The sequence below is a fragment of the Bos taurus genome, chromosome 16 (assembly GCF_002263795.3).
Source record: "Bos taurus isolate L1 Dominette 01449 registration number 42190680 breed Hereford chromosome 16, ARS-UCD2.0, whole genome shotgun sequence".
Lineage (NCBI taxonomy): Eukaryota > Metazoa > Chordata > Mammalia > Artiodactyla > Bovidae > Bos > Bos taurus.
Genome location: NC_037343.1, coordinates 41916623 through 42056158, shown reverse-complemented (window position 1 = coordinate 42056158; position 139536 = coordinate 41916623). Strand labels below are relative to the sequence as shown.

General features: G+C 51.0%; 6 protein-coding genes and 1 long non-coding RNA gene across 29 annotated transcripts; 4 read left to right on the top strand and 3 right to left on the bottom strand.

Annotated features, from left to right (window-relative positions):
* Positions 1–21810: 21810 nt before the first annotated feature.
* Positions 21811–27872, bottom strand: FBXO2 (F-box protein 2). 3 transcript variants are annotated; one of them, XM_059875358.1, is made up of 7 exons: positions 27455–27522; positions 24990–25110; positions 23811–24182; positions 23246–23375; positions 23081–23176; positions 22488–22626; positions 21811–22273 (listed from the first exon to the last, which is right to left on the bottom strand). In XM_059875358.1, exons 2-7 carry the CDS (start codon positions 25096–25098, stop codon positions 22139–22141), a joined length of 981 nt encoding a protein of 326 aa, XP_059731341.1. In that variant the 5' UTR covers positions 25099–25110; positions 27455–27522; the 3' UTR covers positions 21811–22138. The 3 variants fall into 3 exon arrangements, with proteins under 3 accessions (XP_059731341.1, XP_024831951.1, NP_001069037.1); XM_024976183.2 differs by lacking the exon at positions 24990–25110 and having other exon boundaries at positions 27401–27485; NM_001075569.1 differs by lacking the exon at positions 24990–25110 and having other exon boundaries at positions 21832–22273; positions 27455–27872.
* Positions 27639–33089, top strand: FBXO44 (F-box protein 44). 11 transcript variants are annotated; one of them, XM_059875584.1, is made up of 6 exons: positions 27639–27724; positions 29039–29310; positions 30406–30503; positions 30675–30770; positions 30879–31014; positions 31933–33089. In XM_059875584.1, the coding sequence occupies exons 2-6, from the start codon at positions 29046–29048 to the stop codon at positions 32109–32111; spliced, it is 774 nt and encodes a 257-aa protein (XP_059731567.1). In that variant the 5' UTR covers positions 27639–27724; positions 29039–29045; the 3' UTR covers positions 32112–33089. The 11 variants fall into 11 exon arrangements, with proteins under 11 accessions (XP_059731567.1, XP_059731568.1, XP_024832317.1 ...); XM_059875585.1 differs by having other exon boundaries at positions 30406–30532; XM_024976549.2 differs by having other exon boundaries at positions 29039–29313.
* Positions 33090–35108: 2019 nt separating this feature from the next.
* On the top strand, positions 35109–52914 carry FBXO6 (F-box protein 6). Of its 6 annotated transcripts, none has more exons than XM_005216960.5 (8): positions 35109–35187; positions 37981–38114; positions 44498–44683; positions 48121–48415; positions 50495–50621; positions 51137–51232; positions 52149–52284; positions 52512–52914. In XM_005216960.5, the coding sequence occupies exons 4-8, from the start codon at positions 48151–48153 to the stop codon at positions 52683–52685; spliced, it is 798 nt and encodes a 265-aa protein (XP_005217017.1). In that variant the 5' UTR covers positions 35109–35187; positions 37981–38114; positions 44498–44683; positions 48121–48150; the 3' UTR covers positions 52686–52914. The 6 variants fall into 6 exon arrangements, with proteins under 6 accessions (XP_005217017.1, XP_010811560.1, XP_015330583.1 ...); XM_010813258.4 differs by lacking the exon at positions 35109–35187 and adding an exon at positions 35289–35369 and having other exon boundaries at positions 44450–44683; XM_015475097.3 differs by lacking the exon at positions 35109–35187 and adding an exon at positions 35289–35392.
* A 93-nt stretch (positions 52915–53007) lies between these two features.
* On the bottom strand, positions 53008–65474 carry MAD2L2 (mitotic arrest deficient 2 like 2). 3 transcript variants are annotated; one of them, XM_059875299.1, is made up of 9 exons: positions 65367–65474; positions 57967–58018; positions 57751–57869; positions 56083–56154; positions 55401–55501; positions 54526–54620; positions 54138–54211; positions 53589–53681; positions 53008–53366 (listed from the first exon to the last, which is right to left on the bottom strand). In XM_059875299.1, the coding sequence occupies exons 2-9, from the start codon at positions 58004–58006 to the stop codon at positions 53325–53327; spliced, it is 636 nt and encodes a 211-aa protein (XP_059731282.1). In that variant the 5' UTR covers positions 58007–58018; positions 65367–65474; the 3' UTR covers positions 53008–53324.
* A 198-nt stretch (positions 65475–65672) lies between these two features.
* On the top strand, positions 65673–93850 carry DRAXIN (dorsal inhibitory axon guidance protein). Its single transcript, NM_001195012.1, is given in 7 exon segments — positions 65673–65748; positions 80468–80928; positions 83796–83983; positions 85628–85739; positions 86847–86936; positions 88430–88519; positions 92805–93850. Coding segments are annotated over 6 exon segments (1014 nt in total). The 5' UTR covers positions 65673–65748; positions 80468–80507; the 3' UTR covers positions 92918–93850.
* Positions 92317–108265, bottom strand: LOC107133238 (uncharacterized). Of its 2 annotated transcripts, none has more exons than XR_009490848.1 (4): positions 101453–108265; positions 101183–101336; positions 94369–96629; positions 92317–93807 (listed from the first exon to the last, which is right to left on the bottom strand). It is a non-coding gene; the product is annotated as an uncharacterized lncRNA (long non-coding RNA). The 2 variants fall into 2 exon arrangements; XR_009490849.1 differs by having other exon boundaries at positions 92317–94500; positions 96130–96629.
* Positions 108266–108349: 84 nt separating this feature from the next.
* Positions 108350–127323, top strand: AGTRAP (angiotensin II receptor associated protein). 3 transcript variants are annotated; one of them, NM_001075363.2, is given in 5 exon segments: positions 108350–108426; positions 121562–121596; positions 124119–124224; positions 125072–125246; positions 126621–127323. In NM_001075363.2, coding segments are annotated over 5 exon segments (447 nt in total). In that variant the 5' UTR covers positions 108350–108399; the 3' UTR covers positions 126725–127323.
* Positions 127324–139536: the final 12213 nt, after the last annotated feature.

Here is a 139536-nt window from a genome sequence, read left to right as displayed (position 1 = left end):
TGGCTGGCCCTCCCTCCCAGGGCCCCAACCACTTGAGAGACACTCCTTTTCTGGGGTTGGTGGTGGAGTCTTGGGCCCATCCAGGATCATCATTTCTTCAGAGCCTTTGAAGCACAAGCCCTGGCAGATCACTGATCTCCTGCTCTCTCTTCCTCCCCTGGATAGTGCCTGTCTCTGGAGCCCCCCAGCATCTCCCAGACAGCTGTGCAGGTTGCACACAGCACCCTCTGCCCCGAGCAGCCACATGCTGCAGTCCTAATTGTCACTCACTAGGCATCACGGCACGTCCCTCGAGTCCTGCCCTGTGCAGCTGCCAACTGGAGAGAGTGCCGCCGTGGTCAGTCACTCCTGCAGATGGGGGGGGGGGCGCGGTATGGGGGCCTCTCCCCACCCCCACTGAGCACCCCCACCACCATCACCAGGCCTCTAAATGCCCTCAAGCAACTGGGGGTGGACCTCAGGGACTGGGAGAAAAGGTCCCCCCAGCTGGGGAAATCTCACTTGGCTGTAATTAAACTCTGCCACCATGCTGGCGGCAGACAAAAAGGAACCCATAATGGGATTAGAATTGTCATAAATTAAAATCATAAATTCAATAAATGCCTTATCGGCCTCCCTCTGGAAACAGCTGGCCTACAGCGGCCGGCTCTGATAGGCATAATGGAGACGCTGCGGGAAGGCAGGTCAGTGCAACCAGGCGGGCAGCAGGCGGGGAAAACTCTGGCCCAGCTGCCAGCCCAAGCTGATGGGGCCCGGCCAGGGGCCCTTCTCCAGAGAACCTCCCATGAGGGTAGATCACAGCACCTGGTAGTGCTTCAGAACCAGCCGTGGCTCCCTTTTACCCCCACAACTTAATGCAGCCTGGCTCTTCACCAACTTCCCACTTTAAAATCTGCTGACACATGCTTCTGCCACCCACTGCATGGGCATCCATAAAATGACCTCTGGCCTCAAATGTGTGATGTGATAGAAGGACATGCTTTTTATGCTTTTTTACTGTGGTAAAAAGTTACCTAATGCAAAACATAGTATTTTAACCATATTTAACTGTGCAGTTCAGTAGCACTAAGAACACTCACAGTGTTGTGCAACTCTCACCATGGTCAACTCCTGAATTTTTCACCTTCCTAAACTGAAACTGTCCCCATTAAACACTAACCCCCATCCCCCCAACCCCAGTCCCTGGCATCCACCAGTTCTCTTTCTGATTCTATGAATCTGACTATTAAAAGGGCATGCTTTGACACAGTTGAAGGACTTCCCTGGTGGCTCAGGGGTAAAGCGTCTGTCTACAATGCAGGAGACCTGGGTCCGATCCCTGGGTCGGGAAGATCCCCTGGAGAAGGAAATGACAATCCACTCCAGTACTATTGCCTGGAAAATCCCATGGACAGAGGAGCCTGGTAGGCTACAATCCATGGGGTCGCAAAGAGTCGGACACGACTGAGCGACTTCACTTGACACAGTCAAGTTCTGGGTTCTGAATCCCAGCTCCAGTACAGGCCAGTGGCATGCTCTCTGAAAGATATCTGCATTCAGGATCATCTAGCTGCAGGTAATTACAGAGTTCTGAATGAGCGCCAGCTTCTGTGCTCACCGATGGGGGAAACAGCAGTGAGCAAGACACACAGGTCACGGAGCTGGCATTCTAGTGGGAAAGACAGACACATGCAGGTTTCGAGTGTGTTGATCATCAATTCTGCAGGTGCCTGAGGTGAAAGGATTCTGACATTACTATGATTGTCCTTGTCAACAATTTCAGGAATTGTTGTTTTGTCACTAAGTCGTGTCTGATTCTTTGACATCCCATGGACCTTAGCCCACCAGGCTCCTCTGTCCATGAGATTTCCAGGCAAGAATACTGGAGCGGGTTGCCATTTCCTTCTCCAGGGAATCTTCCCAACCCAGGGATCAAACCATGTCTCCTGCATTGCAGGCAGATTCTTTACCAACTAAGCTAGGAGGACCACCAAGGGGAAGCCAAGGAGACCCAACCAAGTTGAGAAAGGGGACGTGCAGGGAGAGAAGGTCTTTGTGAAGAACTAAAGCTGGAGCTGAGATCTGAAGGATACCTCAAGGTGGGGGTTAATGTTAGTCACTCAGTTATGTCTGACTCTTGGCAAACCCATAGACTGTAGCCCACCAGGCTCCTCTGTCCATGGAATTCTCCAGGCAAGAATACTGGAGTGTATTGCCATTCCCTTCTTCAGAGGATCCTCCTGACCCAGGGATCAAACCCAGGTCTCCTGCACTGTAGGCAGATTCTTTACCATCTGAGCCACCAAGACTGCTAAGATGGTGGGAAAGAGCTCTCAGTGCAAGGAAGAGTGTGTGCAGAGTAGCAGGGAATCCTAAATTTTCAGGATATGAAGTTTATACAACTTGGGTGGGAGGTGGGGGATTTTTACAAAATAATGCAAAATAACACTCTTCATTCAAAAGAATGCAAAATCAGGTGTGAAAGTTAATGTTTATTTAGAAAGAAATATAATGAAATAAAGTTAATGTTTATTTAGAATGAAAAAGTATAACTTACATGTTTTTAAAGCTGACACATACCACAAACATTCCAAAATCCAGGCGGGGGAATGTTTTTTTGTTAACTGCCTAGCACCTCTGTAACAGTTTCTTACATTTTGGCTACATACTGTTGGATTCCCCCTTCACATGTCAAGACTTTGGAATCTCATTTTCAAGAGAGAAGACAGAAAGATAATTCCTTCAGCATGGTTGAATAAAATGCACACACATGTATATATTAATCTATACACAGAAGAGAGTTTGTTCATATGGAATGCATAAAACACAAGCTTCACACACAGACACACTCATTGTCTGTAGAGCTGATACAGTTTATGTCCTACTGTTATCTACAAAAAATGTTTCCCCCAAAGATGTCTATGCCCTAATCCCCACAACCAATGAACGTTTGGTTACATGGAAATGGGAGCTAAGGTTGCAGATGGAATTAAGTTTGCTGATCAGCTAATCTAAAATAGGGAGACTGTCCTGTATTATCCAGATGGGCCCAATGTAATCCCAAGGGTCTTAGAGGTGGAAGAGGGAAACAGATGAGAGAACCAGAGAGATGGCAGCATGAGAAGAACTCGGCCCAGTGTAGCTGGAGGAAGGGGTCACAAGCTAAGGGATGCAGGCATTCCCTAGGAGCTGGAAAAGCAAGGAAACAGAGGTTTCTCTGAAGCCATAAAGGAATGCAGCCCTACCCATACCTGGATTTTAGCCCTTGATTCAATCCCTGGTCCAGGAACTAAGATCCCATATGCTGCGTGGTGTAGCAAAAAAAAAAAAGAATCCCAGGAAGAGGACATGGAGGCTGGGGAGTGGGGGAGGATGGGGAGGATGCTATATAAGTAGGACAGATTGAAGGTGGGGCTTGAGGAAGGGGCAATGTTAGGGAGACACCAAGCTTCTGGATCAAAGACTGGACGATTCAAAGAAGCAGTGGCGGGTGTGGGGGCTCCAGGAGAGAGATCTTGTGTGCCCACCTCCCCATCTCATACCCCCCCGCCCATAGGAGAGAGAAGGGAAATCACTCCTGACTTCCCCTGCAGCCCCCCAAACCCCACATTCAAGAGACTGAGAACTTCCCTCTGCATTAACACTACCAAGCGACCCAGTGCCTCAGCCCAGGAGGCAGAGCAAAAGTCTTGCAGAAAGAGAAACGCGGCTCTCTCCTCATGAACGATGCAGCTTCTCAGGCTCACTCAGGAGCCCACCCATTCCTAAGCCCAGTGCTCACCCCCACCTCTCATGCCCCCGCCCCCTAACCCTCTTGGGGTCTCCATTCCCCAACCTCAACTCTCAAACCAAGCCCAGAGTCATTGCTAGTGCTTATTAAGCCACTAATTAATTGAATTTTTCCCCCTCATTGCATGCTGTTAATTAGTTTCTTGTAGTAACAGAGACTATTATTCTTGGAAGTAATAACTTGGTTCAGGAGGCAGTTTTAATGTTACTTATAATTGCTGGAGGGGGTGGGGTCTTGGGCTCAGGTGGGTGGGACTAATTCAGGAAAGGAAGGGAGTAAAGCAGACACAATTCTCTTGCCTAAAAGATGACTTTTTCATTTGTCTTAATAGTGTCCTGCCTTTTCCAGTTTTCTCCAAAGAAACACATTATTTTTATAATATCAAAAGAAAAAAACTTAAGGCAAGGAAGGCCTTAGAGTGTCTAGAAAAATCGTGCCTGGGAGAACGAAGCCACAGAGTGCTGGACTGGGGGCCCAGGGGGCAGTGGGCTCCCTTTGCTCCCACAGCTTCTGTTCCAGGCTGTCCTTTCTGTCCCCTCCCCATGAGCCCGCAGTGAGTCGGCCCCAAAACCAGGGTGCAAATTCAGGGCTCTGCCTCGGAGCCCAAGGACCTAACACTGATTCAAGCTGAGCTACAAAGAGAAAATCACTGGGAGCCATGTGTGCCCCAGATCAGGAATCATGAGGCCACAGTGAGGAGATGACAAATAAAAATAACCAAGAGGACTTCTCTGGTGGTCCAGGGGTTAAGGCTTTGCCTTCCAATGCAGGGGCCATGGCTTCAATCCCTGGTTGGGAACCAAGATCCCACATGCCACAGGGCAACTAAGCCTGTGCACCACAATAAGAGAAGTCTGAGCTTCTAGATAAAGATAACTAGATAAAGAAGCCCACGCGGCATAATGAAAAGCCTGCATGTGCTGCAGTGAAGACCCAGTGTAGCCAATTTTTTTAATAAAAAATTAAATAAATAAAAGCATCCAAAATTGCAAAGTCCCTCCATCTTCATGGAGCTTGCATTTTAGCAAAAGAAACAAAGAAAGAAGAAAAACAGAAAATAAAAGAGATCACGGGTGCAGAGAAACATACTGGAGATAGGATGGCCGGGGTCTCCTAGAGGAGATGCCATTTAAGCTGCAAACAGAAGGATGAGGTGTGGGGAAACCCAAACATAAAAAAAAAGGTTTTCTAGAGGACGAGTCTGTGTTTATCCCTGAGGAGGGGCCTCAGTGCACTCCCCCCACCACCAGATTCCTGCTTGTCCGCAGAGCCCTGCAAAAAGCTATCACTCACACCAATAAAAGCACCTGTTAACCTTGAGTCAGCCCTCAATTAGCCACAAGGTCTTAACTCCATCATTAGCCTGGGGGTTAGAGGGGAGGGCAGTGGGAACCGCATCTGATTTCCGAAATGACCTGTAATGTTGCGAAGCGGCCAAATAGAGGCTGACAACTCCTCACTCCTCAACAGGAATTCATTTTGCTCTTCCTCAGTTCTCCCAGGATGAAGAGGCCACTTACTGGCAGGAGGAACATCCTTGGCAGCTCCAATATGATGCCCATCCTTTGCTACTGCGGCAGGGGACAGTATTGGGCAAGGTGCCTAGGGGCACTGGTGTGCAGATAAATGCTTAACAACCAGCTCTCCAAAGGGGAAAAGCCCTGATTTGCAGCATCTGTCAATTTCCATGTTGTCAATACCCTAGCCAATTTCAAACTACCAAGCTGACGTCACTGAACAGAGATGGAGACTGGGGTGAGTCTGCCTGGCACACCACTGCCTTAGGCATGACCCCTCTGCAAGTCTCCCCATCTGCAAAATGAAGATTAAATGAGATCATGGTAAATAACCATCACCCTTGAGAAGCATCAACAGAGGTTGGTGCTGATAAAGCAGGGGTTCCCTTCTTCCACCTAAGGAAAGCAGAAGACTCCTGGCACAAAGTTGAGAAATATCACCTGAGCATTTAGGGATTGAATATCTTGTTGAACCATCTGGGTAGTGATGAGGTGGGGTAGGTTTGCAGGGGAGGGGGCAGGAAAGAGAACATAGAATCAATTCCTACCCCCTGCCAAGCTCAGTGCAGAGTTTCACCAGCTGGGTGGTAGCAGAGGGAAGGAAAATGTAGCACAACTTAGGGTCCCCAGAACGGGGACCAGGCTTGGCTGGTTTATGCTGTATGCCCAGTCCCCAGCCCAGGGCATAGCAGGCAACACGGCTGTTCAATAAATGTTTGCCAGATGAGCTAATGAATGAATCCCAGCATTCTCTCCAAGTGGGGGATGGGAGCCTTTCCCCCCTCTCTCTCAGTCCACACACATGCACAGGAGGCAGCCTGAATTGTGGCTCGGGCTCTGGATCACCAGGCAAGCCCTCCACCCCTACCCAGGACCCTGGGGTCTGTGGATGGGCCTGTGGTGCTGCATGAGAGCAGGTTAGAGACAGCCTGTGATTCATTGCAGCAAATGCCCAGAAAATAAATATCACACTGCCCTAGCCCTTCCCATTGCAGCCTCTAATATCGTTTCCGCGGGAAGAGGCCTTATTATTCAGTGCCTGTGGTGACAGCCAACGAGTAAATCAGTGACCTGGAGATTGCTCCCTGGGGAAATTGGATGTGGCTTCTGGTGATGGCCGCTCTGCAGGTGCTGCGTGGGAGGAGGAGGGATCATTTCGGGGCAGGAGTCAGGGCGGGGTTTTCACATGGAGAGAAACTCCCTGCCCATCTTCCTGCTTCCCACGAAGCTCACCTGATTGGGAACTCCACCCCACCCTGTGAGGTCACTCCCCAGGTTCTCACTAGATTGGGAGTACCCCCACCACACCCCCATGGTGTCACTTGCCTTCCTGGGACAGAATCAGCTCACAGACAGAGGCACAACTCAAAGGCAACATCCTGTGGTCTTCTGGGCACTAGTCCTTCCCAGAGCCTGTCCCCTAAGCCCTAAACCCTATACCAGTATCCACTCTTCCAGGCTGGAGTGGGCGGGAACCCAATCCACCAGTTACAATGATGAGAGATCATATCTGTTTCCCCAGTGTTGACACCTAATTCTTTACTGTTTGCCTGGCACATAATAGCCCCTCAGTAAATATTTGTTGAATGAATAGATGAATAAATGAAGGCCTAAAGAAATGGTTACAGAACAGAACAAGCATGTGTGTGCATTTTTCATCTATTTCTCTGCCTTGTTATGTTCCTAATCTTTTCAAGGACGCACCACCACTTTTCATCATAGCAGCTGTATAATGTACCAGGTCACACTCATTTCTAGTCTCTGGCTTTAAATTCTTCTTAGTTTTTCTTTCTTTCCTCCAACTATCATAATGATACTACTCTGCAGTCCTCTTCCCCCATCCAGATGGTGGGCATCATGAGCATGGGCCCTGTGTCCACTGACCTCCTCCAGCATCATGTCTTCCTACATCCCAGCAGGCCCCCACGGGACAGACTTCATGGTCAGTCAGATGCTAAGCTAGTCAAGGAACTACTTTGGGGGCAGAGGGCTTTCCTGTTGCCTTGACATTTCAGCGAAGTAAAAGTTCTCGGCACAGTACCCACAGAGCCACAAACTTGGTGAAGATTAAAGGCCCAGTTCCAAGCTCTCCCCAAGGTCAGCAGGATACAACAGCACCAGCTCCACTACCTGCTACTCTGGCAAATCTTTCTCCTAATTATACCTGAATTATGCAAATCAATACCAATGTCGATATAGGATTTCCTCTAACAAGTCAAGAACATGCAAGAAGTAAAGACGCAGGGAGACGGAAATCCATCTAATTAGGAGTGAGTTTCTCTCTTTCTCTTGGCTGTGCTAATAAATGGTTGCACGACAACCCCAGAGAAGCGGTCAGCAGGTAGAGCAAAGCAGGGCAGAGGGCAGACAGAATGTGAAGATGGGATGTGAGCCAGAGGGGAGAAGACTGGAGACTGTGGTCACACTGAGAGCACGTTGGATGTAGCATCAGTCACAAACAAAAATGGGATTTTGGACTCTCTCTTTCCATCAAGCAGTTTAAAATCCACCAAAGCTGGAAGTTGGGGGCCCAGGAACACAGAGAAGGCATAGTCTCTTACCTCTGGAGACATGGACTAAGAAAGAAAGAAAGAGAGAGACAGAGGGAGGAAAGAAGGAGGCGGGGGAAAAGAAAGAAAGAGGGAGGGAGGGTTTTCATACAGTGAACTTTTGCTGTGTGCCTCTGAGAAGCATTGTACCTCCAGGCTCTCATTTAACCCTCAACACTTTGAGTTAGGTACTGTTATGACCCCATTTCAAAGATGCAGACACTGTGAGCTCAGAGAGGTGAAATGTCATGCCAAGTTGCCATGGCTGTAAGCAGAGTAATGAGTTTAAGTGCTCAGTTGTGTCCAACTCTGCGCAACCCCATGGACTGTAGCCCATCAGGCTCCTCTGTCTATGGGATTTTCCAGGCAAGAATACTAGAGTGGGTTGCTATTTCCTCCTCCAGGGGATCTTCCTGACCCAGAGATCGAACCCATGTCTCCTGCATTGCAGGTGGATTCTTTACCTGCTGAGACATTGGGGAAGCCTGTAAGCAAAAGGCTGGAGCATCAATTCTTCTAGTCCCATCACACTTATTGCTTCATTATATGCAACTGGGGCTCAAAGGCAGAATGTGGGCAGGTGGAGAGCTGCCTTTGGAGGGGTGGAAGAGAGGACAAGCACACCTACCTTGAAGCCGTAGGAGCCTTAGGCCTAGGTACCCCCTCCAGCAGACCCCTCTGGCAAGGAAGAAGCAACAGGGCCTGAGTTTATCATGAGGGCTGGCTTAACTCCCTTTGCACTTTATGCTCAATCCTTTTATTATAGCTTGTCTCCTCCAGGTAGACTGGAACACACCTGACAAGTAATTTATATACTCCATGATCAAACATCCTCCAAGCTGATGGCCCAGCATGAGGCACCATAGTATAGTGGCTAAGATCTTGGCCTCTGGAAGCAGACTGTGTCTATCCACTGGCTTATAACAAGTGACTCTCCATACCTCAGTTTTTCCACCTCTAAAGTGGGGCTGATGACAGTGCTTGATACATACTAGAAACTATGTTAGCTGTTGTTATTGCTCAAGGCAGGGCACAGGTCTCAAGATGATCGAGGCACCATCTCTATCCTTGAGGAGCTCATAATATAAGAAGAACAAGGAAAAGACAGTGCTGTGGTAAGTCAATTACAGCGGTAAACAAAGGGGCCGTGGGAGACCAGGAAGGAAGCCCTTAACTCTGCCTTTAGGGAGGCATGCTATAGTCAGGGAAGGCCTCCTGGGAGTGGTGACAGTAGGTGATGGTGGTTTAGTCACTACTTGCAACCAGTTTAGTCCAATTCTTACAACCCCATGGGTTGTAGCCTGCCAGTCTCCTCTGTCCATAGGATTTTCCAGGCAGGAATACTGGAGTGAGCTGCCATTTCCTTCTCCAGGGGATCTTCCCAACCCAGGGATCGAACCTGGGTCTGTTGCATTGCAGGTGGATTCTTTACTGACTGAGCTATGGTGTTTGCAAGCAGAGGGCTCAGCCTGTCCAAAGGCCTGGAGGCATTCAGAAAGTCTGCAGCAGGCAGCAGCAGGAGCTGAAGCTAGAGAAATGGGCAGGACCTTGCCTCCCAGAGATCATGACCACCCATCTAAGAGGTTGAGATTTCATCCCAAAGTGCCAGGGAGACCCTGAAGAGAGGCAGGATGAGCCTTGAACTTTGAAACTGTTGCTGTGCATTTGAGTGAAGGCTGGAGAAGAGGTGTAGAGGAGGCAAGGCAGGAAGCTGAATCCTAGCACCCAAGCCCCCAGCTCCTAGCTCCCAGCCAGACTTCCCTCTGGGGGGGCCCCTGTGGGAGCCTGAGCTCAGCGGGACTGGGAAGTTATTAATCGTTCCACGACGCCGCAGGCCATGGTCCATTTGCTGCTTTTCTCGGTCTGTTTTGAAACTGTGAAATGAGCCCCAGTCTTCAAGGCGGCCGTAATAACCATCCCGATTCTGACATTTAAATTACAGATGGCATTTTCAATTAAACAGGCGCTCTCAGCAGGTTTAATTTAGCTATCAGTTCTGGTCTGTTCTTTAAGTGCTTAAAAAAAAAAAAAAAAAAGCCAGCAGTGAATTCTAGGTCTCTTTCCAGGAGGAGGGAGGGTCTCTGAAATGTGACATAACTCTCATCTTCTGGCTCTCATGGGGACTCGTGAAGCCTCCTGTAAACAGTCACACTCCACTGAATTCACCCTTGTGCACTCCCAGAGGCACTCACAAAACTACACACACACACACAGACTCCCAGCTACAAATCCAGTGGCTTTGAGGGCATCGTTGAAACAATGAAAACAATAGGAGGGGCTTGTGGCCTCTCCTATCTGATTAAAAAAAAAAAAAAAAAAAAAAGCAAGAGATTCAGGAACCAGACAAACTTGGACTGAGATCTTTGCTCTACCACTAATTTGCTGTGTGACCTGGAGCAACTTACTTAACTTTGCTGAGTCTCTATTTTCTCAGTTGTAAAACGAGAATAAAGATGAGACCAAGTTGGAATAAGTATTAAAGTGTCCAGCACTGGTGCTGGCTGATATAAGTGCCAATAATCCTTGTGCCTCTCCTTTCTTCTTCCCTTAGTTAGACTGTCACCCATAACTTGGAGCTCTCCCATTTAAGATTTCCATTCCTCGGGTCTTGGGTCCTAGATGGTGGCAGGTCACTGTCCGTGGTGCTGAACCACACCTATAGCTTACTTTCAGTTCCTCATGAGTTGTCTTCTCCCTCCTGCCTGGTTGGTCTGCTCTGAGAATCTCCCTCAACCCAGGTTGCTACTGCACGTGAGTTGGGAGGCAAAGGCCCAAATTTTCTCCTAAGGTTTTGCCTCCCCATATTTCAAAGTCACTAAAATCCAGGCTAGGGAGCAGTGGAACTCAAAGAAACAACATGCCTGGACCCTGTCCTCCAACCCTTATTGACACAGAAAATCCTCAGTTTCAGTCAAGAAACCACCAGCTGCTGGGCTCCATCAGGTCGTATCTGAGGTTTCTGTTGTCCTAGGTTGATCCCTGCTCTATTTTGGGGTTCTGAACAGGATGTAGACAGGCTGCCTTCTCTGGCCACAGCATGTGCTGGTTCAAGTACCAGGGAGAAGCTGGTTCTGGAGAAGCTGTAAGTGGCCAATTATAGCATATTTGCATGCACTGCCTGTCCCCTCACCCTAGAACACTTGTAATCAAGTGGAATTAGGGCTGAGGGAAGGACAAGACAGAGATTATCACCCTTACTTTACAGACCAGCTAACAAAGACCCAGAGAAAACCAGAAATCTACCCAGTGTGGGAGAAGGCAATGGCACCCCACTCCAGTACTCTTGCCTGGAAAATCCCATGGATGGAGGAGCCTGGTAGGCTGCAGTCCATGGGGTTGCTAGGAGTCGGACACTACTGAAGCGACTTAGCAGCAGTAGCAGCAGCTACCCAGTGTATCAGGTCAGATCTAATTTCCCAGTCAAGCCCAGTCAGCAGACCAAGTGAAGTTTCACCCAAAGAATTATAAATTGGGGGGTCAGGAGGCTGCAGCCCAGAATCTGGTTAAAACAGTGTTCCCATGGCTGTGTGTTTGGGGCATGGCTGGCTCTCCAAGGGAGAGTTTTATATGAGAGAAAGTTCTTTGGCTCTGGTAGAAACTTATTTGCAGTTCAGAAAGCACTATCTCAACCACTCACCTCCTTGGCTCTGGCAGCAGGCCTGTGCCCTAAGTACTGTTATCCCATTTCAAAGGGAAGGAAGCTGAGGTTCCCAGAAGTGAAGTAACTTGTCCAAGGCCATCCTGAGAGAAAGCAACAACATGTGGACTTGAACTCTGGACATGGGAAGCTCCATTCTCCTTGTTCTAATGCCCCAGGCCACTTTACTCGGAAGGGAAGGGGAAGTGGCAGGAGCCAGGGGGGCCAGATGCCCTCTTAGGGAAAAAATATGGGGACCTGAGATTGAAACTACAGGTATTCAAACCAGACTCAAGAAGGTACACGGGTGCATATGTACCCATATGCTGCTCTCTTCCAGAGGCCTGGAGTTGCCTATATGTCTTAGGGGAAAAAAATAATAAAATCTGATATTTGTTTTGAGTACCAACTGTGCCCAGAGTTGCACTGAATGCTTTATGTACAGCATCCAATTTCATTCTTACGACTGCCCAACAAGCTGACCCAATATTTCTTCCTATCTGACAGATAAGTTCAGAGAGGGCCCAGCACCACACAGCCAAGAAGAGATGAGCTGGTCACTCTGCAGCAGGACCTGAGCTGGGAACCTTGTGCTCTGCCGTGTCTCAGAACCTGACACCAAGTCCATTGCTGTGCTTATCATCACCTACCTTCTGACGCCTGAGATCCCTTGTCCCTGGTGGACAGGGGCCAGGAAGTCCAATCAGGTACTTGAGGACCTCTAAAACCCAGGTCTCCGCCAGCTCTGCCCACTGTCCTCCTCATTTCCTTCCTGACTCCAGAACCTTCCCAATGTTTCCACACTTCCTCCCCAGCCTAGGTCCTCCTCCTCCAAGCCCTTCCTCTCCACCCAAAGGAAACCAGGGCAGGGATGCTGACCTCCCTCCCCACACCTGTGCACACAGCTGATCCCAGAACCAAGATCCGGAGTTGGCAGAATCAGACTGACCCTCAAGAGATGCACATCTATCCCCTCCCCCAACATGGCCTCAGTTTCCTCACCTGTTACTGGAAAGGTGTGGGGTCAGGGCCAGGGAGTGACTTGAGTGCATATCCCTTAGACAGAAAGAGCCAGCACTCAGGCAGGTGTGAAACAGGACTCTCCTCTCCATCCTCTTCCTCCTCCTCCTTCCTTGATCCCTGGGGGCAGCTGTTTGATTGACAGGGTAGATCTTTCTGGATGTGGTTGGGAGTGGGTAGTATAATATAAAAAGGCAGCTGCAATATTAAAACACGACTTTACATTGGGGGAAAATAAAACAGATACTCAGTGTTCTCACAATGCAGGATAGAGATAATCCAACTTGACAAAATTGTCTTGTCTGATCTTGGTGGATCAGACTGTGGTGGGGCAAGAAGTGGGCAGGATTAACTGAGAAGTCGGCAGAAATACTGTGGGGTGAGAGCCCCCATCGCCCCCTCCCCAGATTCCCGCTCCTCTCTCCTTAGTCAGGCCTCCAACCCCTCGGGAACCCCAGCCTGGATGGGATATGCCCCCTCCTTCTCCCAGCAGCTCCCTTGGCCCCAGCTCATTAGCCCTGAAAAACCTGCTCAAATCCAGGGGGAGGGTTTTTCAGCTAAAATATCTCCATCTCAGGCTAGGTTTTTTCTCTCTTCCCCACATCATTAGTGAAAGTGCAGTCTCTGCAGCTCCTAGGCTGTGTGGTGAAGAATGCCCCCACCGACTGCTCCCTGGGGACCCCTGGCCAGACAGAGGGCTACATGCTGGGATCTGGCCTGGGGGTGGGCTGGGGGAGCAGATGGCTCTGGAGACCAAAAGGAAGGCAGAGGGAGTCCTGGCAGAGCCCCTTATATCCTGCCCAAGAGGATGCCGAGTCCCCAGAAAACTGGAAGCAACCCCAGAAAACTGGAAGCAACTGCTGTCAGCAGGGTGGTGGCCAACTGAATGCTTGTCCTGCACCAAACACTGAGCCAAACACCCATTCGTCCCTGCCTGAGGCTGTGTGGGGTGGGACTCTACGTTAAACTTCCATTGCACTGCCCAGCCTCCTCCTCTCAGCCCTGTGGTTCTCAGTGACTCCATTCCAAGCCTTTCCCATTAGAATGCCACTCCTCTCACCATGATAATTAGCTCAGAAGTGGGCGTATGAACCCCCTGGACTTGATGCCAGAAATACATGGGTCTGGGGGTGCTCAAGTCCCTTCTGGGTGGGTCTGCCTGGGATGAAGCCACACAGAACTGAGAGACAAAGAGAAAAACCCAAGCTCTGAATATACTGTTGGAGTTCCTGGATCCAGCTTTACCTGAAAGAGAGCTATACTGGACTTTTCTGTTATGAGAGCCCCCAAATCTACTTTTTACTTAAACCACTTTGAATTGCATTTCTGTCATTCATAGCTGACAGACTCGCAACCAACACAAGTGTTTTAGCACACCTCGATTTTTCCATCAGGAAACTGAGGCCCAGAGAGGTTACACTACTTGCCCCAGGTCACACAGCTATCAATCTGTGTGTATCGAGCCAGTGATCCAGAGCTGGAGCCGGGGAGAGGGGGAACTCCCAACTGGAACTTGTTCCCCCTGAGGTTCTGAGAGGAAGAGGGAAGGGGGCTGGGGGAGGCTCTGAAGCCATTTTCAGCAGGACAAGGGACAAAAAGGTAACAGGTTGCCATGGTTACCAGCTCACTGTGTGGTTCCAGACAAGCAACCTCACCTCTCTGAACCTCAGGCTGGCAACAAAATGTCTCACCCTGCAGAGTGCAGGTGGCCCTCAGGCAGGTGGGATGACTGCTCTTGTCCCCCACCTCAGAGGTCTGTGAGCAGGTGGCTTCCCCAGCCAGGCAACGGAGGTTCCCCCCACCCTGAGGTCAGGCACTCCCAACCATACACACACTCCACCTGGTTTTAAATGTCTCTCAAATACCAAATTCAATTTTGTATAACTCCACCAGCTCTGCAGTGCAGAATTCATCGGATGAGGAGCCTGCTTTTCGGGGAATAATTCATTTTTCCGGTGTTGGAGAGGAGAGTAATTGATCCAGGGGGCTGACGCCTCCCTCCCTTTCTCCCTCCTCGGGACCATCTGATTCCAAATGCAGCTCTGAGACTGCTAGGTCAGAGTCAGGGGGCTTCTGCTTTAATATATTGGATTATTCCACTCGGCGGTGACGAAAAACAAGATTTAATTCCCCGAGAAACGCCAGCAGAGAAAATCATCTCCCTGCCTGCTTCTGCCTCCTTTTTTTATTCTTTTTATTTTTTTTCAGAGACATCTTTGTCTTTGTGCAGGCTTTACAGCCTTGCTACAACCCTACACCACCAGAGACTTCCTGAACCTGCCTATCCCATCTAGAGTCCTCTTTCCCTGTCTTGAAGAAGATTCAAAACCCTCCCTGCTCACCCCTCCTCAATCAAGGGTCCCTGAGGACAGATGTTTCTATTCAAATTTGGATGACATTATGGTGCTTGTTCAGTCCATGTTGTTCAGTCTCTAAGCCATGTCCGACTCTTCGCGACTTCATGGACTGCAGCACGCCAAGCTCCCCTGTCCTTCACTGTGTCCCAGAGTTTGCTCAGATTTCTGTCCGTTGACATGATGCTTAGCACATTGATAAATTACAACAAGCCCAGGGAAAAGACCACTTAGTACCACAGCTCTGACTGATGGGACAGGAAGCTAAAAGCTGGCCAAGGAAGTAATTTACTTTCCTACCACCTCTCAGATCAAGAGTCCACTCACTGCCTCCTCCAGGAAGCCTCCCCTGATTAAGGTCCAAGTTAGCTATCCACCTTGGGGCTCCCAAAATACAACAGGCTCCCCACTCACAGCCCTTTTACTATCTAATGGTAGTTGCCAGACTTTTATGTATGTAACAAACTAGTCATAGCACTTGCTATGTGCAGGCCCAGATCCACATACTTTCCAAATATTAATTCATTTGAATCCTCCTAACAACCAGGAACTATGATCAGCCCTATTTTACACACAAGGAAACTAAAGCACCGACTGGTTATGTGACTTGGCCAAGGTCACACAGGTAGGGATGGCGAGAACTGGAAATCCAGGTGTCTCCTCCTTTAGTCTGTGAGCTCCCAAGGGACAGGGACCCTGTCAGTTCGTGAAACACAAAGGCCCCCATCCTCCAACAATCCCACCACTTACAGGACAGAAAACCCCGTAAAAGTTGCATGGGAAAGCCCCTTGATGTGGAGCAAATTCCAGCTCTGGAGTGAGACAGTCATCAGCTAGATTCCAACTGTGCGTCCTTGGGTGGGACTGCGCTGCTCTGAGCCTTAATTCCGTCACAGTCTCTCAAACAGGAATGAAAATGGCACACAGGCGCACTAGGAGGATGAGATAAAGCCATGCACCAATGGGCTTCAAACACACCTGGCATGTAGTGAGCACTCAGTAGGTGTGAAAGATCCTGGACTCAAAAATGGAGGCTTTGGGGATACACTTGACACACTCAGAAAAATAACAAAACCTTATCAATCCAAGTCAATGAAGCAAGCTCTGAAATCTGAGTGGAAGGGTGGATTTTTCTTAATAGTGGTAGTAAGATGGGTGAGTTGCCAAGAACTACCAAAAAGAATTTTGCAAAGCACATGCAATCTATTTACTTCTGGGAGTTACTGAGATGTGGGAGAGTCTGAAACAGGGGCTCACTGGACCAGAAACAGCACTTGATGGGTGTTTCAGTCATTCAGCAAGTGTGTATCCAGTGCCTTGGAGTCATGTGGAGGTGAGAGGGGCATGAGCGTTGGGGGCCCTTTGGACCCAGCTAGCTCTGTTGCTGACTGCTTTGTGACCTTGACCGTGAGACCCATCCCCAGAACCGCAGCTTCCTCGGCCATAAATTGGGATGATAAAATGAAGCCTCCCCAGGGACTGCTGTGGGGGGCCAATCATGTAACCAGGGTAGCAGATCGAGAGGGAGTCATTCCTTCCCATTTCTCAATAACAGCAGCAGCAGTCAGCCCAATCCCATCAACCTCCCATCTTGTGCAGAAAACCTCAGAGGCACTGGGAGCTGGACCTGGAACCTGACTCCTTGGAGCAGCAAAGCAGGTGGGCAGGTGGGGTCACAGGTCCCATTTTATAAATAAGGGGCAAAGGGCTTCCCACGTGGCACTAGTGGTAAAGAACCCGCCTACCATTGCAGGAGACATAAGAGATGCAGGCTTGATTCCTGGGTCAGGAAGATACCTTGGAGGAGGGCATGGCAACCCACTCCAGTATTCTTGCCTGGAGAATCCCCATGGACATAGGAGCTTGGCGGGTTCCAGTCCTTGGGGTTGCAAAAAGTCGGACATGACTGAAGCAATTGAGCATGCACGCATGTATAAGGGGCAAAGCCAAGTGAAATCCAAGTGTTTCTGTCTCCAAATCCATGCACTTGACCCTGGACAAGCAGCCTCCCTGATTCCTGGGAGAAGAAGGGAAGAGGGAGACCAGGGCTGGGAGGAGGCTGGGGACCCCTGTGTACAGGTTCATTTATCAAAGGTGACCCCAGAATGGAGTCCATGAGGCTGAGACAGGTCACAGAGATATCCCCTATAGGAGGAAAAGTAGAGGAGGGTGCCAGGTGGCCTGGGATGGAGATGGGTGAGTGACCAGAGAGCACTGGAGTCTAAGAGAGAAAATGCCTGGTGGGTGCAGGGGTCCCTGGATTCCCATGGAGACTCCCTCTGTGTCTTACAAACATCACCTGGGTGGCTGAGTCCATGCTCTTCATCTCCCTTCTTTGGCTCCAGCCCCTCCCCTAATCCAGGCAGTTCTTCCTTATATCTAACTGAAACCTTTCATGCTACATCACCAACAGACCCTCGCTGAAGCACCAGAAGATGTCCCCAGCCCTGCCTATGCCATCTGTGAGCTGGTGGCACTCCTGGCTCAGGGCGGTTATCTTGCTGACAATTAATAGGCTTTTGTTAGAGGAGAATGAATACCATCTCATCTTAATCTTCCTCATTATTCTCCTTATTCAGCAGAGTCAACACAAGATTAGGTTTAATTTATGGGGAAAAAAATAGCAAAGTCATTACTCACCAGGAGATCAGGATTGGATCTGCCTGGGTATTCTGTGTTCATTGTAAGCGAGGGGCCACAAGGAAGGCCTGGAGTTCTGCTGAGGCAGGGACAGGCTGGGAGGACCTTGGCCCCCAGATCCGTTTGGGGCTGGATCCCTGGAGACCATCAGCCCTTTCCAGTCTTACAGGACTCAGGCCTCAGAGGACCCAGCCTCCTACATGTTTCTCAGGAGCCTTTGCCATAAGACCAGTTCTAACGGAGAGGAGGGAGCTCAGCCTCTGAGGACCCAGATTCAATCCGAGTCCACGGATAGAAATCAGGATTTGGATTCAGATTCTGACTTCAAAGACCACTTCCTCTGCAGATAACTGGCCAGAACCGACCCCGCCTGGGGACTCCCTTGACAATGCTGACACCTAGCGGTGCTTAGAGGAACTGGCGCTTCCTTCCATCCTCCCTCTACATCCCCAAGCAAACCCATACCACGTACAAAAAAAAAAAAAAAAAAAAATCCAGATTTACAAAGTAAATCAGAAAGGGAAAGAGGGACTTTTAGCCATTTCAAAATGGTTAAATAGATTTCCACCAAGAAGTCTAAAAGAAAATTCATCTTATCTTCCCTGACCCCTTAACCAAAATGGCCCAGGCCCCTTAGTACCCCCTCTTTCTGCCTGGGGCGATAATAAGCAGAGAAGCCCAGAGGCCTCACAGTCCTTGTCATTTCCAACTCTTTCCACTTCCCCTTCCCCAACTCTGTCCTCTGGCACATACTCATCTTGGACCCTGTACCACAGTGGAGTAGCTAGGACCAGCTCAACTACTTACTCGTCATATGACCCTAGGCTAGTTACCCAACATATGAGTCTTATCTCTTTCATTAATAAAATGGGAGTGCCTGTATCTACCAGAGAGGGCCATTGAGCAGATTAAACAAGGCTGTGTGCTTAGCACAGGAACTGGCAGCAGAAAGTCCTCAGCAAATGCCTATAACCCTCACCACCATCATCACTATCATCCTCTTCATCCTGTTTCTCTGAAAATTTGGTTTCAATCCACTAGACTGTAAATTTCTAAAGGTGGCTCAGTGGTAAAGAATTCCCCTGACAGTGCAGGAGATACAGGTTCAATCCCTAGGTTGGGAAGATCCCCTGGAGGAGGAAATGGCAACCCACTCCAGTATTCTGGCCTGGGAAATCCCCTGGACAGAGGAGCCTGGCAGGCTACAGTCCATGGGGTCATCAAAGAGTTGGACACAACTGAGCACACATGCTCACACCTCTAACTCCTCATCCCCAGCTCCTGCTAGACAGAAGAGATTTTTTTCCTTAAAGGACACTGATAGTATCTCTGCTTCTTGCAGCATTTATAGCTTTTTAGACAGATCACGTGGTAGATGCTCCGGAAACTCTCAGGATCATCCGCCAACGTCTCCAACTTCATGTCAAACCACTTCCCCACTTGTTCACTCAGCTCCAGTCACGCTGGTTGCCTTTCTAATCTGTGAGTAAGTTCATTCCCAACCCTGGGGCTTTGAATTTACAACTCCTGCAATGTTCTTCCCCCAGATATCTGGTTTCTCATCACCATTCGAATATCACTTTCTCAGAGACATCCTCCCTGATCACCTTGACCGTGCACAGCAGCACTCCCATGCTCACTCTCGACTTTGTTCACTATGCTACAGAGGTCAAGTGCCTAAGTGGCTGGGTAGAACTCCAGTTCTACCGCTTACTAGCTGTGTGGCTCAGACAACTTGCTTTACCTCTCTGTGCTTCAGTTCTCATATGTAAAAATGGAAATGTTAATAATAATGGTTCCTACTTCATAAAGTTATTATGATGAATCAATATATGTAAATCTCTTGTAGTAGTGCCTGTTGTCTCTAAGTGTTATATCACGTTTGTAATTATCCTATTTATTTAACTGCATGTGTTTATGTTTCTCCATCTAGACTAGCAGAGAGCAAGTGCTTAAAAATATCAGTTGATTAGACAGAAATCTTAGGGCCAGGCAGGCCTCTCCTTAATCACGTTCAGGTGCCTTTGAGCTAAGTGGCCAACCAGTCCACTATCTCTGGCTTTCACACTCTCAGGGCCCTCGGGCTCCCCCTGCTGGACAGCGAGTAGATTTTGTTTTCTTGCCTTGAGGCTGATCGCAGCCTGCGGTAGCGGTCAAATTTCCACGCCCGCGTAGGGGACAATAAACCTGGCTCTTTGGAGTCAGACGCACCTGGATCAGAACTTGTGCTTCTCCAGTTATTCTTCACGTCATACGGCAGGAAAGTCTCTCATTCGAGCCTCCTTATGGGCAGAAGGGGGGTAATGATGCCCTTGCCCCCTCCCCCACATCTAACTGGGTTATAGGCAGTGTGGTGTGAGGGTACCCCGTACACAGGGAGACCTGCAGGCCCCCATACCCGCATTGTCAGCCCTTGGATGATGCACGAGAAGCCGTCTTTTCTCCCAAAGGTAACCACCACCAGGTATCCGCTGTTCCTCCAGGGACAGACACGCAGGGACAGTCTGGAGCACCCCATTATCTGAGCCCCTTGGGTCTCCTCTGTGGGCCCTGTGCCCTGGGGAAAGAATCTGGCCTCTGTCCCTCTGGCTCCTTCCTCTGAGAGCTGGCAGTTGGCTGGAGAGGGCCTTCCTGAGCTTGCATTCTCCTATTCACTTGACCCCCACCTCCCTGGCTGCTGTCTCCCCCATCGTGGCCTCAGAGGCCAAGGGTTCCCTGTCTCATTCCACACTTGTTTCCAGATCTCACAGTGCCCTTGGCTTTGGCTGAAGACCACAGACACTGCAACTCCTATATCTCCAGCCCAGACTCCTTATGGCCCTCTTTCCCGAACACCCCCTGTAGGTAGGGGAGTTCTCCCTACCTACAGCACCTTTCATGCCTCCCATACTCATGCCCTAACACCGAGTCTTGTGGACCCCTGGACTCAGATTCCTGGCCTCTCGTACCCACTGCAACTCTCTGTCGAACCTCTTCCCAAACCCCCAGGGTGGTCTCTGGTCCTGACTCATCCCCATCTGGCTCCCCATGTGCCCATCCTATTCCCTCACTCCCAAAGTATCACCTTGCCCTTTACTCTTTTACTTAAAGCTGGGAGCTCAAGGGGCTACCCTCTTCCTTCATGGCTCCTCAGCAAACTGGGCTGCCAAGGTAAGGTATTGCTTACCCTGTCTGATTGACAACTCAGGTACGTGTGAGCAACACCTTTCCCACTGGACTGTGAAATCCTCTAGAAAGGGCCAAGGGTGCTCATGGGACAGAGGGCTACGGCTGCACCTTCAGACTCGGAGTTTTCAGGGATGTGTCTTCCCTATCTGACTGAGGATGCTCCCAGAGCAGGGAGCATATCTCCACCATTAGACAGGATATAGCCCTTCCCCATATGCCCATCCTCGATGTGGCCAGGAAGTTGACTTTTCCAGGGACAAGGACTGTCTTTCTCCACCTTGTAACCTTAGGACCCTGCACTAGGCCTGGCCCCAGGTTGGGACTTCAGGAATCATGGGTGAATAAATGAACCAAAGAACAAATGCAGACAGGCTGCTGTTTAAACTCTGCAAGCCCACTGGCCAGCAGGTGGCATCAAGGAAAGCTGGAGGGGCAAGGAGATTTTATTGGTCATCCCTTTGGAGAGAACAGATTTCTCAAGACCCTCAACCACCCCCAAGACCAGCAGCTGAGAGGCCTGGGGAGGAGGCTGGGTTTGAGAGCTACTGGGGAGGCCAGAAAAAGAGTTCCTGTCCCAGAGCCTGGTACACATCCTTCCCTCCACCTCTCCCTTTGAACTAGTGCCAGGGGCTGGCCTTGGGCAGGGCTTGGAAAATGACCCATGAGACTAGATGCTAATGACTCCTGTTCAATCCGATACTAGGCCAAGGAAGACAGCATGAAGTGGGTATGAACTGAAGAGAGACACCAAGCTGACTTTTCTTGTGCCTCCCACCTGGTCACCCTCCCCCCAGTCTCCCACCTTGAGCCACTAGCACTAATCGTGGGCCCAAGAGAACTGGTACCGTAGACTAGGTGCTGCCTCACTCACCATCCTGCCTTCAGAAAGGAACAGGGCAGGGGATCAAGAGAGGCCAGGAAGGGAGCCCCCACACACGCCCTGTTCTGGCTTCTGGGCAGTTTGGGTGTCAGTCAGGCGCCAGGCTCAGCTCCCCATCCTTGGCCTCACAATCCCAGCCTTTGTCCCGCAGGTCCAGGCCCGGCTGGCTCTGCACCCGCCCAAGGGCCCCTGGAAACCAGAGCAGCTGGAACCCCACCAAGTATTTTTCCAGCCTGGGCCAGAGGCCCTCAAGAGATAGAGACTAAGCAAAGGGAGGGTGGTTCATTCATCCATTTGTTCATTCATTCCTTCCTCCGACAAATGATATTTATTGAACGCCCACAGTGGCAGGCACTGTGCTAGAGGACAAGTGCTAGGGGATTTAGTGGTCGGCCCAGTGCAGGCCCACACCCTCACCCATCTTATTTTCTGGATGCAAATATATACCAGCAAAACCTCTCTCTTCCTGTGTGGGGGCTGGGCTTAGAGTATGGGACAGAGAGGAGTGCGAGGGGGTGGGGAGGGTGAGGATGCTACTAAGGCCTATCTAATCCCGGGCCTCTGCCCTTCCAAGGCAGCTGGGAGAGGCTAGAGGACAGGTCACTCAGGGCTCCACCCACACGCTGCTGTTGGTCACCCGGGCCCCAAACCAGCCCTTCCAGTAGACGCAGTCCTGTCCCCCGTGCTCGAAGCGGATGAAGCGGACGCCGGGCCCATAGTCGGTGAAGGTGTGGGAGATCTGGGGATGGGGAGTTAGGAGAGGGTCAGACTCAGAGCCCTGGGGCCTCCCCCAGCCACCCCTACCCCGGCGCCCTGACTCTCCTCTAGTCCCCTGGACTTTTCAGCGCAGCATCCCTGCTCCGGGTCTCTCCTACTGTCAAGGCTAGCCCCGCCCACAAGCCCCGCCCCTCGCGTCCAGGCCCCGCCCGCCACCCTCCGGACTCCGAGCTCACCTCAGTCCAGCCACCGTCGTCGCTGTCCGCCGGCACTGCCACCTGCCCGCTGTTGAACTCGGCCAGCACGTCCTCGTGCTCCGACAGCAGCTTCACGGTGAGCTCGTACAGGCAGCCGGCGTCTCTGCGACCAGAGTACCTACCCCGAGGGAAAGAGCGAGCGCCCCGGGCAGGCTTCAGCCCTGCAGAGCAGGTACTCTGGGGCCAGCTCTTAACGGAAATTAATCCTGCCGGCCGGTACTACCAATGACCCCATTTTACAGATAAGGCAACCGAGGACGGAGAGAGAAAATGACTCGCTCAAGGTCCGAACCCAATAACTAAATCCCAGATGGGCCAGACCGAACTTTGGGACCAAAACCAAACCTGCCGAGAAACTTCTTGTTTGGATCGCAGATGGATATTGAAAAACAAAACCAAAAAAGCTTGTCAACATTTAAAACTCAAGAGGGGAGGCAGATTTCCACCTTCTCCTGAAAACCCGTGGCCCATGTTGTCGCAGCCTCTAGAGTTGGGAGGCAGGGGTCCCTGAAGCGGGGTAGCCGGTTCCAGTTGGCCCTCGACCCCACTCCCCTAGCCACCCGGCCGCTCACCAGTCCTTCACCACGATCGCCGGCTGAGTGGTGTCCAGTAGCTCCTCCCAGTAGCCCTCAGCCTGCAGATCAATTATCTGCGCTTTGCGACACCACCTGGGAGACTGGGGGTTAGGATGGAGTGGAGGCTCCTCCCCTCCCCTTCCCATCCGTCCCCCTTCTTACTCGAAGGAGGAGGCGAAGTACTTCTTGACGCTCTCATCATGGATGAATTCCACCCCACAGTCTCCCGGCAGCTCCTCCACCCTCCAGCCGTCCCCACCGTGCTCCACGTCGCACCAGCCCTCCAGGTCCTCTGTAGGAACACGACAGCCCCATGCTGGCCACCCAGTCCCTGCGAGGGTGTGGGGAGACTGGCTCTTGCCCCCATCGTGGAGGGAGGGCAAATGTGGTCCTTGAACGTTGGGCAGAGGGAGGTGGGAACGGTGAGCACTTCTGGTTTTCCCCCGGATTTTCTCACGCTCTCGGGAGGGTCTTCCGCGGAACCTGTCTTGCCCCAGGTCCCCGGGGATGGAAGGATCCCCAAGGAAAGAGGACTCCCCCAAACCTAACCCAGGGAGCAAGACAGAAAGATAATACTACAGTATGTATTGGGGATACTCTGTGCTGGGCACAGCGCCAAGCACTTTATCTCATCTACCGCTCAAAGCAAGCTGGCCTTGTTACGGCCCATTGTATAGAAGGGGAAGCTGAGCTCCCAAGGCCAGGGTGACAGGGCGCGACCCCTCACCTTCCCCACACGGGTTGCGCAGCAGGTTGCGCCGCCTCTTGCTGAGGAAGTAGAACTGCTGCCAGTGGTCGCGCTCGTCCTCGGGGCCGTCCTGGGGCACTAGACCCTCCTGCTGGCATTTGAGCAGCCACAGGGGGGCGCCGTCCACCAGCTCCTTCCAGCGCAGGCACACCAAGCGGCAGGCCTGCACCAGCTGGGCAGCCGGCAACTCGGCCAGCACACGCAGCAGCAGCGGCTCGGGCAGCTCGTCCAGGTATGCCGCCTCCCCCTCCCCGTCGTCCTCGGGTCGCTCCTCCCCGCCGTTCGCCTCCTCCGCGCACGCCTCCTCCTGCTGCTCTTCCGGGCTTGCCTCCTCCGGCTGGCCCACGCTCTCTGAGGGTGGGCGGGGCGGGGGTGCGGCTGAGACTCCCCACGACTGTCCCCCGCCGCGCCCCACAACCTCTATGTGAAGGGCATCGCCTCCACCCACGCTCCGACAGTCCGCAACTGGGGCCGGATTCCGTGACCCGAGAGTAGGGCCTTGTAGTGGAAGCCCAGGGGACCAGGGCCACCGACCAGCCCCAGGTCTGAAGAGTGGCCTCAGAGGACTGTTTCCCTTGCAGGGCCAGTACACCACATACATACCTGAGCCGAGAGCAATAACTGATGATATTTCTGACACATGGAAGTCCCTTATCCCTCCAAACAGCCCTCTGAGATCTCTGCTCCAGTCACCTCCTTAAAGGAGCCCTCCTGGACCTCCCCTATTACAAAGTCCTCTCACCTCACCGTTGGAAGTTCCGCCCTTCCTAGCTTTTATCTAACCCCTCCTGGGTTAGGAAGATCCCCTGGAGAAAGGAATGGCTACCTATTCCAGTATTCTTGCTTGGAGAATTCCATGGACTGAGGAGCCTTGAGGGCCTACAGTCCATGGGGTTGCAGAGTTGGACGTGACTGAGCGACTAACACTACCAACAGTTAGGCCCTATTTCATTCTAAGCATTTAAATTGCATTTACTCTTTAAATCATCACAGCATCTCTTCAAGGTTGTCGGTATTATCGTCCCATTCCATTGATGAGGAAACTGAGGCACTGAAAGGTGAAACCACCCAGGATCACACAGCAAATGAGTGACTGGAACCTGAATTTGAACCCAGGCAATGGGGCTTCCAAGGTGATGCTAGTGGTGAAGAACCCACCTGCCAATGCAGGAGATACAAGAGATGTGAGTTCCATCCGTGGGTCAGGAAGATCCCCTGGAGAAGGGCATGGCAACCCACTCCAGTATTCTTGCCTGAAGAATCCCATGGACAGAGGAGCCTGGTCACATGGGGTCAAAAAGAATCAGACATCACGGAGGCAACTGAGCACATCGTCAGGCTCCAGAGCTGCCTTTAACCACCAGAGCCTTGAGAAAATGATTCGTGGAGTTGGGAGTTATAATTTTGATTTCACAGGTGAAAATGCTCAGGCTCAGAGGTGTGGAATGACTTGTCAAAGGTCACAATGCTGGTATTCAGGCAGGGGACACAGGGACCTGAGGCCTGAAGGGAAGAAGAAACAGGGGCTTGGGGATGGGGGAGGGAGGCTCCTTAAAAGACAGTGTGTGTGTCAAACAGGGAGGTGTAATACGTACTTGGGAAGGAGGGTTTCTTCACTCCTTTTCCTATCCCTGGTCCTCAGCTCCCTTGTCTATAAAATAGGAATAATCCCTGTGCCAAGGCATTCAGATGGTACTGATGATCACCTCCACTGAGGAGTGGACAAGGGCATTCTAAATTATGATAGGGACCCATGTCAGGAGCTGTGGGCTGAACTGTCTCTTGGATCCTGGCTGGCCTCAGCTGGGCCATTCACGCCTTGAATAAGCAGATACTGTGTGCCCAGTGTCCCTGGAGACGGTGGGGAGGAGATGGAGCCACTCTGAGTGATAGGGGAGGCCATTGCTCTCAGACGTAGGAAGGGGTGGGGAGGGTTCCTTAAGGGCTGGGCCCTGGAAAGCCAGGGCAGTGGCGAAAACAGGCCAGGCACCAGGGGAGGAACAGGTAGGGCCCAGACCCAAGGCTAGGGGTTGCCAGGACCTGGCCAGGTCCTTCACCTCCTCACATGCAGCATTCCCCACCCCTAAACCCCAGTCAGACCCCTGAGAGCCGAATCAGGGATTACCTCTTCAGAGCCCAGAGTACACAGAGAGTCCTCAGTATATCTTATTCAGTGGATCTTATTAGTTAGCACAGTTCCCTTCATTATTAGCTTTTTTTTTTTTCTTTTTTGCCACATCTTTATGATATGGTGCTTTACCCACCCCTCTGGCCAGGAGGAAACTGAGGCCCAGAGAGGCTTACTGGCCTCTCCCAAGTCACACCATAGAACTGTGGGGATGGCGGAGAGGAAAATGCCTGCCCTGAAGCCATGTCACCTGCCTGCCCTGCTGCCCACGGCTCTCCAGGGAGCTGGGCCCAGTGTCCTCACCTCTCTACCCCTCCCCCTGCCCTGCCCTGCCCTGGCCCTGGTGGACACCTGATGCTCCCCAGAAAGGTGCACCTCACCCAGTCCCCTCTCCTGGCCCCAAGGCCTGGCACTCAAGGCCCCAGATCTGATTACAGGCCCCCCACCCCCTCTGGAGCAAATACAACTCCCCACATTGTTGCCTTCGGAAAGTTATCTGGGTCCTGGAAACTACCTCCGAGGCTTATTCACTCACTTGGATTGGGCCCTTGAGTCCGGGGAATAGCTGGGCCCTGGGAAAAAGCAGGAACCCATTCTGGGTCCTATGAAAGGTGTGGCAAGGGGGCCATGGATTGGGAGCAAGAGCTGAAGGAGGTAGGATTTTCAGGGCTAGAGGCAACTCAGGCTAGAGGCTAGGGGGCAGGGCAACTCAGCCACCCTAGTGAGCATCACTGTTACCCAATGTCTACCCCAAGCAATGGCCTCTCAGATGGGCCTGATGACAAAGGGGTGAGGGAATCTGGGAATGGGCAGGTCTTGTTTCTACCCTGACTCAGCAAGCACCCCCTCCAGGCCCAGCGGGAAGTCCTAGAGATGAGGAAGGGGTCTTTGGTGCCAGACAAGATGACTGGGCAGTCTCAAAGGGCTCTAAGCATCAGCTAGAGCTGATGCCTGAACTGTCTCACCACTGGCCTGGTGCCCACTGGGCATCCAGCCAACCAAATGAGGATAGCCCCTCCAGACAAGGGATCCCAGGAGGAAGGCTTGGATAAGGTAGGGAGAGGCCAGTAACCCCAAGAAATTCGTGGGGATTCAGACAACTCACGGCCCAGAGTTGGCAAATGCAAAAAGCTGATGGAATAAAAAGGCTTGTGGCCTCTTCCATGGCAGATGGGTCCCAGACCCCGGTCCAATTAGACCCTCAAGAAACCAGGAGGAGGAAGGAACATGGATCACTCCTATGCTATCTGCGGATTAAATGGGACCCAGGAGTCCTCCCTTTGCCTGTCATCTCTCAAGGCCTCTGTACATCAAGATATCAGACAGAAGGCTGTGCTCCTTAGAGACTGTCTCAAGGGCTCCGCTTGGGTGAAAGTTTGCCGCTCTGGGTCTGGGGGGCCCCCTCGCTCTCTGATGCCCCCTCTCCGTAGCATTCGCCCACCTGCCCCGGTCACCCCTCCTGGACTGAGAGAGTGGATCCAGTGGCGGCGGCTACCTGGGTCACCGTCTCCGTCCATCGTTGCGGAGGGCGTTCGCGAGAGGAGGAGGACCCGGAGCGCTGCGGGGCTGTCCGAGTCCCGCGGCGGCGGCGAGTCAAGGCGCTGCCCGCGTCTGAGTCGGGTCCCGGCGGACTGAGCCTTTTAAAGGCCCCCGCCTCCGCCCCCGCCCAGCGTTTGGCCCCGCGCCGGGACGCCCTGCAGTCCGGAGCGATCGGCTAGAGGCCGGAGGCTCTCGGTTCCTTGGCGGACCCAGGAGGCCTGGAAAGGTCGGGTTTTGTTTTTGTTTTTTAATGTAGGAGGAGGGGGAGCCCATTCCGGGCGTCTCCCAGCGCCCTCCTGGGGTGACTGCTCGGAGGAGGCGGTGCGGGGGCGGGTAGAGTCTGGCTCACGCGGAGGGTGCGGGGTGCGCGGCCCAGGCGGAGGAAGAGAACAGAAGCTCCTCCTGGCACCGCCCGCCCCCCCCCACCCCCCCGACCAGCGCCACCCCAGGTAATTTTCCTACATCGGTGAGGGGCGCGTCCCAAGCCTGATGCTCCCCAAGCGGCAGGGCCCGGAGCGGGCTGCGGGGGCGGGGCCAGGGCGGGGCTTGGTCGGCAGCGGAGGCGAGGCCGCACCCACCGCTACTGCAGGTCCAGGCAGGCTCAGCCCCGGCGGCCAAGCGGGATCGCACAGCGGCGGCCGAGCGCAGGTGACCGGTGGGAGTTGGCGCGGGGAGCGCCGGGGCGAGGATGCGGGTTCCGGGAGCTGGGGACCTCGGCGGTTCAGAGCCCCGCCGCAGTGTGCCGAGAGAGGCCCAGCGCGAACAAGGCCCAGGCGGCTGGGTTGCGCGGCGCGGCCTCGAGCGGCGGCGCGGGCGAGAGCCCCAAGTGGGGTCGCCATCGATGCGCAGGGGTCCAAGCCTAGACTTTGAAAGCCACAAGGAGAGATGGGAAGTCGAAGACGCGCGAGGGCACCTGGGCCTGGAGCCCAGCCACGGGGATGGGGGTGGGGGTATAGGAAAGGCGGCTCGCCCTCGCCTACCGCTTCTTCAGTCTCACCCAGGCAGGTCATTTCCTCTGTGGTCTCGGAAAAGTGGCTTGAGCCCTTTGGACGTCGGTCGAAGACAATGACAATTATGCTTTCCCCTCCTCTGTTTTGCCAGACAGGCTGCGGGGCTTTGCGTTCATATTTCCAGGCGAAAGACTGGCCTATTGAAAAAGGCTGGCTCTAGACTCAGAAAGGGCTCAGGCTCCTTTCCGCTGCTCCTGTCCGTTTGGCCTCGGGCAGACCCCACCTCTTCTGCCTCCTTCGCCTCCCTTAGGGGCTATTGTGAGGTGACAGTTAAAAAAAAAAAAAAAAAAAAACCAGAGCTCACCTTTTACTGAGCTTCTCCTGAGAGGGGTCCTTGAACCCTTTCCAGGAGGTAAGTACTGTTCCTAGCCCCATTTTACAGAGCAGGAAACTGAGGCTCGGAGAAGCCCGGTGACTTTCCTGAGACAATCAGTGGCAGAGCTGGGAGGAGAACCTCCACCACAGGGTGCTGCGAGTACCTGGTTTCGGGAGGAGGCCAGGTCTGCAGTGTAGCCTGTCAACGCCCACAGGAGAGCTATGGCGGTGGGGAACATCAACGAGCTGCCTGAGAATATCCTGCTCGAGTTGTTCACACACGTGCCCGCCCGCCAGCTGCTCCTGCGCTGCCGCCTGGTCTGCAGCCTCTGGCGCGACCTCATCGACCTCGTGACCCTCTGGAAGCGCAAGTGCCTGCGCGAGGGCTTCATCACTGAGGACTGGGACCAGCCCGTGGCCGACTGGAAGGTCTTCTACTTCCTCCGCAGCCTCCGCAGGAACCTCCTGCATAATCCATGTGCCGAAGGTGGTATGCTGACTGGCTCTGACATGCCCCCAAACACACACACTGTTGTGATGTCAGCTAACATTCATTAAGCACTTACTATGAGCCAGCCAGGCACTTTAGGGGGCTTAATGCCTTTCATCCTCTCACCGTAATCCTAAGAGGTAGGTGCTGTTAGGCACCCATCTTTCAGATGGGAAAACTGAGGCCAACAGTGGCATTTCCTATTCCACTCTATTACTCAGTGACCTTTCTGAGGAGAAGGAATGTTGGCCAGTTGGAACTAATTGTGCCCAGGACACAAGACCCAGAAGTCAGAACCATATTTTCTTGGCCTGGTTCCCAGACTCCAGGATTAAGCCTACTAGGAGTGTCCCAGAGGACAAAGGGGACTTTGCTCATGAAAGAGGGAGAGATCCAATCTTCTTTCCAACACATTCCAACCGCAGGCGAAACATGACTTCTGTGGTCATCCAGAGGCCCCCCTTTCTGTTGCTGTGTTGTAACTGATTAATTAGACACTGGGATGGGATGAGAACCTCATTCTCCATTATGTGGTCAAATTCTGGAGTGAAATAATAAAACCACCCAAAGCTGTCCAGAACTTTCAGATGCCTCCTCACTTGACTCCCCAACAGCTATGTTCTTGACCAGCAGTTGACATACCATGGTCCATAGGCCAAATCTGGCCCAGGAGCTAAGAAGAATTTCTAAGGTTTTATGTGATAGTCAATATGTAGCCCACAAAACCTGACACTTTGTGGAAAGACTTTTCCAGTCTCTGACCTGACCCCAGTTTACAGAGGATGAAACCAAGGCTCAGAGAAAGCAGCTTGCATAAGGTCACAGAGTCCAGTATTGGTAGAGCTGGGACTAGATCCAGATCTGCCTGGCGTCAGAGCATTCCCTAACAGAAGTCATCTGGTCATTCCCACTGTCAGGATTCCCAGTAGAAGTCAGTCATGGTGGCGCCTGGCACACTGGATGTGCAGGGTTCCCCAGCTGTGGGCTTGAGGGCAGCTGCTGAAATCCAGGGAGAAATGCTGGAAGCAAGGGGCTCTTGGGCGCTGACCACTAGGGGGCCTCCCTTTGATGTGAACTCTGCTTTTCCGCCAGAGGGGTTTGAATTCTGGAGCCTGGACGTGAATGGAGGTGACGAGTGGAAGGTGGAAGATCTCTCCAAAGACCAGAGGAAGGAATTCCCCAATGACCAGGTCAAGAAATACTTCGTGACTTCTTATTAGTAAGATCCATGGGGTCTCGGGGAGGCGGGGGAAGCCCAAGTCACTGCACCTTGAGGACTCCTGCTCTGGGAAGGGCAGGCCTAGCCCTAGAGGGCCCTGGTAGCGAGCCCCAGCCCCTCCCACCCCTCCACCCACCCCCAGCACCTGCCTCAAGTCCCAGGTGGTGGATCTCAAGGCCGAAGGGTACTGGGAGGAGCTGATGGACACCACACGGCCAGATATCGAGGTCAAAGACTGGTGAGTGCCTGGGGCGGGGCCTTGGGCGGGGAGTCTGCCACTCAGGTGCCCCACCCCCACCCTGCCCTCCATTTCCAAGGCCCTAATGGGGCCTCCCTCTGCCTGCAGGTTCGCAGCCAGGCCAGACTGCGGGTCCAAGTACCAGCTGTGTGTTCAGCTCCTGTCGTCAGCACACGCACCTCTGGGGACCTTCCAGCCAGACCCAGCAATGATCCAGCAGAAGAGCGATGCCAAGTGGAGGGAGGTGTGTGAGTCGGGAAGGGGACGGGAGCACACTGTCCAAGGCTGAGACCGCAGTCACACAGGCCTGGGTTCAGATCCCAGTTCCACTGCTTCTGACCTAGGCTTTGGCTGCTCTGACCTTTAAAAGACTTCAATGAAATGATGCTGGTAAAGATATGTTCAAAAAGGTTGACTACTACTAATTACTACCAGTTATAACTATTATCTAGGTCAGGGTTCAGTGATCTTTTTCTTAAAAGGCCAGATACAAATAGTTTAAGCTTTGCAGGCTGTATTGTCTCTGTCTCAACTACTCAGCTCATCAGCTCTGCCATTGTCATGAAAGCAGCTTTAGCGAATGGGCATGGCTGTGTTCCAATAAAACTTTATTTATAAAACCAGGTAGTGGGCCCCTAGACCAGTTTCCTAACTCCTGATCTAGACCAGTGATCTCCAGTAGAACTTTCTGCAGTGACAGAAACGGTCTGTCTGCCCTGTCCAGTTTGATAGCCCAGAGCCACACGCAACAACTTAAAGCTTAGTAAGAGCCAGTTTGTAGTGTAGCTGAGGAACTGAATTTTTAATTTTATCTAACACTAATTAATTTTAACTTAAATAGCCACATGTGCTCAGTGATGACTGGACATCTTTTGGCAGCTTGCAAAGTTTCCTTCAGTTCCTTTGAGCTGCACTTACATAAGCCCATGGAGTGGATCTGGCAAGATTCTGCTTCATTTTACAGATGAGGAAATTGAGGCATAGACAAGGGAGGCAGTCTGCCCAAAATCAGAGTAAGGACTCAAATTCCATTCTCCTGACTCTGGGTCAAGCACTAAGCCCTCAGCCCATCCTGGCCCCATCATCCCCTCAGGCAGTACCACCCTCGGGGTCAACACTCCTGACCACTCTCCTTACCTCCCCTGCCGCCCCCCCCCACCAGGTCTCCCACACTTTCTCCAACTATCCGCCTGGCGTCCGCTATATCTGGTTTCAGCACGGCGGCGTGGACACTCACTACTGGGCCGGCTGGTACGGCCCGAGGGTCACCAACAGCAGCATCACCATTGGGCCCCCACTGCCATGACACCCCCGAGCCCCCAGCCACCTAATCCCAACTGAAAAACTGCTGTCAGAGAAGGGCTGGGCTTGGGAAAGGGAGGTGGAGGCCAGGCTCCCCCAGACTTCCTAGTTTATCTTTGCCCCCAACTCCCCAATTGCCACTTTGTGGAGCCTCTTTGTGCAGCCTTCATATGTTATGGGTAGCTAGTTCTCTGCCAGGGGTCTCAGTCTGAATGATGGGGCCCCTGAAGTTAGGGAGGTACAGGTCATTCCCCCAGGCTCCTCCCCCTGTCACCTCTGAGGGAGGGTCTCCAAGCTCTGCTGGTAACCCAGATCTGTGTGTCTACCTTCTCTCCCTGGGCCATTTTCTCACTGTCTTCTTTGAGAGCCCTCAGAGCAGGGACAGTCAGGATTTCCAGAAAGCCTGTGACTGCCCTATGTAGTACAGATGCTGGGAGGTGACCGTGTAGCTCAGACAGGTCTAGGAGTGGAAAGAGGGTTCTGCTGGCCCATCCTCTGCCCCCTTCTCTACCACCCTCAAACTCTCTCACTCTGTGCCCCTACTCAGGGAGGTGGCTTTGGCCCAGAGGCTCAGGCCTGGTCTGAGATAGTCAGGCCCAGTGGGGTGGGGTCCTGGCCAGGTCTAGATAGTCTTCACTGTCAGGGAAGCCCCAGAAGCCACATAGGTATTAAGTGGGGGCAGGGCTCTCCAAAAGACCCCCCTGGAATTCTGTGCAGGGTAAGCCAGGGCAGGGGGGTGGTGGGTGCCAGGACTGGTCCCTGAGAACTGGGATATGTGAACCCTGAATGAGTAGGATAGGGGTTTTCCAGAACCACCTGTCCACCTCCATGCCTAGACCATGCTCTCTGTAGCTTGGAGAGCATTCCAGGCCCCCACCCTACCCTCAGAACTACCATTCCCAGGACCTCCCCACCCTGTCTGCCCACATTCCCACCTCTCCCTCATGCTGGAAAGAGAGCTGTGCTCTGGTCTTACCCCTGCTGCATGTGGCCAAATAAAAGGTATTCCCAGCCCAATATGTGCCCTGTGTTTTCTGGGGGAAAATGGCAAACTTCATGGGAGGTCCTGCCTCTGACCTGCAGAAGGTACAACTTGTATGGCTCTGTCCAAGGTACAGAGAGGGGTTGACATTTCAGGAGCCAGACTTCGAAGAATGAGGGTCCTTGGACAGACCGTTGGAAGAGCTGCTGACCCCCACACTCCAGCAGCCCTCCAGTACTACTGGCTTCCTCTGGAGGCCTGGCCACCAGCTGGGGAGTGAGGCATGCAGGTTTCTTGGGCAGCTCTTGCCTACACCTCTTGCTGGGTCAGCAGTGCCACCACAGGCAGTACTTACTGCTGTTTTTCCCACTGCCCAGAGCTTTACTGACATTGGATAAAGCCTAAGAATTTATAGTGGCTCAGCTGGTCAAGAATCCGCCTGCAATGCAAAAGACCTGGGTTCGAACCCTGGGTTGGGAAGATTGCCTTGGAGAATCGAAAGTCTACCCACTCCAGTATTCTGGCCTGGAGAATTCCACGGACTGTATAGGCCATGGGGTCGCAGAGTCAGACACGACTGAGTGACTTTCACTTTCAAGAATTTATAAGGGTGCCTGGCACACAGTAGATGCTCAATAAGTACTGTTAGGTTGCATTATCTTCACTCAACAGTTAGCTAAATTAGGGCCTCAACCAGGGCAGGGACTGTTACTGACCAGGGTTTTCACTCTCCTTATCAACAGAAATTGATAAGATGCCAGATAAGAAGTTCAAATAAGCCTTTACTGGGACCTCCACTAGAGTTGGAGGGAAAGAAATCAAATAACAGGTTTCCTTGCTCCCTGGCTAGCTCCAGGAGTGCAGGGGTGGGAGCAGGTGTGGGGGTGGGGGGACTCAGCTCCGTGAGCTGGTTCCTTACATAGGGTGACGGTAGGGTTGTTAGGGGTGTGTCCAGGGCTTGGGCTGGAGGGGTGGCCTAGGTAGTTTGCCCACCCCTTTGGTGATGTGTGCGAGGGGGCATCTGTAGTATTTGCTTTTGCTCCCAGCTTTTCAGAAGTGACAACTGGATTTTTGGTCTTTTGTATCTAGTCCATAATTTCCCCCAACTTAGTGTGCAGGCAGTTATTTTCAGTGTCTTATAGTTTCTTTGTATTTTGTTGCTCAAGGGGACTTCTGAGCAGGTGCAAGCCCTGCAGCAAAGAGTCCCTGGTCCCACCCAGCCTGTCTCAGAACCACCACCCACTTAACTGTAGGGCAAGTCAGCAAAGGACACTCTGTCTTGGAGGAGACACAGCCCTGAGTTAACAGCCTAGCCTGGATCAGGCACCCCTGGGCAGTGCGGGCCTTTATGACCCTTTGTGATTGCCTGAAGTGTTGTTCTTCAGTTGCTCAGTCATGTCCGACTCTTGAGACCCTATGCACTGCAGCCCCTGGGCTCCTCTGTCCATGGGATTTCCCAGGCAAGAATACTGGAGTGGGCTGCCATGCCCTCCTTCGGGGGATCTTCCCAACCCAGGGATTTAACCCAGGTCTCCAGCTCGGCAGGAGGATTCCTTACCACTGAGCCACATGGGAAGCCCCTGAAGTAGGTGCTAATTATTTATTGAATAGAGAAAGTGAAAGTTGCTCAGTCGTGACCGACTCTTTGCGACCCCATGAACTATACAGTCCATGGAATTCTCTAGACCAGAATACTGGAGTGGCTAGCCTTTCCCTTCTCCAGGGGATCTTCCCAACCCAGGGATCAAACCCAGGTCTCCCACATTACAGGCGGATTCTTTACCAGCTGAGCCACAAGGGAAGCCCTGAATAGAGAAAAGAATTAACTTAATCTTAACAAAAAAACACAGAGTGGATTACCTTTGAGTTAATTGAGGGCTACCCGAGAGATGGTAGGAGCCAAGCTCAAGGCCAGAGTTTCAGCAGTCTCCCTCCAGACCCACTTCGCTCCCGGAGTCCAGGGATCCCGGGTAGTTGTCTAAGGAGTGGCCCCAGAGGGGAGGAGCTGGGTCAGGAGGCTTCCCCGGAAGGAGGAGAGAAGGTCAGTCCCCGCCGCTGAGCCGCCCGCCGCCTAGAAGGGAACGCTTGAGGCCTGGAGCTCCCCTGACCCGGCCCCAGACTCCCTGGCACACGGTGGGTGAAGGGGTTCCGGCGCTGGGTTGGCGAGGTCTAGGAGCGGCCCAGAGGGAGGCGGCCGGAGCGCGGCGCGGTGACGCAGGCGCGGGGCGGGGCGAGAGCGCACGGCACCTAGGAGGCCGCAGGCTCCAGGCCGATACCGAGCTCCGGTCCCGCGGAGCGCTCCTTCCCGTGCCCAGGTCTCAGCCCAGCCGGGGGACGGGTAGGGGGGCGACAGGCGCGGGATGGGGCTTGGATGTCAGGCGCTGCGGGTCTCTGGTTCTCCCAATGTTGACCGAACCCGAGAACAACGTCACTTGCGGGCCGACACCCGCGGCAGGCGGAGAGAGACGGAGGGAGCCCCTTCCGGGCGTGGCGGGGCGTGGCGGGGGCGGAGCCAATCGCCGGGGTCTGGTCGCCGTGGCGCGTAATCCCTCGCCTCCCCACCTGGCTGTCCCGGAGCATCCTAGGCTTCCGGGGCCATTGCCGCCTCACCTCCAGAGCAGCACCCTGGCCAGGAGACAGTCTAGGGACTCTGGTCATCGTCACGCCCGCGGGGCCTGGGACGAGGCCAAACTTACCCAAGCCTCAGCTTCCGCTCTCCGAAATGGACTTAGTAACAGGGTCTCAAGGGGTTCTGGGGAGAGTCAATGGAGAAAAGGCTAGTGCGTGGCTTCTGGACTGGTACGCAGGAAGCCCAGTAGGTGCGAGAGGCTGCCTCCTAGCGCTGATGTAGACGTTTCCACTTAAAGAGTGCCCCAGGATGACCTTCACCCACCCCCCACCCCACCCCCGCTACCCCCTCTGCAGTCAGGCTTTGGGAATGGGGTTCAGTAATAACATGGGTTGCCATGCCCTCCCTCAGGGGATCTTCTCGACCCAGGGATCGAACCCGCGTCTTTTATGTCTCCTGCTTTGGCAGGCAGGTTCTTTACCGCTAATGCCACCTGATGTTAGTCGCTCAGTCATGTCCAACTCTTTGCAACGCCACGGACTGTAGCCCACCAGTCTCCTCTGTCCATGGGATTCTCCAGGCAAGAATACTGGAGTGCATTGCCATTTCCTTCTTCAGGGATCTTCCTGACCCAGGAATGAAACCTGGGTCTCCTACATTGCAGGCAGATTCTTTACTGTCTGAGCCACCTGGGAAGCCCAATATCATGGGACCAGACTTTGGACAACAGGTTAAGACACTTCTAACTTGGAGATACAACCAGTCCATCCTAAAGGAGATCAGTCCTGGATGTTCATTGGAAGGACTGATGTTGAAGCTGAAACTCCAATACTTTGGCCACCTGATGCGAAGAGCTGACTGATTTGAAAAGACCCTGATGCTGGGAAAGATTGAGGGCGGGAGCAGAAGGGGACAACAGAGGATGAGATGGTTGGATGGCATCACTGACTCAATGGACATGAGTCTGAGTAAACTCCAGGAATTGGTGATGGACAGGGAGGCCTGGCATGCTGTGGTTCATGGGGTTGCAAAGAGTCGGACACGACTGAGCGACTGAACTGAACTTTAAGCCCAGGGACTTTTATTTGGCCTAGACAATGCTTTTAGAAGTTACCAACTTTTAAAAATCGACAGATTTCATGTTTTAAAAAAAATGTTTAAAATTTCTCCTGAAAAATGGGAAGACCTGGCCACAAGGAGTATTTTTCCATCATTGCCCAAAGGACCAGGGGACCATAGGAGCCAGGCTCGAGGCCAGAGTCTCAACAGGAAACTAGGGTAGAGGTCTAGGGAGTGGCCGCGCAGGACAGGGGCTAGGTCAGGAGGACTCTTTGCCTTCCCAGAGGGAGGAGGAAGCAGAGAGAAGGTGAGTCCTTGCAGGAGCTACATGTACCTTGTGGTGGTGGTGGTGGTGGTGGTTTAGTCACTAAGTTATGTCCACCTCTTTGCGACCCCATGGACTATAGCCCACCAGGCTCCTGTCCATGGGATTTACCAAGCAAGAATACTGGAGTGGGTTGCCATTTCCTACTCCAGGGGATCTTCTCGACCTGGGGAAAAGTACTTTATTTATCTGTTTATTTTTTTCTCTGCTGCTGCTAAGTCCCTCTAGTTGTGTCCGACTGTGCAACCCCATAGACGGCAGCCCACCAGGCTCCCCTGTCCCTGGGATTCTCCAGGCAAGAACACTGGAGTGGGTTGCCATTTCCTTCTCCAATGCATGAAAGTGAAAAGTGAAAGTGAAGTCGATCAGCCATGTCCGACTCTCAGGGACCCCATGGACTGTAGCCCACCAGGCTCCTCCGCCCATGGGATTTTCCAGCCAAGAGTACTGGAGTGGGGTGCCATCACCTTTTCCGATTTTTTTTTTTTCCTCTAGGATTAGTAAAATGCTTCTTCCTGGGCAGGTGCCAGTGTGCCCACCCTCATTTTTTATGGGATGAATGTGTTGAGAAGACTGTGAACAGTGTGAAAATTAATAAAGGGAAACTGATAGTACAATCCCAGCATCAAGAGGCATACTGGGCATTTCTGGCAGAAAGTGACAATACTGCTGCAAACAGAAAGCAAAAAAGATCTTCTCCTTGTTTGGCAACAGCTCAGCCAGTGAGAGACTAACAACTCAACCAATGGCAAGCCATTATGCTTCCAACTCCTAGTATCTTCCAGTGAATTTTTTTGTTTATAACAGCCCCACCCAACTTTCCCTTCTCCTCTATAAAAAGAGTCCCTTCTCCTTTACCGGAGTACGACTTGTAAATAGCTTGCTGAAGTTGCATAGCCTGAATTGCAGTTCTTTGCTGCTCCAAAATAAACCGGTTTTGCTAGTAAAAAAAGTGACCATTTTACTGTTTTAGGTTAACTTACACGGAGGTTTCACGGAGATCCAGAGAAGATCTTCCAACAACTCCAAGGCTGGTGAGCAAACAAGTGCCGCAACTCAAGGAACCCACTGGGCTCACTACTTTCTTGCCAGCCTGGCAGTTTGAGGGTAAGTTTTCCTCCTGGATCCGAGCTCCGCTCTTTCTGCAGCTCTCCAGGCTTTATCTGGGGGCTTCCCTAGTAGTTTCAGACGGTAAAGCATCCGCCTGTAATGCAGGATCCCCGGGTTCGATCCCCAGGTCAGGAAGACCCCCTGGAGAAGAAAATGGCAACCCACTCCAGTATTCTTGCCTGGAAAATCCCTATGGACAGAGGAGTGTGGCGGGCTACAGTCCATGCGGTAGCAGAGTTGGACACAACTGAGCGACTAACACACAGGCTTTATTTGGAATCAGTTTGAAGGCACCATCCTTTTTTATTAAGGCCTTGTTTGTCTGTGCATACTTAGTTAGCCCTTAGGCCTCACTCCATGTTGAAATCAGACTGTTCCTAACTGTGCTAGCTTCCAGTCCAACTACTTTTAGAACCAGGCTTTTCCTATTGAAACTGTGCTGATATTTGGCCTGGGGGCTGTTTAAGAATGATTCTTTTGCTCCAGAGAAAAAGCCCTGAAAAATGGGATCCTAGTTATACAAAAATGTTTTGACGGTGCTCCCCTTTTCAGGGACCTGAGGCAATTTTATGTTAAAAGAAAAAAAAAACCTACTGTCTCTCCTTGTAAGCATTTTTAACTAAATGGACCAACTGAAACAGATGTAATTTAGAACATCAGTGACCAACGTAGGAAACTTTTGAACTCCCCAGATTTCCTTTCTTAAAATTGTTCAAAGTAACTGAGGCAAACATTAAAGACAAAACAGTTTCTGAGGCCTTTTTTCCCCTGCCCTCTCTTCTTCGTCTGTGGATGCTGGCTCCCCAATGCTCCCTTGCTCTGAACCTATCGGAACATGCTCCTTAAAGTCAATCTTCTGAGGATTGAAATAAATCCCAGATTACCTATGTTCCCTGGACCAATTGTGAGCCATAGTTAAAGCGTTTCCTAAAGTAACTGAGGATCCCCCATAGGTTTGCTGGAGATTTTAATACAGTTTTTCAAACCTGCCAGTCTGGTTGCTCAGATTGATATCAATCCATGTGCTTGTTGGTGAGTGTCAAGTAAGCACTGGATGAAAGTAGCCCCATGGGAACATTCTGGAAGGGTTTTAGTAGAGCAAAACCCTACCTTTTGGCAAGAGGCTAGAACACTCATTGAAAACCTCCACTGAGCAATGACAGTAGCTTTTCCTAAGCCTGTTGACTGGAACGAGATGCAGCCTTACACACAAAAATCTGATGATTATTCTGTTCATGATTAGTCTAACCGACTTAAGGTTAATTTTTTAAAATATATGTATTTTATTGACATATAGTTGACTTACAGTGTTTCAGGTGCACAACAAGGTTGTTCAGTGATACAAATACACATATTATTTTTGAAATTATTTTCCATCATGTGTTATTACAAGATATTGACTATAGTTCACTATGCTACATAGTAAACCTTTGTTGCATATCTATTTTTTAATTAAAAATCTAGCATTCTATTCATACTAAGTCAAACAAGTGGAATCAAAATGTCATAAATTTTTCAGTTAGGCAAAAATGTGTAAGTTTTCTAAAGTATATATAATACATATTTGTATATGTATACAAAAGCTTTTCTACTACACTTGATAAAGGCTTGAGAAAGAACGTCAAAAAAAAAAGAGATGGAGATATTGGAGAACATAAACTAGATGAAATGGGAACACTGAATATGAAATAGAAAAAGTGAAACAAACTAGATACAAGTAAAAGATCATCATATAGCCCAGTTGTTTTTAAACAGTGACTGCCCATTAGAAGCATTTCTGGTGCTCTGGAGGGAAAAAGCAATCTCTGAGCATTTGTATGATTTCAGGTTATTTTTAAAGAAATATTCAACTTCCTTCGGATGTTGAGTCCCCTTGGGTAACTGTTACTTCCATGTTTATTAATGGACTGGACTGGGATCTTTTTATTTTAGTTAAAAGCATGAGAATGGAATGGGAAACTGTGTCCACTCTTAGATTCATTTGGTAAATCAGATTACTTGCTTCCTAAATGAGCCACCAGAAAGAAAGGCCTCTAAAATTCTTAATCTTCAGCTCCAGCAAGTGAAGGTCCCTAAACAGATCCAAAACCTTCTAGTTTCTGGTATTGCAGAGAATCAGGGTATCAGAAAAAAGATTTTTACCCATTTAAGCATTTCAGGAGCTTTCAGTCTTCTCATCACGTCTCTCATCAGCCTTTCCAGTATCCTTCTAATGCCCAGTGAGAGGGCTCCAAGAACTACAGGGGCTTTTCCCAATCCTCCCTGTTGATCAGCTCGACAATCCCACTGCTGGGCATACACACCGAGGAAACCAGAATTGAAAGAGACACGTGTACCCCAGTGTTCATCACAGCACTGTTTATAATAGCCAGGACATGGAAGCAACCTAGATGTCCATCAGCAGATGAATGGATAAGAAAGCTGTGGTACATATACACAATGGAGTATTACTCAGCCATTAAAAAGAATACATTTGAATCAGTTCTAATGAATCAGTTCTAATGAGGTGGATGAAACTGGAGCCTATTATACAGAGTGAAGTAAGCCAGAAAGAAAAACACCAATACAGTATGCTAACACATATATATGGAATTTAGAAAGATGGTAACGATAACCCTGTATGCGAGACAGCAAAATGCGAGACACAGATGTATAGAACAGTCTTTTGGACTCTGTGGGAGAGGGAGAGGGTGGGTTGATTTGGGAGAATGGCATTGAAACATGTATAATATCATATAAGAAACGAATCGCCAGTCCAGGTTCAATGCAGGATACAGGATGCTTGGGGCTGGTGCACTGGGATGACCCAGAGGGATGGTATGGGGAGGGAGGTGGGAGTGGGGTTCAGGATTGGGAACACATGTACACCCGTGGCGGATTCATGTTGATGTATGGCAAAACCAATACAATATTGTAAAGTAATTAGCCTCCAATTAAATAAATCTAAATTAAAAAAAAAAAAAAGAAAGAAACATCTCTCCAGATTAGGAAGGAATTTCTGTCCTTACTGAGAGCAGAGCCACACTCTTGGAGCTCAGCCCCACTGCAGAGAACTAATACAGTTCAGATAGGGGATCTCTAATAACCTTCATCAGGCTCCTGTCTCCAAGCCTTCTCCCTTTTGTTTGGGCCTTTTGAGAGATACACACCCATTCTCTTAGCTCCTCCAACTCCATTCATTATTAGGTTAAGGCTTCTTGGAAGAGTATTATACCAGAATTTCTTCCTCCCAAAAGGTGGAAATAATTCTAGAATTTGACACTAGCCATCAAAATAGCCAGCCAGGTAAATGAAAAGACCTTTTGACATCTTTTATTTGTTCTGTGTCTAACACTACAGGGGCTGATTCTGGAAATACCAATTGTTTGTCCCTGATCAATCAACTACCACCCTCCTTAAGGGCCAAATCTCAAACTGATACTGGCAAAATTCACAATGTACCTCCATTAAGATTCAAATAGATCCCTCTAAACTCTCCAGAATTAATCAATAGTCTATAAGTAAAAAAGCCCTTCAAGGTGTAAAGCCCATAATAGAAGATTTCAAGGCTCATGGTCTCATTATCCATTGCAGTAGTCCCTGTAATACCCCTATTTTACCCGAGGGGTAAAACCCAGGTGCTGAAGATGGCTTGTCCAGGACCTCCAAGCATCAAACACTGCTATCTCTCAACACCCAGTTATTCCTAACCCCCACATGCTACTGACGTCTGTTCCCTGTGGAAGCAAGTTTTTCACTGCGATTGATCTATGCATGTATTTTTCAGTACTCCAGTTGATAAAACTAACCGGTAATCTTTTTGCCTTCACCTGGAATGGACAACAGTACACCTGTACAGTGATGCCCCAGGGTTTCACAGAAAGTCCTTACTTTTCACATTTCTTCAAAGCTGATTTAGATGATATAAAGTTTTCTACAGATTCTCCTTTGTTAAAATACATAGATGACTTGCTCTTGTGCTCTCCTTCTCAAACCTCCTCACAGGAAGACAGCATTCACTTGCTAAAACTTTGAAACATAAAGTCTCCAAAGAAAAACTGCACTTTGCTCAATTTCAGCTTTGATATCTAGATCACTTGATCTCAGAACAGGGACTATGTTTAGATCCAGATAGGCTCCATAATGGCTTCCTAGGTGGCACTGCTGATAAAGAACCCACCTGCAAATGCAGGAGATGGAAGAGATGTGAAGTTCCATCCCTGGGTTGAGAAGGTCCCCTGGAGGAGGGCATGGCAACCCACTCCAGTATTCTTCCCATGGACAGAGGAGCTTGGCAGGCTACAGCCCATAGAGTTGCGAAGAGTCAAACAAGACTGAAGTGACTTACACTTGCACAACAGGCTCCATGACATCCTAAACTTCCCCAAATCAAAAACTAAGCACCAGTTATGAGGCTTTCTCAGCTCTCTAGTTAGTATTGAAATCAGATTCCAAATTTCTCTCTATGGCTCAGCCCTTACGTGATTTATTAAAAACCGGTAAAGTTGACTCCGTTAATTGGACAGGTCAAGATGATACAGCTTTTGAAGACTTAAAGAAAATCTTAATGAGACCACCTGCACTTGAACATCCTAATCACCAGCTTCCCATTTTCCTCTTTGTGTATGAGAAGGCAGGGACTGTCCTCAGACCACTCACCCAAAAACATGGGGACCATCATCGACCTGCAGGGTTTTGTAGCCAACAGCTGGACCCTGCGGTGCAGGAATACCTCCCCCCGACCTCCACCCATGTCTCAGCCATTCCTGCCACTGCCCTCTGCTTAAGGCCACTGAAGAGATAACCATGGGATTCCATTCAACCACGTTTGTACCCCAGGTAGTGGAAGCCCTCCTGAATTCTCATCCACTCAACACTTTTCAGTCAGTTGCCTCACCTCGTATGAAATCCTTTTGCTGACTGCTCCCCACATAACCCTTTCACATTTACTAACTTCAGCCCAGCTGCTCTTCTCCCCTCCTTCACCACGAAACCCCTGCACTACCTGACCCTCACAGGTCACTCTTTGACTCCACATAATCATTTAGAGGAGATACCTCTAATCACTGCAGATTTTTCATGGTTTACTGATGGTCCTTATTTAAAGGGAGAAAATGGTAAATACTGTGCTGTATATGCTATTACAACTCCTTTTGATATTGTTGAAGCAACACCTTTGTTCATTGTTCACTGGCTAAATCCTGTCTGACTTTTTGTCACCCCATGGACTACAGTATGCCAGGCTTCCCTGTCTTTCACTGTCTCCCAGAGTTTGCTCAAACACATGTCCATTGAGTCAGTGATGCGATCCAACCATCTCATCCTCTCTTGCCCTCTTCTCCTCCTGCCCCCAATCTTTCCCAGCAACAGGGTCTTTGCATTAGGTGGCCAAAGTACTGGAGCTTCAGCATCAGTCCTTCCAGGGAATATTCAGGGTTGATTTCCTTTAGGATTGACTGGTTTGATCCACTTGGAACATCTTTACCTATGGCTTAATTACCCTACAGGTTGAACTATATGTTCTCATGGAGGCTTCAAAGTTTAGCCAAGGCAAAACTGCTTACATTTATACTGACAGTATGCCTTTGGAGCAGCCTATGACTTTGAGATAACATGTGACCCCCTGGACTATAGCCTGCCAAGTTCTCCTGTCCTTAGGATTTTCCAGGCAAGAATCCTGGAGTGGGTTGCCATTCCCTCCTCCAGGGGATCTTCCCAACCCAGGGATCAATCCTCCGTCTCCCATTTACCACTGAGTCACTGCGCAAGTCCCCACAGCTGATAAAAAGAGATATATTTTAATATTGTGTGTGTTAGTCACTCAGTTGTGTCCGACTCTTTGCAACCCCATCAACTACAGCTCGATAGGCTCCTCTGTCCATGGGATTCTCCAGGCAAGAATACTAGAGTGGGTTGCCATTTCCTTCTCCAGGGGATCTTCCCGACCCAAGGATCAAATGCAGGTCTCCTGCACTGAAGGCAGATTCTTTACCATTTGAGCTGCCCGAGGAGCTCAGAAAAACAAAAATCTAAGTACATCAGCTACTGGAATACTGGAGTGGGTTGCCATGCCTTCATTGAGGGGATCTTCCCAACTCAGGGATCAAACCCAGGTCCCCTGCACTGCAGGCAGATTCTTTAGCAGCTGAGCCACCAGGGAATCCCAAGAATACTGGAGTGGGTAGCCTATCCCTTCTTCAGGGGATCTTCTCAACCCAGGAATCAAACCAGGGTCTCCTGCATTGCCTGCAGATTCTTTACCAGCTGAGCTACTATGAAGAACATTGCTCTACCAGAGCATTGTTATTTTTAATGGAAGCAATTAAGCCTTTATTATAAAATCTTCTTCATAGTGTGCTCTTGGGAGATGAAGACCTTAAGTATCACACCTTTCAACCTAGAGATTTCATCTATTGGAAAAGACACCTCAAGAAGGACTCTCTTCAGCCTCCCTGGAAAGGCCCCAGCTGCTGCTAACCTCCCCTTGTGCTGCCAGACTCCAGAGAAGAGACTCTTGGATTCATGTGACGCATCTAAAGAAAGCACCAGACCCTGACTGGACCTGCACACCATCTGGTGACCTGAAGGTAAAGATTTCCTGGAATTGAAGCAGATGACATGCAATGAGGCGGCTTGCCCCAGATGTCTAGACAAGGCCTGTTAGAAGGTTCAATATTCACAGATGTGACTGTCTTTCATCTAGACTATAAAACTGACCCTGGATTCTTAGCCAGTTGAGTCTCTACATTTGCAACCTATAATCTGTACCACTGATGAAACATCTGATTCCAAAGATTTTCTTGGAGATAACAATACTGTCTAATTACTCCATGTTTATTCCTACACTGTGTCATTCCAAAGTTCTTGTTAATTCCTTCAGTTTTGAGCATAACTTTGCTTCCCAGTTGGCACTAGTGATAAAGAACTCACCTGCCAATGCAGGAGACAAAAGAGATTCGGGTTCAATCCCTGGGTGGGGAGGATCCCCTGGAGGAGGGCAGGGCAACCCACTCTAGTATTCTTGCCAGGAGAATCCCATGATCAGAGGAGCCTTGTGGGCTACAGTCCATAGGATCACAAGAGTTGGACACAACTGAAGTGACATAGCAACAAATTGCTGTATTCACTCTTATAAGATACAGACTTTTAGATAGGAAATTCCTGAGAGGTCTCCTCCTGGCCACCCATCCCCCTTGATACTTAAATGTGACCACAGTGGGTATCCAATATGTGCACTTTCCCTCTGACATAGGACAAGACACTCAGGAAAGATCCTTCCTGGCATCCAGGGACAAAAGGTGATTGAATGCTAGTTAAAAAAACAAAAAACCCTGAGTCTTGATCAGGGATGCTCTTGGAGAAAGATCTTGATCAAAAGGGAGAAATGTGAAAATTAATCAAGGGAAACCTTATTAAAATGGACTGGGGAGGACAGAAAGGGGAGTACTTGACAGTCAGTACACATCCCAACAGGAAGAATCAATACAGATCTCCAGCAGGAAGTAACGCTACTAGCGCCAGCAGAGGGAAGAAAATTTTTCTCCTTTCCTGGCAACAGCTTAGCCGATGGGAGACTGTCACAACTCAGCCATTGAAAAGTCACCATATTTGGAACTCCCAGTTTCCTCCAGCAAGCTTTATAACTGTCCCTCCTGACTTCCATGTCTCTTCTATAAAAGAATTCCCTCTCCTTTGCTTGGGCTTCCCTTGTGGCTCAGCTGGTAAAGAATCTGCCTGCAATGCAGGAGATCTGGGTTCTGGGTTGGGACGATGCCCTGGAGAAGGGAATGGCTATCCACTCCAGTATTCTGGCCTGGAGAATTCCATGGACTGTATAGTCCATGAGGTCACAGTCTGACACGACTGAGGGACTTTCACTTCACTTTCTCCTTTGCTTAAGAAAATTTACAAGTGTTTCACCAGTTGTATGTCCCAAATTGCAATTCTTTGCCAGTGTTAGTGTTAGTCTCTCAGTTGTGTCTGACTCTTTGTGACTCCATGGACTGTACCCCACCAGGCTCCTCTGTCCATGGACTGTTCCAGGCAAGAATACTGGAGTGGGTTGCCATGCCCTCCTGCAGAGGATCTTCCCGACCAAGGGATCGAACTTGGGTCTCCCACATTGCAGGCAAATTGTTTACTGTCCAAGCCACCAGAGAAGCAGTTCCTTGCCACTCCCAAATAAATCTCTTCTGCTGGTAAAATATCCGGCTGTTTTATTGTTTTACGTTAACAACTGCTTTTTTGGCCAAAGTCACAGTGGAAAATGAGAAGTCTCCCCAGTGTCCCTACATGTGGGAGGAGACTATTCCCTCCCCCCACCGTAAGCAGATAAGGCCTGAGTGATAGTGGCTACAGGCCCACCCCACCCCACACTCTGAGGGAATCCCCTTAGACAGCTGGATAACCACGACCCCCCCAGGCAAGATTCAGGCCAAGGTGGTGACACCACTCTAATTTTCCCAAACCCCTGTGCAATTCAGGGCTTCCTTGGTGACTCATTGGTAAAGAATCTGCAATGCAGGAGATCTGGGTTCGATTCTTGGGTCGGAAAGATCCTCTGGAGAAGGAAATGGCTACCCACTCCAATATTCTTGAGTGGAGAATCCCATGGACAGAACCTGGCAGGCTATAGTCCACGGGGTCACAAAGGAGAGTCAGACATGACTAAGCAACTAAACTAGAACAAAAGGGCTAATGATGCTGTGGAGCACTTCTCGACCAGCCTTGTGCTCAATGCTTTACTTGTGCCCACTCAGTCCTCCCAGCCCTTTTGAGGTCAGGACAGCTACTACCTCCATTTGGGGCAGTGAGAGGGATTACTTTCCCAGGACAGGGAAGCCTGGTGCGCTGCAGTCCATGGGGTCACAAAGAGTTGGACATGACTTAGCAATTAGACAACAATCTTCCCAGATAATCATTGAAGACCACAACTAAAACACAAGCAATCTTATATCTTCACCCTCAATCTGCTTTTCAGTTTCTGGGCATTTCAGAGTGATCTGAAGCCCAAGCCAGAACTGTCTGGGGGTGGGGGTGGGGTGGGGAACCTCCTTAAGGGGATATTTATCACATTCGTTTTCCAGGCTAAAGTGAACAATTTGGGGAGAGGAAGTTTGTTATCTCGGGACTAGCCCATTACTTAAGTTGTGAGCTAGTCTGTGGATGCAATAAAGATTTTATATTCTAACGGTGAATTCACAGCATTAAAATATCACTGAAACCTTTTGCAGAGCTTACAGACAACAGCATGGTCTTGGCAAAATCTTACAGTTCATCAGGCCCACCAACTAAAAATTAAGCCATTAATTTTTAATGGGGGGATGGAGCCTCTTAAAAAATTAGTCCCTGAAGACTTTATCAATATTTTTGCACTCTTTCAAATGTGCATAACATGTGACCACTTTATTGTGAGGGTCTACCGTATACTAATGTGTGTGCTGCTAAGTCGTTTCCGTGGTATCCGACTCTGTGCGACCCCATAGACGGCAGCCCACCAGGCTCCCCCATCCCTGGGATTCTCCAGGCAAGAACACTGGAGTGGGTTGCCATTTCCTTCTCCAATGCATGAAAGTGAAAAAATAAAGTGAAGTTGCTCAGTCGTGTCCGACTCCTAGCGACCCCATGGACTGCAGCCCACCAGGCCCCTCCGTCCATGGGATTTTCCAGGCAAGAGTACTGGAGTGGGTTGCCATTGCCTTCTCCGCTAATGTGTGTACTCAATCGCTAAGTCGTGTCCGTTTGCAACCCCATAGACTGTAGCCCGTCAGACTCCTCTGTCCCTGGGATTTCCCAGGCAAGAATATTGGAGTGGGTTGCCATTTCCTTCTCTGGGGGATCTTCCTGACCCAAATCCATGTCTCCTGCGTTTCCTGCATTGGCAGGTGGATTCTTTACCACTGAGCCACCTGGGAAGCCCACTGTGTACTAGAAGGGGGCTCAGATGTTTCCTGGCCTGGGTTCCTGGGGATCTGTGGGGTCCACCTTCCTGGTCAGAGCTCATGACCAGTGTTGCTCCCCACAGGCCTGTGTGTGCACCTCACCCCCCGCAACCATGGCCCTGGTCAGCATCAACCAGCTGCCCGAGAACATCCTGCTGGAGGTGTTCATGCACGTGCCCGCCCGCCAGCTGCTGCGGAACTGCCGCCCCGTATGCTGCCTCTGGCGTGACCTCATTGACCTCGTGTCCCTCTGGAAGCGCAAGTGCCTGCGGGAGGGCTACGTCACCGAGGACTGGGACCAGCCTGTGTCCGACTGGAAGGTCTTCTACTTTCTGTGCAGTCTCCGCAGGAACCTGCTGCGCAACCCGTGTGCCGAAGGTGAGCAGGGGCTGCTTCCCTCCCTTTCCTGAACCTCAGGACCTTTGCACTTGCTGTTCCCACACTACCTGGACTGTTCCCTCACCCCCCTGCCCCAACACTCACGCTCCCTTGGTCCTTCTCATCCATCAGATCTCAGTTCAGAGATGTGCCCTGATCCTGCATCTGAAAACAGGGTCCCCCACCTCTGTCACATCGCCCCATCTCCTTCCTTCATTGCACTGATCATAACCTAGAATTACTCAATCTCTTGTTTTTTTTTTTTTCCCCTCTGCTACAAATTTCAAGTTCCTGGGGCCTGACAGATCTTGCCACTTGGCACCCTGTGCCCACATAGCAAGTGCTCAGGACACATTGGTTGAATGAATGAGCATACACCCGGCCCCCCTTCCCATCTAGTTCAGTCTTTGCTGCCTAAGGGCTATGTGCAAGCTGGCTATGTACCTGGTCTGAGTCATTATCTTCCTGTCACCTCATGATACAGAGGACGAATTTTGAGAGGTGACTACGATCACGTGGTTTGAGGCTCCAGTTTTGCTTATGTTCTCTTATATTTGCCAGGGTTTGTTTATTTTTTTCCCCTTTGTTAGCACCTTCATTTCATATCAGGCATCATGCTTCCTGCTGGGATATAGCAGCAACTGATTAAGAGGCCTAGTCTGTATGCTTAGAACTCTTTTCATGCTTGTTTTCTCTCTCTGTTCTCACGAGCATCATGTAGGTTAGCCAAAGAAAAAAGGCAGGGTCCATTTTATAGATGGGGAGTATGAGGCCCCCCCAAGATGAGTGTCTTGCCCAAAGATCTAGAACTGCCCAGCTTCTGGAGTCTGGTCCTGACTACTAAAGTTCCTCAGCCCCATAGACAGCGCCCCACTCAGTCTCCTGGCCTGCCCCCAATTCTGCTCAGAAGCTGCCCAGCAGGTCCAGGCCACCAGCTTGGCTCATCCAGCCCTGCAGAGCTGGCCACCCAGCCTTGCTCAGCTCTCCCAGTGGGCCTGCCCTGGGTAGTAGCCCAGCTCCTGGATTTCTGAATTCTTCCGGTTCTCTGCTGGGGGGCCCCCAGGGAACCTGGGGAATAGATGTGGGCTCCTAGTAGAGGGAGTAGTGTAGTAGTGTTAGTCGCTCAGTCGTGTCCAACTCTTTGCGACCCTGTGGACTATAGCTCCCCAGGCTCCTCTGTCCATGGGATTCTCCAGGCAAGAATACTGGAGTGGGTTGCCATTCCCTTCTCCAGAGAATCTTCCTGACCCAGGGATTGAACCCAGGTCTCCTGCACTGTAGGCAGATTCTTTACCATATGAGCTCCAGGGAAGTCCTAGTAGAGGGAACAAAGGAATAATTTGGAAAAGCTCCCCTGGTGATTGTTCTGGAAAGCCTGGAGAGGAATCACTGTTTCGGGGGAGACAGAAAGGACAGCCTTATGCCTCCAAACCTACTCTGCCAACCTGGTGGGGAACCTGTCCACAAATACACAGTTACTACACAGCACCAACCCAGAGGATGCCCGGACCCCGAGTCCTCCGTCCTGCCCAGGGCAGCAGGTTCCCACCACCCACCAGCAAACCCCCCTTGGATCTCAGTTCCGTAGTTGACCTCCCAGACGTTGACTTCAGGGGGACTGTCAGAAAGTGGTCTGAGGTGGGATGAACTCACCTCTAACCGTTCAGAACAGAATTACCCTCACGGGCCCTGCGTCATTCAGTGGTTTGAGAACTGAAACTTGGGTATTTCCCAGAGCCCCGCCGGCAATATGGAAGTGAGGAAAGTTTGGTTTAGAATTTCTGCTTATACTGTTTTTTTATTTTTTGCCACCAGCTTCACGTCAGGAATTTAGCCGGTCAGAAACAAAGTGGGAAAGTGGGAGGGGAGGGTCCCAGATCAGAGCTGATGTGATGAGCACAGGTCGGAATGTGGAGCAGTGGGGGGTGGGTCTTTGCAGGGTGGCTTCAAAGTGGCGTGGGGGGCATGCCTTGAGATCTGAGCCTCCCCAACTCCTGCCCCGCCTCCCAAGACCAAGTGGAGAGGGCCAGACTGAGCATTCACACAAGGGATCTCCCTGGGGCTTCTGTTTTTTCCTAGAGGATATGAAATCCTGGAAAATCGACTCCAATGGAGGGGACCAGTGGAAGGTGGAGAGCCTCCCCGGAGCACACGGCACAGGCTTTCCTGACTCCAAAGTCAAGAAGTACTTTGTCACGTCCTATGAGTAAGACAGAATGAGTCGAGAAGCTGTGTGGAAGGAGGAGGGTCCAGACACCTGCCAAATCCCAAGGCCTAAGTGAGGGCCTGCCCATGAAGCTCCAGGGAGAGGGTTCCCAAAACCAGCTCAGGGTCTACTGCTGCCTAGAGCAGGAGTCAACTCAGCAGCCACGTTAAGAGACAGCAGGGGTGGAGAGCAGATTGAGGAGGCAGGGAGCCTGTTTTGGTGGTGAGGCTAAGTCAAGGGAGATACAGGCTGTCCCCAGTCTAGGGACCTGAGTTTACAGGTGCCCTCCTTAGGGTGCTGGGAGACTGGGCCTAAGGACTGGGATGGATGCAGCCCAACACAAGTGGGTCAGGCTCCCCGCATGTTCCCCACGGGGCTGCCAGGAAGCAGGAGCCAGAGTCCACAGCAGCAGTGACTGGCCCGCAGTGATCGAGCGGGGACTGCTGGGTCCCTTGAACTACCCCCCTGGGTCCAGGCCATGCCTGCAAACACATGCCTTTCCCTTTGCTCCCCAGCATGTGTCTCAAGTCCCAGATAATAGACCTCAAAGCTGAGGGCTACTGGGAGGAGCTACTGGACAAGTTCCGGCCAGACATCGTGGTTAAGGACTGGTGAGTGGGGGCCCCCACCTGAGTCCCACACTCTGCAGCCCTCCCTCTTTTCTTCCTGAGATCCCCTGTAGGGAGTGCCTGCTGAACCCGGCAGTGTCCTGGGGCACGGGCTGCCCTCCTTCCTGCTGACAGAGCCAGCACTTACTCATTCAACACCTGCCTCCCACCACCACCACTGCCCTGCACCAGTAGATTTTAACCCCAGTTTACAGATGGGGAGACTGAGGCCTACAGATGTGTTGTCACAAACAGGCATGGGAGCAAAAGATACCAGAACCCAGCCTCCTTGGACCTCACAGATACTCACATGCCTCCTTGCCTGTCTGCTACCCCTGCCCCTTTAACCGTTCATCCCACGACTCTATCCCAAGCTCCTGTTCTGTGCCCAGTGCTTTGCAACACTCTGGCCTGGCTCAGGGCAGAAGCTGAGCCCCAGTGCCAACCAGGCCCACCACTCTGAGGGTAGAGGGTGGGGTTTGAGGTGTGCAGAGCTACAGAGGTTTCGGAGGATACAGTGGGGCTGACCAGAGGCTGAGCTCTGTGTCAGCCCCATCACACAAGCCCTCCCTCCCAAACCTCCATTAAAATGTACAGGTGACACACATCTGACAGCCCAGGCCTTTATCTCTGTAGAGAGCCTGTTGCTTTTTAGGTTGAAAAAAAAAAGATTACATTGAAATCTCCACTGGAACACCCAAGAAGGTTGTTGCCCCTTTTCTCAGATGGGCTCATTGAGGCCCAGAGCAGACTGTACTCCAACGGGCACAGTGGGGCACAGGGAGCACTGCAGCCACCTGGGCCTCATGGGCAGAGCAGGGCAATGAAACTCGGGGCCCCAGTTAATGGGCCTGCTGGTTGCCTACTTCCAGGGCCGCCTGTCTTGGGGTCCCTAGTCCTGAGCCCCGCCCTCCCACAGGTTCGCCCCTAGAGCAGATTGTGGCTGCACCTACCAGATCCGAGTACAATTGGCCTCGGCCGACTACCTCGTCCTGGCCTCCTTCGAGCCCCCACCCGTGACCATCCACCAGTGGAACGATGCCAAGTGGACAGAGGTGAGGCCTCACCTGCTTGCCCCTCGCCACCTGCTTCTCCCAAGGCCAGGATGGCAGGAAATCAGGGGCAGCCCCAGGGCCCAGAATGCCCCAGTCCACTGCCTGGAGCTCCTGCCTTCTGGCCGGGAGGCTCTCCCTTGCAGGACCTGGCTCCACCCTTCCCTTCCTCAGCTCAGCCATCATCACTTCTCCAGTCCTAGTGATTGCTCTCTCTCCCCTCCCCCCAGGTTTCCCACACCTTCTCGGATTACCCTCCAGGAGTCCGCCACATCTTCTTTCAGCACGGGGGCAAGGACACCCAGTTCTGGGCAGGCTGGTATGGGCCCCGTGTCACCAACAGCAGCGTTGTCATCAGCCACAGGGTGACCAGGAACCCGCCCCACGCCATGGCGCAGCCCTAGACCTTGCCGGGGCCAGAGGAGGCACCCCACCTTCCCTCCACACTCCATCTCCATAAGCCATCTCTGACTGTCCTCTGACAGCCATCCATCCGTCCTCTGCCTGGGCTAGCCGAGTGCCAAAGGTCCCTTGCAGGCAAGAGCTGAGCCTGTAGGGGGCAGCCCCAGCCCTGACCTGGGCTTACTGTCACATAGCTCTGACTTTTTGTTGTAATAAACGTTTTCAGCAGAACTCGCCTGGGACTGGGGCCAGGGGTGGGGCTACAAGGTCCTTGGCACTTGGGCAGAGAAGCAGCCCCTTCCCTCCAGATAGTGACAGTGTGGCTCAGCCCTGGGAGCGCTTTATTGAAACAACTCACAGCACAGTGTTTGAGACAGACAGCATTGGCCGGCCAAATCCCAGAAGGCTGAGAAACTGAGGTCCCAGCATTCTTCCCTGCCCTCCTGGCGGAGAAGGGAGCGATTCCTCCACGAAGGCAACCAGGCCTGAGCAGCCCAGGGCTGGAGGCAGGGGTGGTCCATACACAGAGACAATAAGAGCACTTGGAATCAGGGTGGCCCTGCAGCACGGCCCAAGGCTGGGCCCCCAAAGTCCGACAGTCGTGGCTTTCCTGGGGGGTACTGGGGAGGGCAGGTGCACCCTCAGCTGCTTTTATGCGCCCGCTCTTCTACGTAGAGCTGCATCTGATAGACAGGAATAGACACCATAGTCAGACAGACAACCAGGGCACCTCCTTTGGGGAACCCAGGGGGTCTCTGCCCAGGGTGGGGCTGTGTGGCCACTGCCAGGGGTTAAGAGAAGAAAGGATTGGGAGCCTTATGCCAGGCATGCCCTGTCGTTTCCCCTGAGCCTTTGTCCACAAGCCATCTGGTGAGGCCTCAGCACAGGGGCCCCAAGCGGCTCACCTTTAAGATGTCTGATGTCATGGTCTTTAGAGGTATCAGTCGGGGGTCGTGCATGTGGACATCCTGCTCGTCTGCCAGGATCCAGGGGAAGTCCTGGGGAGGGAACCAAGGGAAGGGTAGCAGGGGGCTGGCTCATTGCCCATCTTCACTTTGCTCCCCACTCCCCTTCCAGAACTGGCATCCTCAGACATCAGGAAGCATCAGAGCCACCAGAGAATTGCTGTGGTGCAGAGTCCCAGGTTCCCCCACCAGAAAGGCCTAGTCTGTAGATCTGAGCTGGCCTGGGAGCCCCAGTGACTCAACATGCCCCAAACACCAGTTTGGAAACTGGATCAAGGCTCCCCTCCTCTCAGCACTGAGTGCCCAGGTGGGGCGCTGACAAGGTGGTGACCACAGAGCTGATGCAGGAGAGCTACTGATGCCGGGCGCTGCCATAAGCAGTGTGATGAGTACCCGGCCAAGGCAACACCCCTTCTCACACAGAACTCTGATTCTCAGCGCCTCCCGACTGTCTCCTGCCCACCATCCTACACCAGTCCCATCTCTCACCTTGATGACCTGGATCTTCTCCATGTTGCGAGTGGCGGCTTCTCTCGTGTGCACTAAGACAGTGAAGGTACAGCCTAAAAAGGCCAGAGTTCGGTCAAGCCTTGGCCACCCCATGCCTGCCACTGGACACAGCCTTTTCCCACACAGCCTAACTGGCACGGCAGCCCCACAGAGTGTGAACCCAGTGCTCAGACAAGACACTCAACAGGGAGACTTAACCCCAGGTGGAGTCAATCAGGGAGGCCTCCTCAAGTAGGAGGGTTCTTAAGAGGGGTTCTACAAGGCAGGAAGGAAGAGAGGAGGCTTGGTGCAGCCAAGCAGGGACCCAAGGACACAGGCCAACACGGAGCCATGGAAATGCCCAGGGAAGGGGTGGGGACGAGCACACCTGGGGGGTTGTGGTCCAGAACAGCATCACACACACTGATCTTCAGGATGAAGGCTCGGAGCAGCTGTTCCACGTGAGACAGCAGGGAGTCGGAGCTGGGAAGGAGAGAGGAGGAGGTTCTCCCAGCACATGGGCATCCCCCCTCCCTCTGGCAGGCAATCAACCCTGGAAGCAGCCCTGGGGGTAGAGGGCCTGGCGCTTCTGAGGGCCTGCCTACTTGATTCCACATGGTTAAAATCCTCTGGGGAGTTTAAAACCAAAGCCTTGTCCCATCCCAGGCTAATTAAGTCAGAACCGGTTGGTGGTGAGCATAAGGAACCCTAGTAGGTGGTTCTAATGTGCAACCCAGTCTAAGAACCAGGACACCAGGCCAGGAAGGGACAGGGCTTGCTTGAGGCCACACAGCAAGTAGGGACAGATTCTAGTGCCCTGACCTTACCACAGGAAGCTGGCAGCTGACCAGCCCAACACAGCCACCCAAGGTCAACTTCTAGTTGACTATGGACTGGATGCTTGACTGGGAAGTCAGGAAACTGGGTCTGTGTCCTGGCTCTGGGTGACCAGGTCAAGATCATCTGAGAACCAGGACACAGTTGATTGATTTCTGCATCTATAAAATGAGGTTGGGACCAGCCATTTGCCAATGCCGTGATTTTCCAGGTGTGATACAGGAGGGATTTCTGTGTAACCTGTGTGACGTCCACAGAGACTGCTGGGTGGCCAGCTGTGCCTCGGCCACTAACAGGCCTCATTAGGGTGGCACACCTCACCACGTGTCCTCGCGGGCCTTTAGCAAGGCATTCAGGGGTTGCCTTAAAGGGGTTAGAGTAGGGGTATTGCTAGGGAGCCTGTGGATGGGGAGCAAGGCAGCGCACCTGATGGACAGCAGCGGGGGCTGGGTGATTTCAAAGACGAATTTCTCCACTGGGCGGTGCTCCTTGTCCAAAATTACTACCACCACTTTCTCCACGTCATTCTGCAAGGACAAGAACCCCCTCCTCCAGAGCTGGGTCCCTGCCTCCCCTTTCCCCCGCCCACTCCACTCCCTGCCACCTGCTCCCTGCCCAGGGAAGGTTGGGAAAGACACTCTCAGTCCTGCTCAGCTTCCAGGCCCAGAGTCCCTGGGATCCCAGAAAGAGGTTTGAGAAGTTGAGCAGGCACCCCAGTGGTACCCACGGAGAGGAAAGGATGCTGGGTCCCATTGTGATGCTAGGATGTCTCAGGGAGCAGAACAGATAGAGGGAGGAATCCCTGAAGGGCCAAGCCCAGACAGAACTTGGGGCAGAGGGAGAGAAAGGAACTTGGGAGAACGACCCAAAACCCTCAAGGCAGGTCCCACTCAGCGAATTCCAGGAACCAAGGCTCCAGGCCCAGCATGCCTTGAACATACCCACATGCCCTGGGGCCTGCCCCTGGGCAAGGGTGGTCTCCAGAGAGCAGGGAATAGGCTTCTGGGTGTTATTAGTCATATGGACCCGAAAGTGTCCCAGCATTGCCCCATCCTGGAGCATGGAGGGGCACTGGAGGCAGGGTAGGCTGGGGGCCTGGTGTTCTCACCTTCTCCAGGAGTGGCTTGACGCAGTGCAGTGTGTCCTGGATATACTGGTTCAGCTCCGGGTGACAGGACATCTACACACAACCCCCACGATGGCTGGTGAGGTTGCAGCACTGATGGGGGGACCCCTGACACCCTCTCCAGCTGCCCAAGGCCCTGCCTGCCTTTGGAGAAAGGCCCAGCTCTTCCCTAGGGCTCCCCGCTAAGAAACAGACTACCCAGCATGAGGCTAAGAACTGAACTATCCACAGAGGGGAAGAAGTTAGAAGATCCTAAGAATTCAGTCCCAACATCAGCATTTAATACAGCATTAGGAGTTCCTAATGCGAGGCCACTGAGCTCCTCCAGAGTCTAAGATGTCTCTAAATTGTGGAGGTTTGGGTATACGGGCATTTTTCCAGAGAAGGGATTCAGGAATTTAATCCATTTCAAACATTAAGAATCTGGAACTAAGGACCTGAGTGGCCTCAGGCTTAACTCCTCTTTGCTTACTTCATCTGTGGAAGATCTCATTTAAAAAGAAAAAGGGAGGATTAAGTGAGACAAGTACCTAGTATACAGTGTTGTTTAGTTGTTAAGTTGGGTCTGACTCTTGCAACCCCATGGGCTGGAGCCCACCAGGATCCTCTATCCATGCACTTCTCCAAGCAAGAATATTGGAGTGGGTTCCCATTTCCTTCTCCGGGGATTTTCTGGACCCAGGGATTGAACCCCGATCTCCTGCATTGGCAGGTGGATTCTTTACCACTGAGCCACCAGGGAAGCATGCTACGCAGTGGGTACTCAGTCAGTGCTGATTCTTGTTTTTCATTCTCCCTATATATCTTTTTGTTGTTTTTTGTTCCCCACCCCCACCCATATCTTTTAAGCTTCCACCACCTTCCAGTGTTCAGTCACTGCTACTGCTGCTGCTAAGTCGCTTCAGTCGTGTCCGACTCTGTGCGACCCCATAGACGGCAGCCCACCAGGCTTCCCCGTCCCTGGGATTCTCCAGGCAAGAACACTGGAGTGGGTTGCCATTTCCCTCTTCAATGCATGAAAGTGAAAAGTGAAAGTGAAGTCGCTCAGTTGTGTCCGACTCTAGCGACCCCATGGACTGCAGCCTACCAGGCTCCTCCGTCCGTGGGATTTTCTAGGCAAAAGTACTGGAGTTGGGTGCCATTGCCGTCTCAGAGTGTTCAGTCATTTGTTCTAATATTTACTGAGTGCTTTCTAAGGGGCAAGAACTTCTAGAGGCTGATGATATAGTCACATGTATTTACTGCTTCCTGTGCCTTTTAACCTAAAACAAACTGTTACAATTAGGGTAAACGAGAGGAGAGAGAAGGTGCCTGAGTTTATAGGAATCCCCTCCAAACTAACCATTCATCAGCTTCAGGAGACCTTTAAAAATCAAAGATGGCGGGGCAGGGGGACTCTAATCAGAGGAGCTGGTCCCTAACTTCTGGCAAGGGCAATTCCCAGTTCAGAGAGGAGGGAAGGAGATGCCATGGCAGTGAGGGATGGGAGGTTGTGGAGCTATTAGCTGCTTCTGTGAACTAGAAGGCAAGGTCAGGCCGCTGAGGAATGAGGGCGCTGAGCCTGAAGGTGGAAGAGTTAAAAATCCCCTCTCCATCCGCTCTGTGATTCGGCGGTGACCCAGTGCACCCAACCTGGCTGTGGGGGCTCACCTGGACAGGCACGTTGTACTTCTTACGCTTCTGGAAGATGCCCACCGGGTAGACCTCACGCACGTAGAGGATCAGGTGCACCGCCACCTCCAGGAACTCGCAGAGCACATCGGCCACCACTGAGAGGGGGACAGAACCCGGTGCGCTCGTGGAGGGCGGGGGAGCCCGCTAGCCCTGGCCCTCCCTCGCCCCCTGCCCCAGGTCCAGCCTCCCTACCTTGACCAAAGTTGAGGTCCTGTCGCGTGAGCGTGGTCATCCTTCCAGACACCTGGGGGGTGGGGCAGGAGCTAGTTCCAGAGGCCCAGGCAGCCGCAGGGCCCGCCCACTCCCACTACCCCTCCCCTCGACCTGGGAGTGAAACCCGGTAGGGCTGCCCGTCCCTTCTCATAGAACCAGAGCAGCTGGGAAAGCGCCCCCCACCACCCCCGCCCCACGCAGGTGTTAGAGCTGGGAGGCAGCCTAACGCCTGCGATCAGCCTCTGTGCACTGGCCGCTTCGGCCTGCAGTCTTGTGGCGCTAGGAAAGGCCAGAGTTGTGCCCGCATAAAAGGGCACGGCAGCGGCCTCAGAGGGAACAACTGGATGCGCAGGGCCGGGAACGTAGAACTGGACACGCGGAAAGCGAAACTAGGCTGGAATTAGGACTTCACCCTCTGCGAGGCTAGATTCCTCCCCTGCGAGAATCCCGCCCCTCCCCTCTCTCCCCGTACCGGCTCCGGCCTCGATTCCCGGCTAGGGGCCCGGCCCCCAGCGAGGGAGACCACCGATCGGGTTAATTCCGCGCGCCTCCCGCTCAACCCGCGGCCAGGGCGCCGCTCCGTGACGTCCGCGGCGCTCCGCCGGGTCCTAAGGCCGGCTTCCAGCCACGCCCACTCCCCGCTCAGCCAACCACGGGTGCGGGAGGGAGGGGCTGTCACAGGGGTGGGCCCTGTCCGGGCGCCAAAATGATCCCAAGTCTGCTGAGGCTGCGCCACGCCGCTTCCTTTCAATTAAAGGTGAGCGCAAAAAAAAACCACACAACTTTGGTCTCCACTTCGGATCGCAACATATTTTCCTCCTCAGGGCATTTCTCTCGCTTTAGGACGTAAAGCACGAGGGCGGGTAGGTGTTGCTGGTGAGAGCCACTGTAGGTCACAGACGGGCACTCCGGACAGCGACATCTACCGCTAGCTCCAAAGTCACCATCCCCGGAATCTCAGCTGCCCAACCGAAAGTGAATCCGCCGGCTCCGGGGCGGGGATAGGGGAGGGCCGGCGAGCACCTGGGACGTCCCCGTTCCCACCGTCATCTGGAGCCTAAATGCAGCCAGTCTTTACCTCCCAAGAAGAAAAAACCTCCCGGGATATGCATCGTAACAACAGCTGACATTTATAGAGCCGTTTCCCAGGTGGCTCAGCGGTAAAGAATCCGCCTGCCTGTGCTGGAGACGCAGGAGACAGGGGTTCCATCCCTGGGTGAGAAAGATCCACTGCAGGAGGAAATGGCAACTCACTCCAATGTTCTTGCCTGGATAAGCCCATGGACAGAGGAGCCTGGCAGGCTACAATCCATGGGATGGGGTCTCAAAGAGTCGAGCACGACTGAGCATGTACACAAAGCACAAGAACAAGCCAAGTGCCAGAGACTGAGCTAAGTGTGTCCGTGAACCAGCTCACTAAATTCTCAAAACAATTCCACTGCAACAGTTGCTATTATTGTCCCCGTTTTACAGATGAGCCAAACAAGGGTCAGAGGGGTGAAGTAACCTGCCCGAGTTACACAGCTACTGGCGGAGGGTGTGGACACAGATGTCTTCTGCCACTTCACTTTATAGCCCGAATGTTCCCCAGAGGCATGGACTCTGGAAGGGCTGAGAGGATCCTGAGAAATAATATTAATATTAAAAATAATTCCTAACATGAACACCCACTATGTTTCAAGTATTGATTTCTTTAATTTTTTCATTAACAATAACAGCCAAGCCTCCATTTTACAGTCCTACTTCATAGATGGTAAAACTGACTCAGAGATGTTTCCTAATTTGCCCAAATCACACAGCTGGAATACAAACCCAGTTCTGACTTCTATTCTAACTCCAGGGCTTCAACTTATTTTCAACTCCTTTATTTTACAGGTGGAAAAACTAAGGTCAGGGTAGTGGCTGTGGAGTATAGACAACAGACCAGGGACAGAAATCTGGGGATCTTGTCTCTGACCTCCAGGGACACAAAAGCTTGTTAGAAATCATGCCCATCTGTTGGTACACAGATCTAGCCAAGAAAGTTTACTGTTTACTGCTTAGTATCAGCAACCTGCACCCCTTTCACCCCAGATGCTTTCAAACCTGCATTCACACACTTCATATGGCAGTGGTGATGGGGGAGAGAATAAGTAACCTGGCCCATTAAGCCAAAAATGCCAACAGAGCATTTCTCAGAAGCAGTCCCAGGAAATCTGCATCAAAATCCCCGGGGAGCCCGTTAAACACTTGGAACCTGGGCTTCCCAGACCTATGCGATCAGTCGGGGTGCACAATAGGGCACTGGCCCTTTAACAAGCTCCCAGGCGGCTGATGCCAAAGAAAGTATGGGAATTGCAACCACCCTAATTGCTTAGGGAAAGTCTGCATTTCATAAAATTGCAATGTTTAACCCAATAGAATGAAGGATTTAATTTAGAAATGGATGTGCCTGGCAGCACAGCAATCCTTCCCAAGATCTGGAGACCCTGCCCACATCACATAGGAGAGGACCATTTCCACATGGAGCCAGCTGAGCAGCTCACTTGTTTGTAGGCAGGTGTCCCCTGGCTCCTTGAGACTTAATCACTGTGGATGCTTGGGAAACTGGGGGAAATGAGTGTCCCTCTTTGCCCCTCCCTGGAGGTTGCTCATGCAGCATTTTCATTGGTAACAGAAAGTGGCAGTCTTAAGGGGGCAATTCCTTGTGAAAAGTCCCTTAGGATGGAGCTCTAGGTAGCAGAAGCTCAGAGCCCAGTTACTGTTTCGGAGTAGCCTCCAAGGCACAATGCAAGTGACCTGGGGACTCATGCCAGTGTTCCTTCCATTGACCCTAAGCTCCAGCCCCCTGCCCTAAGAAGACATAGTGCAAGCCACTCAGAGGTCTCCTGCCACACACAGCTGAAGAACTTCAGAGAAACCTTGGTAGACAAACACCCCAAAACTCACATTTTTCCAGTGAGGACACTGAGGTCCAAACAGCTTTGTCTGACCCTGGGGTACCTACCTTGTCAACTAGAAACTGGATAAAAATACCTGTTTGGGGCTTTGGATTCAGAGCTAGCGATTAACAGAGGACGAGGGGCTAGGAGACAGATGAGGAGGGATCAAACTAATCTGACTCCATCCCCCAAAAGGCCTCCATCTCATTTGTGAAATGAACAGGCTGGACAGATGTTCTCTAAACCTCTGATGACCTTGGGTTCCAAAGGGGCCAAGAAGCTGGGGATAGGCAGGGGCAGGGGGCTGAATCAGCATGGGACCATGAGAGAGTTCTGTGAGAGTCATCTGTCACTTCTGTCCACACGGCATCTGATTTTTCGTATCGTAATCACATCAGCATGATGGATGGTCATGGGACCTAGATTACATTATGGAGTTAATTTATTACATTTTTGAATACCCATTTGCTGGGAGTCTGTTTTTCAAAGTTATTTGCATATTCTTCACCATAACAACAATATGTAGGAGGGTACCTGGGAAGGAAGGGTAGATGTTTAGGAGGAGAAAGAGCTTATTTGCTAACTGCAGCAGGTTCCTGAGGGTCTTCAATAGGAACAGAAAGAAACTCAGTCCCTAGAGACATTTAAATTGAAACTGAGAGAAGATGAGATGTAAGAATTTTGCCAAGACTGCACAGACAAAGGAAGATTCCTGGGGTTCACTGAACAACACACAATGAATGAACAGGGTGTAACAACAAGAAATGAAGTGTCCAGACCCCTAAGATATTTCCTTTTGTTCCCAGGATGATCACAGGACATAGCATCCATCCCATCCCTGCCTAAGGTTCCCAGGACACCAGACACAGGAAGGCGGGAGGAGCCACAAGAAAGTCAGCCAAGTTTAGCCTGGTGACAATCCCACTGTCACCAGTGGACAGTGCTGACAGTGGGATTCACCGCAATGCTCAGGAACCCAGCCAGCTGGGACACCCCCTGAGCAGAGGCCCAGCCTCATTCATTCTCTGGGTTCAGCACCTCCCCAATGCCTGGCCAGATCCAGGTTCTAAATGAATGTGTGTCCAATGAGCGAATGAAAGAATCTGAAGGAATGAAATGATGGTGGATAGTGACTCACTGACACTTGCCTGACATGAGTCCTTATTGAGTCTGGATGAAGAGCAAAGACCTCTTTGCTTTTCAGTGGGCGGGCTCTAGGTGGTGGTGTGCAGAGAAGAGCTGCTTTCACAAACAAGCAACAGCTGCAGAATGCACTCCCCACGGTGCCCTTCACACCCTGCTGTGAGAGGCTGCTGCTTCTCTCCCTACCACTGCCCCTTAACCAGATGAATCTCAATGTCTTCATCTGTAAAATGGGATCGTGGTAGCACCAATTGCATAGAGTTGAGCAAGGAATACGTGTGATAATGTTTGTAAAGACACAAAGTATACAATGTCTGGCATGTAAATACCCAATTAATGGCTGTGATGATGATGATATTAAGGTTGACACACACACACACCACCTAAGCCCCTAGAGCAAACACTCTGGACCAGCCATCACACCTTTCAAAACCCCATCCAAAACATTCATAGCTGTGCCCCTCTTTCTATTTCCATTTCCCCGGGCAGCAGGAAACCCCCCCCCCAATGCCCTGAAGGGGAACGTACATCCTCATGGCCAAATATGCCTAAAGATAAGGGGCTACAGCTGAAATCAGCACCTCTCCCTGCTCATCTGGCCTTCTGATGTGAGGCCGGACCTATACAGCTGCCCCAGATCCTGGGGTCCACTGCTGGCCTCAGACTCAGGTCACAGCCCTGGTCTTACTACCCCAGTAACACTGGACAGCCTCCAATATATCATCAACGAGGGCAGAGCCCCCATGCCATTTCCTCCCCAAGGTTCTGCTGACTTTCTAGTGTCATTGACCCCCTTGTTGGTCAGGGGGACCTTACAGATCATTTCTTCTTGAACTTTGAAACTTTATCCACAGAAGTGCACAGAAACACTAACTGTTATTCACATTTTAGGGGTTGCCGGGCCCTCTGAAGTCATCCTGGACCACAGGGTAAGAGACCTTGATCCAGCTCAACTGCCAATTTTTAAAAATAACTGCTTTACTGAGATATAATTAAATAAATAATAAATATAATTCAATAAAGAATCCTTTTTAAAGCATGCAATTCGGTGGTTTTTAATATAGTCACAAAATTGTGCATCCATTGCCAATATCTAATTCTAGAACATTTTCTTTGCTCCAAAAAGAAAAACCCACACACATATTGGCAGCCACTTTCCTACTCTCGCCTTCTCCCAACCCCTGGCAACCATCCCCTAGAAAACTTTCTGTCTCTATGGATTTGCCTATTCTGAACATTTTATGTAAATCACACAATACACAGCCTTTTATGTCTGGTTGGTTTCACATAGCATACTGTATTCAAGGTTCATCCAGACTGTGGCATGTATTGGTACTTCATTCCTTTCTGTGGTCAATATTCCACCACATGCATATACCACATTTTGTTTATTCACTCATCAGGCTATGGGTATTTGAGTTGTTTCCACTTTGGCCATTCAAACATGGAGAAACTGAGGCCCAGAGTCACCAAAACCTGGATGGGACAGGATTCCAGACTTCTCCTAACATCTACTTTTCTCCACAGCATCACTCTGGGAGGCCCCAGAGAACAGAATCCAAAAGATCACCCTACCGATGAATATCCATCACAACAGCATTGGAACCAGAGGAGCCAATAATTCACTTCTGGTTCAGTAAATGCTGGGCCACAGCTTCATCCTGGACAGGGGGAATCATGCCCACTGTCGTCCTCCCAGGCCCAAGCTACCACTGCCTCTTTTCTGCCGCAGTTTCCAGCTGGTCTCCCTGCTTTTGTCCTTGCCAAATGCAGTCTATTCTTAACTTTGGGAATCAGAGCCCGTTAGTTAAAACCTGAATCAAATCATGCAGGGTTTCCTTGGTGGCTCAGCGGTAAAGAATCCGCCTACCAATGCAGATTGAATTCGGGTTCAATCCCAGGGTCAGGAAGATTCCCCTGGAGAAGGAAATGGCAACCTGCTCCAGTATTCTTGCCTGGGAAATCCCATGGACAGAGGAGCCTGGCAGGCTATACAGTCCATGGGGTCACAAAAGAGTAGAATATGACTTACCAACTAAACAACAAATCAGATCATGTCTCTGCTCAGCTCATAACCCAATCCATACTGGAGCCCCACAGGCTGATAATATTCCTATTACAATAACAATAGTTGATAATTTTTCTAGATCATATGCTGTGGGGCCAGGACCTGAGGAACATTATCTCCTTACACAGCCGTTGCACTTAATCCTTGATGCCTGAGAGTTAGGGCTAGCGGTGAGCTCAGAGAGGTTAGGCCACTTGAAGGAGAAGGGGAATGGCATCAGAAAAGGAGACCAGGCATCTAGCCTGACTACAGAGCGGAGCTCTTAAACCTCTGAGCCATAATTTGCCACCCTCTGGAGAAAGAAGACAGTCGAAATGGAAGCCGCTGGGACAGCTCTGGGGGCCAGGCAAGACTGATGCTTCGCGCAAACCCGGCCCGCCCCACCGCTCTTTGATCTTTGCTGTGCTGGTGGCCCCACTGACCCCGCCGTGAGTTATGGGGGCCGCGGGACCCATACATAGCATTCCTGGACTCCCAGGGTCGGCACTCTGCGAGTGATGAATGAGCCAGCCCCGAGCGCTGGCTTTGTCCTGCCTGGACCGGGTTTTGGAGCGTCAGACCTATTTTGGACGGGGCGTGGCGAGAAGCGGACTGTGTGTGTGTGTGTGTGTGTGTGTGTGTGTGTGTGTGTGTGTTAGGTAGGGGGACTGTCTTTTTCCCCTTCCCTCAGGCGGACTCTGTGTGTGTGTGTGTGTGTGTGTGTGTGTGTGTGTTAGGTAGGGGGACTGTCTTTTTCCCCTTCCCTCCCAGGGTGTGAGAGTGGGGAGGGGGCTCTAGTGCAGCCGTCAGTGCGCCCGAGTCTCACCTGATAGAGCTTTAAAGACCCCCTAGAATCCCACATGGAAGAGCGACCCCTCCCAGAACCTCGCCCCCAACTCCGCTCACTTTCCGAAGCTGCAAAAGCCCCGCGGTGCGCGGTCCCGCCTTCCTCGTACCGGGCGTTTCTTCCGTCCCATTTGACAGCCTAGGCGGAATAATCCTTTTGGAGAACCGCCGGCCCCTGCTCGGCCAGACTCGCCGCAGCTAAGCGCTCAGCCCCGATCCATTGTTGGGGTCCGCCAGGGACCCCCTGCCGCGGCCCTTTGTCGCCCGCTCCCGAACGGGCCGCTCTAGAGGCGCCACCGCTGCCCGCGCCCCGCCCGTCCCACGCGCTCCAGGCCGCGCCGAGGCGGCTCTTGCACCGGGAGGAGTGGGCCCGCCTCTCCCGGTGCCCGCAAGGCCGCCCGGCTGCGCCCGCCTTTGTCTACCTTCTTTGTCTGCCCCGCGCCCTCGCGGCGGCGGCGGCGGCTAGGCCTCTGGGGAGCCGGACCGGAACGCCGAGCGCAGCTGGCAAGGGCGCGCTGGCCGGGAGCGCGCTGGGCCCGGCTCGGCCCAGGGCTGCCCCTCGGCTGGGGGCAGCGGAGCCCTCTCCCCGCCACCCCTCCCTCTCCCCTCCCCGTGTTCCCGCCCCCTTCCCTCCCGCCCGTCCCCCTCCCCCTTCCCTCCAGCCCCGCTCAGCCTCGGCACATCCTCCTGCCGCCCGCGCACCTCTCCGCGAAGTCCTGGCTTGAGACTCTGCCCTCTGCTGCGCTCGGCTCCCGCAGGCGCTCGGCCCCGAGCCCCTCGGCCCCCGCCCCGCCGGTCAGACAGGTAAGGCATGGCCTTGGCCCGCCCCCGGCCCCGCCCTCCTGCCTCACCTGGTTGCGCGCCCGGACAAAGGTGGGCTACCTGGAGCGCTCAGGAGCCAGGCGCGCTGGGGACCGAGGCTGGAAGTGAGGATGCTGCTTTCTTCCCTGTCCTCCCGGCCCTCGGACACGTCGGTCGGTGGGTCCGCCGCCTCCCCTCCTCGACGCGTCTCCCCTCAGCTCCTGGCTCTGCTCCTGGGCTTCTCGTCTGCCCACCTTCCTCCGGGCACCGACTTTTCCACGTTCTGACACTGCCTCGCGTGCGTCCTCGCCTCGCTCTCCCGGACTCATTTCTCGCCCACTCTCCTCCTCCGCACTAGCCTTCTCCCTGTGGAATCCTGTCTCTTTGTCTCTCTGTCTCTGAGTCTCCGGGTGGTCTCTCGGGCTGAGGATCCCAGTCTGACGTCGTTTGAAGAAGCTCGAAAGACTCCCCGAGCCCCGGGCAGAGCTGGCAGGAGTGTCCTCGGCTTTTAGCGAGGCTACCTACCGGGCTGGAGTGTGTACAGGGAGAGGGAGGCTCTAGGTGCGCCCCCACCCCGGCCAGCACTGCGGGTGGTCCCGCGCCTTCCCATCCTGACCCGGACCAGTTCCGCGCCCTAGTGATCCCGACGGCTCTGGGCTAGCTCTTCTGGCCCCGGTTCAGGCCCTCTCCCGGCCCACTGCCTGCTTTTCTCCAACCGCGCACCGGGGTCTCAGGCGCCTGAGGGAACCAGGTTTGAGACGTGAGGCCTCTTGGGTTTCCCGCTAAATCCTCCCTTGCTCCTCTGGGTGCTCCCTCAGCCCTCGCCTCGGTCTGCTCTCTTGCTCAGAGCACTCTTCCACGCTGCCCACCTCCCAGCCTCGTGGCATGGAAGAAGCGCCCTAGTGTTGGTTCAGTACCCCTCCGGAGTCAGGCAGACGGAGGCTGAGGGACAGATCCTGGACAAAGGAACGTACTTCTCTGAGCCTCAGTGTCTCCTTGATAACTCGGGGATAATAGCACCCACCTACAGGGATGTGTGTGGAAACGGTTTTTTACCATATGGAATGTCTGTGCAGCAGGCACTCGGTGGCCATGGGTGATTCTACAGTCTCTGGGTAGGTGGGGACGAGGCTCCACAGAAAGGGGGAAATGGATCCAAAATTCAAGGCTTAGAGACCCTTAAAAGAAACCTGACTATGGCCCCTCCCTTATCACAATCACCTCCCTCTACACACTCTTCCAAGCTCTCTTCTCTCTTTCTCTCCCTCCTCTTCTCTCCGTGTCCTAAAATCAGAGCTTAAAAATCAGAATAAAAGGGGCCTCTGCTTTCAAAATGAGATCAATGTGGCTGTTGATGTTGTCAATAGCTGGTCATTGATTGTGAGACATCCGTGTGCCTCATTGCCAATTCCAAATCTCCATCTTGTACCCATTTCTTTTTGTTTGTTTGTTTTTTAAAAATATGTATTTATTTGGCTGCACCAGGTTGTAGTTGCAGCATGTGGGACCGAGTTCCCTGACGAGGGATGGAACCTGAACCCCCTCCATTGGGAGTGCAGAGTCTTAGCCACTGGACCACCAGGGAAGTCCCTCTGTTTCTTTTTCAATGTCTCTCACTTACAAGCCACTTCCTTTCCTCTGGGGGGATTGTCTTTTGGACCCTGAACCTGCTGGGGAATCACTCAAACCCTCTGACCATCTGTGTCATCACGACAGGTGGCACACGACTCCAGGAGTTAGGCAGTGATGTGGACTTAGTGGCATAATGCGGGCAACTTTATAACATCGCCTGACTGGCAGGTTCTGGATTCTCCTAGCTGGGTTTTTCAGCCCCAGCCAGGACTGGCAGCCAGAGCCTTTCTCTTTAGAGAGGCAAGAATGGGACTGAGAACACACACACCCACGCGTACACCGTCCAGACTCCTGTGCACACCCTTCCTGCCACTTTCACTGCCTTCCTCACCGTTCAGTCCACCGCTCTCCCTATCCCTAAACCCCTCAATGGCTCCTTGTTTCCACTAAATTAACGACCTTGCCTGCCTCCCACCATGCCCCCATCAGCATCAGAGTTTTCAGCCATGATAGAAGGCTGGTCATCTCCATGCCCTGATGGACTCTGAACTCTTCCTTCTATTTGAAATGTCTCCCCTTGCAGGCCAAGGTCAGATGGCCCATCCTGTGGGAAGCCCTCCTGCTTCCCCTTTGCCTCCCTGTCTCTCCTGGGCTGCACTTCCCTGGGCGGGGTGGGTCTTGTTCCACTTACGGTCCCAGTGCCTGAGACACAGCAGGTGCTCTGTCCATATTTGTTCTGATGAATGGAATCCTTGGCTAAGGGGACAGGGATGAAAATTGCAAACCATAGGTTATCCCTGGGTTCCACTGGATCCTGCTGGCCAGGCCAGGGGCAGAGTGGGCTCCAGAGCAAAGGACCAGAGCTGGGGCAGTTGGAGAGGGAGCAATTCTCCTGGAAAGTCCCTGTGGCATCAGGGCCTCTGCGTGCCTCCAGAAGTTGAGGATGATTTCTGTGCCTGATTGTAACAGAGGAAATAGACCAGACAGGGAAGCAGCTGCCTGAATTCAGCAGACTAGCTTAGCAGTTGTGTGGCCCACACCTTCACTTGTTTCAGCCAGAAATGTGACAGAGAGAGATTTTGCATCCTGGCCTCCCTGATTCCGTATTCTAGGGTGAGCAAGAGCTGGGCATGTTCCTGGGGTGGGGAGGAGTCATCGGGCATCACTCCACTCGCTCCTTCAGGTGAGATTCCCTTCTCTTGCTGCACCATGCCCTCTGTTTGTCCAACCCCAGCCCTTCCTCTCAAGAGGGCCCGTGGAGCACATGTCTCCTCAGGAAAGACCCTGCCCCCACGCCAGTTCCCAGCTTTGGCAGCCACCCGCCCCCCCCCACTACAACACCATGGCCTGGCATTGACTGTCTGAGATATCTTCCTGAGTGGGTGTAGGGGCACAAGTACTAGAATCCAGAGCAGCTGGGATGACATAATTGCAGAACCTCAAGTTTTTAGGACCCCCCTCTGTGCCAGCCTATGGGTTAAGGCCCCCATTTTGTCATATCTAAAAGTCACAGCATCGGCACTGGTATTAGTTACTGAGTAAGGAGAAGGCAGTGGCACCCCACTCCAGTACTCTTGCCTGGAGAATCCCATGGACGGAGGAGCCTCGTAGGCTGCAGTCCATGGGGTCGCTGAGAGTCGGACATGACTGAGTGACTTCACTTTCACTTTTCATTTTGATGCATTGGAGAAGGAAATGGCAACCCACTCTAGTATTCTTGCCTGGAGAATCCCAGGGACGGGGGAGCCTGGTGGGCTGCCGTCTATGAGGTCGCACAGAGTCAGACACGACTGAAGCGACTTAGCAGTAGCAGCAGCAAGCATAAGATGACATGGTCAAAATGTGGCCTTTGAAGTCAGGTGGCCACAAGTTCAAATCCCCACTCTCCCATTCACTCTACTGTGTGACCTTGAGCAAATCCTTCAAATCTTTGTCCCGATGTTGATCCACTGTTACTGTCATTATTACCTGAAAAATATTGTCCACTTCAAGGGGCTAAATTAGATAATACACATAAAGCCCTAAGTCTGAAGAATAGTCGATGCCCTGTAAATAATACCCAAACACTGACTTTTCAGATGTGGGACTGAAGCCCAGACAGGTTAGTTGGCTTGCCCAGGGTCACACAGCTATTAAATGCTGGGGCCAGGATGCACAGCCAGGCTTGCCTGACTCCAGGTGTCTTTCTGCCCCACACTGGCCTCTTCCAGAACTGACAGCAGGCATTTTATCACTTGATGATTAAGTGATGGGTCCAACAAAATTGTCTGGGAACCAAGATAATAACATTTGGGGGATGAGGGCACCAAGGGGATGGCTTAGGAGAGGAGGAGGAGGGCTGGCCAGTACCTGTAATGTAGCAGGAGGTAGGACTCCACCCACCTTCCCCCCAAAATAATACCCTTACATAGATTTTTGTGAGGTGTGAGGCCTTGGGAGGGTGGGAATTCCCAAGGCTGCTGATGGAAAAAATAAAAGCAGATGGAGCTGCCCCTGTGGGGAAGCCAAACCTCATTTGCCAAGACAATGGTCCCCTCCAGGCAGGCCTGGGCCTGTGCTGACCCGCCCCACCGAAGCCATCAATCACCCCACTGAGGACTGAGGACGGGGCTACCTGTGTCCACCCCCTGCACATGCAGGCACAGATGCACGAACACTTCCAGGAACCCACCCCCAAGCCCCACGCCCGCTCTTCCCCTCCTCATAATAACAGCAGCTACTGTTTATTGCAGCCTTACTGGGTACCACTCACTGTATATCTTTACCTCCCTTCATTCTCGAAACCTCCAGCATTTTATAGGAGAGGAAACTGAGGCTCAGAGGGGTTAAATGATTCGACCGGGGTCACATAGCTCTTTTCGGTCTATTCAGGGGGCTCTCCCGTGGCTCAGAAAATGGGTTTGGATTGACGTGTGTGTGTTTGAATCAGTAATAATTATATCTGTGCCTCCCTCTGTCACTGGGCCTGCGGCCTCCCTGCCGGGTCAGAGTGGAGACCTCTAGATGGCAAAGACTGTGTTTTTACCCACAGATTAGAAGCTCCCTCCAGCAAAGTTTTCCCCATGTCCTGGGAACATCTGAGGCCAGAGTTGTGGATCCCCTTGCAGACTGGGAAATCCTTAAGGGAAGCAGTCAGATCTCCCCCATTAGACTGGAGGCTTCCTGGGATGGAGGCTGCTTTTCTTACTCAAACAAGAGCTCCCTGAGGACAGCAGCTGTTTCTCATCAGTCTTAAGAGTCCTCCAAGGTGAGACCTAGACCTTCCCTGTTAACCATGAGAGCTCCCCAGGGCAGGGTTTCTGTCCCAGAGTTTACTGGCAGTTTCCAGAAGCAGGGACCAGGTGTTCAGACTGGAGCATCTTCCCTTGCATGGCACCCAGGCTCTGCACCCAGAGGGGATCAGCAAGTGCTGACTACCTGATGTCACTCTCCATCCTGGTGCTGCATGGTCAAGAAGCAGAATTCTCTGTGTGAAGCCGGGTTGGCAGACCTGTGCAGGATGGGTGGGGTCTGGCTGTTCTGAAGCCTGGGGAGGGGCTGAGAGGCCCCTTCCTGTTGAACAGGTGTCACTTTAAGGGTGCAGAGCCTCAGAGAGGCAGGATAGATGGATAGGGACTAGCTCAGGACTGTCAGGGTCAACCTGCCAACAAGCACCCTCCACCCAAGGCAGCTGTTTCAAGTCTCACCCCCAACACCCCCCAGTAAGCTCATCTTTGCTACCTTCCCACCCACCTACACTGCCTGAGTTCCTTCCGTACCTAGAAATGTCCCCTCCTCCAAACACACAGAAGTTCTAATTTCCTAAATAGTCAAATCTCATGACAGGTTAATAATCCCATTTCACAGACAGGGAAATTATGACTTATGATGAGGTGTGATGGTGGGAGGGATTGTGGGAGGGGCTAGAGAGGCAAAATCTGGGCCCAAATTGCCTTAGGAGGAGCCCAGCTGGTGAAATTAAGATCCAGCTCCCCCTCCCCCACCCTCATTGAGGACAGAACTATTTTGTGATTATTTTTTTATTTGTTTATCTTTGGCTATGCTAGTTCTTTGTTGCTGCACAAACTTTTCTCTAGTTGCGGCAAGCGGGGGCTACTCTCCAGCTGTGTTGTGTGGCCTTTTCATTGCCGTGACTTCTCTTCCTACAGAGCATGAACTCTAGGGCAAGCGGGCTTCAGTAGTTGTGGCTCCGGGCATTAGAGCACAGGCTCAATAGCTGTGACACACAGGCTTAGTTACCCCAAGGCATGTGGGATCTTCCTGGACCAGGGATCGAACCCATGTCTCCTGCATTGGCAGGCAGATTCTTTACCACTGAGCTACCAAGGAAGCCTGACATAACTATTTTGATTGAACAATTACAACTTCTCATTTTCCAGCCCTGGGGGAATCAGCTCCCCTTAAAGAAGATAGGAATCTGCTCCTAGGGAACCAGGACCTCTAAGACCCCCACCCCCAACTGGAGTTCCAGATTTGTGGAGCTGACTGCCAGGTGGCCCCACTGTTCTAAGAGCAGAAGAGGGGACCCGGGGATGGCCATCTCCACTGTTCAATTCCAACCATTCCAGAAAGTGTGTGACTGAGCCATGAGGCATCAGAGGGAAGAGTCTGGCAGATCAGTTCCAAGTTAGAGCATTCCTTCTAACAAAGTCTGTCCTGAGCACTACTGAGTTGGGGTTCTGGGCATACAAACGCTGCCCCTGGGGCTCCCAGGTGTGAAAGTGAGGCGAAAGTTCTTTGTGTGTAAAGGAGCTGATCTCTGTCTGCTGTATGTGTTGTGGAAATGTCCCCTGAAGAGTTTTAAGCTGGAAAGCTAGTGATCCTATTTGTCCTTCTGATCACAAAGCTGCAAATGTTTTGGTGATAAGCCAGGGCCAGGGCAGACAGCAGCACCGGAAGTTGTCTGGGTTATCGGAAACATGGCAGGGAACGTGGCATGGCAGGGAACATGGGACCCACTTGGAGGCCAGTCTGACCTGAGACTGCTGCTCTGGACAGAATTCCACCCCTTAGTGTCAGGGTCCCCAGAAGGGAATGGTGAGATGCCCAGAAGGCCACAAAACCCCAGACCCACTTCTCCCATGAGCTGGGAGGGCTCAACACCTGAGCCCAAGAATACTGACTTCCAGACTACCCCAGAGTAAGGCTGGGGTCTCTAAAGGGAACAAGATCCCCATGGAGATGTTTCTTGACTTCCCAAGGGTAGAGGTCTCTTCTAGTCTAGGTTTAGCAGAAGGCAGCTACCTTCTAGTTTCTTTCTTTATTTTGTTTATTTTATTTAATCTTGGCTGCACTGGGTCTTTGTTGCTGTGTGCAAGCTTTTTCTAGTTGCTGCGAGCCGGGGCTTCTCTCTAGTAGCAGTGCTCGGGCTTCTCATTGCAGTGGCTTCTCTTGTTGCAGGGTGTGGGCTCTAGGGTAGGTGGGCTTCAGTAGTTGCACCTCGTGGGCTCTCTAGTTGTGGCACACAGGCTTAGTTGCCCTGCAGTGTGTTGGAACTTTGTTCCCCGACCAGGGATCAAACCTGTGTCCCCTGCCTTGGCAGATGGATTCCTAACTCAACCACCAAGGAAGTCCCAACCTTCCAGTTTCTTATGAGTTAAAGAGGGTTAGAATGTTTCTGTGTGGAGCATCATTTTAAGACCTGAGCTGTGGCCAGGGATGTGGCAGGAATTAGAACCCTTCTCTCTCCAGCTGCCTGACCCCTCAGCACTGTGCACCCCTTTCTGAGGAGCCCTTGAAAGATAGGTGTGCCCCAGTCATCCCAGAGACCTCAGTGCTGGTCTCAGGATGCCCATCCCTGCAGCTCGGTGGGTTAGGATCTCACCTGTGCTGGAGGTCAGGCATGACTGGAGAGGTGGCCAGAGCAAGGCAGAGCTCCTCTGAAATCGAGTGAGAGGGAGGGCTGGCCCAGGAGTGAACTTCTTATCATCACACATGATTGTGTTTTATTTTGTGTCTCTCTCTCTCTCTTTTTTTTGGCAAGGAGCTTGCGGGAGCTTAGTCCCTGACCAGGGATTGGACCCATGCTCTCCAAAATGAAAGTGCAGTGTCCTAACCACTGGACCATCAGGGAAGTCCCACATATTGTCTTTGAACATTCACAAATATGTCCTGTCCCTGCCACCTGTCCCTGGCCCCTGGGGACTCGCTCCAGAACCAGGAGGATATGAGATGTCATCCCTCCCCACAGGGCGCTATCAGTTGGATGGACAAACAGATGGAGGATCTTGTCACCATGGATCATAAATTCCCAGGCTCCCTTGTCAGAGGGCCCTGGAGACCATTTAATCTAACTCAGTGATCCAGTAGTCTGCTTCCATTATGCTTCCCATCTGTTTTATTTATTTATTTATTGAGCAGGGCCAGTCATTTCCCATGAAATCTTATCCATAATCCCAGATGTTCAGTTGCTGAGTTGTGCCCAACTCTTTGTGACCCCATGGACTGCAGCATGCCAGGCTTCCTTGTCCTTTACGATCTCCCAGAGTTTGTTCAAACTCATGTCCACTGAGTCGGTGGTGCCATTCAATCATCTCTTCCCCTGTTGCCCTCTTCTCCTCCTGCTCTCAATCTTTCCCAGCATCAGGGTCTTTTCTAGTGGGTCAGCTCTTCACATCAAGTATCCAAAGTATTGGAGCTTCAGCATCAGTCCTTCCAATGAATATTCAGGGTTGATTACCTTTAGGATTGACTGGTTTGATCTCTTTGTAGTCCAAAGGACTCTCAAGAGTCTATTCTAGCACCACAGTTCAAAAACATCAATTCTTTTGTGCTCAGCCTTCTTTATGGTCCAGTTCTCACATCCATACATGACTTTTAGAAAACCATAGCTTTGACTATATGGACTTTTGTCAGCAAAGTGATGTCTCTGCTTTTTAATATGCTGTCTAGTTTTGTCATAGCTTTTCTTTGTCTTTTAATTTCATGACTACAGTCACCATCCAAAGTGATTTTGGGGCACAAGAAAATAAAGTCTGTCACTGTTTCCATTTTTTCCCTATCTATTTGCCATGAAGTGATGGGACCAGATGCCATGATCTTAGTTTTTTGAATATTGAGTTTTAAGTCAGCTTTTTCCCTCTCCTCTTTTACCTTCAACAAGAGGCTCTTTAATCTCAGTACTAAGACCAAAAAAGGCGTGATTTTAAGAGCAGTGTGGCACCCCACCACCACCACTAATTTCTTCCCCAAATCAAAATTTTTTCCATCTCATGAAGATACAACTTCAAGCCCTACTTTCACCAGGCTGTCTTCAGCCTCTCCTCCTTGGAGGTGCTATGCAACCTCTTTTACGCCCAATGTACCATATTGCCTACTTTAAAGTAAATCAGTGACAAAAAGAGAAGCTATCCTCAATGGTCTAAAAGAAGACAGTGGATGTCAGTTGCATTTGTCAATATGAAGTGGAGCCTCTAACTGGCTCTTGGTCGTTGGTGCTCAGAAAATCCTGGAGAGTGTAAATAAGTCATAGCAGATGTCAACAGTTCTTTTAAACTGCTCACATTTCATCCCTGGAACACTCTTCACTGACCCAAGAGAAGCCCAAGTTATGGTGGGGCTGTGCAAGAGTTAAAATTGGGTAGAGAATGCATTTGAGAGTGGCTGTTGCTTCCCAGGTGATGCTAGTGGTAAAGAACCTGCCTGCCAATGCGGGAGACATGAGAGACGTGGATTGGATCCCTGGATTGGGATGATCCCCTAGAGGAGGCATGGCAACCCACTCCAGTATTCTTGCCTGGCGAATCCCATGGTCAGAGGAGCCTGGCAGGCTACAGACCACAGGGTCATAAAGAGATAGACACGATTGAAGTTTACCTACAGTATGGGCTTCCCTAATAGCTCAGTTGGTAAAGAATCCACCCGCAATGCAGGAGATCCTGGTTTGATTCCTGGGTCAGGAAGATGCCCTGGAGAAGGAGTAGGCTACTCACTCCAGTATTCTTGGGCTTCCCTTGTGGCTCAGCTGGTAAAGAGTCCACCTGCAATGTGGGAGACCTGGGTTGGGAAGATCCTCTAGAGAAGGTAAAGGGTGCCCCCTCCAATATTCTGGCCTAGAGAATTCCATAGACTGTATAGTCCCTGGGGTCGCAAAGAGTTGGACATGACTGAGCGACTTGCAGCTTGCAAAATAGTTTTAAAACATTTAAAAATTAAGGCTAGAATCAAATGTTTAGAGAATCCCTGAAACATGTCTACCAAATATGGTCGCTCAGATGTGTCACTTTCACACTCAAGATGGAGATCCAGGGTGAAAGGGTGGGGGTTGATAGCTAAGTTCTCCCAGTGGGTGGTTGTCTGGCTCACAGCCTGGACTGAGTGTCATAACCCCTCAGCTCCATTAGAGCCTCACTGATATCCCTGGCCTGGGATTCCCATCTAACCCTTTTCAGCCAGCCCTGCTCCCACCTCCCACCCCCCAACTGCCCCCCTCTCCCCTCCAACCCATCAAGCATCGGGTGAGCTGATCAGTAAAGGAGGAATTCAGGCCCCACAGTTGTCTGCCAGGCGGGTAGGCAGGAGCCTCCGCCTAGTCTCCTGGCCCCTAAATGCAAGGCTGTTGTGGGGAGAGGGGGTGGGGGCTCAGGAGTCAAAGCAGGCTCCAGACTCCATTAACTGCCTTCATTTGCATGTGACACTGCATCCCTGCAGGCTTCTGGATGGAGACCTCTCTGGCAGTTTAACTTCACACAGTATGGGGACAGGATGAGGGCTTGAAACAAACCCCTTCCTCCTCCTTTGTCAGTTTCCTCTTAGCTGCCAGAGCCTGGCCTGGCTTCTGGGCCCTGACTACACTCACAGCAATGGTAGGAGATTACATGGGAGAGGCAAACAACCCCCAACTGAAGCTCAGAGGATGGGTGAGGGGGTGCAAGGACCTGACTGTCCGTGTGTGCTGGGTGCAGAGAAAACCCAGACCCCGAGGGGGGCTCTGTCACTCGCCAGCGCTGTCACCTTGTGCTTGTGGCTCACTTTCCCAGAGCCCGGCTTTTCTCATTTTAAAAATATGGAGAACAACCTGCCGTATGCAGGGCAGTTGAGAGGATGCAATAAAAAATGGATGAAATAAGCTTGTCAGAGCCTGGCTTCCCAGCAGCTCAGGGAATGGCAGCTCCTATGGTGACAATTGCTCTAGCTTAGTTTAGTTTTTAAGGAGCCACTATTAGATCTCTGTTGTGAGAGAGCTATCTCTGGGTGTGGATGGTCCTTCTGTCCCTCAAGTGCTGCTGAGTGTCCCTAGTCCTAAGTAAACCAGACCCAGGCCCAGAAGAGTAGGTTTTGTGTGCAAACCACACGCAGAACCATCCAGGGTTGATGGGGACCCCGGGAAGACGGGGCACCTGCTGCCGCTTCTCTCCTGGCTGCTTGGTGCCTTGGGAGGCAGCCTCCAATTGGCTTCCTGAGCGGCAGAAATGGATCAGAGCCCTCATCGCTGTGGATCCTTGGCACGACTCCTGTAGCAGCCCGAGTTTCCTAAGCAGCTCTTTGCCAGATTGGCATCTTGGCTGCTGCACTGTGCCAAGATTCAAGTACAAATCCTGTGGGCTTGGAAAGAGGACTCCATGCTGTCTTCAGGGCAAAGAGGCTCCGGGATCCCCAGCTTTCAGTCCAGCATGCTCTCTCTCTCTCATCCTCTCTCTGTCACACACACACACACTCAGACACACACACACACACTCAGACACACACACACTCAGAAACACACATACTCAGACACACACACACACTCAGACACACACACACACACACTCAGACACACACACATACTCAGACACAGGAACAGACACACACACACTCAGACACACACACACTCACACACACACTCACACATACATACCCAGACACACACACACATACACCCTCCCTGGGAATTTATGTATGATCTTGGGCTCAGGTATCAGTTTGATTCCATTCTGATCCATAGTTGTTTAGTCTCTTAGCGTGTCCAACTCTTTGTGTCTCCATAGCTCGCCAGGCTCCTCTGTCCATGGGATTTCCCAGGCAGGAATATTGGAGTGGGTTGCCATTTCCTTCTCCAGGGGATCTTCCTGACCTAAGGGTCAAACCCGCATCTCCTGCATTGGCAGGTGGGTTCTTTACCACTGAGCCACCAGGGAAGCCCAAAGTTATAAGTGCCTATTATTTGCAGAGCCTTGTAAATGTGACAGGAACAGAGGGAAAAGGGGGACAGAACTTCCTGTCTAGTCGGGGGTCTGATTGGCCCAGCAGGAAATGATCTGGGCAGAGCTGTGTGGGATCCCTGAGGAGGGAACTGTATCTCAGTGGGGAACTAGAAAAGGCTTTCTGTCAGAGGGGACATCTGGGACAAGTCCCAGAGGACAGGAAGGATTTCCATAGAGTAGCATCAGCGAGAATAGAGAGACAAGAAAGATGCGGGGTGGGGGTGTTCGAGGCCCAGGGAATAATCTCTATTGGCTGTGATGGGGAGGAAATAGAAGGCAGGGCTGCACAATTAGGTTGGGGCCATGTTACACAAGATCTTGAGTGCCAGGGTGAGGAGTCTGTGGTTAAATGGGAAGGGAATAGGGAGCCAGGGACAGTTGTAAGCAAGATCAGAGTAGTTTGGCAGCAGTATGGGCTATGGCCAGGGGCAGGATGGTACCAATAAAAGTCTGAGGAAGGGGATGGCCGGCATGCTGAAATCCTCCCTTTCCTGCTTCAGGTTGGCCCCATACATGATTTGTGGGGTGCAAAGCGGGCAGGGAACAAAGATGGCACTGAAGTTGGGGTTCCTGGGTACAGTGAACAGACCCATGGTCACCAGCAAGGGCTTGGTATCAGGACTTCATTGGGAGAGATGGCAAGTGTGGATGGGAGAGATGGCAAGTGTGGATGGGGTTGTGATGCAGGAGGTTGTCTAAAGTTGGGGTGGGGCTGGGCTTCAGCTCCTGGCTCTGCAGGGGAGATGCTGTCCTCTGGGACTAGTGCCAGGGCTGGTCACCGAGCTCAGAGGCCAGTTCTGAGTCATTGATTGGTCTCATGTGTGTCCACAGGGACAGCAAGCTGCCCCTACACGACATGGGGCTGCTCACCCCTAACCAAGACTAATCTGGTCTCTTGCCTGCACTTTTTGGGTGACTCACCTTGCTTCTCTCTACCCTCAAGATGGAGGGATTCTACTCCCTGCTCAACGCCCCAAAGGTTCCCTGTCGATGGAGGCGCTCTGTGGGTTTCTCCCAGGCTGTCCATGTGATGTCCCTGCAGGACAGAAGTAGGGGCTGGGTGGGGAACAGCATCCAACACAGACTCCATCTCCCTCAGTCACAGGGAGAGGAAGGTGGAGTCTGGTAAATGCAGCCTGGCATCTGCCTGAGGCTTGGAAATAGGGTTTGAAGTGTCCCCCGGAGCAGAACAATGCTTGACTGACAAGCCCCTCAAAGGGCCCCTCCTCCTCCCACCTGGCTGCCTCTGGAGTGCAGGCCCGCCTGAGCACCAGCCTCCAGGGCTCTCATTATGGAAAGGCTGGGGGTGAGGCTGGCAGGGCAGAGCCCAGGGAGGTGGAGGCCAGGGCCCGAGCCTCCCCGGGGACTAGGACATGCCAGGCGGGAATGAAGGGAAGGAAGGGAGGCCAGTGACCAGGCAAGGTGGGGGAGGAGCTGTTTCTCTCCCTCTGCTTCACCCCACCCCACCGACTCCTCCCCAAGTGGGTCAGCCTGCCCTCCCTGCCCGCTTCAAGGGCCCCTCACTTGGGGTTAACTAACGGTGAACCTGGGGCAGGATGGCCATGGCGGAGGCTGCAGGAACTGACGGGGCTGGAGGGAGAGCTGCTGGCCAAGGTCCCCAGGCCATCAACCTTTCCTCAGCCTTGGGCAGTTATAAGGCCACAAATCACAAGGAGACGGTTGTGTAAGCACCTTTGCGAGCTTAATGGAATACGCAGGGGACCCAGGGAGGCTGTAAAAATTCAATCAGCCCAGCTAACCTGGTGCCCAACTCGCCTGGGACATGGTGAGGTTGGTGGGGTCAAGGGGAGAGGGGAGGACTGTGGGGGAGGGGAGGGGACATCCCCACTGTCCCCCAGCCACACTTTTCCTGAGCCTTAACTCCAAGTTCTTCTGGAACATTCGGGAATGTTGACTCTTCCTCCAGTGCAAAGAGGGGAGCAGTGAGGTCCCATGAGATGCCCCAAGTTCCAGTGCAGAAGGACAGGCTGTCCCCAGGGGAGGTCAGAGGTAGTTCACCCCACCCTGCAGGGTCAGAGTCCAGCCTCCAAAGCGCCCCCCATCCCCCGGCCCCAGGAGGGACTGTGCCGGCCCTGTCAGAACCTGCCTGGAACTTGGAGGAAGAGAGAAGGCAAGGCTGGGCTGTCCGGGAACAGCACGTGGGGGCTCAGGGCACAGGCTTAGCAATGACTAAATGCCACTTACTCCATGTGACTCAGCCTCTCTGAGCCTTAATTTCCACTTCAGAAAATAATAGGCGCCACTTCAGAGAGTCAGCGAAAGGACCAAGCACGGAACACGATTCTTTCTTACAGCACGTGCTCAAATGCTTTTATTTCATTTGTTTGATTTTAGGCTTTGAGTCAAGTCTCTGGGACTATAAGCCTATTTCTGAGCTTGGAGGGACTCAGCTCATTCCTGGGAACTTAGCCCAAGGCAGAGGTTTGCACAGAAGAAAGGAATCTAGACTGGAACCTGGGTGTTTCTTAAAGAAACTATTGAAACCCAGGGATTCTCAGCTTCGGCACTGTGGTCTTTCTGGGCCGGGACAGTCCTGTGCATTGGAGGGTGTTTAGCAGCATCTCTGGCCTCCACCCAGTAAAGTCAGTAGTGCTAGTTTGGGCCACCTAAAATGTTTCCATATGTTGCCAAAGTCCCCTGGGTGGGGGGAAGATCAAAGTCCCCCTCCATCCCTGTTGAAACAGACGGGGCTATAACAGTGTAAGTTAGCGGGGGACGGCCCTGGTGGTCCAGTGGTTAAGATTGCATGCTTCCATTGCAGTGGGCATGGGTTCGATCCCTGGTTGGGAAACTAAGATCCCGTATGCCTTGTGGCATGGCTAACAGATAAATAAATAAAAATAAATGTAAGTAAGCAACTTATAAAAGAAGAGTGTGAATGAGAGGACTGTGGATGTGGAAGAGGAGGGCTGCAGAGCTGCCCCCTCATGGTCCTACTTTTCTTGCAGGAAGAAGCCCTCAGCTGAGCCCACCACCCACGCTGCCCCCATGCTGCTCCTCGCCCTCCTCCTGCTCCTGGAGCTGAGCCTGGCAGGCTCCCTGGGACCTGGAAGCTCTGCTCAGAACCTCCCGGAGAATCACATCGACCTCTCGGGACCAGCACTGTGGACACCTCAGGCCAGCCACCACCGTCGGCGGGGCCTGGGCAAGAAAGAGCGGGGCCCAGGCACACCTGGCTGGACCCAGGATGGGGCTGTGGTCACTGCCACCAGGCAGGCCTCCAGGCTCCCAGGGGCAGAGGGGCTGCTGCATGGGTCGAGTCCTGCAGGTCTGCTGCAGGACAAAGGTCTGCTCCGGGGGCTGACTCGGCCCTACCCCGAGAAAGAGACCCAGGCTCCAGGGTCAGAGAGGGTGAAGAAACGAGGCAGGGAGCACAAGAGACGGAAGGAGAGATTGAGGCTGCACAGAGGTAGCTGGAGGTCTGCGAGGGGGTGGGGCCCTACAATGGGGGGAGGGGGGCAGTGGGGGAAAGGGGTCAGACCCAAATGACCAAGGGGACGGACTTCAGGTGACGGACATGGAGGCTGGAGGGGGGGTCAATGGCAGGAGCTTCCTGGGAGGACAACTGGATGCCCCAAAGAGGGCAGATTGTGAACCCTCAGAGGAAGAGAGGGGTCTCACTAGATTCAGAGGGATCTGGTAAGAAGAGATGCTGTGAAAGGCCGGAGTCAGGGTGGAGCAGGGGAGGAAGAGAAGGATATGTAGCCATAGGAGCTCAGTCTTATCCATAGATCCTCCTGATTCAGGAAGTTCTACCTTGTGTCTGGCCTAAATCCATCCCATTGTAAGTCCTGAGCAGAGATGGGACAATTCAGTGCCTCCCAAGCACATCACTTAATCAGCACTGAAACACAGAGCAGAGGCCAAGAGCTTAGACTCTGAAGCCAGATCTGCTCCAATTCAGATTCTGGCTCCATGACTTCCTGGCAAGTCACCTTTCTGTGCCTTGGTTTCTGCAAAATGAAGGCAAGACCCCCTCTTATCCTCACGGTAGACTCAGAGAAATCTTGCTATCCAGAGTACCTAGAACAGTGCCTGTCATTTGGCAGGGGCAGCAGCAGTGGTTGTTTCTATTCAGTAGTTAATTCTCAACTTTCTCTCAATGCTGAATCCACCCATGTCCTCTGACCTGGACATGGCTGATCCAAGGAGAGCGGTCACGTCCTTATTTCTCCTGCCTCTGCCCTATTTGTTGATGGAGTTTCCTCCCCATCCTTATTTGTTGTTGTTCAGTCAGTCAGTCGTGTCCGACTCTTTGTGACCCCATGGACTGCAGCGTGCCAGGCTTCCGGGTCCTTCACTATCTCCCAGACTTCTCAAACTCATGTCCATTGAGCTAGTGATGCCATCCAACCATCTCATCCTCTGTCATCCCCTTCTCCTCTTGCTCTCAATTTTTCCCAGCATCAGGGTCTTTTCCAATGAGTCGGCTCTTTGCATCAGGTGGCCAAAGTATTGGAGCTTCAGCTTCAGCATCAGTCCTTCCAATGAATATTCAGGGTTGATTTCTTTCAGGATTGACTGGGTTTGATCTCCTTGCTGTCCAAGAGACTCTCAAGAGTCCAACCTCCTTACCTTCCTTCATGTTCCCAAATGCCCTGTGAGCTACAGACTCCCCGGAACAACATGTTTCAGCATCTCCACCCAGCTGACCCCTCCCCAGTCTCCCCTGGCGAGAGTCCAGGCAGGCAGCCTCAGCTTCAAGTCTCTTTGTGTGACAAGACTGCCTTTAGGGGTGGGCCAAGAGCCGCAGGCATAGATGGGGACGGGGTTCTGCAGGAAGTGGGTGATGGAGGCTCAGCCCCCTTTTCTCCTGCAAACAACTGAGGCTTGTTTCCCTGCCAGGCCCACTGAAACCCCTCAGGTGGACAAAACACAGTCAGAAGAGGGGAGCCCAGCTTAGATTCTCAGCCTCCCACCCCCGGGGATCATGTGTCAGGTTGGTGTGAGGGTAGTGACATCCTTGATGTCAAACTGGAAGGCATACACCCTGCATGGACTCAGCCCAGCCCAGCTCCAGTCCCAGCTCCAGTGGACCAATGGGGCCCTCCCACAAGAGTGAGTGAGTGGAGGAGGGGACAGTGGGCATCTAGAGCTCAGGCTGGATTCATCTCAGAAGGGTGGGGTGGCCCCACCAATGGACCCAACCAACCTTAAAGTCAGCTCTTGTCTGAGAAAAAGAGGCAAGCATAAGCGTGGGCCCTCTAGCTTTTCTTGAAGCTTCCTGGCTCCTGTGTGCGTGTGTGTGTTAGTCACTCAGTCATGTCCTGCTCTTTGTGACCCCATGGACTGTAGCCCATCAGGCTTCTCTGTCCATGCAATTTTCCAGGCAAGAATCCTGGAATGGGTTGCCATTTTCTTCTCCAGGAAATCCTCCTGACCCAGGGATTGAACCCAGGTCTCCCGCATTGCAGGCAGACTCTACCGACTGAACCACCAGGGAAGCTGCTTCCTGACCACTTCCCAACCCTGCACTTTCCCCCTCACACTCATCCTACCCCATGCCTGTGTATCTTGGAAGGGCGGCATCCGTGGTTAAAAGTATTGATTCTGCATTAGATGAACCTGGGTTCAAATTCAGATTTCAATACTCGCTGGCTGTGCACCATCAGGCAAGTCACCTAACCTCCTTGTGCTTTAGTTTCCTTCCCTGTAGATGAGACTGAAAGAGTACCTACCTCCTACAGCTCCTGCAAAGGATAGGTGAAATAATGCTTGTAAAGCAGGACCCAGCATGCAGCATGGTCCCAGCTGCAGCATGTGCTCAGCAAGCAGGGTCATCATCACCACGTAGGGAGCTCTCACTTCCCAGCCTTCTCAAAGGCCTCTCCCCTCTGCAATGCTTCTCAGCCTCATCACCTTACTCCCCTACTCAAACTTCACCTCCTCCAGGAAGCCGTCCATGGTTAATCCTACAAACTTCACCTCCTCCAGGAAACCTTCCATGGTTAATCTTACTGGTTTCCATTTGTTGCACTTACATCCCTGGCTGCACTCCATCAAGCTGGACTTGGACTTGCTGGAATGTTGTTTTAGAAGGAGAATCCCCAGCAACACTGCAAGTTCATCCTAGACATTCCCCCTTATCATGCCCCCAGCCTCCTGTTTCCAGCCCCCTCCCCAGGAGGGTGGGCAACGGGGATGCTGGTTGAGCCAATAACTTGTCCTATGGTTCCTGCTGCCCCCTAACTAGCAGCAAAAAATGCGGGTCCTGCTGTGGGCTGATAAGGGGTGATGAGCAGATAAAGTCGCTGTGTTCCCTGCTCCTTGTCTCAGGCCGAGCCTTGGTCAGAGGCCCCAGCTCCCTGATGAAGAAGGCGGAGCTCTCAGAAGACCAGTCCCCAGATGCTTTGATGGAGGAATCCTCCGCCAGCCTGGCCCCCACCATACTCTACCTCACCACCTTTGAGGCACCTGCCACTGAAGAGTCCCTGATCCTGCCGGTCACATCCCTGTGGCCCCAGGTAAGGGGCTGGGAGGGTCCTTGGGATGACCTCATGCAAACCCTTCCTAGTACCTTTAGGGAGACTGAGGCACAGGGGCAGGAGGGAGTTGGTCCAGGCTCATGAGGCTGGTGGAAGCCGGTTCTCCTGATGCCCATCTAGCCCAGCTATGGCCAGCTGGCCCACTGTCCAGGGAGTGCTGCCACTGTCCAGGCAGTGGTCCAGGGGCTCATTCTATGGAATGCCAAGGAATCAAGTGCCAGCTCAGCCCACTGGTCTCTGAACCTAGAAAAGTCAGGCTTTGGGGGAAGAATTTTGTACATCCCACAAAGGTCAGAGAATAACAATGTCTAAAACCATGTCCCCACAATCCAGAATTAACAAGCTTTAGTTAACACTTTGATGCATCTGCTTCAGACCTTTAAAAAGAGAGGGAGCAAGCAAGCAAATGTGGCAAACACACCAACCATTGGTGAGTCTATGGTAGTTTAGTCGCAAAGTCGTATCCAACTCTTTGCAACCCCACGGACTATAGTCCACCAGGGTCCTCCATCCATGGGATCTTCCAGGCAAGACTACTGGAGTGGGTTGCCATTTATTTCTCCAAGGGATCATCTCAACCCAGGGATGGAACCTAGGTCTCTTGCATTGCAGGTGAATTCTTTACCAAGTGAGCCACCAGGGAAAACCCCTTGGTGAGTCTAGACAAAGGGTATTTATTCTTGCAATTAACACAAAGTGTGTCATTGCACCTCTTCTGTGGCTTTGAACATTTTTTCAAAATAAAATCATTAAACATAACCAATAAAATAATATATGTAGAAGAAGTAAAACTTTTTTAGCAGGAGATCTTCCTTATTCTCTTTTTGGGTCTTGCACTCCCTTGAGATCCTGATAAACCATTTCCAGCAAATCCACTGTTATCCATGCCATTGAAGGGCTCCCTGAAGCCCATCTGTTGAGAATCCAGCCCTATGGCATGCTTACATGCTCAATCACTTCAATCATGTCCCACTTTTTGTGACCCTATGGGCTATAGCCTGCCAGGCTCCTCTGTCCATGGTGTTCTCCAGGCAAGAATACTGGAGTGGGTTGCCATGCCCTCCTCCAGGGGATCTTCCTGACCCAGGGATCGAACCCAGGTCTCCTGTGGCTCTCATGACAGGCGAAGTCTTTACCGCTGAGCCATTATTGCCCATGTTCTACTGTGCACAGATCCAGCCCCGAAACCACGAAGGGTGGGGCCGAGGGGGTCTAGAGTGGAACTGAGCTATGGGCATGGCCTCAACAGTGCCATGCCATGGAGAACTGAGGGCATCTGTAGGGGAGAGAAGGGACAGGGGAGCCAGCAGCTGGGCTTCCTCCCCAGCGGACATGGCTGCCTCCCCAGCCCCAGCCCGCAGAGAGCCTGGGGACTGCAGCAGCTGCCTATAGGTGCTGTCCTGCCTGGGTGTGGCTGCTCTGGGAAGACACTGCCCAGGTAGCTGCTGGAGCCCAAGTCCTGGAGGCCATCTCGAATTCCCCAGGCTGAGATTGCAGGCTGTCCAACACGCCATGAGCTGGCCTAGGAGGAGCCCCTCCTTTGCCCTCTGATCCTGGGACCCCACATTTCTTCTTCCACCTTTTGGGATCTTCAGGCTCCCTCTTCTCCACCCTCCTCTGCAGGCTCACCCCAGGCCTGACGGGGAGGTGATGCCCACACTGGACATGGCTTTGTTCGACTGGACTGACTATGAAGACTTAAAGCCTGAGGTCTGGCCATCCACAAGGAAGAAAGGTACGTCTGCCCACCCCTCTATGCCCCTGCTGGGCTCCTCCCCTCCCCCACCATGCCGTGGGATAGGGGCCTGGTTACCCCAGCCTGACCTACAGATGTCCAAGTTGGGGAGAGGGGCATGGAGCCTATAAGGGAACAGATACCTGAAATAGACATGTTGCTCTCAAGTGCTCATCACACACCAGACGGATTCCAAGTAGCTACTCCTTTAACCTGAAGAAAAAACAAAACAAAACAAAACAGGTCTGTTCTGCTGTTGATCCCCTCTGCCTTTTTAAAAAGTATTTAAAATTTTTGTTTGTATTTATTTATTTTGGCTGAGTCTTTGCTGCTGCTGGGCTCTTCTCTAGTTGCAGAGAGCGGGGGCTACTCTCTAGTTGAGTTGAGGGGCAGGGACTGCTCACTGCGGTGGCTTCTCTTGTTGGGGAGCACCGGCTCTAGGGCAGGTGGGCTCCAGTAGATGTGGCTCCCCAGGCTCTAGAGCACAGGCTCAGGAGTTGTAGCACACCAGTTTAGTTGCTCCGAGGCATGTGGGATCTTCCTCACCAGGGGATTGAATCCATGTCTCCTACTTTGGTAGGTGGATTCTTTACCACTGAACCACGAGGGAGTGTGTGTTAGTAGCTTAGTCGTGTCTGACTCTTTGGGACCCCATGACCCTCCAGACTCCTCCGTCCAAGGAATTCTCTAGGCAAGAATACTGGAGTTTGTTGCCATTCTCTTTTCCAGGGGATCTTCCTGATCTAGGTATCGAACCCAGGCCTCCTTCATTGTAGGCAGATTCTTTACCATCTGAGCTACCAGAGAACCACCAGGGAAGTCCCCCCTTTTTTTTGTCCACTCCATGTGGCATATGGGATCCTAGTTCCTCGACCAGGGATAGAACCCGTGCCCCTTGCATTAGGAGCACAGAGTCTTAACCAGTGGACTGCCAGGGAAGTCCCCTGATCCCATTTTAGAGAAGATAAAACTAAGGCAGAGAAGCTTCATGTCTTACCCAAGCCACACTGTGGAAGTGGTGGTGTGAGCACTCTGACCCTGGCATCCAGTGCTTAATCTCTGCTCTGATGAGCCTCAGCCTCTAACCACAGGTCCTGTTTTCCCCAGAGAAACACCGCGGCAAACTCTCCAGTGATGGGAACGAAACATCGCCGGCTAAAGGGGAGCCCTGTGACCATCACCAGGACTGCCTGCCAGGTACCGAACCAGCATCGTGTTCCAGGCAGTAGACAGGGCACTGGGGGAACTGTTGTGGGGGGTGGGAGTGGGTGGGTCTTCCCAGACACATGAGAAGGATCCTTTAGGGGTAGTAAATAATAACAACCACTTTGATGAGAGTTGCTGCCATACTTTATTCTATTTCATCCTCACAGCAACCCAGACAGAGAGGGACCCTGTCATTCCCAATTTTCAGGCAAGGAAATTGAGGCTCAGAGAGGCCAAGTGTTTCAGCTGTGATCACAGAACTCGGAAGTGGCTCAAACCTGAGTCTGCTGGTTCTAACCACTGCCCCACACTGCTTCAATTCAGGATGACCCTTCTCCCGACTTCTCCCTAACGTCTTGTCGGGCTTCATTCTGTCCTCATCCTGTTGTGACACTGCTGGGCTCCTGTGGGTGCTTTGATAACATCCTGACCTGTTCAGCAGCTAAGCCCATCAAGACAGTCTGAGAACAGGGACCTGGGGTTTGGATGGATGGTCTAAACCGCTAGCCCTCAACTGGGTCACTCAGGACTTCTGGGAAGCCGAAACCGAGATGGAGTTAGAAGGCCAGGAGGTTTCTGGGGATGGTGGGGGATAAGGCCTGTGAACAATGAAAGCGGGAGGAAGGAGGAATGGACAGGAGTCTGATACAATCTCAGCCAGCCCAATGGGCAGCTCCAGAACAAAGACTCCCTGTTAGAAGAGGCCCCCACTGTGCAGAAATAGCCAGGCCCTGGCAGCCAGTCACTGCCTGGGATGTTCTGCTCAGGCCCAGTGTGACATCATCAGCCCAGGAGGCTCCTGCAGGTGTTAACAGCGGGGGCTGGTGGCTAACTGCTCTCTTGGCCAGTGGATTGCAAGGGCAGAGACTCGAGTGGCACACCTTGGCTCCTGTTAACTCAGTAACCAGAATATTCTACAAAACAGCAACCAAACCATTTGGCATTGTGTAAGCCAGACCACCAGCTCCCTGACAAGCTGTTTCCCTTCCAAATGGTTTTTCCACCCAGAGCAGGAAGAAAAGGCTCAAGTTTGGGCCAACTGGACAGCGGCTCTGAGAGCTGGCTCTGTGGTGGGCGAGGTCATGCCTGGGGCTGTGTCTCAGGGGCTTCTGTTTCCCCATCTGTCAAAAGAGGACGTTGGCGTCCATGATCCCTGCAGCCCCTCCCAGCTCCACACTGACTCCACACCTGGCGGCCCCCTAGCCTTTCCACCCAGTGGGGAATCAACAGTGCCTTTCCTCCTCCCATGATCAATCAATTGCCCATCTGGGGCGTCTAGGGTCTCAGCCGCCCGCCCTCTGGGGACCTCAGCCAGGACATCCATTGGTGGTTCCGGCTGGGAGGCTTGTGCACCATATGGTCCACCCAGCCAGGGGCAGCCCCGCCATGGAGATGATGGATCTCCTGTCCAGCGGGAGCGTGTATGGGGCGGCAGGGGGGGTCTGCTCGGCACGGCTGACCGCGTGTGCTTGCCATGTGGGCAGGGACCTGCTGCGACCTCCGGGAGCATCTCTGCACGCCCCACAACCGAGGCCTGAACAACAAATGCTTTGACGACTGCATGTGCGTGGAAGGTGAGGCCAGATGCCGGGGGCTCCCTCGGCACCGAGAACCTTACCACCTCCCATTCTCCTCGAGGCAGGGGTGGGCAGAGAAGGAGGTGAAAGAATCCCTGGGGAACTGAAGACACCAGCAGGAACAGCTTTGCTCGGTGCTTTCCCAATCTGTGAATTCATTTAGTCTCCATTGCTGGCATCGCTGCTCAGATTTGCTTTTCTCACTTCCTGAAATACAAGCTGGTATGATCTCCCATGATCTGGAGATGGGAGAAGGGAGGAGAGAGAAGCGTATCTTTTAAAAGAAGATCAAACCTGAGAAGGCTGGTGCTTTCACACCAGAATTCTATTCCAGGGGAGACATTCCAAGTGTGATAACAAGGGGTGGGGAGTGAATTTCCCAGCACTTTCCCAAGGAAGGAGGCTCTTACCCAGCTGGCTCCCTCTTTACCTCCTCTGAGCCCCCACCTGGAACAGTGTGTGCCCTTCTGCCCCGGTGTGCCTCGATGAACCCAGCTCTGTGCTAAGCACTCTACCTGTTAGCTCCTCAATCCTCACAACCATCTCAGAAGGGAGCTATCATTCTCCCCATTTCACACAAAAGTAAACTGAGGCACAGAAAGGTTAAGTCACTTGCACAAACCTATGTAGCTAGAAAAGTGGGGGAAATGTTTTAAATTGTGTATTCTGAAAATTTTCAAATACATTATTAAAGTCATCGGAATAGTATAAAGAACTCCCATTTCCTATCATCTAGTTTCAGTAATTCTCACTCGCGGCCAATCTGTGCTGTCCCCACCCCCTCCAGTTCCCCCACTGCAATAGGATTTTTTTGGGGGGGCAATAGGATTTTGAAGCAACTCCTAAGAATTTAGGTATTTTACCTGTGAATATTTCCATATATACATCTAAGAGATAAGTATTCTTTTAAAACCAAAATACCGAAAATGCACAATAATTACTGGATGTCATCCCACCTCCAAGGTTCACTTCTCTGGGGGTGAGGGGTTTGACCTTTGTCCCTTTGTGAACCGTCCTGAGGTACACGCCCTATTTTTGCTCACATTAGCCTCAAAAGTTATCTCCTGTGAAAGCAATAAAGCTGCTTCAGTCCAATTATTCATTTGTCCAGTTGGTCAAGACATATTTCCGGAGTGCCTACTATGCACCAAGTTCTGATCAAGACATTGGGGATTCAGGGGTGAAGAGAACCAACAAGTTCTCCACCCATGGATTCCATTCTAATGAGATGAGTGACAGTTAGCAAATAACTGGGCTTCCCTAGTAGCTCAGATGGTAAAGCATACACCTGCAATGCAGGAGACCCTGGTTCAATGCCTGGCTTGGGAAGATCCCCTGGAGAAAAGGAAATGGCAACCCCCTCCAGTATACTTGCCTAGAAAATTCTTTGGACAGAGGAGCGTGTCAGCCTACAGTCCATGGGACTGTACTCTACAGTCTCAAAGAATCAGACACAACTGAGCGACTAACACACACACACACACAAGCAAATATTTAGATGTCTGTAAAAAGGAGTAGAACTGTAAAGACAGTAATTCAGGCTGGCCTGGGAATTATTTTAGAAAGGATGGACAGGAGCGGACAGCAGAACTAGCCACCTGAAGATGAGAAGTGGGGTGGGAAGGGAGAGTCCCAGACAAGCAGCAGGGCAAAGGCAAGGACCTCAGACAGGAGCAAGGCTGGCATGTTCGAGTGCGCCTGGCACACAGCAGCCACACAGTGGCACAAGAGGAGATGGGAGAAGCTGGGGGGTAGGATCAGGACTTCATTTACATTGTCATGGGAAGATGTCGGCAGCTTTTTTTTTTTCTTTTTTTTAGTATTTATTATTTGGCTGCGTCGGGTCTTAGTTGCTCCGCCACAGGTGGGATCCTTGTTTGCCCACCAGGGATCGAACCCATGTCTCCTGTATTGCAGGCGGATTCTTAACCTCTGGACCATCAGGGAAGTCTCTCAGCAGGTTTTAAGAAAGGGAATGACCTGGTCTGACTTTTGAGTATATCATCTCACTCTGGCTGCAGGACTGTGCAGGGCAGGACTGGAGATGCAGGGACGAGCTAGGAGGTGAGGGGATGGAGGCCGGCAGGGGTGGAGATGCTGAGAAGCCGCCTTCTGTTGCCTGTGTGCAAGGTGGGGGCTCATTTGTCGAAGGAGGAGACTGAAGTGCATAGCAGGCTGGAAGGCACTCCAGTCCAGGGAGCCTGGAATTAGCACCAGGACCTCCAGGTCCAGCCTGCCCAGGTGAGCAGGATGCGGCCCTACTGCTGCACATGCCCAGCTGGTGCCCTGCTGGATGCTCAGTGGGCAGCCCTCTGCCAGGGAAACCATGCTTCCTTCCTCCCCTGGGCCTCAGTTAGGAGGGGGCAGCGTTTCAGGCCTTCAAAAGATAACTGTGCAGTCAAAGCCCCATCTGCTCATTTCTCTGGTCCCTCCCATCCTGGTCAGTCCCGCCAAAACTCTCATTTCCTCCCTGGAGACTCAGACTCTGGGAAATAAAAAAAAAAAAGAAATTGAGTGGAAATGACAGCTCCTTAAAGATGGTTCTGGAAGAGATTGTCGCCCAGATGCTACAGCAGAGGGATCCAAGTGATGCCAGGAACCCTCATGAGGACCAAGAGTCCTGAGGTACTTCTGAGAAATTCTGAAATGTTGGATTCATGTCCCAGAGCTGAAGTCCAGCAGTCTAGGCCAGCCTGGAAGGTTCCAGAAGGGCTTCTATGGCTACCATCCACTCCTATTCATGATCCCCTGCCCCTCCCAAGTGTCACTCGTGTGGCCACAGATCTGAAGGCTCAGTGATCCATGTGTTGGTTCTAGACCCCTAAGCACAAACTTCACAGCAATTTCTGTATTCTCTTGACAGTGACATAAGCAGATCTTAAACTGGTGATGGCCCCTCTCCCTGTGGCCACTCCTAACCGGAAATGTAGAGATTGCTCTGACCACACTGACCTCTCCTTCCCTAACCCCCTACCCCGAATCAGGAGGATATGGCCTTTTTTTTTTTTTTTTGGCTGCATTGATGTCTTAGTTGCAGCACACATGATCTTCATTGCGGCATATGGACTGTCTAATTGTGGCTCTTAGACTCAGTAGTTGTGTCGAGAGCTTAGTTGCTCCATGGCATGTGGAATCTTAGTTCCCCAATCAGGGATCAAACCCACATCCCTTGAACTGCAAGGTGAATTCTTAACCACTGGACCACCAGGGAAGTCCCGTGAGGATGTGGCCTGAAATGAAAAACCTGCCTACCCATGTATGCCAGGGGATGTCTATCATGGGCCATGAGTTAGCCCCAGCAGGAACCCCTCCCACTGGTGAGCCAAGAGGGCCACGCCTACTCTAATTAAGGTGGTCAGGGAGGGTCCCTTTGAGAAGGGACTGTGAAGGAGCAGCTATGCCAAGAGCTTCAGGAAGGGATTTCTGGCTGTGAGAACAGCAAAGGCCCTGAGGCTGGAAATGGTGGGGTGTATGAGGAAAAGTGCTAAGACTAGGTGTGGCTGGAGTTAGAGTGAGGAGGAGTGGGAGGTAAAGAGAGCAGACTGGGGGCAGGGCAGGTCCCAGAGAGTCCTGCAAGCCAGGGGAAGCAGTTTAGATCTCCTTTGGAGTGCAGTGGGAGCCACGGGAGGTTTTATAGGGAAGGGCAGAATCTGAATCTCTTTTATTTATTATTATTATTATTTGCTGTGCTGCATGGCATGTGGGATCTTAGTTCCCTGACCAGGGATCAAACCCAAGCTCCCTGCATTGGGAACACAGAATCTTTACCATTGCACTACCAGGGAAGCCCTGCATTCCTTTTAAAAATAATTTTAATAGACTATTTTTAAAGTCGTTTTAGGTTTACAGGAAGATTAGACAGAAAATACAGCAGTCTCATATGCCTCCCCCAGCAGTTTCCCCTGTTATCTCACATTAGTGTGGTGCACTTTCTAAGATTGGTGAGCCAATAGTGGTACATTCTTAAGTCCACAATTACATTAGTGTACACTCTTTGTGTTGCACATTCCTTGGGTTTTGACAAAGACTAGACATGTACCCAGCATTATAGATAGTATCGCACAAAATAGTTTCCTGGTCCTAAATATCTCCTGTGCTCCATCTGTTCACTCTTCTCCGTCTGTGATTCTCTTTTTTAAACCCATTCAGGCTGCTGTGCGGGAGATGGATTGGTTGTAGGGCAGAAAAAAGGAAGGCAGTGATAGTGAAACGGTGCGAGGCCGGGCGGGGGCGGGGAACTGGCTGGTCTCACGTCTGACCCCCCTTGCCTCTCTTCACTCAGGGCTGCGCTGCTACGCCAAATTCCACCGGAACCGCAGGGTCACCCGGAGAAAGGGGCGCTGCGTGGAGCCCGAAACGGCCAACGGCGACCAGGGGTCTTTCATCAACGTCTAGCTGCCCGCGCGCGGCGCCTCCGCACGGGCCTGGGGACTGAGCTCCGGAAGTCCGGAGAAGCCGGGCAGTTTGTTTATAACTAGCGGTGGCAGATCAAATGCGGGACCAGCTGACTGAGGCTGCAGGCTCAGATCCAGGACGCTCCGTCCCGAGCACTGGACGAACTGCCCCTCCCCAGGAGCCGAGCAGCAGCACACCTGCACCCTCCCCAGGGCGGACGGGAGACCCACACTGCCTGCGCATCCCGGTGTCCGTATTCTCCTCGTTGGCAATGTCGAGAGTGCCCTCTATCGTCCGACAGCAGCACTGCAACGGTTTCAAGTTTCCAAAGGAAGAGGCTTTTGAGCTGGAAAAGAATGGAAACTTCTGGAGAGACTGGGGAACCAAAAGGCGGGAGATGAATACCGAAGCACCTCCTATGTACCAGGCACTGTGCTTAACGCGGGCCATACGTTATCTCGTTTATCACATGACCTTTTAAAGTAGGCATAATCACCATTTTACAAGTGAGGAAACTGAGGCAGGCTTAAATGATCTTGTCCAGGGTCCCAGGTCAATGCTCTTCAAACCTTCACCTTGTGTAGGAATCCCCACGGATCTGGTTAAAATGCAGATTCCAATTCAGTCGATTCTGCATTTCTAACAAGGTTCAGGGATTGCTGATGCTCCTGGTGACCGGGGACCCCACTGAAAGCACCAGGTCCCAGGGAGTCAGGAGTGGAGCCGGCATCTGAACCTGGGTCTGCCCAGCTCCAAGGTTCACATCCTTGCTCTTCCACAACCAAGGACTCATTCCAAGTTCTCCACGGCTTTTGGTGAGAGACACGTGTTCCCTGGTGGTTCCTTTTGCTGTGGTGAAGGCTGGAATAACAGACAATTCTCTTCCTTCTCTGGACAAAAGTGTATCGTTTAAAAGAAAAAGAAAAAAGAAAATGTGCATTAAGCACCTGCTTGCTTACAAGGCAGGATTTGGGCAGATTGGCGAACTGGTGTTCTGAGACCGGAAGTGTTTAAGGGAAACGGTAAAGCTGTTCCTTATGTCTATGGCCCTGCTCACTCCATCCTGGGATGTGTACTTTGGAGGGGCCTGAAAGCTGCCACCCCAGGAGTTCTTTGGCTTTTGGAGTTCATGACCTTTGAGAATCTAATGCAAGCATGGACTCAAAAACACACATTGCCAGTTGGCACCCACTTTGTATACGTCTTAGTGGTTCTAGGTCCCCCAGAGACCATCCCAGGTCTATAGGTCTACACTTCTTCAACAGAGTCTACTGAGGAGTTGGGGACATCTAACTGCATCCATCACAGACCAGACCCATGATGCCCACCTAAACACCTTTCTGAGCTGATGTGACTCTATAGTGGCCACCTCAGGAGAGTCACTTAAATCCCTCCACCTGGCATCTCACTCCTGATCAACCCTCAGGTCCAAGGCAAACAAGGTTGCAAACCTTCCCTCTCCAGGTGCCTTGCTGGCCTGGACCGCAGCCGGAAGGACCACACCCACAGGATGCCAAGGCTGTTTACTCCATTGGGAAAATCAGTTCGGGTCAGGGGTATGGCACCGAGGAAGGCAAACAGATCTAGAAGAAACCAAATACACCGGCTCTTTTCTCCTTATTCAAGTTCAGAGGCATGGGAATCTTAGGGAGGGGAGGACCGCAAGAGATCAAAGCCGGCTATTTGAAAATTGAATCCACCTGCAGTCTTGTCTGTTTGAGACCAGACAAGGCCAGTGCTGTGTGCCTCATATGGGGTGGCCGATTTGAGGTCATGATAGAACCCTAGCAGGGGTGGCTGCAGGCAGAGAACCCAGAATTGCTTTTGTCTGGTGGTGGTGGGGAGGTGTGTGGTGGGCAGTGGTAAGGGTGGCCCTGGCCATCAATGATGGAAGCACAGAAAATTAGGACAAAGCTGGAAGGCTCAGTGGAGCTATCAGTGCCTACCAAGGGAGCTCCATGGCTAGAAATTCAGGGCCTATGGCTTTGCCCTAGCTACTTCCATTTTGCATTTGCAAAGGCAAAGTAAGTGGAATTCTCTTAACTCCAGAGTTAGGGGTCCCAAGGCCCTCTCTGTGTTTAACAAACCTCTCTGCCAGAAGTTCTTCCTTAGGTCTGCCTTAAATTTCTTTTGCTGGTGCATAAGCCAATATCCTTGAATCCAGGGTTCAACAAACTTATCATAAAGGGCCAGATAAATATTAATATTATAGGCTGTGTTCCAATGAAGCTATTTATGAACCTAGAATTTCAGATAATATCACTTGTCACAGATGGTTATTCTTTTGATTTTCATTTTAAAATTTGAAAACCTCTTAACTTGCAGACTACACAGAAACATGCAGTGGGTTGTACTTGGACCCCAGGCCATGGTTTGCCAATCTCTGCTTTAATCTGCTGGTCTCAGCCTTGGCTGCACATTAGGACAGTCTGGGGAACTTTCAAAGGTGCCTGAGCCCACCTGCGAAGATTCTGGTTTAATCGCTCTGGGTTGTGTCTGGGCATTGTACTTTTGCAAGGCATCCGGGTGGCTCTAACGTGTCACCCGAGCCTGGGTCTGGGACCCCTGCCCTCATCCTCCTATGGGAGTGTAGCTGCTGACAAATGGCTTGCTCCACCACTCACTACTTTGGTGACCCTGGGAGACTTCATTAAGGTCTCTGTGCCTGGATTTCTTTATCTGTAAAATGGGGCTAATCATTCTTCCTTCATAGGGGTGTAGTGAGATGTAAATACAAAATCCTAGCAACATGCTTGCTACAGTGCCTGGCACATAAAAAGCCCTCAGTTAATTTATTTTCTAGGATGATTTTAGCAGCTGTTCTGTTTTTTGGCAGTGATCCATCATGTACTCAGAAATCAGTTCAAAGTCACCATTCAGGATCTTTCCTCAAAGCATGTTCCCTGGAACACTGTGAGATGCTCCCTTAGGAAAGAGGGGATGGGGTTCTGTGGTCAAAGAGGTTTGGAAAACTGTTCTGGACTCAGCCCGAAGCAACATGTACAGTTTCTGTCCACTAAGGCAGAGCTGTGGATGTCAGTGGCTGTGCAACAACAGGATCAGGAGTTTCTAAATATATCCCCCTCCTCACCCTGAGGCTGGGAAGAGCTGAGCAGGAGGCCACGTGGAAACCAATAGCTACTGGGATGGTCACCTGTGCCCCCTGCATTCCTCCTGAGGGAGCTTTCCAGCCATTCCCCAGAGATACTCACTGTTCGCACGGGGCTGCCTTTCCGTGACTTGTCTGGTGATGCCAAGAGTGGCTCCTGAGCCTGCCAGAGATGGGCGAAGGGTCAGAGGACACGAGAACCATGCCACATGGGAATGTGACAGCTTCACCTGCCCCTTGAGGAGTCACCGAGCCATACATCATGTCCTGAAGCCAAGACCCCTTCCACCACCTAGAAGCTACAGGTGGAGCCTTTGTTGCTAAGTCACTCAATCGTGTCTGACTCTTTGGCACCCCATGGACTACAGCACACCAGGCTTCCCTGTCCTTCACCATCTCCTGGAGTTTGCTCAGATTCATGTCCATTGAGTTGGTGATGCCATCCATCTTGTCCCCTTCTCCTCCTGCCTTCAATCTTTTCCAGCATCAGGGTCTGCCTCTTCAAGCCATATTCAACACATCCAATATGATCTGATGTCAAGATGACGGGCGTCAGCTTCCTGGAAGGGATCCGCTTTGCAGCTGGAGAGACATCTATGTAACCTGCAAGGAACATGTTTATAAAACAACAGAACAGCAAGAAAAAATGGGTGCTGGGAGAGACAGCAGGAGAGGCCAACTATTTAGGCTCCTCACTGGGGCTTGCATGCAGTTGACAGGGACACCATGACCTTCATGATGATCTTCACTCCTGTGGGAGATGGGAGGGCATGTGCTGGGGAGGGCATGGTAGGACTTGCCAATCTGAAGAACCAGGGGCTTCCATCACAGGGAGTATATTTACTGAATCCTAAATCAGGATGGTGGTCTGGTGGAGGATAAGCAGCCTCTTCTAGATGCAAAAGGCTTTCTGGTCCCTCCGTCTTTTTTTTGTTATTGTTGGGACAAGGAATAGCGACTTTATTCGGAAAGCCAGCCAACCCCATCTTGCCTGAATTAGAATTCAGGCTTCTTTTATATTTAAAGGAGAAACTCAAACACTTTCTGGTTCCCATCAGCCTTCATCTCTTCCTCCCTGCAGTCAATCATTCACAGGTGGACCTGATCAGGATGTTCCTTGTGTGCTAAACAAAGATATTTTAGCTTAATGCTCATTATCTGGGAAGCAGGGTTCCCAGTAATGGGCCATTATGTGTAATTTAAGTTTATAGGCAATGTCCCTGTAGTGATTAATTTGTAATAGGATACAAAAGGTCTTCCCTGTCACAATTCCCACTGTCAATGTCCGTTCCACAGTCTTGTGGGGGAAAGACCTGGGAACTTGGCAGAGATGCGGGATCCCGGCCCCACTGGGACCTACCTGCTGAATCAGTATCTCTAGGGGTGGGTTTTCACAAGTTCTCCAGGCTGTCCTAGTGCACAGTAAAGGTTCAGAGACACAGTAGATGCAGAGGGGGAGACAGGATGGTCAGACGGCCAGGGACATTTGGATGATTCGGAGGCATTTGCATATGGGTGTGAGGGTGACCAATCTGAGATCCACTTTGCCTGGTTAACAACCAGAGTGACCAACTTGCAGGCTCCAAGGCCCTGCCTCCTGGGCTGGAACTGGCCTTTATTTTTAGAGGAAATGAAGGGGAGCATCTGAGCCTGGGGCCTCAGTCGTTGGGTTTTCTGGCTTTTGGGCACTTCCCTGGGGGACTGTGGTTCCTGTTTATAAAGTATGGGGGCAACAGGGAAACGGGGAGGTGCTACATCCTCGAGTCCCATGATGGCGTGTTGCATGCACTCTCTTGAGCTGTAAATAAAGAGATGATGGTTAATAAGCTTCCCTGTTGTCTCTCTCTGCCCCTCCAGATGGTCTGTCTTGCAGACAGGGAACACTGTCAGGGTGTTTCGGGGGAACTCAGCCTGGTATTTCTCCAGCTACTTATTCATTCACTCTGCACCGTGGATTAAGCATTTGCTCTGAGCTAAGCAGAAGAGAGTGGCAGAGGATGAGATGGTTGGAAAGCATCACCTATTCAATGGACATGAACTTGGGAGAACTCCAGGAGACAGTGAGGGACAGGGAGGCCTGGCATGCTGCAGTCCATGGGGTCGCAAAGAGTCTGACATGACTTAGCGACTACACAACAACAAAGCGTACACAGGCAGGTAGGGTCTCAGCCCTCACCTGGACTGCATCCTGGTCCTTTAACCAGACCATTGTCGGGGGGACATTTCATATCTTTATCTTCTCCCACTTTAGGGTTGGGGCAGCTAAGGTCCCAAAGAGATTACAAGGCTGGCCATATACAAGGCTGGCAGGCACATTGCAGGCAGAGAGTGCTGAGAAAAGCAGGTACCCGCTTGGGCAGAATGAGGAAAACAAAGCACCGCCACCTAAGACCAGGCCTGGGCAGGCTCAGATGCCGTCTTGGGAAAGGGCGTGAACTGGCTGAGGGTGGACTGTCTTAGCACCAGGAAGGACATCTGTTATCTCAGTGGCAGCTCCAGCCAGCACCACCCAGCTGTGCAGACCAGACCCCCTCCAAGCCCAGCCGATCACAGCAAGGCTATGTTATGGCTCTCAGTGGCTCTGTGTCCTAAAGCCAAGGGAGGGTCCAGAACCCCCTGGGAGCCAGAGTAACCACAGATGTGGGAAGCTCCTAAAGGCCTAGGGTCCTGGGCTTTCCCTGCCCAGGCACCACTGAGGGACTGGCTCCTGCAGCCTGGACAGGGAAAGCCCCCTAACCCAGGGTTTCTATAACACAGGCCTGGGGTGCCAGTGTCAGGATCCTATGAGGGGCAGACCCACAGTTCTGAGCCTACCCAGGCCCCTGACTCAATCTCTAGGGGTGGGCTTGGGAATCTGCATGTTGATAAGTAACCCCTCACCCCACCCCCAGTCCTGAGAACTACTGCACCAAACCTTCCTGAGAATTCACGTTCTTCCCTGCTAAGGCCCCAGGTAGCTAGCAAACCTCCCACTGAGGGTGGATCCCAGGAATCAAGCCCAGGAGGTCCCCCTTCATATAAGCAACTGCTCAACTCAGCCATTGTAGTGCAAAAGGCTACAGAGACAACACAGAAATGAGCACAAATGCATGAACATGGTTGTGTTCCAATAAAACTTTATTGACACCAAAGGGCAGGAGGCTGGATCTGCCCTTGGTCTGTAGTTTGCCAGGCTCTAGTTGTTACTGCTGACCCTGGGGTCAATGGTTATAGAAAGGCATGCTGGGCTTCTAAAATCTCCCTTTGTTGTGGAATGTCAACTCAAACCCATTTCTGCTAAGGAGGGTCTGAGCAGTCTGAAGTGAAGGGTCAATACCAGTTGAACCTGAGGCCATGGGGACTTCGATGCTCTGTGCTGGCAGCATGCATGCAGCCCTCAGCGGATCAGGTGGCTGGATTGGCAGTGTCTCAGGGTTCTCCAGAGAAACAGAACCAACTGAGCATTTGTATTTATGTATCTTTAAGTGTCTATGTGTTTACTTCTTCTTTATATGTGTATTTATATAAAGAGATTTAAGGAATTGGTCTACACTATTGTAGGAGTCATCAAGTCTGAAATTTGCTGGGCCAGCCAGCAGGTGGGAAACTCAGGCTGGGCTCAGTGTTACAGGCTTGAGGCCATGTTTCTTGTTCCCCAAGACCTCAGTTTTTGCTCTCAAGGCCTTCACCTGATCAGGTGAGGCGCACCCACATTCCTGCAGGTCATCTCCTTTATATGAAGTCAGCTGCTTGTTGATGTTGACCATATCTGCAAAATGCCTTCACAGCAGCACCTGGAGCAGTGTGTGATTAAATCTTTGGGTACAACAGCCTGGCCAAGTTAATACAAAAATATAATCACAGGGGCGGAGGCGGGGGGAGCTCCTGGAGCTGGGCTCCCGCACTCCAGATCCAGATCACAACACTTGGGTGTGTGGTAGAATTGTCTATGATGTGTCGTGAAGCTCTGGGCCTCCTTGCTCCATTTGCCATCAGGTGGCAGCAGCAGCGGTTACCACCTGTTATGTATGTGGGCATGGGTGCTTTGGTGTGCCCAGAGGAGTGTCTGGACCTGAAATTCCACTTGGGGTAGATAGGGTGCAAGGGTGCTGTCAGTGGACCATGTAGGCAAGTGGCTAACAGGGGTGCCCCTTCCTTTCATCGCACCCCCACCCCCAGTGCTGTATCCTGAAACCCACCTGTTTGTGCTGGGAGGCCAGCCTCAGGACAACTGGGCTCCTTCCACACTGGTGCTTGGTCAGTGCGGGGGCTGGGTAGTCAATTCTGCACATTGTGGTCCCAAAATGTCCCACTGTGTTCCCACCCTTGACCTTGCGTCAGCTCCCCGCACATGGTGAAATCCAGGGTTAGCGAAGAAACGCATTCATCTGAACGCTACCCTGAGCTCTGTTTACTGAGCTGACTCCACTGCACGAGGCACATACCCTCTGGTGTAGCTGCAAGTTGTTAGAGCCCGTTCTGCAGAGCAGGAGAACTAAGGCACTAAGAAACAAAGGCCACTTGTCCAAACCGATGTAGTTACTTAGTGGCAGAGCTAGGGACACTACCCAAGTGTCTTGAGTCTAAAACCTAACTGTGGGTAATAATTCCCTGGCATTCTAGTCATTAAGACTCCACACTCCCCTGCTATACAGCACAGGGAGCCCAGTCTGGTGCTATGTGACCACCAAGAAGGGTGGGATGGGGGTGGGTGGGAGGCAGGCTCAGGAGGGAGGAGATATATATATATATATTTATGGCTGATTCGAGTTGTACAGCAGAAACCAACACAAAAGCATTTTGTAAAGCAGTTATCCTCCAATCAAAGGAAAAAAAAAGAAAGATTCTATGCTTCCAATGCAGAGGGTGTGAGTTTGGTCCCTGGTCAGGGAACTAAGATCCCACATGCTGTGCAGTGCTACGAAAAATTAAAATAAAACCTGATTGTGTCCACCAGCCTCATGTTCCTCTCAAAGGCCACAAGTTCACTGAGCACCTACTAGGAGTCAGTCACCAATCCTCACCCTCAGGCCCATCCACTTGGCAGATCACAGGACTCTGAGCTCACCCGGGGCCATTAAAGCTACTGTCGGGGCCAGCGGGGGTGGGGAGTGGGACAAGAGCTCTGCCCTCAGGTCCCAGCCCCAGGCTGCCTGAGCCAAAGGTCACCCACTCACCTTCAGGCTGCCTCCTGGAGGGCTCCTCAGAGAGAAAAGGGGTTGAGATTCCTCCCACGGGCTTTCCAGTCCCACCACTGCTTCTTCATTCTTCTCTTATCTCTCTGCCAGCTCCTTAGTGACCCCCAGCATGTGAGCTGAGACCTCGTGGAGCCTGCAGCGGAGACTGAGAGTCGGTGAGCAGGCAGCAGTGAGTGAAAGTAAACACCAAGATAAACCCCACCTCAGATAGGCATCCAGGGCGCCGCAGGGCTCAGCAGCATAACCGACCTTGTTTGTGTTTCTGAGCGATCACTGAGGAGCAGCCAGAGCTCTCACATGCCTCCTTGGACTCCAACCCCATTCACGTGGAGAGATGGGAGGCCACACAGAGAAAAGGAGGCAGCAGCCTGAACTCAGGACAGAACTGGGACAGGCGGTGGAGGCAAGAGGCAGTCAGCATGTTTAGAAAGGAGCCTGTGAGATCAATCCGCCTGCCAGTGCGGGAGACATAGGTTCGATCCCTGGGTCAGGAAGATCCCTTGGAGAAGGAAATGGCAACCCACTCCAGTATTCTTGCCTGGAGAATTCCATGGACAGAAGAGCCTGGTGGGCTACAGTCCATGAGGTCACAAAAGAGATGGACAACAACAATAACAATCTCAAACTCCCAATCCAGCAATCCTCTTTATGTCACCAGGTGTATGCATCCATGTGTGTGTGTGTGTGTGTGTGTGAGCACATGTGATCTCACAGTTGTTCAGTTGCTAAGTTGCGTCCAACTCTTTGCAACCCCGTGGACTGTAGCATGCCCAGCTTCCCTGTCCTTCACCATCTCCCGGAGTTTGCTCAGATTCATGTCCATTGAGTCAGTGATGCTATCTAACCATCTCATCCTCTGCTGCCTTTCTCCTTTTGCCTTCAGTCTCTGGGATTAGCAGATGCAAATCACTATACACACACACACACACACACACACACATACAATGGATAAATAGCAAGGTCCTACTGTATAGCACAGGGAACTTTTTTCAATATCCTGTAATAAACCATAATGGAAAAGAATATGATAAAGAATGTATAGATACATATTGTTGGTATTTAGTTGCTAAATCATGTCTGTCTCTTTTGCAACCACATGGACCGTGTGGCCATGTAGGCAACCATGCTCTTCTGTCCATGGGATTCTCTAGGCAAGAATATTGGAGTGGGTTGCCATTTCCTTCTCCAAGGGATCTTCCTGACTCAGGGATCAAACTTATGTCTCCTGCATTGGTGGGCAGATTCTTTACAACAGAGCCAATGGGGAAGTGCACATATATTATATATATATACATACAATTGAATCACTTTGCTGTTCAGCAGAAATTAATACAATGTTGTAAATCAACTATACTTCAATAAAAATAAAGAGGATTGCTGGAGAATAGATGAGGGGAATGAAGAAAATGCCATGAGACTGAGAGTTAGAGTGCAGCTGAGGGGCTGGACTTGTATTGGGCGACGGCCAGTTACATTGCTTTCTTTCTGGCTGACATCTCACATGACCACTGGGACACCTCAGGGCACAGGCAGTTTCCTTTCTGCCTTCTCCACACTCACCATGGGGTCCACAGGGCGTTGTGATGAGTTCTCTGATAGCTGACTTGAGCACTCGGGTGTCTGGAGGCATGGGGAAATATTGCTAAGAGTTCAGTGAGGCTGTCCCAGGATGGGGCCCACCCAGCAGTGATTTTCTTAGGGCCCCGAGGAGCTGGCAAAGCAACTGGAACATTAGAAATTATTGGCTGCATTTTAGGGCTCAAGAAGGAGTATTCAAGGAGACTGACTGGGGCCTATAAAAGTTAGTGATGGATGCTGCCCTAAGTCTCAATTCTGTGCCATTGGGATAATTGTTTCAGAATAAGTCTCCCAAAACGAAAGGCATTATTATAATAAAACTCCTCGCATTTGCACCTACCTTTATATATATATATGTATGTGTATATATATAGGAATAAAATTGTTAAATTGTCTCTATTAATGAAAAATGTTCATCTATGTATATATGAACTAATTTAATTAAAAAAAAAAAAAGAACCAGGCTCCCTTTCTTATGACTAGTGATACAAACAGATGCCTCCCTGGAGAGGAGGCTCTCACACCTCCTGGCAATGTCCAGGCTCCTTTAGAAAACCCAGGAAGAAAAGAGGAGAGTCACCCACCCTAACATGCCCCCCCAACCCCTGGGGCATGTGCTTCCCCAGGAACCATCCCTTGCCTGGCTCTGAGTGAGTGATGCCATGAACACAAATGATCTTATTGACAAGTCACAATGACCTTTGATACTTTCAGAAACTTGGTATCAACCAGAAACCAGGCCAAAGGATCTGGGAGCTCAAGAAAGCCATACTGACTCCAACCCTACAGGGTTCTCTATTCAAGTTTCATCACTTCTCCTGCCCGTCTCCCACTGTCTTTGCTCAGAAAGAAAGAGATCACATCCTCAGATACAAAGAACAACCCTGACTGATCTGGAGTGGCCTCAGCCTGCAGCAGCTTGAAGCGGGACTTTGGTTCCTGGCCAGAGATTGAGGTCAGGTCTCAGCAGTGAGAGCACCAAATCCTAACCACTAAAAAAGATCCTGGTGCTGGGAAAGATTGAGGGCAGGAGGAGAAGGGGGCAAGAGAGGATAAGATGGTTGGATGGCATCATCAACTCAATGGACATAATCTGAGCAAACTCTAGGAGATAGTGAAGGATAGGTATGCTCAGTCCAGGGGTGGCAAAGAGTTGGATTGAACAACAAGACCAGTGGTCAGTGACAAGGCCCTGACCCTTCGGCTTTGCAGAAAAGAATTCCCACAAAGACAGAAAATAGTGAAACAAAGTATTTGTTAGGAGGAAAAACGGAGTACAGTAAGTGTGGATATACACAAGGGCGAGTTCAGAGGGAGAGTGTCCTCGTGATAGTTTGAATCACTTTTATGGGGCATTTCTTCTGGGTTTCCTTTGCCTGGTTCTGAGGCTGCGCTGGTTTAGTTCGGGGTCCTCCCTCATGTGCATGCCCATCGCTTAGCCAAGATGGATTTTAGTGCAGATGACAGTAGGTAGGTAGACATCACTTACTATGAGATGATGCCTCCTCCTTTTTTGACCTCCAAGGAGCCTTTCTGCGCATGTGTAGTTAGGGAGGTCTCCTTAACTTTGAGTATGAGAACGATGTGGTCTTTTATCTCTTATCTGGCAGGGCCCAGCTTCCTCCATTATCTTCCTTGTAGGGAGTTTCTGCTATTATAACAGGGTCCCCTGTGGCTCAGAGGTAAAGAATCCATCTGCAAGTCAGGAGCCACAGGAGACATGGATTTGATCCCTGGAGAGGGATCTTGCCTGGAGAGTCCTATGGAAAGAGGAGCCTGGTGGGCTACAGTTCAAGGGTTGCAGAGAGTCGGACACGACTGAAACAACTTAGCACACATGCACAAACTGTTATGAAGTCTCTGTCCACGGGGGAGAAACTGTTCAGCCGGGGGCCCGTCTATCTCCTGCCTCATGACCAGCGAAACACCTCGGCCTTCCCCTAGCCTGCCAGACCTTAGGCCAAGAAACACAGAGCTGGTGTGTTTCTCAACTTCTCACAAGCTGAGAAGCAGCACTGGGGCAGAGGTCTCCAGATCGAATCTGGATCCAGCACGAATCCTGGTGGCACCCAGGGGCCACAGCTCTGCCTTTTGGGCCCTCCCTAATGAGCTTCCTGGGGAGGGCCTGCTCTCTCACAGGTGCCTGTGACTTTCAGACAATATTTGGTTACTTTCTCTGTTTTGTTTCTTTCTGTTGATGTCATGCAGTTGTGGAAGGAAGTGGTCGGATCACAGCAGAACTGTTGAGTGTCCAGTACACTGTGGCCCAGAGGACAGTTAAAAATAATTTCAAAGCCTTATTCAGTGCCTCCCATCACCTGGGGCCTGTTTATCGCTCTCTCCATTTTCGAGATGCAGAAAGAAATTCAAAGAGATTAAACAACTAACCCAAGGTCACACAGATATAGATTGGCAGCACTCGGCGGGGACGGGTGAAGGGGGGGGGGTACAGTAAAAGCTGGGGAGGCGACAGCATGCTGAAACACTGAGGTCCATCTCCAAGGCTTTGCTAGTGGGAAAGAGGTATAAGCATCTCCCAGTCCAAGGGGCCTTTCCCTGATGCTTCAACAGACATGTATCAGGGGCCAGGAGCTGCTGAGAGATGCCAGAATATGCTGTGGTTTTTTCATAGCAGTATAGCAGTGATTTGCTTATTGAGCACCTACAAAGTGCCAGAAGTTATGTCAAGCATGCATCACCCTGAGGTTTAAGATCACTCTGCTAGGAGGCAGGCCAGGGATCCAAATAATATCTTTAAAGAACACAAGTGACCATGGGGAAGAAATGGCTGTGACTGCTTCATTGGGCATTTGTATAACTAGCAGCACTGAGTGGCTTCCTAACAGAATCTGGATTATTCTGAGGACAAGTGGGTGGCAGGTTTTCCTCCATGCCCATGATGGAAGTGGTGCCAACACACTGGTTCAGCTGGTGTATTCCCTGAACAGTATGTGCCAGGCAAGTGTGGAGATGGCAAGATCCTCCCAGGGCTTGCAGTCTAGATTGAGGAGGGTGAGGGGGGACAGACAATAAACATGTCAACAAATGAATGGAGAGGTCAATACCTTCAAGTACTGATAAGTGCTATGAAGGAAAAAAACCTGGATGCTTACTACCATCTTTGAAAACAGTTTGACAATTTCTTAACAGCTTAAGTATACACACGCCATGTGGTCCAGCCATTCCATTCTAAGATAGTCATCCAAGTAGGCATTCAATAACTATTCCCTTAATGAATAAACGAATGCATCTATTCTGCATGACAGTCTTTTGGGTTTTGTTTTGTTTTCAATTGTGGTAAAAAGAAAGAAAGTTTACCGTCCTAACCATTTTTAAGTGTACAGTTCCAGTAATGTTAAGTACAGGCTTCCCTAATGACTCACACGGTAAAGAATGCCTGCAATGCGGGAGACCCAAGTTTGATCCCTGGGTCAGGAAGATCCTCCGGAGAAGGGAATGGCAACCCACTCCAGTGTTCCTGCCTGGAGAATCCCATAGACAGAGGCTACAATCCATGAGGTCGCAATGAGTCAGACATGACTGAGCAAGCAACACACACACACAATGTCAAGTACATCCACCTTGCTGTGCCATGTTATTTACTTTTCATCCTGAAGGTACTGAGGATAAGACTCAGCTGAGACAGACAGAATTGGTGAGGGACATGAAAATTTAAACTTGACTTCCAGAAGTGTACTCCCTAAAAAATATGGCCCAAAGCCTGTGCTTTGTGAAGGTCCACTTGTCCTTCCATAGTCAGGGTGAGTGGCTCCTTTGAGAACAGTTTCACTTTCCTTTGTCCCTTTGGGCTCCCTCCCCACCCCTGCTGGGTCTGCCCCACCTCCACCTTGGCCCAGAGTGCCTCTGGCCCCAGCTGGTCAGATGAAGGCAGTGTCACTGCAGGGACATTCCACAGATCCAGCCTTGTGCTTCATCTGGCTCCAATCTGTCTTCCCCGCCTTGCCTCACTCCATCTTTGAATCTCAGCCCAGGCTGTATTTTCCTGTGATGTGGGCAGTGGAGCTGAGTGGCTACGTCACAGTCCTGAAACCAGACCTCTTTGGTCCCCAGCCCAGTTTCACACCAACTAGGGATATGCCTTTGGGAAAGCCCCTTAACTCCTCTTAACCTCAGGGATCTTATGGTAAATCAGGATAAGAAGGGCACCCACACCATGGCGGTTGTTATGAATATTTATTATGAGCACTTTTCACATTGTCTGCCACAAAACTACTTAATAAATGTCAGCTCAAATCCCAGGAATTGTTTGTTTTGCATTTTCTCCTTACAAGGTGATCAGTTTTATTATATACCTACATGCTTGGATTAAACACCTCTAGGATCTAGGGTTTATAGGAGATATCTCTTAGAAGGAAACAATATAATAATAATGTTATAATATCCACTAGTTATTGAGGAATTCCTCTCTTCTAGGTACTATGCCAGTAACAATAATTAATGATAATTAACTAATAATGAATATCAAAACAGTAGCAAGTCCTGATTGAGTGCTGTCTGCCAGGCAATGTTCTAAACATTTTTATATATTAACAAATCCTTATTAACAAATTCAAAATAATCATCCTTCAAGGAAGATACTATTATTTCTCTCATTTTACAGATCAGAAAACTGTAAGCACAGAGAGGCAAAGTGACTTGCTCAAGTAGAACCAGTAAGTGGACAAAGTTAGGACTCAAACTCTTTTCTCTGGTCCAGCTAGTCCTCTGGGCTCTGAATCCCAACAATCGTGCCCAGTGTAGCATATCTGTCCGGTCTCTCTCTGAAGCTTACCGGCTCTCTGTTACTCTGGCAGATGTGCTGTTCTGCTTAGGGGGCTGGACAGCTGTGTCTCCAAAAGCGACATTCAAATAGGCCAGCAGACTCCAGGGCCCTGCAGAAGACCCCACATCCACCTGGAAAACTCCATTCTTTGTATCTGGAGAGAGTCTGTGTCTTGATAGGATCTTAGGACCCACCCAGACAGTTTTGCAGGTTTCCACATGGTCTCTCCCCTCCTGGAAATAAGAATAAGCATTCAGAGGGAAGGACCCAAGGGGATCCCAACAGTCTTGAATAAGTCTTCCTTTCCTTTAAAGCAAGTGTCAGATTCATTTTTTCGTCAAACATGAATTAGTTCATTCATCCTCACAAGGATTCTATGAGATAGGTAACCGTCTTTACTTTCACTGGGGAAGGAGGGAGGACAGACTGTGCCCTCAGGGATGAGACACCAGCTGTTACCACATCTGCAGGTTGTACTTGGAGGTTCCCCCAAGTTCTCCTGGCTGCAGGTGGTCCCGTCGGCCCACATGCTGGGATTTTAACTCGGCGAGATATTGCGCCCTTTGCGACACAAATCTGGACATTCTCCAGCCGCCCCCCGCCCCGGCCCCGTAACTACCTGGGCAGTGGCGCGGTGATGGCTCGAGCGGCAAGACGCCGTCTCCTAGCTACCGGGCAGCCGTCACATGACCTACTCACGTGGCCCCCCAGCCCAGCTGGGGTTGGAGCGTGGGCAGAGGGCAGTCGGCGGGGCGGGGCCGGCAAGTTTGCTTCCCGAGTTCGGAGACCAGGAGCCCCCGCGGTTGTGGCGCAGGTGCTGTCCGGCTGGGTCGCGATGGAGCTGCCAGCCGTGAACCTGAAGGTGGCGATGGGCGGGGCGGGGGTGGCGCGGGGCGGGTCTCCCGGAGCGTGTTGGGTATTTGCGCTTTTAAAGTAGGATTTTAGAGGTGAAAGGACCGAGAGTCTGGGGAAAGTGGAGTGGTGGGGAGAAAGAGAAGCAACAGAGGCCAGGTGGAAGGAGGTGGGGGGATAGACCATACCAGGGAGACTGATCCAGAAGGCCGGCAGGAAAGACCGAGAGGGAGCTGGAGGAGGGAAGCGGCCGTCTCTTCCCGGAGTCAGACCGGTTCTGCTGGGAGCGCTGAGCCCCTGAGGCTCGCTTTGGCCTGCGCGCCCAGAATTTCTCTGGAGAAAGGGGAAGGCGTGTCGGGGAGGGACCCACGGAGAGCCCGAGGCTGGACTTGGAGGCAGGACACTTCCCCTCCACCGAGAGAGGGGTAAAGCTTTCACCTGGACCCCCAACACTGCCCTTACCGCCTCTTTTGTTGGGAAGATCAAGTTAAGGAAATCAGATGATCCCAGACAGATGGTTTTTCAGAGTTGATAGATTCAACGTCTTTATTTCTTAAGCAACACAGACACCAATAGAATTTACTCAAAAGCAGAAACCCCCAACTTTGCACATTTAGGAAAACACTGTAGCTCGCTGGGGTGTCTTCATTTCCTGAGCTGTAAGAATGCCAAAGGCTGTTCTTCTTTTTCTCCCCGCCCTCCCCCAGCCCAGTGCTTCTTGGCCGGGTTTGCCACTGAGAGGCTGAAGCCTTTAGCTTTGGTCTAGCTAAGCTAGGTTGCTTCAGTCGTGTCCGACTCTTTGCGACCCTATGGACTGTAGCCCACCAGGCTTCTCTGTCCATGGGATTTTCCAGGCAAGAATACTGGAATGGGTTGCCGTGGCCTCCTCCAGGGGATCTTCCTGATCCAGGGATTGAACCTGCGTCTCCTGTGGCTCCTGCATTGCGGGCAGATTCTTTACCAGTGAGGCACTGGGAAAAGGTGTTAACCTTGGACCAGACCTGCCATCTGTGGCCTGGGTACAGTTTCCTTTGAGACTGTATGCAGGAGTACCCTCTTACTCACCCTTGACAAAGCATTATGCACCCATGGTGTCTGGTACTAAAGTAATGTAAGAGATAGATGACTACAGAACAATACATCATCCATATTTGGATTATTAGATACGGTCTGTGCTGTGACTTAACGTGGGCACATTTCCTTAATATTGAACACTTGCTTCAGCAGACCTCTCTGAGGCTTCCAGTCAGCCGCTGCAGGGGTAGAGATGGCTGTGACAAGGGAATGGGCTTGGATTGAAGGTTTAGCAGGGAAGAAATTTACACGAGGGCAATTGAGGTTCGTTGGTATCAACATTCACTCTGTTCCAGGCTGTGTGCGGTTGATGCCAACTACCTTTGCTCTGATTAGAGATTTGCCTGAAATAATTATTAAGGGGGAAGGAGGAAAGGGACAGAGGGGCAGGAACTGACAAGGGAGTGAGCCCTCATTCTTGGGGCGTCTGTGGTGTGCCAGGTTATTAAATCGCATCAACCTTCTGAGATTTTTGTAGTTGAGCCAACTTCAGCTCAGACCAGATAGGTAACTTGTCAAGGCCCCACAGAGATTAAGTGACAGTCAGAATTTGAACCCATCAGGGTCAAACTTCAAAGCTGTGTCCTTTCCTGGCCACCATTAGGGCCCACTTCTGCTTTGACAGTTAATGCCCAGTGGGAGGGCTTAGTCTGTTTGTGGCCTTTTTTTTTTTTTTTTTTGGAGAAACTTTATGGGCCTCACAGGCCACACGTGACCACAGATGTGAGCTTTGCTGGCTTTCAGTGCCCACAGTGAAACCGCTGGTCCTTTCTTTGACTTGAGAAATAAAACACCATATCTCCAAGGGTCTTAGCTGCTACCAATCAGAGACAAGTAAGTGCCGAGAGGTCGTGAACAGCTAGGGTTGCCAGGTAACATTGAGGACATCCAGTTGAGTTTGAATTTAAGATCAACAATGAATAAATTTCTTAATCTAAGTATGAAAAGTGAAAGTCATTCAGTCATGTCCAACTCTTTGTGACCCCACGGACTCTACAGTCCATGGAATTCTCCAGGCCAGAATACTGGAGTGAGTAGCCTTTCCCTTCTGCAGTGGATCTTCCCAACCCAGGGATTGAACCCAGATCTCCCACATTGCAGGTGGATTCTTTACAACTGAGCCACCAGGGAAGCCCCAGAATACTGGAGTGGGTATCCTATCCCTTCTCCAGTGGATCTTATATCCCAGGCAATATTTGGAACAGTCTAGAAAATTATTCATTATCTGAAATTAAAGATTAACTGGGGGTTCTGTTTTTGTTGTTGTCTTTTCTGGCCTCCCACAGGAGTCTAAGTGGGATATTCTGAGATCAGAACCCCTTGGGAGCTCAGAAAATGCCCAATCCCCCTGACCCTGCACTTACCCATGCCCTCCTTTCACACATTCCTGGGGCATTGGCTCAGTGCCTGCTTGTGCCCAGCCCACCCACAGTAGGCAGTGGTGCCAGGTGAATAGAAGCAGCTGCCCCGGGCCCTCCAGGTAGTTCCTAACCCAACGCCACACATGAGGCAAGTCCTGAGCTGAAGGAACGTCATTGTGAGAGTTTAGAAAGTTCTAGACTTGGGTTCATGAGGGCTTGTGAGAAAAGGCCCTTGGGAGGAGGGTGCAAGGGGGTAGTATAGCACGAGGGTTAAGAATTCCGGAACCTGACTGCACAATAGTCATGGACGGCCTTGTCTCGGGGCTTCCCAGGTGGCTTAGTCGTAAAGAACGCACCTGTGATGCAGGAGACATGGGTTCAGTCCCTGGGTGGAGAAGATCCCCTGGAGTAGGAAACGGCAACCCACTCCAGTATTGCTTGTCCATGGACAGAGGAACCTGGCAGATTACAGTCCATGGGGTCACAAAGAGTTGGACACGACTGAAGCAACTGAGCACATGCATAGCCGTGTCCCGGAGGCTGACTACCTAGGAGGCAGTGTGTTGAATGTTTCACAGACCCCTCCACCTCTACATAGCCACACAACACCCCCATGGAGCATTATTGTCCTCACTTTAGAAGAGCAAGCGGCAGTTGTGAGAGCTCAGGTGATGGCCCGGAGTCACACAGCTCTAAGTCATGGAGCTGGGGTCTGATCCACATACTTGGCTCCAGCAGCCACACGGTCAACCACTGCCTGCCTCTGCCTCCCCTCTCTGGCAGCCCTGACTACCGCCCCCTGGGCTCAGCCCTTGGGGCTCCTTGGGGATCTTGCTGCCTCATTCAATAGGCCACTGAATGTTTGCACAGGACTAAGAAATATATTCTGGGTTTTTTGTTTATTTTTTGTTTTGGCCACACCACATGGCTAGTGGGATCTTAGTTCCTCGACCATGGATTGAACCTGCCCCCTTGGCAGTGAAAGCACAGAGTCCTAACCACTGCCCCTAACAGGAAATTCCCAGGAAAAATATATTCTGTATATTAATCTGTATGGAGGGGGATTCCCTGGTGGTCCAGGGGTTTGGACTCCGTGGTTTCACAGCTTGGGGCCCAGGTACAATCCTGGTCAGGGAACTAAGATCCTGCAAGCCTATATGGTATGGGCAAAGAAAAAAAACATTCTTTATGGTGACCTCAAGTCTGTCGACCACCTGGCTAGGCAGTCCCAGCCCCACTGCCATGAGGCCTTCAGTGACAAATGAAGGGTCTGAATCCTGGTCCAAGGACCCCTCGGTTTCCCCTTAGCCTTCCTTCCTCCTGGTCAGACATACTCATTTCCATCCACTCTTCCCTTGCTCTTCCAGATCCTAGCACTGTAGTACAGTGGGTAGAGCACAGGCTTTGGGGCCAATCAGATCTCCCTCCAAGGCCAGGCTTTGCTGCTTACCAGCTGTGTGACCTGAAGCAGGTTTCTTAACCTCTCTGAATATCAGTTTCTTCACAATAAAAAGAGCATAAAAATAGACCCTACCTTCTAGGATGCTAAGAGGAGGATCCAGTGGTCCAGGAGGTGATGTAGCTTCACAGTTTTGTTGTTTTTTTATTTTATCTTTATTTTATGTGTTTATTTTTGGCTCTACTGTGTCTTTGTTGCTGTGCAGGTTTTCTCTAGTTGCAATCAGCGGGGCCCAGCCTCTAGTTGTGGAGCATGGGCTTCTCGCAGCAGTGGCTTCTCTTGTTGCAGAGCACGGGCTCTAGGGCACACAGGCTTCAGTAGTTGAAGCACATGGGCTCAGTAGTTGTGGCCCATGAGCTCGGTTGCCCTGCAGCATGTGGGATCTTTCTGGATCAAGGATCAAACCAGTGTCTCCTACATCGGCAGGCGGATTCTTTACCACTGAGCCACCAGGGAAGCCCACATCATGTTTTTATTAGCAGAAAAACTCAGACCCAAGCGACTGATTCTGCGATTTGCATCTGGGCTCTCTTGTCATACATAACTGTTTGGGCCAACGAATCTCTCACAGCCTCAGTGTCTTCATAAGTGAAACATAAGGGTTAAAACTCTACCCCAGACAGTCACAAGGATGACATGGGCCAAGTGTTCAGGGCAGTGTAGATATGCGGCAGGTACATCTGCATCAGTAGCAGGGGTTGCTGTAGGTGACATGGTTTCAGGATGACTGTCTGCAGAGGTTGTGGTTGTTGTTGTTCAGTCGCTCAGTCATGTCCAACTCTCTGTGACCCCATGGACTGTAGCCCACCAGGCTCCTCTCTCCATGGGATTCTCCAGGCAAGAATACTGGGGCAGGTTGCCACTTCCTTCTCCAGGGGATCTTCCTGACCCAGGGATTGAACTCGGATCTCCTGCATTGGCAGGCGGATTCTTTACCACTGAGCCCCCAGGGAGGTGCTTACAGTTATTTCATGGAAACATCCAGTGACTGACTGTCAGATGCCTGTCTCTTTCTGGTTGAGGCGCCCCTTTGGGACACGAGGGTGATAGATGCTGCCTTCATGTCACCAGGGAGGAACCCAGGGCTCCAACACAAAAGGAGGTGGCTCCTGGACCAGAACTCAGGTCTCCTACCCCTAGTCCAGCATCTTACAAGCCCCTGCTGCCATGGCCGGTCTCTCTCTCCCTTGGTCTTCTGACGCATTGAACACTGGCTGGGAAAGGGCCAGGCAGCCTGCCAGGCCAGGCGCTACATGAAGAGTCCAGGAGCTCAAGTCTCTCCTCTTGCCCAGCCGGGAGCAGTCAGGCCTCCGGGGCACATGCTGGGCACATGCACCCCTCTCTGCCCCATCTCTGTGGCCGTATCTGAGACTCCCCAGTATTCTCTTGGTAACCAGAAACCTCCCCCAGAGCCAGCAGACAGTTCTTTTGTGCTGAGATAAGGGCTGTGGGAGAGGGCAGGGCTGGTTTGGCTGGGTTCCTTTTTCTTTTTTAATTTCTATTGAAATGTGTTGTTGTTTAATCGCTAAGTCATGTCTCTTTGTGAGCCCATGGACGGCAGCACACCAGGCTCCCCTGTCCTTCGCTGTCTCCTAGAATTTGCTAAGATTCATGCCCATTGAGTCAGTGATGCTATTTAGCCATCTCATCCTCTGCCACCCTCTTCTCCTTTTGTCTTCAATGTTTCCCAGCATCAGGGCCTTTTCCAATGCGTCGACTCTTCACCTGGCCAAAGTATTGTAGCTTCAGCTTCAGCATCAGTCCTCCCAGTGAATATTCAGGGTTGATTTCCTTTAGGATTGACTGGTATGGTCTCCTTGCAGTCCAAGGGACTCTCAAGAGTCTTCTCTGATACCACAATGCAAAAAGCTTCAATTCTTCAGCACTCAGCTTTCTTTATGGTCCAATTCTCACATCCATACGTGACTACTAGAAAAACCATAGCTTTGACTATACGGACCTTTGGTGGCAAAAAGATGTCTCTTCTTTTTAATACACTGTCTAGGTTGGTCATAGCTTTCCTTCCAAGGAACAAGTGTCTTTTAGTTTCATGGCTGCAGTTATTGAGTATGGTTGATTTACAATGTTGTGTTAGTGTCAGGTGTACAGAAGAGTGAATCAGTTAAACATATACCTGTATTCACTCTTTTTTAGATTCTTGGCTAGGTTTTTTGTTGGAGCTTTCCTGCACATTCAACCCCTCTGGGCCCGAGTGGGTGTGCCCTCCCATTACAAAGATGGGGAAACTAGCCGACGAGGCTTAGTCTTCATGGGTTTATTTTCCCACGGCTGAAGAGACGTACTCCACTGGTGCTAAGTTTCCTAAATATTGAGCAAACAAAAGTGATGTTGCACTGAGGGGAGGTGTGTCTGCTAAAGGCCCACAGGATTTCCAGGTCATACTGTTTTCTTCTCCAAAGAGAGGGCCTAGTTTGGGGGCTTAGCCAGGTGCTCACTCCATATTACAGGCTTTTCCGGCTCCAGGAAGTACTTTATCCCACAGATTATAGAATGGTTTCCTCACAGGCTTTCCTGCGTGTCGCTGCCTTTCCTTTTCTGGGATCCGCAGGCCAGGCCTGGAAAATCACATGGATGGAGGAACCTGGTAGGCTGCAGTCCATGGGGTCGCTAAGAGTCGGACACGACTGAGCGACTTCACTTTCACTTTTCACTTTCATGCATTGGAGAAGGAAATGGCAACCCACTCCGGTGTTCTTGCCTGGAGAATCCCAGGGATGGGGGAGCCTGGTAGGTGTGAGCAAGGAGTTAACCAGGGACGGGGGAGCCTGGTAGGCTGCCGTCTATGGGGTCGCACAGAGTCGGACACGACTGAAGCGACTTAGCAGCAGCAGGCTAGGAGCATCCGTTTATTAAAGACCTGCTGTGTGCCCAGTCTAGAGGTGGGAACCAGAGCATTTGAGAATGAAGACTGTTTCTGAGATAGAAGTTGAGGGAGGGAAGGACTCAGTGTTGATGTTGGGGAGTGGAGAAGTGATATATATGACTGTAACTCCTTCCTTGGTTTCTTGTCTTAGTTAAAAACCCAACACCGGGACCACCTGGCTGGCCGCGTGTGGCAGGTCCCTTCCCCTCTGTGGGCAGGACTTCCTGTCAGAGAGGACCGTGTTTTGCTCTCAAGATAAAGATCAGAATTCTCTCCCACACCTCCCAGGCTCAGCCCTGCCCCCCAGCCCCACCCCAGCTTCCTGTCCCTCCTCTACTCTCCTCTTCCACTCCAGCCACATGGGCCTCTTTTCAGTCTCCAGAAGGTTCCATGCTACCTTCCATCACAGAGCCTTTGCAGGTGCTGTCCCTTTGGCTCGAAATGCTCTTCTTTCCCCCTCTGTCCCTGGTTAACTCCTTGCTCACCCACTTCATCTCCCCTGAAACATCATCCTTCAGAGAAGCCTCCAGTGCTCCCCTCCTCTGATCCAGAATGAGGGTCCTTTTCTTCGCCATTACTTCCTTCTCAACAGACTGTCTGTTCGGACCCCATACTCCTTAGGTAATTTTTTGGTTAGCAGGTGTTCCCCCCCACCCCACCCGGACTGCCAGGTGTCAGTTCTGGAAGGGCAGCCTAAGACTGCATCTGCCTGACTTACCTTTGAATCTGCAGGGTGGAGGCCAAGCAGGTGTCAGCGATGCCAACTTAACCTGTAAATGATTAAGTAACCTGGCACAGTTTGATCACCCTTCTTCAGTCCCTGCAGCATCCTGGATGTCTCAAGTGATAAAGAATCCACCTGCAATGCAGGAGTCATAGGAGGCATGGGTTTGATCCCTGGGTTGGGAAGACCCTCTGGTGGAGGACATGATAACCCACTCTGGTATTCTTGCCTAGACAATCCCATGGACAGAGGAGCCTGGCAGGCTACAGTTCATGGGATCTCAAGGAGTCGGACATGACCAAGCACACATGCACTCATTCTTCCATGTGCTTAGTCAGTCGTGTCTGACTCTTTGCAACCCCATGGACTGTAGCCCACCAGGCTTCTCTGTCAGTGGGATTCTCCAGGTAAGAATACTGGCATGGGTTGCCATGCTCTCCAGGGGACCGTCCCAACCCAGGGATGGAACCCAGGTCTCCCGCATTGCAGGCAGATTCTTTACCATCTGAACGACAAGGGAAGCCCAAGAATACTGGAGTGGATATAGTTCAGTTGAATCGCTCAGCCGTGTCCAACTCTTTGTGACCCCATGGACTACAGCACACCAGGCTTCCCTGTCCATCACCAACTCCCAGAGCTTGCTCAAATTCATGTACATTGAGTCGGTGATGCCATCCAACCATCTCATCCTCTGTTGTCCCCTTCTCCTCCTGCCCTCAATCTTTCCCAGCATCAGAGTCTTCTCTAATGAGTCAGCTCTTCGCATAAGATGGCCAAAATATTGGAGCTTCAGTTTCAGCTTGGGCTTCCCTGGTCACTCAGCTGGTAAAGAATCTGCCTGCAATGCGGGAGACCTGAGTTCCATCCCTGGGTTAGGAAGATCACTGGGAAGGGAACAGCTACCCACTCCAGTATTCTGGCCTGGAGAATTCCATGGATTGTATAGTCCATGGGGTCACAAAAAGTTGGAAATGACTGAGCAACTTGGATTTTCACTTTCTTTCAGCTTCAGCACCAATCCTTCCAATGAATATTCAGAACTGATTTCTTTTAGGATTGACTAGTTTGATCTTGCAGTCCAAGGGACTCTCAAGAGTCTTTTCCAACGCCACAGTTCAAAAGCATCAGTTCTTTGGTGCTCAACTTTATTCATGGTGCAACTCTGACATCCATACATGACTACCGGAGAAGCCATAGCTTTGACTATATGGACCTTTGTCCAAAAATGTAACGTCTCTGCTTTTTTACATGCTGTCTAGGTTTGTCATAGATTTTCTTCCAAGGAGCAAGTGTCTTTTAATTTCATGGCTGCAGTCACCATCTACAGTGATTTTGGAGCCCAAGAAAATAAACTCTGTCACTGTTTCCATTGTTTCCCCATCTATTTGCTATGAAGTGATGGGACTGGATGCCATGATCTTTGTTTTTTGGATGTTGAGTTTTAAGCCAGATTTTTCACTCTCCTCTTTCACCTTAATTGCTTTCTGCCATAAGGGTGGTATCATCTGCATATCTGAGGTTATTGATATTTCTTTCCGAATTCTTGATTCTAGCTTGTGCTTCTTCCAGCCTGGCATTTCACATGAAGTACTCTGCATATAAGTTAAATAAACAGGGTGACGATTTACAACCTGGACATACTCCTTTCCCAATTTGGAACCAGTAAATTGTTCCATGTTCGGTTCTAACTGTTGCTTCTTGACCTGCATACAGATTTCTCAGGAGGCAAATAAGGTTGTCTGGTATGCCCATCTTTAAGAATTTTCCAGTTTGTTGTGGTCCACACAGTCAAAGGCTTAAGTGTAGTCAATGAAGCAGAAGTAGATGTTTTTCTGGAATTCTCTTGCTTTTTCTATGATCCAACAGATGTTGGCAACTTGATCTCTGGTTCCTCTCCCTTTTCTAAATCCATTTTGAAGATCTGGAAGTTCTCAGTTCACATACTGTTGAAGCCTAGCTTGGAGAATTTTGAGCATTACTTTGCTAGTGTGTGAGATGAGTGCAATTGTGCAATAGTTTGAACATTATTTGGCACTGCCTTTCTTTGGGATTGGAATGAAAACTGACCTTTTCCAGTCCTGTGGCCATTGCTGAGTTTTCCACATTTGCTGGCATATTGAGTGCAGCACTTTCACAGCATCATCTTTTAGGATTTGAAATAGCTCAGCTTGAATTCCATCACCTCCACTAGTTTTGTTTATAGTGACGCTTCCTAAGGCCACTTGACTGCACACTCCAGGATGTCTGGCTCTAGGTGAGTGATCACACCATCGTGGTTTTCTGGGTCATTATGATCTTTTTTGTGTAGTTCTTTTATGTATTCTTGTCACCTCTTCTTAATATCTTCTGCTTCTGTTAGATCCATACCATTTCTGTCTTTTATTATGCCTATCTTTGCATGAAATATTTCCTTGGTATCTCTAGTTTTCTTGAAGAGATCTCTAGTCTTTCCCATTCTATTGTACTCCGCTGTTTCTTTGCACTGGAATGGGTAGCCTATCCCTTTTCCTGGAGATCTTCCCAACCCAGGAATCGAACTGGGGTCTCCTGCATTGCAGGCAGATTCTTTACCAACTGAACTACCAGGGAAATCCACTCACTCCTCAGTCCCTGGGGAAAACCTCAGAAGACTAGTTCTACTCTGCCTCGGTTTCCGCATCTTTGTAATAGGAGGGCACATACACTCAGGCCCTGGGTGGAACAACACCTGGCTAAGTCGGGATTGAATCCTGGCTCTGCTCTGTGACCTGGAGCAGATTACTTACCGTTGAGCCTTGGTTTTCTCAACTGTAAAACGGGGGAAATTGTGCTTCAGAGGATTGTAAGGATGAAACACGTTCACAGGCAGAAAAATCTTATCTTGGTGCCTGACACATAGGAAGCACTCATTAATAAAGGTAGGTAGTGACCAAAATTCCTTCCAGAGCTAGCCTTCTGTCATATTGTTCTTGTTCGGTTGCTGAGTTGTGTCCAGCTCTTTGCAACCCCATGGACTGCAGCACGCCAGGTTTCCCTGTCCTTCACCAACCCCTGGAGTTTGCTCAAACTCATGTCCATTAAGTCGGTGATGCCATCCAACCATCTCACCCTTTGTCTTTTCCTCCTGACTTCAGTCTTTCCCAGCATCAGGGTCTTTTCTAAGGAGCTCTTCACATCATGTGGCCAAAGTATTGGAGCTTCAGCTTCAGCATCAATCCTTCCAGTGAATATTCAGGATTGATTTCCTTTAAGATTGACTAATTTTATCTCCTTGCAGTTCAGGGGACTCTCAAGAGTCTTCTCCAACACCACAGTTCAAAAGCATCAATTCTTCAGCATTCAGCCTTATTTATGGTCCAACTCTCAGTCATGTAGGCTCAGCTTTTTTGGTGTCTTGAGACCTCTGTACAGTCAGGTGTGTTGGTCCTTAAAGAGCCATTCTCCTAGTCCTTTGTAGCTGGAAGAGGAGTTCTTTAGGGGTTGGGGACCACAGTCTGGACTTGGTTCACTTAACCTGAGCACTGGGGGCAAGTTGGGGTATCCTGGCCATCTGCCCCAGATGTCATCTGCCCCCCACCCCGTGTGGAAAACATCCATGTGTGTCCAAGCCCAAAGAGCTTCTCTCTCTAGCACAAAGGTTAGGAGCCCTAGTTTTGGAGTCAGACTTCCCATTTAATTACAGTTTTGCCATCAGTGGAGTCATGATCAACTTAATTTACCTCTGAGCCTGGTTTTCTTGACTGTAAAATGGGAATGATTCTAGTATCTGCTTCAGAAGCTCAGAGAAGGTCATGTGAGACATTGGGCCCAGGCCTGGCACGTTGCAGATGTGCAATAAATAATAACTCTTTTTTTTTTTTTGTCTGTACTGGGTCTTCATTGCTGCGTGCAGGCTTTCTCTACTTGTGGTGAGCTGGGGATACTCTCTAGTTGCCACACTCAGCCTTCTTGTTGCTGTGGCTTCTCTTGCTGCACAGGCTCTAGGTTTGAGGCTCAGTAGCTGTAGCACGCAGCACCTAGTTGCCTCATGGCATGTGGGATCTTCCCAGACCAGAGATCGAACCCGTGTCCACTACATTGGCAGGTGGATTCTTAACCACTGGACCACCAAGGAAGTCCAATAGTGATTCTTCTAGAAATGCAGCCAGAGTTCCTTGCTGCAGGTGGCATCCTCTCCTTAACACCCCCCACCCCCTTGAGCACAAGACTAGAAACCTGGGCCTTTCACTGCAGTCCTTGCTGTGCCACCCTTGCTCTCTGGGCCCAGCATGCCGCCGCTGCCTCAGGCTCTTGGCATCCTTGAACCCTTGGTGCCTGGAGCAAACTCCCTTAAAGGTCCTTGTCCACCACTGGACCCTACTCCTGCCGTCTCGCCACCACCCCCGACCTCAGCCCCATCCCGGCCCTACCCCTCCTCGGGGCTCTGGGTGTTGTGTCCTTGCCTATGCTTCTGGGACACCTGAACACCCTGGAACACCCCACTCTCCCTCCCCTGTGCCTGGCTGGTCCCCAAGTCCCCTTTAGCACCAGCTCCGAGTTTCCCGCTTCTTCTCCCTGCCTTCCCCATAGCATCCATCTGCTTCTTCCTTCCTTCTTCTCTTTCTTTTTAAAAAATATTTATTTGGGACTTCCCTGGCGGTCCAGTGGTTTAAGAATCCACCTGGCAATGCAAGGGACGTGTGTTCGATCCCTGATCCAGGAACTAAGACCCCACATGCTGAGTGAGCCACTAAGCCCTCGCGCCGCAACTAGAGAGCCTGCATAACACAATGAAGATCCCACGTGCTGCAGGTAAGACCCGACGTAGCTAAAGAAACAAATGAATAAATATTTACTGACAGAGATCTTTAGTTGCAGCATATGGGATCTAGTTCCCCTCATCAGGGATGAAACCCTGGACCCCCTGCATTGGGAGCACAGAGTTTTAGCCACTGGACCACCGGGAAAGTCTAATACTGTCTTCTTTACTTGCTTTGCAATCAGGACTCTCTTGATTTCTGGGAATAGAGACCAGTTCCAGTAAAGAGGGCTGTCTCTGAAGGACATATGTGTCAATAAAAAGGGTGGGACAGTGCACGGACTCTTAGTATAAATCCTAACATGTTACCTTCCTGCAGAAAAGCTCCTGGTGACTTCTTCAGCGCCCTTGAGATGAAGTCCATGCTCCTTGCCGAGGTCCTCCAGGCCCACCTTTCCCCTCTGGTCTCCTGCCCCCGGGCTGCTCTCCCATTCCTTGGATGCACTGGGCATCTGCTCAGCCCCACACGGCACCCCAGCTCCAGTGTACTGAAATCAGCCTCATTTGAGCCCCTTCCAGCCATCGAGGCCTCCTCTGGTTTCAGAAGAGATTCCCAGGTTCCCCAAAGGAGCTTCCAGCTTTAGAAACAGGAAGGGGTGTGGGTGTCAGCTGCCCCAAGGGACAGGGGAGGGGTGACCTGGCAGTGTCCTCTGGCCTGACCTGTGCTCTTCCTCCTTTTCTGCCACTGTTGGGGGCCACTCTCTTGCTGGTGTTTGAGCAGACATCCTGAAGCCCTCTTAGGTCCTAGGCAGGGGCTTCTGGTGTTTTTTGGTTCCAGAAGCTTTGCTGCCCATTCATCCTACCACCATGGTAGTCACAGTCGCAGTTCTCTTCTTTACCTCACTCCCTCTTTTTTTGTGCCACAGGCAATCCTCCTGGTTCACTGGCTGCTGACAACCTGGTGAGTGAGTGTGGGTGTCCAGTTCTGTGTCCCCCTGGTCTCCCGAGATCTGGGTCCACATGTCTCTCTGGGGTCTTGTCCACGTGTATCCTGGGTCCTGTCCACATGTATTCCTGGGGTCTTGTCCATGTCTCCCGACCCGTTCCAAGACTAAATAGCTCATCTGTCAAGATCATCATTAGCAAGCTCCTGTGTCTCAAGGATGTTGGAGGGGCAGGTGGTACACAGAGGCCTTTGCCATCACTGACCCTAGGAGCTTCTAGCCCTCATCCTCAGGAAGACAGCAGCCCAGGGGGCAGTACTGACAGCTCAGACCTTTCTCCAGACACTACCTAAGCCCTTTGGGGCTTGGCATCCCTCTGGTTCCTCCACTAGGGCCTTTGCATCTGGGGCTGTAAGGTGCTGAAGCCTAGGGGCTGGCCTCTCATACCTTGCTGGGGTGGATGTCCGGTGGAGCTCTGTGTGTCTGTGACCTTGGGTGAGCCACTCAAACCCCCTGAGTCATTTTCTCAGCTATAATGTGAGAGTATTACTGACCTTCCCACTTATCCTCTTAAGTCATCTAAAGGTGAAAACACAATTTCTGAAACCATAATAATTGCTGACATTTATTGAGGGTGCCTTTGGAGGTTAACTCAGCAGCTCAGCAAGTAGACACATGATGAATCTGAGTACGAGGGTGAGGTCACTCACTTAGGCGTGGACCCTCACCCATTTCATACCCCCTGCCCAGAGACAGTAGACTCAGGATTTAGACTGACCCTGGTCATGTCCTTAGCCCTGCCGTGTTCCAGCCGGGTCACCTTCATCAAGTGACTCCACTTCTCAGTACCTTGGTTTCCATCTGTAAAATGGGTGCAAGGATGCACGGCCCTCAGGAGCTGTGAGGAAGAAGCATGGCCTTGCTCTGCTCACCAGACACTGCCCAGGCCTACACAAGGGAGGCCCGGGGACTGCAGGGTGATTTTCATCATTACCTTCTGCTTTATCTGCTTTATCTGTTGAGTTTCTGGGGAGATTTTTCTGCCCGACCAAGACTGGAAACCATTGAGCTCACGTGTGCATTTTGCAGACGTGGAAGTGCAGTGTACGTGTTCGTGGGTATGAATAACAGGAGCAGTGATCATCATGGTTAATGGCCTTGGAGAGCAGAGTGAAAATCCAGATTTCTCAGGCACACTCCCCAAGACTCTGAGTTAATGAGTCCAGGCTGGGGCCCCAGCACTTGCTTTCTCAAAACCAAAAAATGAGATGACTGATTTCCAAGTAAGCCCCATGGTGCTCTGCACTTAACTGCTTTGCACATGTTTCCCATATGGTATACTTCAGGGAATGTCATTTATATTTATGAAGCACCCCACTCTGTGCTTGGGCCGTCCACGTGGGTAAGAGCATGGCCTCTTGAGCCAGACTGCCTGGATTTAAATCTCAGCTCTGCCACTTAGCAGCTGTGTGACCTTGGGCAAGTTCCTTGACCTCTCTGGGCCTCAGTCTCCTCATCTGTAAAATGAAGATGACCGTAGTGCCTCTTTACAAGGATTGTTAACGCATATGCACATAAATGAACCCATTTCAAGCACTCGTGACTGTGCCAGATACTAGTAAGGGGTCTGGGTTAACTATTCTTTTCTTTGAATGGACAAACAGTTTAGTTAGTAGCGATGCCCTACAAGATAAGAGAGTGGGCATTGTGTTAGAAGGTGGTCCTTACAGTGGGGCAGTCAGGGAAAGAGTCTCAGAGTTAACATATGAGCCGAGGCTAAAATGACAAGAACGGACCAAGTGTTCAGGTAGAGGGAACGGCAAGGCAGTGGATGGGAGCCATAGGCTGGGCTGTGTCATCAGACCCACAGGGCCCTGTAGACCATGATCAAGGGTCTGAATTTTATTCCAAGAAAGTGTTGGAGGACTTTTAGCAGAGAAATGACATCCCCTGATTTACCTTACTGGTTGCTGTTTATGGAGGAGTTAATAAGTGTCTCTAGTGGTGAAGAATTTGCCTGCCAGTGCAGGAACGTAGAGACACAGGTTTGATCCCTGGGTCTGGAAGATCCCCTGGAGGAGGGCATGGCAACCCGCTCCACTATTCTTGCCTGGAGAATCCCATGGACAGAGGACGCTGGCAGGCTACAGTCCATGGGGTCGCAAAGAGTCGGAAACGACAGAAGTGACTTAGTATGCATGCAAGCGCATTTATGGAATGACCAGGATGGGGCAGGAGTGGAAGTTAGGGGAACAATGGGGAGAGGCTACAGCGAAATGCTCAGTCCCAGTAGGAGAAGATGGTGGTTTGGACCTGGATGGATATGGCCAGATTCCGGATCCATTTGGGAAGCAGAGCCGATGGGATGTGCTGACATTTTTGGCACATGGGTGTGAAGTAGGGGAATGGAGAGGGGAACGAGGCCGACTGTGGCCTCTACTCATGGGGGCCCTGAGACAGCGCCCCAGGAGGTGACCTGTAGGAGGGGTGGGCACCTAGAGGGCACCTCCTGACTTGACTCAGGTGCCTCCTCCCGCAGGGGCTGCATCGTGTTCCAGGGCCCCTATGCCTGGACCAACTTCCCCATCCTGGCCTTGGGCGTGTGGGCCATGGCGCAGCGGGACTCTGTTGACGCCATAAGTATGGTAAGCTGGGGGAGCAGCCAGGGAACCGGCTTCAGGGTGGTTGTAGGCCCAGCTCCGTCTTCCCCTTTCCCTGTCCTGTCTTCTCTGCCTTCTTTTTTCCCCATTTTCCATTTTTTAGAGTCCAGGCTCCCAGCCCACATGTATCTTCACTAGCCTGGCCTGCTGCTCTGCCTGCCTGGCTCAGAGAGTCTCCTCATTGTTTTCCCAAAAGGGGCATGGGGTGGACTCCCACCAGTGCCCCATGAGATTGGCCATTCCTGGAGGGCAGTAGGGCATGCGCCAGTAACCCTCCTTGAGGGCCCCCCTAATAGGGAGGGCCTCCCATGAAGAGGGAGCTCAACCACTTTGTGAGGTCAGAGTGGACACAGTCTGGCTAAACTGTCCTACCAGGAGCCCCCGGACACCCGCTCAGACCCCGTGGCTGTGAGCACCAGCACTGGCCTCTCAGGATGGTTAGAGACGGATTTCTTCGGTGGTGGAGATGGAACCAGTGAATTCCAAGGGACCTTCTATCTTAGAGGTTCTGAGCCCACGTCTTGTGCCTCATCATGGCCTCAAGGATGAGAAGAGTTGGGGGAGAGGACTCTGTCAGAGCCTGCAGGCTGGGTCCCAATAGGGACCCCATCCCTGCTCTCAGCCCTGCAGTCCTCAGTTAGGCATCTAGTCTGCAGAGTCCCACCTGCTGTCTTGGTCTGTCTTCCAGCAAACCCCAAGGACACAGTAGGGCACAAATGGAGCTTCCAGTCTGGTATATATGGTGGGGGGATGGGGTGACAGGGCAGCAGCACGCTCACCACCCTAATGACACTGTGGTCACCCCTCGGCCCTGTGCCTGGCTGTCTTGCAGTTTCTGGGTGGCTTGGTGGCTACCATCTTCCTGGATGTGATCTACATTGGCATCTTCTACCCGAGGTCCAACCTCTCGGACACAGTGCGCTTCAGTGCAGGCATGGCCATCCTCAACCTGATCCTCAAGCCGATCTCCTGCTTCTTCGTCTACCACATGTACCGGGAGCGTGGGGGTGAGCTCCTGGTCCACGTTGGTGAGGCCACCACCTCCAGCCAGCTCCCCAGTTCCCCTCCCACCAGCCCCGGTGCTGGCACTGCTGTCTCCTCTCCTCTCCTCGGTCTCTGCCTTGCCCGCCCCCCAGCCCCTGTCCCAGGGAGCCAACCTTGCCCCCTGAGACAGGGATTCAAGGTGCAGGGTGGGGCCTGGTATGGGCTCTGGGCACTAGGCTGAAAGGTATGCAAGTTTCTGGTCTCCTAGAGGAACCCAGGGGTCCCCTGGCCATCCCTGCCTGGCTATGGTGCCATGTCCTTCTCTCAGCTTAAACATGGGTGCGACTGGGGGCCTGATCCCATAGGCACCTGCAGGGCCAGCTTTCCCTCTCAGCTCCCTCTAGCCCCATCGCTGGAACCCCCTTTCCTGCCACCTAGGGGTCTGGGCAACCAGGGGAGAGCCAGTGCTGGCCTGGGTCCTGGGGGCCCCAGCCAAAGCCAGCCCTGAGCTGGACCCCTGCTTGTTGCAGCCCTTCCCCAGCCCCCTGTGACACCGTTCTCATGTCCTTTTTGAGAGAAGTGGGGAGACCTGTGGTCTTCTGCCTTTCACTCTTGAGAAAAGTGGCCTGAGACCTGCTGGGGGAGCAGCTGGGTTGAGGACGGGAATGGCCCAGGGCTGCCCACCCTTGGCAAACCACCAGGCTGCCCAGACCTGCCCCGGGGTAGGGAGGAGCCAGCACTGTCCCTCCATTAGACAGATGAGGAGACAGAGGCCTGGGGTGCTGGGGGCTTGTTCAGGAGCACAGGACAGATGTAGGGAGTGAGGATGGGAGTGAAGGGTATGGCACCCAGAAGCCAACAGCCTGCCTGGCACCATCTGGGCTCTGCAGCTGCGCCAGCCCGGGGGCCTTCTGGAGGCTGTACAACGATGTCCACTGTCCGGGAGAGGAGCTGGAGGGGAGCCCGTGGGTCCGGGGCTGGGCATCCCTCAGCCAGATTCCTGAGCACGCGCTCCCAGGGAAGCACCGAGGCACAGTGGCTGAGCCCTGTCTTTAGCACCGTGCTGCATCAGTTGGAATCCTAGTGTCCTCTGCTTCAAGCTTTATAATCTCAAGCAAGGCAGTTTATCTTTTTAACACTCGGTTTCCTCATCTGTAAAGTAGGGACAAAAAAATACCCTGCTCTATAGGGTTACAGGAGGACTGAATAAGTGATACATGCTAAAGGCTTGGTGCCTGGGGCTGCTGCCACTGTCTGTCCTGGGTACCTGGATGCCCAGCTCTGGCTTTTCTTGTTGGGGTGGGATTGGTGGTGGGGAGTAGGGGGACCTTGGTTTGGCCTCGTGGAATTTCCTAAGTCTTAACCCTTCATTTTTTTCTTTCTCTCCAACCCCCCAGGTTTCCTTGGGCCCTCAGAGGAGCGCAGTTCCTACCAGCCAATCGACTCCTCAGAGGTGCCTGCCGACCCTGAGAGCAAGGCTCACGTGACCCGGGGATACTGAAGCCCAGCCCAGGGGCCAGTCTGACAAACTGTGGAGCCGGCAGAGAGGAGGCCTCATCACCTTCTTTGTGCCTTGGACATCATCCTAGGGGGTGCTCCTGATCGCCCCCTGCTTTCTCAGAACTAACTTGTGTCCTCCAGTTCCCCATCTCAGGGATTGCCTGAGTCACGTGCCCTAAAAGGCCCAGAGCGCCTGTGCACATCTGTCCCCAATTCCTTGAGCCCTCTCCTCCCTTCCGGGTAGCCCACTGGTCTCAGGCTGGGAACTCTGGTTGCTTTTGTCCCCTCCACCCTTAGCTGCTCCGTGCAGGCCCCAGGCCGAGCCATGCCCGAGCCTGGCAAGATCAGGCCTCTAGGGGCCAGTGGTGCCCCCCCACCTCAGCCTCTCCTGAGGTTGGCCATGCCCTCCCGCAGGAGCTCTGAGAGCCTTGGGTCCTGCTCACTGCCAGGAGCACAGGGGTAAGGACCCCTGGCTTCTCACTACCTGGTCGCTTGGTGCCTGAGGACCCCAGGGCTGGAGGCAGGAGGGGTCTGCAGCCCCTCAGACCCCCATCAACCTCCAGCTGCAGGCCACAGCATTAAAGGGAATTCTGCAGCCAAGTGTGTTTTGAGCTGTGTTTCCTCTCCTCTCAGAGCTGGGGCCTGGACTTGCCATTCCCAGGAAGATTTCTGCTGTGAATCTCCAGGGTGCCAGGGCTTAGGTGCTTGTTTCCTTGTGACAGGAGGAAACGGGGGCTTGTGACCAGCTGGGCCTGCCGGGTGCTCAGCTCTGGCCTAGCCGAGGCCGCAGGAGAGGGGGCACTGTCCAGTGTGTCAATAGGCATCCATGTCTCTGAATTAAGTGACAGGTATTGGTTTGAATCCTGCTCTGCCACTGACTGTGTGCCCTTGGGCATCTCAACCTTTGGAGCCCGTGTCTGCTGGAAGAGGGCTAATAACCTGCCCAGAGAGAAAGAGACGACGCAGGCGAAATGTACAGTGCCTGACCCTCGGGAGGGCTTCCTAAATAACAGCAAGGTTTTTGGTGGGGCTGCTCCCTAAGGCCATGCTGATGTTGGTCAGTAGTCCAGGGCTGGCCTCCCCTGGCAGACCTGGTATCTTGGACTCAGAGCAAACTGGGACCACTGTTCAGAAGCTCCAGGGGTTTCGTGGCCAAGACCCTACCCCACCCTTACTGGGATGGGTATTGACCACTGGGCTCCAGGCATCTGGGCTTTGTCAGGCCATCCTGGCTTGCTTGTCCCTGGCACAGAGAGGTTAAGGCTAGGTGCACAGCCCCCACCGCCCCATTCTTCCGTATCCATCTATCCAAAGAGGCTGAGTGCCTGCCAGTGCTGGGCATGGGCCTGGGGCTACAGGGGTGAACTCAGGTCCTGCCCTCAGGATAACAGACACTGGGAGTTCTCTGTCAGGAGGCCTAAGCCCTGAAAAAAGGAACATGGGCCTCTGAAGAAGGGACCCAGGAATGCAGAGCAGCTGCAGCTGCAGCAAACCAGAAACAGTCTTTTAGTCAGATGAAGGCAGACAAATAAGCCGTGGTTCATTCATTCTAAGGAATACTGTTCAGCAGTTCAGATGAATAAACCAGACATTTCTATCAATGGAGGTCCCCCCAAACATCGGTTGCAGAGTGGCACGTGCAATATGAGAGCATTAGTGTGAATTTTAAAAGCTCATAGAAATACTTTGTATTGTTCATGGGTGTGTATGTAGTTAAGGCATAAAAGCGTTGACTAGAAGGACCTGTCTCAAGTTCATGATTGTGGCCTTGGGTAGGAGAGAGGCTCCAATTCTCTCCCCTACCCTGCCACCCCGCCCTCTAAAAAAATTTTTTTGGCTGCACTGGGTCTTCATTGCTGCACACAGATTTCCTCCAGTTGCAAAGTGGAGGTTACTCTAGTGCAGTGTGTGAGCTTCTCATTGTAGTGGCCTCTCTGGTTGCAGGGCACAGGCTCCAGGTACATGGGCTGCAGCAGTTCTGAAGTGGTGTGCTAGGTACACTACTTTCAGTGGTGCATGGGCTTAGTTGCGGCATGTGGAGTCTTCTGGGACCAGGGGTCAAACCTGTGTTTCCTCCACTGGCGGGTGGATTCCTACCCACTGTACCACCAGGGAGGTCCCCAGTTCTCTTTTTTATACCAGTTCCTGGCACATGGGAGGCTGGCAGTATATGTGCTCCTTGAACATATCAGGAGGCCACCATGGCTGCAAATGAGGACAGGAAGAAGGAATGAGGTCAGGGAGGCAGCGGGGGCCAGATGATGCAGAGTCAGAAGGTCATTTCAAGAACTTTGAATAAGACGGGAGCTGCTGGAGGGCTTTGGGCAGAGTTGGGCATGGTCTGATTTATAGTCTAGAAGGACAGTGTTGGACAGAGAGGTGGGGGTGGTGACAAAGAGCACCAGGCATGAGCTATATCAATCTAGGGGAGTTCTTCAGGTACTTCTGCCTGATAGGGATAGAACAGGTCAGGAATAGGTCGGAAAGATCCCTTAGAGAGGGAAATGGCAACCCACTCCAGTATTCTTGCCTGGGAAATCTCATGGACAGAGAAGCCTGGTGAGCTACAGTCCATAGGATCACAAAATAGTCGGACATGACAGCATAACAACAGGTAGCTGTAGAAGTTCTAGTAGGGCACTGTAGATACGGAAACCTAGGAAACGTTGGAAGACCACTGTAAGTTAATGATCACTCAAGAAAGCTATTGGAAGGTAGTGGAATTGTAGCCTTGCTAAACTATAAAGTCATAAATAAAGGCACAAGATATTCCCCAGGCCATTGTGTGTGCGTGTGGTAAGTCGCTTCAGGTGTGTCTGACTCTTTGGGACCCCATCAACTATAACCCACCAGGCTCCTCTGTCCATGGGATTCTCCAGGCAAGAATACTAGAGTGGGTTGCCGTGCCCCTCCAGGGATCTTCCCTGACCCAGGGGTTGAACCCACATCTTTTATTTCTCCTTCATTGGCAGGCAGGTTCTTTACCACTAGCATCACCTGGGAAGCCCCAAGGCCATTAGGTGAAAGAAAAATGTCACCTCTTTTCTTTTGATTTAATAATCCTAAGAGATCAAGAAGAGATGGCAAGAATACATAGAACTGTACAAAAAAAGTCTTAATGACCTGGATAACCATGATGGTGTGGTCACTCGCCTAGAGCCAGACATCCTAGAGTATGAAGTCAAATGGGCCTTATGAAGCATCACTATGAACAAAGCTATTGGAAGTGATGGAATTCCAGCTGAGCTATTTAAAATCCTAAAAGATGATGCTGTGAAAGTGCTACACTCAATATGCCAGCAAATTTGGAAAACTCAGCAATGGCCACAGAACTGCAAAAGGTCAGTTTTCATTCCAATCCCAAAGAAGGGCAATGCTAAAGAATGCTCCAACTACCACACAATTGCACTCATCTCACATGCTAGCAAGTGCTCAAAATCCTTCAAGCTAGGCTTCAACAGTATGTGAACTGAAAACTTCCAGATGTTCAGAATGGATTTAGAAAAGGGAGAGGAACCAGAGATCAAGTTGCCAACATCTGTTGGATCACAGAAAAAGCAAGAGAATTTCAGCAAAACATCTGTTTCGTTGACTACGCTAAAGCCTTTGACTGTGTGGATCAAAACAAACTGGAAAATTCTTCAAGAGATGGGAATATCAAGCCACCTGACTCCTGCAAAACCTGTATGCAGGTCAAGAAGCAACAGCTAAACCTAGACAGCTTATTAAAAAGCAGAGACATCACTTTGCCACCAAAGGTCTGTATAGTCAAAGCTATGATTTTTCCAGCAGTCATGTACAGAAGTGAGAGTTGGACCATAAAGAGGGCTGAGTGCCTAAGAATTGATGCTTTCAAACTGTGGTTAAGAAGACTCTTGAGAGTCCCTTGGACAGCAAGGAGATTAAACCAGTCAATCCTGAAGGAAATAAACCCTGAATATTAATAAGGACTGATGCTGAAGCTCCAATACTTTGGCCACCTGATGCAAAGACCTGACTCATTGGAAAAGACTGATACTGGGAAAGATTGAAGGCAGGAGGAGAAGGGGATGACAGAGGATGAGATGGTTAGATAGCATCACAGACTCAATGGACTTGAATTTGAACAAACTCCAGGAAATAGTGAAAGCCAGGGAAGTCTGGCCTGCTGCAGTCAATGAGGTCAAAAAGAGTCAGACACAACAACTGAACAAAAAGAACAATCCCTAGTTTGACCTCAGGTCAGACACTCTCCTGACTGATAGGAAGGAGAAGCTCATGATGTAAGCCTCACATCTTCTGGAAGAAGGTCATCTTTTCCCTTCCCCTTTTCCTTTGACAATAAAATTGTAGTCTACTTAATCCTGGGGCAGAGTTCTGCCCCAGAACTCTGGGGCAGAGATGGCCCTCCTGCATCTCTTACAAGCATCCTATGTTAATAAATCTGCTTCTTGCCTATCACTTTGTCTCTTGCTGAATTCCTTCTGTGCTGAGAGACAAAGAATTCCTTCTGTGCTGAGCTTCATTAAGTCCTGAAACCAGGTGTGTGATCTTAGTTGGATGACTCTGGGTTTTGGCTGGGTTCAAGTCCCAATCTGAGGTGAATGGTTTCATGCCCACGGCAACTTGGTATTGGAGGCACCAAGGAAAACACCAGGCACTCAAGCACTGATGGACAGTGCTGGACTCATGCTGAGAAGAAGATGCATGATCAGCATCAGTAGTGGTCATCACTTTGCCAATAAAGGTCTGTATAGTCAAAGCTATGGTTTTTCCAGTAGTCATGTATGAATGTGAAAGTTGGACCATGAAGAAGACTGAGCACCAAAGAATTGATGCTTTTGAACTGCAGTGCTGGAGAAGACTCTTGAGAGTCACATGTCCAAGTCAATCCTAAAAGAAATCAGCTCTGAATATTCATTGGAAGGACTGATGCTGAAGCTGAACCTCCAATACTTTGGTCACCTGATGTGAAGAGATGGCTCATTGGAAAAGACCTTGATGCTGGGAAAGGCTGGAGGAGAATGGGACGACAGAGGACAAGATGGTTGGATAGCATCACCAACTCAATGAACATGAATTTGAGCAAACTTCAGGAGATAGTGGAGGACAGAGGAACCTGACATGCTGCAGTCCATAGGGTCCCAAAGAGTCGGACACGACTGAGTGACTGAACAACAACAAGTGGTGTGGGTCCCCTGGGACCAGCAGGTCTCTCCCGGCAGCTGATGGGCAGTTTGCTTGCTGGGCACTCTCATGTCACAGTGGAAGCATCTTATCCCCTCTTGGAGGAGGACAGATAGAGCAGTGGCGTTGGCTGGGTGCCATACGACAGACATGTTTAAATGGAACAGAAGAGCACACACTGGCCTGAAAGAGGGTAAGATATTCCCACACCAGGTGATGAGCTTGGCAAGGCTGTATGGGCTCTCCATCTCTCAGTGAGGAAGTGTCCCAGGCCAAGAAGTGTGGAAAGGCCATACCGCAGAGATTACCTCTCCCAACCTGGAAGCTCTGGGGTCTGTTCTAAAGGCAGAGCAGCAGGTTTCACTCATGGACTGGATACAGGAGAAAAAGAGAAAAGAGGATATCAACATGGCAAATTCTGGGGTTTAATCAGCTGGAGCTACCACTCACCAGAAGGAGGCAGGGAGGCCAGGTTCCGGGCAACGATGCCTAAAACTCGGCCCCTGTGCACCTGGGCCAAACTGAATCTCAGAGACAGAGTTTTGGGTGAAGTAGAAAAGAATAGGTTTATTGCTTTGCCAGTCAAAGGGGGACACATAGTTTTATGGGGCAGGAGTCTGCTGTATCCCCCTTTGCCTGCAAGGCAATAAGGCTGTTCTCTTCTATTTCACCCAAACCTCTCTCCTAGATTCGAGTAGGCCTTGGTGCCCAGAGGCCAACTTTTCGGCATCAACAAGGCCGCGAGCTCAGTCTCCAGTGGATCATGCTTGAGGTAATGGGGCTTTCTAGCCAAACATTCTCACTACTGTGGTCTTTCTACTTTTTTTTTTTTTTTTTTGAGCACCTTGCAACTCATGTGATCTTAGTTCCCCAACTAGGGGTCGAACCACAGGCCCACAGCAGTGAAAGAGCTGAGTCTTAAGCACTGGATCCCACCCCTTCCCCACCCAGGGAATTCCCACTTATTGTTTTTAAAAAGCCAGTTTCTGTAGGGATTTGGAAAGAGACTATATATTTTTAACTTATTTATTTTTGACTGCACTGGGTCTTCGTTGCTGCACATGGGCTTTATCTAGTTGCAGGGAGCTGGGGCTACTCTTCATTGCAGTGTGCACGCTTCTCATTGAGGTGGCTTCTTTTGTTGCTGAGCACCGACTCTAGGGTGCAGGCTCTGTAGTTGTGGCACACAGGCTTAGATGTCCCACAGCGTGTGGGATTTTCTTGAACCAAAGACCAAACCCATGTACCCTGCGTTGGCAGGCGGATTCTTAACCACGAGACCACCAGGGAAGCCTGAGAGTCAATATTTTAGTCTATAGTGTTATCTGACATTCTAGAAACTCAACCACAGGGAGCAAATTCCTCTTGCCTTTGGTTCCCTGCTGGCGAGAGCTAGAGTCACCTATCTTGTCTACAAATCTTCTATTTCTTGTCTTGACAAAACTGAGTCTTCCAGATTTAGGAACCAGAGAAACTTCCCTGAGAGGACTGGTGTCTTTTCCTATTGTCAAAACTGGACCAGAGCAGGAAATACCATCCCTCTTTTGCATCAGGCCCATCCTCAGAATCTCCAAACCAGCTCTGGAGCCAGTGAGTCTTTGTTTTAATCCCAACTGTTGCCTGTGACTGGTGCTGTAAGAGACTGGATGGTCCCTAGACTTCACTGAGCCTCAGTTAGATAAATGTGACATCTCAGTTAGATAAATGTGTGTTAATTTTTCAGAGGGAGAGATGACCAGTGTAGGAAGGGAAGTTTTTCTCAATCCTCCCCAGGTCTCTGGATAGGTCTGAAAATTAAACTGACAGAGATTATTAATTTTTTTGGCTTGCAGGATCTTAGTTCCCCAACCTGGAATCGAACGCACATTCTTGGCAAAGAAAGCTCAGAGTCCTAACCACTGGACCACCAGAGAATTTCCTAAACTGGTAGAGATTAACAGGAGAAAAGCGTATAAGCTTTTTCGAAGTTTTATGTGTGCAAGAGAATGGAGACCCAAAGAAGTGGCTGGAGTAGGAAGCTTTTAGACAGAGAAACAAGAAATTTGTGAAGCATTAACAAGACAAAGGTTTGGGAGCCTGGGGTTGTAAATAGTAAAGAAGTAACTACAAAGATGAAGGTTTAACAACCGATAAGGGTTTAACAGATAAGGGTTTGTTTATACAGATTTCTTGATCAGAAATCCCCTGTCTCTGGTGATAAATGTCTTCTTTTCTCCTGAAACAGCAAGGGTACCTTGCATGCGAGTGTCTCATGACCTGTTTCAGGGAAGAAGAGCAGGAGGGTTGGGAAAAGATCAGAGGGACTTTCCTTCTGCTGTTTTCTCAAAAACTCCTGTAGCTTAAAATCCCCTTGAAATTAAAAGATGTTTTCTCCTTAGAAGGAAAACTACAACAAATCTAGACAGTGTATTAAAAAGCAGAGACATCACTTTGCTGACAAAGGTCTGTCTAGTCAAAGCTATGGTTTTTCCAGCAGTCATGTACAGATGTGAGAGTTGGACCATAAAGAAGGCTGAGCATCAAAGAATTGATGCTTTCGAATTGTGGTGCTGGAGAAGATTCCTGAGCGTCTCTTGGACAGCAAGGAGATTAAACCAGTCAATCCTAAAGGCAATCAGCCCTGAATATTTACTGGAAGGACTGATGCTGAAGCTAAAGCTCCAATACTTTGGCCTCCTGATGGGAAAAGCTGACTACTGGAAAAGACCTGATGCTGGAAAAGATTGAAGGCAAAAGGAGAAGGGGGCAACAGAGGATGAGATAGTTAGATAGCATCATTGACTCAATGGACATGAATCTGAGCAAACTCCAGAAGACAGTGAGGGACAGGAGCCTAGAGTGCTGCAGTCCATGGGGTTGCAGACTTAGTGACTGAACAACAACAAAGCTTAAAATATTCTATCTGCCAAGGTGCCATATTTGGGGATAGCATGTCCTGAACCCCATCACCAGTCTGACCACCCATTTATCTATCCATTTATTATTAACTCCATAAACATTTATTGAGTGCATTCTACAAATTTTCAAAAAATTGAAAAAACTGTCAGGAAACAGAGGTCAACAGGTTTTATAAAACATTACTGTTGTTCAGTCACCCAGTGGTGTCCAACTCTTTGCAACCCCATGGACTGCAGCACACCAGGCCTCCTTGTCCCTCACCATCTCCTGGAGTTTGCCTAAGTTCATGTTCCTTGCATCGCTAATGCTGTCTGGCCATCTCATCCTCTGATGCCCTCTTCTCCTTCTGCCCTCAATCTTTTCCAGTATCAGGGACTCTTCCAGTGAGTCATCTGTGTGCGTCAGATGACCAAAATACTTCAGCTTCAGCATCAGTCCTTCCAGTTAATATTCAGGGTTGATCTCCCTTCAGATGACTGGTTTGATTTCCTTGCTGTTGAAGGGACTTTCAGGAGTCTTCTCCAGCATCACAGTTCAAAGGCATCAATTCTTTGGCATTCTGCCTTCTTTGCGGTCCAGCTCTCAAAACCATATATGACCACTGGGAAGACCATAGCCTTGATGATATGGACCTTTGTCTGGCAGAGTAATGTCTCTGCTTTTCAACACACTGCCTAGATTTGTCATCACTTTCCTGCCAAGAAGCAATCATCTGCTGATTTCATGGCTGCAGTCATCATCCACAGTGATTTTGGAGCCCAAGAAGAGGCGCCTATCTTGATTCTGGCTTATAGCTCATCCAGCCTGGTATTTCTCATGATGTGCTCAGCGTATAGGTTAAACAAACAGGATGACAGCTGACAACCCTCTCATATTCCTTTCTCGATCTTGAACCAATCAGTTGTTCCATACAGGGTTCTAACTGTTGCTTCTTGACCTGCATACAGGTTTCTCAGGAGACAGGTAAGATGGTCTGGTATTCCCATCTTTCTAAGAGCTTTCTACAGTTTGTCATGGTCCACACAGTCAAAAGCTTTAGTGTAGTCAATGAAACAAAGATAGATGTTTTTCTGAAATTCCCTTGCTTTCTCTATAATCCAGTGAATGTTAGCAATTTGACCTCTAGTTCCTCTTCCTTTTCTAAATCAGCTTGGACATTTGGAAGTTCTTGGTTTGCATAACGCTGAAGCCTAGCATCCAAGATTTTAAGCATGACCTTACTAGCATGGGAAATGAGTGCAACTGTCAAATGGTTAGCACATTCTTTGATACTTTCCCTTTTGGGAATTAGTATGAGGACTGACCTTTTCCAGTCCTGTGGTCACTGCTGGGTCTTCCAGATTTGCTGACATAGTGAATGCAAAACCTTGATGGCATCCTCCTTTAGGGATGTGAATAGTTCTGCTGGAATTTTCATCAAATCCACTAGCTTTATTAACAGCAGTGCTTCTTAAGGCCCACTTGACTTCACACTCCAGAATGTCTGGCTCTGGGTGACTAAAATATTATATCAGAGATCTAAACTCAGAATCATAGATTTGAACTTGAAGAGAGCTTACAGCTCCCCTAACCAATTTGAAAGTCTCTTTTATTTCAAATGCTTTGTTCAAAAGAAATCGTATCTAGTATATGGAATGGAGCTAGTCTGACAAAGCACATCCCAAGCTCCCATCACCAGTGCCACACTAAGGTAGGACCTCTGAGCACAATATGAAAACTGGCCCCCTGGATCCTCCTTGTTCCACAACTGGGGACACAGCCCAGGAAGAGGAGACTCAGACAAGAGCACATGGAAACCTCTTGATTTTAGAGTCAGATTGTGACTGTGCAAAATGGGATGTCAGGTAGAATTTTATAGGGAAGAAATAGGGAATTTCTCTGGTGGTCCAGGGGCTTTGCTGGTGGCTTAGATGATAAAGTATCTGCCTGCAGTGAGGGAGACCTGGGGTCCATCCCTGGGTCAGGAAGATACCCTGGAGAAGGGAATGGCAACCCAATCCAGTATTCTTGCCTAGAGAATTCCATGGACAGAGGAGCCTGGCAGGCTATACAGTCCATAGAGTCTGCATGGAGTTGCTTGGACATGACTGAGCAACTAACACCTTCACTGATGGTCCAGCGTTTAAGACTCTGGGCTCCCAATTCAGGGGGCATGTTTTCAATCCCTGAGGAACAAAGATCTCAAATGAAATGCTGCATGCCATGGCCAAATAAAAAACTGGAAAGAGATATAACTTCTATCTATGAAAAACAAAGTGATTGAAGTTAAAAATTCAGTGGATAGGTTAATTCATAGAAGAGATTCAACAGAGGAAAGAATCAGTAGCCTTGAAGATTAGAGGTGAAGGATGCAGCAAAAACAGGCAGAAAACAGGAGAAGTTAAACAAAAGACAAAGTCAGAAGGTCCAATAAAAATATCGTCAGAGTTTCTGAGGGAGACAGTATGAGAGAGAGGTAACATCCAAAGAAACAATAGTGGGGAGTTTTCCAAAATGGAAAGACACCAAACCCAAGATCCAGGGAGCCAAACAATCTCCAAACAGAATTAATAAAAGGAAATCCACGTTTATCAACATAATGGAACTTTGTTCACTCACTGATGTATCTTCAGCACCAAGAATAGTGCTGGCTCTCAGTAAGTCCTTTATAAAAGTTATGGAATGGGGGCTTCACTGGTGGTCCAGTGGTTAAGACTCTATCTTGCAATGCGAGGACACCGGTTTGATTCCTGGTCCGGGAACATCCCACATGCTGCCAGGGCAACTAAGCTCATGCACCACAACTACTAAGCTGGCGCCCTAGAGTCCATGAGCTGCAACAAGAGAGTAGCTCTGCTCATGCAACCAGAGAAAGCCTGTGCGCAGCAACAAAGACCCAGGGCAGCCAGTTAAAAAAAAAAAGTTATGGAATGAATGGATGAATGAAAACAGCAGGACGTCAAGAACAAACATTAAGATGCCAAAAGCAGTTAGATAGATATTGTCCTAAAAAGGAATGACAAGCATCAACTTAAAAAAAAACGCACAGACTAACGGTGGAAAATTATGTTTTATTTGGTGGACAAAACTGAGGACTTAAGCCAGGGACACAGCCTCTCAGAAAGCTCTGGGAAACAGCTCCAAAGAGGTAAGTAATGGGGAAGCCAAGGTATATAGGAGCTTTTGCAACAAAAACCAGCTAATCGGAACATCAAAAGGTTACTGTTAATTAAAGAAAACCAAACATTTCAGGTAGATGCATGCAGCAATTTTCTAGGTATGCAAAGATGCAAAAGTCTGGGCTCTTTGACGTCATTCCTTTGATATGCATCTCAGTTACTTGGGGCCAGTATCCCGTGCTTTCTCATTCTGAGTGTCCTCAGGGGGCACCTCAGGGGCCACTGTTATGTGGTGGCTTGACAACTGCAGCATCCATTGCTTACTCATGTGGCAGCAACATTTTTTCTTTCATAAAATTATACTGTCAGCTGATGTCTAGTGAGGTATGTCAGGATGAAATGCATATTCAGAGGAACGCCAGTGGAGATGATCACCAATAGACATTCCCTACAGAAGTGTCTGAAGAGCCTTTTTGTGGAAAAAGGAAATTTTTCCACAAGGAAGATCTGACACCCATGAAGGAAATATTAATAGTAAACATGTGGCTTAGTGTTCAAGACAATAATACTATATGTCAGGAGGACCGGAGCAGGGACAGTGTTACCAAGTCCATTTGGGGGTCTGAAGGGAAGGTAAATACTGGATTAACTTTAGACTTTGTTAAATAAATACACATATTAAAATGTTTTGGAGGACCACTGAAAGAAAAAAAATAAAATGTGTAATTTCCAAAACAGTGGTGGGGAAAAATATGAGGAAAAACGAAACCTTGATAGATTATAAAAAAGACAAGAAAGGGAGCTCCCTTGGTGGTCCAGTGGCTAAGATTCCTTGCTCCCAATGCAGGGGGGCCAGATTCGAATCCTGGTCAGGGAACTAGAGGCCACATGCTGCATCTAAGAGTTCAAATGCTGCAGCCAAAATCCTGCATACCTCAAGGAAGATCCAAGATCGCACGTGTGCAACCAAGACCCAGTACAGCCAAATAAATAACTAAAAATTTACAAATAAATTAAAAAGGCAAGAAAGGAGAAAAAAAAACCATGAAATGTGACCACTAGCAAGCACCAAATAAGATGGTTTATATAAATATAGTCATACATTTGTAAACGACTTTTTAAAAAATTCCAGCCACATTGTGTTTTAAGAACCATGACTAAAATATACAGACACAGAAAGCCTGAAAGTAAATGGATGAAAAAGTTAAACCAGGCAAAGAAGGACCAAAACAGAGCTGGTAAATATAATTACCAGATTGATTTGACTTTAAGGCAAAAAGTATTACTAGAGATAAAACAGGACTTGAAATAATAACCACACTCTCCAAGAAATGCTTTAATTTAAAGGCTCTTTAGAGTACATCATGAGAAACACTGGGCTGGAAGAAGCACAAGCTGGAATCAAGATTGCTGGGAGAAATATCAATAACCTCAGATATGCAGATGACACCACCCTTATGGCAGAAAGTGAAGAGGAACTAAAAAGCCTCTTGATGAAAGTGAAAGTGGAGAGTGAAAAAGTTGGCTTAAAGCTCAACATTCAGAAAACTAAGATCATGGCATCTGGTCCCATCATTTCATGGGAAATAGATGGGAAAACAGTGGAAACTGTGTCAGACTTTATTTTTGGGGGCTCCAAAATCACTGCAGA

Coding starts and splice junctions, on each gene's coding strand:
- FBXO44 (XM_024976546.2), top strand. CDS start 27,988: ATGCTCCCCAAGCGGCAGGGCCCGGAGCGGGCTGCGGGGGCGGGGCCA. Junction 30,771..30,878: donor GATATCGAGGTCAAAGACTG/GTGAGTGCCTGG, acceptor CTCTGCCTGCAG/GTTCGCAGCCAGGCCAGACT. Junction 31,015..31,932: donor GCGATGCCAAGTGGAGGGAG/GTGTGTGAGTCG, acceptor CCCCCCCACCAG/GTCTCCCACACTTTCTCCAA.
- MAD2L2 (XM_059875299.1), bottom strand. CDS start 58,006: ATGACCACGCTCACGCGACAGGACCTCAACTTTGGTCAAG. Junction 54,212..54,525: donor TCTGGACCACAACCCCCCAG/GTGTGCTCGTCC, acceptor TGGCCTTTTTAG/GCTGTACCTTCACTGTCTTA. Junction 53,682..54,137: donor AGAAGATCCAGGTCATCAAG/GTGAGAGATGGG, acceptor TTCCCTCCCCAG/GACTTCCCCTGGATCCTGGC.
- FBXO6 (XM_005216960.5), top strand. CDS start 48,151: ATGGCCCTGGTCAGCATCAACCAGCTGCCCGAGAACATCCTGCTGGAG. Junction 48,416..50,494: donor GCGCAACCCGTGTGCCGAAG/GTGAGCAGGGGC, acceptor GTTTTTTCCTAG/AGGATATGAAATCCTGGAAA. Junction 51,233..52,148: donor GACATCGTGGTTAAGGACTG/GTGAGTGGGGGC, acceptor GCCCTCCCACAG/GTTCGCCCCTAGAGCAGATT.
- AGTRAP (XM_059875321.1), top strand. CDS start 122,493: ATGGCCTTGCTCTGCTCACCAGACACTGCCCAGGCCTACACAAGGGAG. Junction 124,225..125,071: donor CTGTTGACGCCATAAGTATG/GTAAGCTGGGGG, acceptor GCTGTCTTGCAG/TTTCTGGGTGGCTTGGTGGC. Junction 125,268..126,620: donor TGAGCTCCTGGTCCACGTTG/GTGAGGCCACCA, acceptor CCAACCCCCCAG/GTTTCCTTGGGCCCTCAGAG.
- FBXO2 (XM_059875358.1), bottom strand. CDS start 25,098: ATGGGATTCTTCAGGCAAGAATACTGGAGTGGGTTGCCATGCCCTTCT. Junction 22,627..23,080: donor GCGATCGTGGTGAAGGACTG/GTGAGCGGCCGG, acceptor CCCTCGGGGTAG/GTACTCTGGTCGCAGAGACG. Junction 22,274..22,487: donor ACGACGGTGGCTGGACTGAG/GTGAGCTCGGAG, acceptor CCCCATCCCCAG/ATCTCCCACACCTTCACCGA.